Source organism: Lycium ferocissimum, unplaced genomic scaffold (assembly GCF_029784015.1).
Source record: "Lycium ferocissimum isolate CSIRO_LF1 unplaced genomic scaffold, AGI_CSIRO_Lferr_CH_V1 ctg1011, whole genome shotgun sequence".
Lineage (NCBI taxonomy): Eukaryota > Viridiplantae > Streptophyta > Magnoliopsida > Solanales > Solanaceae > Lycium > Lycium ferocissimum.
Genome location: NW_026713156.1, coordinates 138,896 through 283,074, shown reverse-complemented (window position 1 = coordinate 283,074; position 144,179 = coordinate 138,896). Strand labels below are relative to the sequence as shown.

General features: G+C 36.2%; 6 protein-coding genes and 3 long non-coding RNA genes across 13 annotated transcripts; 8 read left to right on the top strand and 1 right to left on the bottom strand.

Moving 5' to 3' along the window:
- Nucleotides 1-60,082: 60,082 nt before the first annotated feature.
- On the top strand, nucleotides 60,083-62,677 carry LOC132041400 (uncharacterized). The gene is made up of 2 exons (XR_009411015.1): nucleotides 60,083-61,625; nucleotides 62,404-62,677. It is a non-coding gene; the product is annotated as an uncharacterized LOC132041400 (long non-coding RNA).
- Nucleotides 62,678-68,737: 6,060 nt separating this feature from the next.
- LOC132041399 (uncharacterized) lies at nucleotides 68,738-87,758 on the top strand. Its single transcript, XR_009411014.1, has 3 exons — nucleotides 68,738-69,545; nucleotides 86,651-86,697; nucleotides 87,469-87,758. It is a non-coding gene; the product is annotated as an uncharacterized LOC132041399 (long non-coding RNA).
- Nucleotides 77,589-84,737, top strand: LOC132041398 (kinesin-like protein KIN-14B). 2 transcript variants are annotated; one of them, XM_059432111.1, is made up of 4 exons: nucleotides 77,589-77,778; nucleotides 82,916-83,250; nucleotides 83,349-83,432; nucleotides 83,608-84,737. In XM_059432111.1, the coding sequence occupies exons 2-4, from the start codon at nucleotides 83,004-83,006 to the stop codon at nucleotides 83,814-83,816; spliced, it is 540 nt and encodes a 179-aa protein (XP_059288094.1). In that variant the 5' UTR covers nucleotides 77,589-77,778; nucleotides 82,916-83,003; the 3' UTR covers nucleotides 83,817-84,737. The 2 variants fall into 2 exon arrangements, with proteins under 2 accessions (XP_059288094.1, XP_059288095.1); XM_059432112.1 differs by lacking the exon at nucleotides 77,589-77,778 and adding an exon at nucleotides 81,410-81,460.
- Nucleotides 87,759-89,047: 1,289 nt separating the features above from the next.
- LOC132041410 (uncharacterized) lies at nucleotides 89,048-100,033 on the top strand. Its single transcript, XM_059432126.1, has 7 exons — nucleotides 89,048-89,290; nucleotides 93,723-93,810; nucleotides 95,410-95,945; nucleotides 97,154-97,274; nucleotides 97,360-97,452; nucleotides 97,722-97,841; nucleotides 99,340-100,033. Exons 3-7 carry the CDS (start codon nucleotides 95,410-95,412, stop codon nucleotides 99,784-99,786), a joined length of 1,317 nt encoding a protein of 438 aa, XP_059288109.1. The 5' UTR covers nucleotides 89,048-89,290; nucleotides 93,723-93,810; the 3' UTR covers nucleotides 99,787-100,033.
- LOC132041403 (uncharacterized) lies at nucleotides 89,931-93,473 on the top strand. Its single transcript, XM_059432116.1, has 4 exons — nucleotides 89,931-92,134; nucleotides 92,214-92,525; nucleotides 92,603-92,669; nucleotides 92,760-93,473. Exons 1-4 carry the CDS (start codon nucleotides 89,931-89,933, stop codon nucleotides 93,471-93,473), a joined length of 3,297 nt encoding a protein of 1,098 aa, XP_059288099.1.
- A 10,337-nt stretch (nucleotides 100,034-110,370) lies between the features above and the next one.
- Nucleotides 110,371-112,878, top strand: LOC132041406 (uncharacterized). Of its 4 annotated transcripts, none has more exons than XM_059432120.1 (3): nucleotides 110,371-110,735; nucleotides 111,205-111,336; nucleotides 112,671-112,878. In XM_059432120.1, exons 1-3 carry the CDS (start codon nucleotides 110,403-110,405, stop codon nucleotides 112,677-112,679), a joined length of 474 nt encoding a protein of 157 aa, XP_059288103.1. In that variant the 5' UTR covers nucleotides 110,371-110,402; the 3' UTR covers nucleotides 112,680-112,878. The 4 variants fall into 4 exon arrangements, with proteins under 4 accessions (XP_059288103.1, XP_059288102.1, XP_059288101.1 ...); XM_059432119.1 differs by having other exon boundaries at nucleotides 111,205-111,450; XM_059432118.1 differs by having other exon boundaries at nucleotides 111,205-111,507.
- A 2,557-nt stretch (nucleotides 112,879-115,435) lies between these two features.
- Nucleotides 115,436-122,441, top strand: LOC132041401 (ras-related protein RABD2a-like). Its single transcript, XM_059432114.1, has 8 exons — nucleotides 115,436-115,617; nucleotides 117,137-117,209; nucleotides 118,859-118,906; nucleotides 119,031-119,078; nucleotides 119,194-119,265; nucleotides 119,342-119,497; nucleotides 119,575-119,678; nucleotides 122,144-122,441. Exons 1-8 carry the CDS (start codon nucleotides 115,604-115,606, stop codon nucleotides 122,238-122,240), a joined length of 612 nt encoding a protein of 203 aa, XP_059288097.1. The 5' UTR covers nucleotides 115,436-115,603; the 3' UTR covers nucleotides 122,241-122,441.
- A 6,082-nt stretch (nucleotides 122,442-128,523) lies between these two features.
- Nucleotides 128,524-129,180, top strand: LOC132041402 (uncharacterized). The gene is made up of 2 exons (XM_059432115.1): nucleotides 128,524-128,838; nucleotides 129,001-129,180. The coding sequence occupies exons 1-2, from the start codon at nucleotides 128,524-128,526 to the stop codon at nucleotides 129,178-129,180; spliced, it is 495 nt and encodes a 164-aa protein (XP_059288098.1).
- Nucleotides 129,181-132,456: 3,276 nt separating this feature from the next.
- On the bottom strand, nucleotides 132,457-133,350 carry LOC132041404 (uncharacterized). The gene is made up of 4 exons (XR_009411016.1): nucleotides 133,312-133,350; nucleotides 133,122-133,223; nucleotides 132,950-133,048; nucleotides 132,457-132,522 (listed from the first exon to the last, which is right to left on the bottom strand). It is a non-coding gene; the product is annotated as an uncharacterized LOC132041404 (long non-coding RNA).
- Between the last annotated feature and the right edge of the window lie 10,829 nt (nucleotides 133,351-144,179).

The following is a 144,179-nucleotide window of genomic DNA, read 5'->3' as shown; positions in this document are numbered from 1 at the left end:
TCAAATAAAAGCTACAGCTCTATCAGAGTGACGTAAGGTCGGGAACCTCCGATCACATTATGGAACATCATCTCTGCTATGTCCCACTTTAAAAGAACGAATATCACGATGTGAGACAACAACAAAGAGTAACATCAATGAAATCATATACGTAGAAATATCAACATCATGAAAAACATCATTATCATCATCACGATCATAAAACATATCTCATAAGGAGCCTTTAAAGATCTTTAACTTTCATCTTTTGGAATGTAAGAAAGTCATGGGAATCTAGGAAAGAAATTATGGTATAGAAGCCATGCCTTTGAAGGAAGGGGACTAGCCTTACATACCTTTATGTTTCCTTAACTATATCAGCTAAGCTCTCTCTTTCCGGGCTCACAATTCTACGTACAAAAGGTTCGTACTAGAATCAGATAACCGAAAATCTTCTTAAGCTTAAACTAAATCGATTAAGGGCTAACGAAAATTGGGCAGCATTTCCTTTGTTTTGACAACTTTTCCTCATATAATAAAATAGCTCCCAAACATCATAACAATACAAATAATATCATAATACGTAAATTCCTTCGAGTAAAACATTATTCAACTTCCTAATTCACCTTCAAAATTATCCATACCCATAACTACAATGCAACATCATGTCCATCATTCATATAATACTTTCTCAATATCTTTAGTTTCATTCGTAATAATATTATACTCATATTACACCGTGAATCGTAACTCAACCTATCTTTCAACTCAACATAACCTTACTTGCATACTTGAGTTTATATTCCATATTTTGTTCCTAATTCAAGTTCTTCAACTACTCCATACCATTAATAACATAACACAATTGTAAAACACACCTTTGGTTATGCAGAGATGATATTTGGATGGAAATACTCCTCTTGAGAAATGCTCAACTTTAGTACCAAAGAGATTCTCAACCTCTATCAACCCTAGAAAGGATCCACACCCTTGATTCTACCAACTTTTGATGTTTGATCCTTGATTTTTCTCTTAGATATGTGTTAGTGTGTTATGAAAAGGGTTCTAGAGTGTCACGACCCAACCCCGTGGGCCGCGACTAGTGTCCGAGTTGGACACCCGTACGCACCTACTCACTGAAACGACATAATCATATTTTATTCGTGCTTAACGCCACTAATTTATATGAATATTATCCTGAAACGACCGCAAATATCGTACGTATGATACTGAGACATAATCATGAATATATACATATACAAACCAGCCGTTAAGGCCGTTAGCACAAACCACAGACATAATCGACAATGGCAACCCATGACCCACATATATGTCTACAGGCCTCTAATACAAACATCAGAATCATATGACGGGACAGGGCCCCGCCGTACCCAGAATAGCCATAAACACAAAGATATGTATAACTAAAAGATCTGTACGAAAAATGCGGGCCCCGGATCAAAGGAGCTCTCCGAACAGCAGAACAGGTATCCTAGGCTGACCAATCACCTCAATACACGCCTGTACCTGCGTGGCATGGGACGCAGCCCCGAAGAAGAGGGGTCAATACGAAAAATGTACCGAGTATGCAAAGTCAGAAGTACTGTAAACGGAATCATACACGAATCCGGGTGTACAAAAGTATAATCAACAAACCATAATTAGAGTCAGACGTACGGAGGTATATTGGACAGAATCTTATCAAAATCAAGGGTGCAGGAGTTTGGTATACAGAGTCATAGTTAGAGTCAAGAGTACAGAAAATACGTACCTTATCAGGTTATCCGAACGCTTACTTTCAAATCATAAATGATGCAAATCAAAGGCATGCATAGGGCACAAAAATATGGACACCATAACGCAACACATCATAACATACGCACGGTGCCCGGGGACATATACCACGCCGGGAAACCGGACAGATCATAACACATACACGGTACCCGGGGACGAATGCACGCGGGAACCGAACATATCATAGCGGTACCCGGGAACCGGACATATACCACGAGAACCCGGGAACCGACCACATCATAAACCGGATACCGTGGCGGGGACGGACATATACCACGGTACCGGACGGTAACAAGACGGACATATACCACGGTACTTTCCGGAAGACGCGGCCACAGTACTCCGGAGACGGACATATACCACAGTACTCCGAAGACTGGCATATCATACTCCATATACACGGTAACCGGGGACGGACATATACCACAGTATCCCGGAACCGAACACATCATACTATCAAAATATTTACAACAGATTATTTAAACCGAATGCTTATATCGAAATTTTTATGCCAGCATACTTGTGTGTCAAAATTCTTGTATCAACTTACTTATAACAAAATACTTATATCAAAATACTGAGATCAAAATAATTATAATAAAAGTACTTTTACCAAATATTTACATTAAATTACTTATAACAAATTTATTATTTCAAACCGCATATCCGTATCAGAATATTCACGTCAGAACGCTTATGTCGGAGCACCTATCTCAAAGTATCCATATCACAATACTTATATCAGGTTTGGAAGTATCTGTAATAGAATAGTCATGATTGTGGAGGAATACTTATGTCAAATATCCGTATTGGAATACTTGTATCAAATGTTCGTATCGGGCTACTCGTATTGGAGTATTTATATCAGAATATTTGTACCAGACCATTCATATCAGAGAGGGCCTACGAATCATATCAAACTCGAAACTAAGGGGGCAGAATTATCCCAAAGTACGTCTCATCAGTTAGTGCGAACGATAAGTCATTTAAGAGTGAAATAAGGCGGTAATCGTAGTACGAGCCGTTCGGACGTCCTGACGGATTATGTCACAGCAAACTTTTAAGATTGTTTGGATGTGTCAAAATATATCATAGGGTTTAATGGAATAATTAGAACAACTCAACTAACAGATCCTATAAAAGGGGTTCGAACGATAATCATCGTGTATGTTTTGCGGATGTCACAATGGATTATATCAGAATAATCTTTCTAGGATCGTTTTATGCTTCAAACTATGTTATAAGATTCGAGGGATAATCAAAACGCTTATCGTTTATTTGCTGAGGGAGTAGCTAAAGGTTTCCCTTAATTATTGCTCAAAACGAATTAGTAACGCAATAGGAGCAGATTAGGAAATAGCGGGCCCACCTCGGGTCAAGTCGAGGTGGCGTACATAAATTACCACCATTAGACTCTATGGAGTCGTCTATGGGGGTTTCAGAATGACCTGGTTACGTTCGTGACAATTGTGGATGTTTAAACACTTTTCCAACCAAACACAAGGATTCTAGTTCAATTACATTGAATGAATAGTACCCGAAATCAAACTCGAGTTTCTATGCACAGAATCTTTTCCGGAGTTCAGATTCTAACCTAATATGACTAAGACATGCCAAGAGAAGGAAAGGGAGGACTTTACATACCTTTTCCGTTTCCTACACGCCTCCAAAATCAAGTCTCAAGTTCGCCAAAATCTACAATTTGGTCACAATTACCAAAGGTTAATCGTAAGGCTTTAAGGTTTCAATTTCAACCAATACTTGTCTATAAAAATTTGGGCAGCACCTCCCCTATACATACAACAACCCCGAAATTCAAACTTGGCCAAAACAACAGCAACCAAACCAACAATAATATAATTAACATTAACCATCGACTAGAAACGCATTCTAGCATAAATAGTCTTATTTTCCAAATAATATAACAACCCCCAATCTAACTTGCATTTTCAAATCAATGTCGATATTTTCATATTCATTTGCTACTCAAGATCATTCCAATACAATTCAAAGTCATTTCATATCATTCTTACAAAATATTCACAATTATGCAAAATATACAAAATATACAAACTTTCCACCAAACCATAATTCATCCAAAACTTCTACATATTCAACATACATATTCACAACTCGTTTTCATCTTCCTATTTCATCAACCATAATCGTAATTTGCACCTTGAAAACTTCCTTTCCATAATATCATAAAGTCATCCAAAAATGACATGATTTTCTACATTTCGTTCCAACGCCAACTTAAACCGTTTTACCTTCATTCACATTATAAAGGTCACAACAACACAACTAACACATTAAACAAAATTAATCCATCACTATCCATCACCAATATACCACACGGCCAATATGGCCATTTTCCAACTTCGTCAAATTTTCATTCAACTTTCATTTTCAATACAAATTCCACAATAGCCACAACTAAAATACAACATAAAATTCAATCCATCCCAATTACACCACATACCACATATACACGATCACATGCACACATGCACGCCCACTTCCACCATGCAAACTTCTATATTTCTATATATTCTACTCATTTACATACACTACAACACAAACAAACCTTCATAACATAATTAAAAAGGATGAATTCTTACCTTCTTCTCCAACTTCTTCACTTGGCTTAAGTGTTCAAATTGGTGAAACGAGCCCTCTATCTTCCAAAACAATCCCACCAAGTTGTAGAGGAGCCTTAAATTAGTAGGAATATAACAAGGAAATAATTTTTGGAAGAAGATTTTTGAGGGACAAAATTTAAGGGGCATGGCCGAATGCCATGTCTCCTCCACTCTTCATCTTTTTTGTTTTCTCCTCTTCTAACTTTCTTGAATTTTCCATATGTTTCAAGACCACTAAATGGCCCCTCTTATTTAATTATCACATGCATAATTTACTTGGGCTTGGGTCCTTTTTTAATGGACCATGGCCGGCCACCCCTCTCTATTGGGCCTTGATTTTTTTTTTTTTTGAGCCCAATTGGCTATAAATCTCATTTGCAAATTCCCGGAACTCATTTTCAAAATTTCAATTTTGCCCTTGGCCTTCCTCAATACTTCACATTCATATTTTTCAAGAACAACAACATACATATTGACCTAAACCAAAATATTGCCTTATTCTTTCGAATAGCAATTATTCTCAAATTTCCCGAACATGCAAAAGTACGGGATATAACATAGAGGTTTAAGGAAGGTTGGAGAAATGGAAATGAGAAAAATAAAAAGGAATCGTGCATATATAAAAATGAATTTCGGACCCGACCAGAAAGATACGATCTATTGTACGGACCGTATAAATTATACAGTCCGTATAATGGACCGTATGTTTCCTCCAGAACCTCACCCCTCACTGGAAGGGTTCTACGGTCAAGTATACAGGCCGTATAAATTATACGGTCCATATATATGACCGTACAATCCCCAATTTTTTTTGTATTTGTCCTCGTCGTTTCGTTTGATCTTGAATCCTTATGGAACCTTCTTGGCACTTGTTTAACATTTCCTTAACGATCTAACGAACCTCATAACTCATCCTCAAGACCTTATTAAATATCTGTTAGCTCAATAACTGTGAAATCTTCCCCAACCACTACTTGTACTTCGCATCCTTTGATGAACTTAGTTTCACCAAGTCATATAAATTGAAAATCTTATCGCACATACCTTAAAGTTGCCAACACCTTCTTATAGCTATGAGAATTTCGTATTCACTTTAAGCTTTCGCTAGTCTACCTAAGACACCACGACATGAAGTTTTTGAGGTGTAACAAGAAAAGTACCAAAAGATAGCAAGTCAGAGTAGTGACACTTGCTGACACCGCTGAAGCTGAGAGTCCGACTACGGTTTCTCTCTAATAACTCTGTCAAAGCCTGCAGCATGAAATGCAGCGTCCTGTGCAAGGGGAGGTCAGTACGGATAAAAGTACTTAGTATGTAAGGCTGGAGTCAATAACATATGTAGAACGAAGCTATAAAGAAAATGGAGGTAAGAGGTAACCTGCCATCTGTTATGCCCTATTTTGAATGAATCCAAGATAGTTTGCAACTTCCCTGTTCTTTTAACTGGTTTAAAAGGGTTAGAGTCGCCACCTTATTTTTTAGGAAAATCAAGAAACCTATATGTATTTGTGTGTCTACTCCATTTTAGTCCACGAAACCTATGAGATTCTAGATAATGGTTTTATTTACCCCAAGGGGAACGTATTAAGCATCCCTCAGAGCCTGTTCAAAGAGAGTCCTTAAACTTAGTTTAACTGAACACTAGAGGGTGGAGGGAAGGGGGGGGTTATCTATCCGTTATCAGTATTACTAAATGTTTTCAAAATGTTATGACTTTATGGAAAGCTACACTAGGTGATAATATACTAAGTATATATAGTATATAAAAATGTATTTATATCAAGTATCAAATTTATATAAAGAATGTATATATATAAAAAAGGAATGTATAAAGGAGTATAAAAATGTATCTTGTAAGTATAAAAGTGTATCTATTGGTATAGAGAGTGTACATCTATTGGCATAATGTTAGTGTAAAGAATATAGTCAACTACATAAAGAATGTATAAAAGAGTATAATAGAATATGAAAGAATATATGTATATTAAACATACAAAGAATGTAATGTATATTAAACATATATATAAAAAAATGTGTAAAAGGTTGTATAATAAGTATATAAAAAGTGTATATTGTTAGTATAAAGAATATATATTATAACAAAAGTAAAAAGTGTAAAAGGGTATGTAGAGTAATGTATCAAAGTATATAAAGATATAAAAAGTTGAATATGAGCGAATATAAATCGTATAGTGTAAAGAACTGTATTTAAGATAAGTATTTGAAAAATGAGAAAGTTAATTGAGTTCTATCATCTTTCATGTAAAGGGATGATTTTAGTTTAAGAGCTGATCAAAGAATAGAAAAAACATATTTCAGAATTAAAAAATAGTTATGAAAGAATTACTTGTAAAAAATGTTGAATATTTAAGGAAAACTAAAGATATATGTATAAAAAGTATATTAATAAATGTAACACCTCGTAAACTTGAACTAGGTGTGAATATGTAAAAATCTAGTGCTAAGATGATATTATATCTATATGAACCCATTCTTGATGAATTCGGGTGGAAGATGGTCGTTTTGAAGTCAAACCAACTAGTGAAGTTCTTAAGGGCTCTTAAATTCGCCTAAGTTTTGGTAGGTCTATCTTCTGGGCGATTTTCATGAAACTATGTTGCGAATTTGGAAAATCTTCCTTGATGAAAGTTGTAGATCTTTGAAATATCTTTCCAACGGCAGGTCGCCCAGCCCAAACAAAGCTGCGTAAAAAAAGTTATGCCTGTTTTACTGAAGCCTATCTTCGCTGGAAATTTTTGACCTGTGTTACAGTGAGACGTTACGGACCGTAACACGTGTTACAGGCCGTAACATGAACCGTAACGTGTCAAAATTTTTCAGAAACTCTCTGGAAATTTCCACCAAAGGACGGTCCGTAACACGAAGGACGGTCCGTCCTTCAGAGCGTCCCTTGGCCCGTTTTCACCAGAAAATTTTAAAGAAAACCCTTGTTTTGTTTATTCCTCCACTTTCTAAACAACCCTAAGGACGAAAATCGTTCCCCCAAGTCTTCAAATCAAAGGTAAGGACATCCTTAACATTACTAATTCATTCTAACCTCAAATTCATGATTCTTAACATGATTCTTGTGATAAAAAATTAGGGTTTGCAACATAATTTCTTTCAAAGTGATTCAAGCTAGGGTTTCGGTGTTCTTCATTAGAAAAATGAATTGTTAAACCTTGTTTAACAAATTAAAGTATGTCTCTTTTGAAAACCTTATTTTGGAATGCATGACTTCTTTTCTTGAAAGTTCTTTATTGAACAAAAAGGGTGAACTTCTCATACAAAACCCTAATGTATGTCTCTCTTTTGAAAAACTTATTTTTGGATGAAAATCACTTCTTGAAACTATTGTTGAAAGTATAAGTTTTATTCAAGATTCTTTAATGAGTAATCTTTTCATGGTCTAATTCATGACTAAATTGTGGTTAATGTGTGTGAGGGGACAAACCCACATTAAACCTAGATTGTAACAAACCCTATATATATGTATAAGATATTATATATGTTTCCCTCTACGAGAGATGTTTATTAATGTTGGTTAAGAGTTGGTAATGACATTTTAATTGGTGAATTGGGACATGGAAATCTTTGTAAAGAAGTTGTACGTTTTCAAAACATTGATTGGAATAACTGATTCTTTCGATATTGCATAATGAACTTTGATGTTATATATGGTGTGACTACTGTGAGACAAATTGTGAATCGACTTCTATGCTATGAACTTTATTGTTGTGTTTGTCCTAGCTACTCGGGAGGAAGGGTAGTCACTATGGATCCTAGTGTGTCATTGCCTAGCCATTCGGGAGGAAGAGTGGCCACCGCTGGGTTCGCTACTCGGGGTGTGGTTTATGCCTAGCTATTCGGGAGGAAGGATAGCCACCGCGTACTACATAGTCCGGTGTGATTTATGCCTAGCTATTCGGGAGGAAGGATAGCCACCGAGAATTATATGTTCCGGTGTGGTGCGCTATGCGTGATATGCTTTATTCTTGGGCCTGTATTGGCATGTGTGACATTCTTATTCTCTTATCGAATTGTTGATGACTACCTTAATTGAGTAAAAAGGCATGTTTGAAGTTGTAACTTGACAGGAGGCTTATAAATGGGTTTTGATACTTATTATTGAGATGCATAAACTGAATAATTGTTTTTAGATCGCTCTCACCTGACTGGAAAGACTAATTTCTTTATGTATTATGTACTCTATTTTCTTATTACTCATTGTCCCCGAGGCACTCACTGTGTACGAAGTACTCAGGCATACCATTGTTGTTTTTTATGGTATGTTAGGTAACGGAGAAGAGCAGGTTCTTGATACTCCAGGCGTTTAGTAAGGACCTGCTGTTGATGCTAACAATAATAATCAGAATGCTCGTAACAATGGCAAAGGAAAGGAAGTTGCTAATACTTCTGGTGGAGGGACAGCTCGACTTTATGGGCTGACTCGTAGGGAGGCAGCTGAGGCTTCTGACGCTGTGGTTACAGGTATCCTTACCATCTGTTCTCATGATGCTTACTCATTGATTGATCCGGGTTTAAATTTATCCTATGTGACTCCTTATTTTGCTCTTGATATGGGTATAAAACCCGAACCTTTGTTGGAACCCTTTGCCATTGATACGCCTTCGGGTGTTCTTATTATTGCTTCTAGAGTGTATAGAAATTGTGTTGTTGTGATTAAATGCCGTGAGACCGTGGCTGATTTTTATGAACTTGAGATGGTGGATTTTGATGTAATTATGGGGATGGATCGGTTGTCTGCGTGTTATGCTAATGTGAATTTTCGTCATAAGTTAGTTCGTTTCGCCTTTCCCGATGAGCCTATTATTGTATGGGAGGGTGAAATTGCTAAGCCAAATGGTAGATTTATTTCCTATCTTAAGGCTCAGAAGATGATTACTAAGGGGTGTATTTACCATTTGGTTGTTGTTAATGATACAAAAGTCGTAGTACCCGAATTTGCATCTATTCCCATAGTCAGTGATTATCCTAAAGTATTTCCTGAAGATCTTCCTGGTATTTCTCCTGATAGAGTTATTGATTTTGGGATTGATGTTATTCCCGACACCCAACCTATTTCTATTCCACCTTATCGTATGGCTCCAGCAGAGCTAAGGGAATTGAAGGATCAATTGAAGGACTTGTTGGATAAGGGTTTCATCCGACCAAGTTCCTCACCTTGGGGTGCTCCAGTCTTGTTTGTTAGAAAGAATGATGGTTCCCTGAGAATGTGCGTTGACTACCGTCAGCTTAATAAAGTGACCATTAAGAATAAGTATCTTTTACCTAGGATAGATGATTTGTTTGACCAACTTCAGGGTACTAAGTTCTTTTCGAATATTAACCTAAGGTCTGGATATCATCAATTGAAGATAAAGGAGGAAGATATCCCGAAAACTGCTTTCCGTACTCGTTATGGGCACTTTGAGTTTTTAGTCATGTCATTTGGCTTGACTAATACGCCTGCTGCATTCATGGATTTGATGAACTGTGTTTTTAAGCCGTATCTAGACCGATTCATTATTGTGTTTATTGATGACATTTTGGTGTACTCTAAGAATCGTGAGGATCATGCTAAGCATTTGAGGATAACTTTGACAACACTTGAGGAGAATGAGCTTTATGCAAAATTCTCTAAGTGTGAGTTCTGTCTTGATTCTGTGGCTTTCTTGGGCCATGTGTTGAGTAGTGACGGCATTAAAGTAGACCCTCAGAAAGTTGCAGCGGTGAAGGATTGGCCTAGACCCACTAGTACGACTGAAATTCGTAGTTTTTTGGGTTTAGCAAATTGTTACCGAAAGTTTGTGGAAGGTTTTTCGTCAATAGCCTCTCCATTGACTAAATTGACATTGAAGACTGCTAAGTTTCAGTGGTCTAAAGCTTGTGAAAAGAGTTTCCAAGAGCTTAAGACAAGGTTGACTTCGGCTCCTATTTTGACGTTACCTTCGGGGTCTGGTGGATATGTGGTGTATTGTGATGCTTCTAGAATTGGTTTGGGTTGTGTGTTGATGCGAACGGTAAGGTGATTGCTTATGCTTCGCGTCGATTGAAGAAGCATGAGAAGAACTATCCGACTTATGACTTGGAGTTGGGCTGCTTGTGGTATTTGCTTTGAAAATTTGGCGTCATTACTCGTATGGTGAGCATTGTGATGTTTTTACTGATAACAAGAGTCTGCAATATATCTTCAAGCAGCGATGGTTGAACCTCAGGCAGAGGAGGTCGTTGGAGTTGTTAAAAGACTATGACTTGAATATTTTGTATCATCCTGGTAAGGCTAATATGGTTGCTGATGCTTTGAGTAGAAAATCTATGGGCACGTTGGCATATTTGCGTGATCATGACATGCCCATGGAGAAAGAGATTCGAAGGCTCCCCAGTCTTGGGGTTAGGCTTGATGAAACAGAAGATGGAGAGTTAGTGGGAATCACTCCACCACGGTCTGACATTGTAGAAAGGATTAAATTCAAGCAATACGATGATGAACTTTTGGCAAAGCTGAGAGATGGAGTGGAAAGGGGTGATTACACTTCATTCACGGTTAGGACTAGCGATAGTGTTCTGCGATTGCAAGGACGATTGTGTCTTCCCGATGTTGATGGTCTTCGACAAGAATTAATGATGGAAGCTCATAGTTCCAAGTATTCGGTTCATCAGGATCCACCAAGATGTATAAGGATTTGAAACAACACTATTGGTGGAAGAGCATGAAGGTTGATATTTCTAACTTTGTGGCTAAGTGTTTGAACTGTCAACAGGTGAAGGCTGAACATCAAAGGCCTGGTGGCTTGGCTCAAAACATTGAGATTCCTCAATGGAAGTGGGAGATGAAATATGGACTTTGTTGCAGGTTTACCTCGCACAAGGGCCAAGTATGATTCAATTTGGGTGATCGTGGATAGACTCACGAAGTCTACCCATTTTCTTCCTGTAAAAACGTCATATGCCGCTGCAGAGTACGCTAAGTTATATTTGAAGGAGATTGTTAGGTTGCATGGTGTTCCAACATCCATCATATCTGACAGAGGTACGCAATTCTTGCTCACTTCTGGTAGACGTTTCGAGAAGGTTTGGGGACTAGAGTGAAATTGAGCACTGCCTTTCATCCTCAAACTGACAGGAAAACAGAGAGAACTATTCAAACTTTGGAGGATATGTTGCGTGCTTATGCAATCGATTTTAGAGGAAGTTGGGATGAACACCAACCTTTGGTGGAGTTCGCTTACAATAATAGCTATCAAGCTAGTATTCAGATTGCTCCTTATGAGGCTCTTTATGGGAGGCATTGTCGGTCTCCAATTGGTTGGTTTGAACCAACAGAAATAGAGTTATTGGGTCCTGATTCAATTCATGAGGTGATCGAAAAGGTAAATCTTATTGTGCAACGGTTAAAGACCGCTCAGAGTAGACGAAAGTCGTATACGGACATGAGGCGTAGGGAATTGGAATTTGCTGTTGGTGACAAGGTTTTCTTGAAAGTGTCACCTATGAAGGGGGTAATGCGTTTTGGCAAAAAGGGCAAGCTTAGTCCTCGCTACATTGGTCCTTATGAGATTGTTAGAAAAGTTGGGAAGGTAGCTTATGAGTTGAGATTACCGGCTGAGATGTCCATGGTTCATCCGTTGTTTCACATTTCGATGTTGAGGTTGTATAAACTTGACCCTTCTCATGTGTTGAAATATGAAGAGGTTGAGATTGATGAATCCTTGTCCTATAAGGAAGAACCCGTTTAGATTTTAGATCCCCAAGTTAGAAGGTTGAGAACAAAGGACGTTACGTCGGTCAAAGTGTTGTGGCGAAATCATAACACTGAGGAAGCTACTTGGGAAGCGGAAGAGGACATGAAGAAGAGATATCCTCACTTGTTCCCTATTTCAGGTATGAGTTAAGTTTTGAACTATTCGTACACAAGGTGATTGTGTGGTTAAAAATTCATGTTGGTAAATTACCTTCCTAGAATACTATTCTCATTCGAGGATGAATGATCTTAAGGGGGGGATAATGTAACACCTCGTAAACTTGAACTAGGTGTGAATGTGTAAAAATCTAGTACTAAGATGATATTATATCTATATGAACCCATTCTTGATGAATTCGGGTGGAGGATGGTCATTTTGAAGTCAAACCAACTAGTAAAGTTCTTAAGGGCTCTTAAATTCGCCTAAGTTTTGGTAGGTCTGTCTTCTGAGCTATTTTCATGAAAACGTGTTGCGAATTTGGAAAAGCTTTCTTGATGAAAGTTGTAGATCTTTGAAATAGCTTTCCAACAGTAGTCTCCCAGCCCAAACAAAGCTGCGTACAAAAATTTATTCCCATTTTACTGAAGCCTATCTTCGTTAGAAATTTGACCTGTTTTACGGTGAGACGTTACGGACCGTAACATGTGTTACGGGCCGTAACATGAACCGTAACGTGTCAAAAATTTCCAGAAACTCTCTGGAAATTTCCACTAAGGGACGGTCCAAAGGACGGTCCGTAACACGAAGGACGGTCCGTCCTTCAGAGCGTCCCTTGGCCCGTTTTCACCAGAAAATTTTAAATAAAACCCTTGTTTTGTTTATTTCTCCACTTTCTAAACAACCCTAAGGATGAAAATCATTCCCCCAAGTCTTCAAATGAAAGGTAAGGACATCCTTAACATTACTAATTCATTCTAACATCAAATTCATGATTCTTAACATGATTCTTATGATAAAAAATTAGGGTTTGCAACATAATTTCTTCCAAAGTGATTCAAGCTAGGGTTTGGGTGTTCTTCATTAGAAAAGTGAATTGTTAAACCTTGTTTAACAAATTAAGGTATGTCCCTTTTGAAAACCTTATTTTGGAATGCGTGACTTCTTTTCTTGAAAGTTCTTTATTGAACAAAAAGGGTGAACTTCTCATACAAAACCCTAATGTATGTCTCTCTTTTAAAAAACTTATTTTTGGATGAAAATCACTTCTTGAAATTATTGTTGAAAGTATAAGTTTTATTCAAGATTCTTTAATGAGTAATCTTTTCATGGTTTCTTGAACCCTAATTCATGACTAAATAGTGGTTAATGTGTGTGAGGGGGACAAACTCACATTAAACCTAGATTGTAACAAACCCTATATATATGTATAAGATATTATAAATGTTTCCCTCCACGATAGATGTTTATTAATGTTGGTTAAGAGTTGGTAATGACATTTTCATTAGTGAATTGGGACATGGAAATCTTTGTAAAGAAGTTGTACGTTTTCAAAACATTGATTGGAATAACTGATTCTTTCGATATGGCATAATGAACTTTGATGTTATATATGGTGTGTTTGCTGTGAGACAAATTGTGAATCGACTTCTATGCTATGAACTTTATTGTTCTGTTTGGCCTAGCTACTCGGGAGGAAGGGTAGCTACTATGGATCGTAGTGTGTCATTGCCTAGCCATTCGGGAGGAAGAGTGGCCACCGCTGGGTTCGCTACCCGGGGTGTGATTTATGCCTAGCTATTCGGGAGGAAGGATAGTCACCGCGTACTACATAGTCCGGTGTGATTTATGCCTAGCTATTCGGGAGAGGATAGCCACCGAGAATTATATGTTCCGGTGTGGTGCGCTATGCGCGATATGCTTGATTCTTGGGCCTGTATTGGCATGTGCGACATTCTTATTCTCTTAGTGGTCGTTTGGTTGCTGGTCGAAATAGTCCCGGGATTATAATCCCGGACTAATTTATCCCATACAGTGGGATTATTTTATACCATCTAAAAGATGGTATAAAATAATCCCAGTATAAGTGGGTTAAGAAGGTATAAGGTGGGCTATTCAGTAGCTAATTTTTATACCACGTTTGGTGCAAGGTATAAATTTATTCCGGGATTATTTTATACCTTATACCAAACGTGGTATAAAAATTAGCGCCGGGATAACTTCTCTTATACCATGAACCAAACGACCACTTATGGAATTGTTGATGACTACCTTAATTGAGTAAAAAGGCATTTTTGAAGTTGTAACTTGACAAGAAGCTTATAAATGGGTTTTGATACTTATTATTGAGATACATAAAACGTCGAATAACTATTTTTACATCGCTCTCACCTGACTGGCAAGACTAATTTCTTTATGTATTATGTCCTCTATTTTCTTATTACTCATTGTCCCCGAGGCACTCACTGAGTACGAAGTACTCAGGCATACTATTGTTGTTTTTTATGGTATGTTAGATAACGGAGAAGAGCGGGTTCTTGATACTCCAGGCGTTTAGTAAGGACTTGCTATTGCGGCTGATTTGGTGAGCCCGCATATTCATTCGTGGAACACCCTATCGATTTATTTATTTATTACTTTAGTTGTCCGGGCTGTGTCCCGAAGAGTCAGACTATTACTCATTTATCTTAGAAGCTCCCTAATATACATTTGTGGGTAGTTATTGAGTTATTAATTAACTCTTGGGCACGCTGTTATGTTTGACAAGTATAGATAACTAAAGACTTCCACTGATTTAATTCTTATATGCATGATTTGTTTACCTTTATTTTATAAACTGTTGGAGGCGAATGTTGAACCTGGCGGGTTCAAATGTTATTATTGTATCGTTAGGTTCTTCCGATGTTATTCATGACGTCAGATACCGGTCACGTCTAGGGTGGGTTTTAGGGCGTGACAATAAAGAATGTGCTTTGAAACAAAGAATGAACTAATGTTTTTGTCTAAACGTCAAAAGTGAGTTAATTAACCGAGTGTTTATATCGAGTCAATCTAATCAATTTATGAAAGTGTTGATGGCCTAAGTCTTGCCTAAAGCGAATAATGAACTTTAAAGTTAAACATAGAAGTGACAAGTAATTAAATATCCCTGCCCAACATTAAAGTGAAGTTTTCACTACTCCAAGTTTATGTTTTGTACAATTTAAATAATGCGCGAAAGTAAATACCAAAAAAGATTCGATGAAGTCTTCGGGTATCGTCTTCGAGATGTATTTCTCCGTACCTATATAAGCACTTGGTAAAAATGTTTGTAAGAAAATAAATAACTATATAATAAATTAAAGAAATAATAAATGAACATAAAATAAAAACCCGTCTTTTGTACATGCGAGGCCTTGAAAATCGACAAAAATTTCTTCATCGGCCATTTCAAGTTTAGTATTTGCCCAAATCAATCTAACAAATGATAAGAAAAAGTGTAAAATGTCAATAGGCGCAGATCGATCGTAGCGAGTTGGTCGAGAAAAGTTGAACACAATACCATTGGCGGTCGGAGAAGTGTTTCTCGGCACGACCAATATTATTTAGTAACAAAAATATCAGAAATAGTTTCTGGAGAATATTGCGTATCCTGTTCGTTATTAATTTAATAAAAAATGCTACTAAGGGGAGAAATGGTCAAAGCAGTCTAGGAATTAGCACAGTCACAGTGCACAACGACCACACAGAGAAAAAAACAAAGTAATAAAAAGAAAGCAACGATTTCCCAGTGAAGTAAACAACGGCAAGATAACTTACACCTGTAAGTACAAACAACATACAAGATCGGCAAGATAGTGATCGCAGAAGTTCGATATTTCCAGAAAAAGCACGTGACAGTGTGCAAAAATTAGTTCACAAATAATAAAAATCAGCAAACATATATAAATATACAAAACTACAGAAATAAGAGCATTTGCCGGCATTTACGGAGGTTACCGGATTTTTCTTTTCATCGAAGAAATCTGAAAACACAAGAACATAGTAAATGTTAGCGGGGAAAGGGAGATGGAGTGAGCAGTGGCGTTGTGGTAGTGTGGACTGGTTGCTGGTTTGCTGATAATGGTTGTTCGCCGGTGACGTGTGGTGGTCAGAAAACGGACGAAAAGAGTAGAAAAGTGGTGAAGGGCGGCGTGGTTGCTCGCTGGTTGCTCCGGTCCACCGGAGCAGTGAAGAAGATGAAAGGGCTGTTGGTTGGTTTTGTTTTCATCTTTAAAGCTCGTTTGTTTTCATCTTTAAAGCTCGAAAAACAAGGGAAAGGGGACGGGAGCAGCGACTGGCGGGTGGTGGCTGTTGTTGGCTGCTCGTCGGTGTGAAGGAGAAAGAGAAAAAAAAAAAAAGGAAAGAGGAGGAGGGTGGCACTGTGGTTGGCTGTTTCGTGGTGGTTGGAGTTCACCGGAGCTCCCGCATGGTGATAGGTCATCGGGGATGATGGTGGGAATAAAAAGGGCGGCTGATGAGGAAGGAAGAAGTGTTTTAGGGCTTTTAAAAATCTGAAAATTGTTTGTAGAAGATGGGTAGAAGGTTGTCAATAAAATTAACCCCTCCCTTTTCCTTTATAATACAAAATGGGCCCTTGTTTTGTCCAAAAAAATAAAAGAATACACCTCCTTGTCCCCTTTATCCCTTTTAACTCATGTGTAAAAATGTATTAATCAATGGATGAAGAACCCAACCCATCACCTCAAATGTCAACTTTTTTTAAAAAAGGTGACGAGATCTTGACTTGATTGAATTCTTGTTCTGCGTTTAAGAATTAATTGCTCCGGTTTTCTCTGTACTGACGGACTGTACTAAAATATAGTTAATTAACACATGTATAAATAATAATGAAAGTATAAAATATAAATATTAATGTATAAGATATAAAAATATATTGCTATAAAATTAAGAAACATGTATAACGTATGAAAATGTATTGCTATAAAATAAAGAAACAATTATTAATTACACAAAACGTGGTAGAATTCATTGTACATGTGCAAAAATAATGATTCTAATGACAATAAATTAATAAAACTCCTAAAATGAGGACATTTATCAATAAATCGTCAAAAATGTAAAAAAATGTGTAAAAAGGTGTACTTCGTGTTCTTTTAATGATCAGGGCTCCCCGAAATGTGAATTTTAAGCATGGCGACCAAAATTAGGTGTCAACAGCCTGTCCCTCTTAGACCGAAGACAATGAAAGAGTTTTCGGACGAAGACGTTGACCTGTAGCCTACTTTGGCTCGGCAAAGAATTACTAAAAGGATAAATACGGAGAAAGAAGCCAAACATTGATGGAGCTTTGACAATACTCTTTGTCTGTCAGTGGGGTTGTGAAAAAAGAAAAATGATAAAAAGGGAAAGATTTTTCAGGGCCGAAAAATGTTTATGTACCTGCGTCATTGCTTCCAAAATTGCCCCAGTGTCGAGCTATGAGATGCTGGAAGGATGGAAGATTGTATACTTGCTAGGGTAAGAATGATCCTCGCCCCGATGTGACCAAACTCTACATACAAGCCTACATATCTCGTCCATCGCGAGAATAAGGTCAATGTACTTCGAAAGGTGGTAACTAATGGATGTTGTGGCAAATTTTGATCGTCCAATCAAAATTTTGCCTCAGTGTTGTTAAAACGGTCCTAGCAAGTGTAGGACGAAGAACGGTCATGCTCGAATTTGAACTACCTACATATCCCTGAGATAGAAGTCAGACCGATTGTATTTCGGAAAAACTTTCTGGGGAGGAAAATGATTCATTGCTAAAGGGGCGATCGAACTCAGAGCCATGGATTGAAATGGACTACAAAGTTGTATGTCGGGACCTTGATGAAAATATCGAATTGTGTGCCGAAGCTTTGAATGGGGAAAAGTCCTGGATTGTGTGTGAGGACCTTGATGCATACTCCGGTTTGTGTGCCGGAGCCTTGAAATGAAATGAAATCTTGTGTTGTGTGCCGAGATCCTAATACATACCCTGTTTTGTGTGGCAGGGCATTGAAATGGAATACCCACATTGAAAGGTGGGCGCCTGTAAAACAAATTAAAATACCCCTATTTAAAGGTGGGTGCCTGACTGAAAGTAAAATACCCGCATTAGAAGGTGGGTGCCTGAACTGAAATTAAAATACCCGCATTAGAAAGTGCGTGCCTGATTGAAATTAAAATACCCGCATTAGAAGGTGGGTGCCTGAACTGAAATTAAAAATACCCGCATTAGAAGGTGGGCGCCTGACTGAATTTAAAATACTGCGCATTAGAAGGTGGGCGCCTGACTGAATTTAAAATACCGGCATTAGAAGGTGGGATCCTGACTGAATTTAAAATACTCGCATTAGAAGGTGGGCGCCTGACTGAATTTAAAATACCCGCATTAAAAGATGCGTGCCTGACTGAATTTAAAATACCCGCATTAGAAGGTGGGTGCCTGAACTGGAATTGAAATACTCGCATTAGAAGGTGGGTGCCTGAACTGGAATTGAAATATCCGCATTAGAAGATGGGCGCCTGACTGAAATTAAAATACCCGCATTAGAAGGTTGGCGCCTGAACTGAAATTAAAAATACCCGTATTAGAAGGTGGGTGCCTGACTGAAATTAAAATACCCGCATTGGAAGGTGGGCGCCTAATTGAAAAATTAAATACCCGCATTAGAAGGTGGGCGCCTGTAAAAAATGTATTTGAAATGAAATACCAGCATTAGAAAGTGGGCGCCTATAATTTTTTTTTTATGCATTTTTTGTTGTTTTTGTTGTAAAGAATATTGGAAGATGAAGAAGTGAAGAGAGTCATGTCTTGACTTCAGTTGGTACCAATAATTAGTTTTGTGCATAAGAATTCCATCAATTTCTTCCCAACTAACCGAGATTGACTTCGGGATACTTCCTATAGCTTTAAGTGGTACTTCGGACATACCTATGTATCGACAAGATTTATTCGTCTTGCTTCAAGCAAAGGTTTTGAACTATATCTATCCTCATGTTTCAAGTGCTCTCACTAGAAAGAAAGTCCCTTTTTCACACATATTCAGTATTTTTGAACTTTAGGACGTCTAGAGAAGTACACCATACTCAAAAAGATGTTCAATGCATGCAATTGTGATACCATAACCTTGGCCGTCATGTAAGTATCCAATAATGTGAGAACCCTTGGCATAGGATCACGTAGGGCTTGTTGTCGGGTTGTAATTTAGGCTTGGGAAAAAGGGTAGGATATCATTTGGGTAATGAGTGACGAATCCTTCCCTGAGCATTGCACTGTGTCCGTGCTTGGTATTTGTGTGCTCTGACGCTGATCTGTTTTGTTTTGTTGTCCCTTTCTTTTGTACTTGTGCTACTTCTTTTGCAAGTTGGAGTATTTTTTTTTTTGGAGTACGGGGTTGTATGCTCGAGTCTTTGTGAGGATTAAGAAAATTGACCTGGGTCGTATGCTCGAAGTCTTGATGCTAATTCCGGGTTGTATGCCGGAATGTGAAAAAATAAAAAGGAATAACGGATTGTATGTCCGAGATCCTGAATGACTGATTTTTTTTTGTGGGCTCCTTCTTGCTTTGGAGGTCGTTCTTCATCTTTGTTTTTCTGGGACCCATTTGAATCTTTTTTTTTTCTTTTTTTTTTTAAAGCTTCAGCTTGGATCTCTGTCCGCGGTTGCACGTTTCTAGTGCGCTCAGGGAGGTCGAGCCAAGAGAGTAATAGTGCATGTATGCGCTCAGAAATGGTATAAGCTTATGATATGGTTGTCAAAGAAAATGATTTAGGCTCGAAGGGGGAATGCTAGAGATAATGTCATTTGGTAGGCTAGAAAGGCTCAAATGGGTCAAAGAAGGCCTACGATCCTTTCCTATAACAAGTGTTGCTCATAATTTCGCCTCAACAGACATTTAGGCCAAGTTCTAGATCGACAACGCAATGCAATTGAACGCTATCTAAAGTTTACCACACAATGCACCTCAAACCATGAAGTTGGTTTTGTTCTTGTCTTTGAAGCATGGAAGAGAATTTTTCAAGTGTCACTAAAGGTGTGAATGAGAGGTACCAAAAGAATCTATGGTTTACCACGAAGTCAATCCTCTCCATCATATCGACTGTTACGTATTCTTTCCTATGCACACTCCTAACTATATTGGTACCAACCAATTCAAAGATAATTTTCTATTTTTTTTTTTGTATTTTTGAATAAGGGGGACCGAACCTAAGATGGGCTGCCTACGTATTCATCTTTGACGAGAATCAGGGTGCGCGTAGTTCGTTTAGAGAGGTAAGAACAAAGATTTTTTTTTTTAAATTTTCAAATAATTTTCAGACTTTTTTTTTTTGAATAATGAATACCGAACCCAAAAGGGTTGCCTACATATCGCATCAAAGAAGAAAATCAGGTGTACTGGAGAAAGGATGTCTACGAGTACTTATAAGTTGATATAAAAGCGATGAAAGTATGATTAATGATATGTTTCTCGATATATAGGCTCGGGTGAAGGGCAAGCTTCGATGTAAGGAACTCTTTAAGTGGTGGCTTGACGGATAAGGTATGTAAGGTGTTCGTTGTTACACCCCGTACCTCGGAGAAGCACTGGTTAAATTTGAATGTAAGTATGTCGAGTTACGATTAGGTAAAACAACTTTGGAGTATGAGGAACGAGGCATTATTAAGTATATTATTTAAGTAAAGGATGATTATGATCTCGTAAGCCGTAATCGGGAAAGACTATTTTGAAACACAAGAACTAACCATTATCATGTACAATAAATGATAAATATCATGTATGGAGAGTTTCGGAAGGTTTCGAGGTCAAGCAAATTGAAGAAAATAAGTTCAACGAAAATTTGAGAAATGTTGAGCAGCTTTTTAGTCAACTTTGGAGGGGCATATCTCCTAGTATATTAGGAGTTTTAAGGTGTTTCTAAAGCCAAAAATGAAGTTTGTCGAGTCTAGTTTCTAATACAACAAATCGCTCGTTGATAGGATATCGGAGTAGAGAATTATAGACGTTACAAACTAAACTGTCAACGCAGAAACAGGGCTGCTACAGTGCTGCTACAGTACTGCCGACTTTGCCACTTATAAAAGGGTCAAAATCCCTCTTTTTTTGGTCATAAAATCTTCCAAGAATTTCCAAAAAATTCAGCAAGCAAAGGGTTCTTAGATCACACAAAAGATGAAGATTTTGGGTGAAATTCAAGCTACGGAATATCAATAGAGGTCCGGGCAACGCGTAGACGCAATTATAAATTCGTTTTGTGTTGGAATGAGCTTGGAAACAAGTGGATATTGAAGATTTTGCTACTTTAGTAAATATAAGGTATGAATCATTGAATCTTTCTCTTTATCAACCTTGATTAAGGAATATTTTCAACAAATAAAAGTTGTAGTTGTTGTGTTGTTGTTGTTAGCTTATGGATTGAGGTTTGAGGGGAATTTTGGATGAAAATATATATAATTATCTTGTAGAATGTTGATGGTATTATTGTTTTTATTATCGGTATTAATTTCGGCTTCCGCACGGAAATAAAGTTATTAAATAGTCATATCACAAATTGGTTAGTTGATAAATTTAGAAGACATCGTGTCGGATGTTTTAGGATATATATTGGCATGGATAATAGTATTGATGATGTTGGTATTGTTGTTGTTGATATTTTGGTTTCGGGCTAGGCATATAAACAGGGGAGATGTTGCCCGAATTTTGACAGAATCTAAAAGGATTTTAATTAAGGTCTTGAGACAAGCATGATGACGAACCTAACATTGATATGAAAGGTTGTACATGTAGATTACCAGGCGACGAATAATCTTAAATGAATTGCAAGACAAAAAGTAAGTTGGAAGTCGAGAAATTACCCTCCAGGTATGTTAAAGCTAGTCCCCTTCTTTCCTAAGGCATGATCCTTTCGCTATAAACCTTTGTGTTGTACTCATAATACCATTGGTTCCGCAAATGCTAGAAGTCCATGAATTTCGTGATCCTTATAATATTATTGAGCTTTTAAAGGCATGATTCCGATGCTATGGCTTCATAAATGTTTCCATATCTTCCTCGTTTTCAAGATTTAAATATTTACGACTCCAAGGCATAATTCCTTCCCCAATAATTTATAGTTGTTTCCCCAAAATGCCGTATTTTCCAAACCAGAGATTTATGATTCTGTGAGCTCTTATAATAACAGCGATGAACATGTTTTTACGATGATAATGATGATGTCAAAGATGAGGATATTTTCTATGATGATTATGATGACGATGATTTATGGCTAAAAGTCTCAAGATATGAGATCAATGTTTTTATGAGATGATTTTCATTCATAGAGATTTCCATGTACATGAGCTTTATGTTATTATGAGGTGATCGAACTTAATTTTGAAATTTTTTAATTTTCCTTCATTGTTGGTAATCTCACCTTATAATAATTGTCCCTTCAAGGTGGGATAAACGACGATGATTGATCCATAATATAATCGGAGGCTACCGACCTTACGTCACTCCGATATAGTTGTGACTTTTGATTGGGCTCTCATGTATATATACATACATATATATATATATATATATATATATATATATATATATATACACACATATATATATACACATATATATATACACATATATATATATATATATATATACACATATATATATATATACACATATCTATATATATATATATATATCTACATCTATATATATATATATATATATATATATATATATATATATATATATATATATATATATATATATATATATATATATATTTCTCACACCGCGCCGCGCTATAGTCGGCCGGCAGGCACGTAGATGTGCACCACCGGCCGGGGCATGTTATGATATTGTCCCGAACGCGGGAGGCCTGGACGCAGGCTAATGATGATAACACCGAGCCTTAATGGCTGGGCATGATACTATATATATGACACTGAGCCTTAAGGTCGGTCATGGTACTATGTATATGTATAAAAATGTTTTTTTTAAAAGGCTAAGCATGCATGACATCCTCCTTACGAGGCATTCAGATGTACAGGTTATCTCTCTTATTCCTTATTACTTTTCATATCTATGTTATGTTGTTACTCATGCCTTACATACTCAGTACATTATTCGTGCTGACGCCCCTTCTTGTGGGCGCTGCGTTTCATGTCAAGCAGGTGTATACAGATGAGTAGAGGATATTGCTAGAAGATGTTCCAACTGGATTGGCTTGTCGAGTCAGAGTATCTATGTTACGGTATATTAATTTATGTTAGTGACTTTGTAGACAGAGTCATGTATACAGTTTGCCAGTTTTGTAAGCAGCTATTTAAGCTGATGTATCATTGTGCATTACCTTACAGATTCATCTGATTACACATTTTATTGGTTTGAAAAAGACAAAAAGAATGTGTTCGAAAAGCTTCCATTATGCGTTCCATTTCATGACTTAAGAGTCCTATGAGATTATGAGTATAACGAGAACCAGCGGGTTCGCTCGGCCCTAAGTAAGGGTCGGGTTCCCATCATGCCCTATTAGGATTGGGGTGTGACAAATTAGTATCAGAGCAGTTCGTCCTAGGGGTTGTCTGCAAAGTCGTGTCCAGTAGAGTCTTGTTTATGGGTGTGAAGCGCGCTACACCTATGAACAAGAGGCTGCAGGGAATTTAGGAACAATTGACCTTATTTCTTATCTTAGATCGTGCCATAGAGCTAAATCATAGGATATGATGTCCCTGATTCGAATTTAAATATTTTTATCATGGATAAGCAGTTGATTATGCCGCTACGAGATAATTGTTGAAAATTGAAGTTGTTCATTCTAAAGGTATGTTTCATGTTTTGTTAATATGGATAAATGTTGATATAAGAACTTGAGCAACATATTATGGGTATTCGTGATTGCCCTGTGGGGCATTGGATGTGTTTTCTGGGCTGTGTGCAGGAATGAGGTAGTATGAATTATAATGAGGTAGTATGAATTATAGAGGAAGCTCTGTCGAAATTTTTGCAAATTGAATTGTTTGCATGTCTATAGAGAAAGAGTAAAAGGAAAATGTGACCATCAGCCGTTTGGTAAGTCATGATTGAAGGAACAATTATGGGACGCTTCCAAAAGAGAAGTTTTGGAACGATCCTAATTTAACTTAAGGGAGGAATCCTGAAAAAAAAATGATTAGTAGTTAAGAAACTGGGATGAGTTGCATCCGAGATCTCGAAGGATTGGGACCTATTGGAAACGTAAAGAAAGTTGACATCAGAAAATCAAATACAGTATTACGATTTATAGATTAGATTGGTTAGTAAATGATAACAAAGAGATATTGATATGTGAAGGAAGTTAACGAGTACGAGAAAGTGCGGTTATGAATTGATTAAAGGAAGTTATGTGATTCGCAACTATGAGAGGAACTTTAATAAATTAATAAGGTTGGCCAAAGGTAGACAGTGATGGCATACGACAGTGGACTTGGGAGAGAACTACGAGTATAAAGGAAACAAGACGAATATATGAGAAATAAACACACATACGAGCAAGCTATGCTATCGTAAAGGGAAATAAGAAATGAACGAAGGAAGAAAGAAAAGGGCGTGTTTCACTAAAATTTCATGATGAGAACAAGAATCGGCGGGACATTACAAGGACTATGACGCTTGATTTTGATACAATCAATTAGTTAAGAAAAACTATGGGATGCTATGAGCTAAATTAAGAAAAGGATGAATCGCGAGAATTTGAGAGGAAGTATCGACTTTTATTGATATGATATGATATGAACCCAATTAGAAGATGAACATGAGCAATCCGTAATAAATCCACTCTATTCCCATGCTTGGTATATCAAGTCTTAATGCCTTGTTATTTGATTAATTTTTTTTTGGAAATATTATTTTACCCATCATCGATTACTCCTTTGGACTCGATATGAATTTCATAAGCTTTTCGGAGACTATCGATCTCATGTCACTCCAAAAGGCCAAGGCTAGATTATTGACTTTTTCCTTAAAAAAAAACCAGCCATAGAGCATTGAGCTTTGCTTCCGCATTGCGGAAGAAAAGCGGAGTCCTGCGCCGAAGCCTCAGAACTGTCCGTTTTTCATCCGCATCGCGAAAGGAAAGCGGAAGGTCCTAGGACATTGTGGTTTTCTTCCGCATCGCGGAAGAAAAGCGGAATCCTGCAGATGCGGAAGAAAAGCGGAATCCTGCACAGTTTTTTTGCGGACCAGACCAATAATGGTACATACGTATGAATAAATGTAATGCACTATTTTACGGCTGAAGAAGTATGGTAAAGTCAGGCATTATATAAGGAGCCTAACGACTTCTAATGTCACCCTTGATTCATTAATCTAGGGGACTATTAGGCATGAAGGAAGGAAGTAGTTTGATTTGTGTCCAAAATGTGTGGACATTGGACTTGATACAAGAATTCAATTAGCAAAAGAAAAATAAGTCAAATCATGTGATGAAAGTAACTCCGACGTTATATGGGCTAGAGGAGTTGAAGGATCGCTAGGGTTGGCCGAATGACTACCAAAGCAGTCAATACTCAAATGTTACCGGTAAATGAGAACATTCTTAGACGAATTAGAATATTCCCTAGTACAGAAGAAGGAAATGTACTGTCTTGAAGGAGTCGAAATTCAAGATGAACTAATATAGCAAGGATGTACTAAAGAAAATGTGGAAATGGACTAAGTGTAAGTATGATATGAGATAGATAGGGGAAAGGAGGCATGACAAGATAATGAAGGTTTAGCAGATCAAAGGAAATAAGTTTTGTCAATGCAATACGTGATGTCCCGGGCTATGATTCGAATCGCTCGTACCAAAGGAAATTTTGTTGCAATTAAGTGTGCAGCAAACGTACCCCAAAAAGGTAACGGAGAAAGTGAGAAGGCCTACAAGTGATCAAGGATAAGTATCAGGGACAGACGGGATTATTAAAGAAAAATCGCAGCGTTGGAAGATATGAGAGTTTTAAAAGAGGAATAGTTATAGGAATCTCAATGATCGACAAAAGGAATTAAGACAGTATGCCTATGGATAGCGCGACAACAGTACTGTCTGAGACTAGAAATATCTCATGCATCCTGAAATCATAAGACACCATTTATACTAAATCGTGAAAAGTATATGTCATAGGACTATATAAATAATCGTCCTGATGAAATGGCTAGTAAAATGGTGTGGGGACGACGATAAATATTTGAAGAAGAATGGAAGCTCGTCAAATCTCAATTAGCCGCTAGTATAGGAGAGCCAAGGACTTAAAGAGGGAAGGACACTCGTATTGAAAGGAAGTTGTGATTAAGTCAGATTTTATTTTAGCCTCATGCTAATGAGTTATTTTGTAATGATGTCAAGATTAGAGGAGAGGAAATTGGAGGAAAGATTCAAACAAGGATTTGAAAATATTTTTAATAGTGGATTAGTATGATGTAAGTATAATCTTATGCTAGGGGATAACAACGATGATAAGAAAATGTTGTATACAAGAGTATAAGGAATGGTACTGAAGATTGTTGTATGGGTCGAATGGAGTCTTATTTGAATACAGATCCCGTGGCTATGGTATTTTTGACGCATTGGATGAGTAATCTGAAGTAAAGTAATTAATGAGAATAATAAAGCATTGACAATGAAATTCTATTGCAAACCGTATGGGCGCTACCATAGGTGGAACCATGATGACATTTAAGGGAATTAAGGAGTTTGACAAAAGCATTAAAAAGGAGATGGAATGATATGTATATAAAATCAATTAATGCTAAGAGCACAATCTAAAGTGGCACTAGAGAAGCAAGCAAGGAAAAGTACCGCAGCTAAATAAGAAAGTCGTCCACTAGTAGAGAAATAGAGAACTGCGCAACAAGATGGACTAAGTCAACGGAAGGTGAAGTCATGGAAGTAAATGAAGATAAGATCGCAGGAAAAGGATTCAAAGATATAAATAAAGGAAATGGACATTTAAGGAATTAAGAGATCTGCTTGATTGATAAACCGAAATGATAGATAAATGCGTCAAACTATGGGAAAGGGGTATTAAGCGAGAATCGGACAGAGGCTAACAGTAGAAGGAGATATCCAAAGGAAACGATCAAAGGATATTGCGTTTGATTAGATCAATTGAGTGACAATGAAACCTCATAGAACAAGCAACATGATGGCTTTTATTGGAAAAGGAACAAATGAAGGTTACAGATAAAAGAAAGAATGGAGAGATCCGAATTCGCTACATGACTAGGAATCTTGGTTATTTTTCGACAAACTTCTGAATTCACCTCTAATTTATTGGTCGAACTAAGGATCAGAAACATTAAGAGTAAATTGAAGGAAATGAATCATTAAAGGAGAGATTTGAGATGTTTTTGATATGAGTACAAGAATTTCCATTAGTTAGCCAAGTGCCAGGAGTCCAATTGAAGGAAAGATAAATTAAGCGAGACATTCGGTGTTAAACTAGTTGAGAGATAAAGTTCGCAAAGATTAATGTGACTGCTATAGAAAGTAAAAGATGCTAAAATATGACCAGTCTTGAACTTATCTTTAAGGGAGTAAGAATAAGAATAAGTCAACTCCAAGGAGATAAAGACTTGGGACATACGTAAAATGTAAGAAGGATACGTGGAGATCGAAGTGAACAAGAATTCCTGAATAAAAAGAAGATGAGATCAAAATTAGATAAAAGTATGTGGTAAGCACGGGATGAAAGGGGCATAGAAGAATGTAAACAACGAAGGCTGAAGATACAATGAGAATGATAAATCATAACGAGTTAGTAGACAGACAGATAATAAAACAGGAGACGACCTTGAGTACGGGCGCAAATTTTGGCCACAAAAGAAGGAGAATAGACTGCGCAATTTAGATAAATTCAGTGTCAAACAAGAAAATAAGTAAAGTAATTACTGACAAATACAGGTAAGAACATTGATATCTACCTCGGAGCGAACTCTACCTCAACATTCGAGGACGAATGTTTTTGAAGGGGGGGAGAATGTTACACCCCGTACCTTGGCGAAGCACTGGTTAAATTTAAATGTAAGTATGTTGAGTTACGATATGGTAAAACAACTTTGAAGTATGAGGAACGAGGCATTATTAAGTATATTGTTTAAGTAAAGGATGATTATGATCTCGTAAGTCGTAATCGGAAAAGACTATTTTGAAACACAAGAACAAGGCTATTATCATGTACAATAAATGATAAATATCATGTATGGAGAGTTTTGGAAGGTTTCGAGGTCAAGAAAATTGAAGAAAATAAGTTCGACGAAAATTTGAGAAATGTTAAAGGATTTTTAGTCAACTTTGGAGGGGCATATCTCCTAGTATATTAGGAGTTTTAAGGCATTTCAAAAGTCAAAAATAAAGTTCTTCGAGTCTAGTTTCTAATGCAACAAACCGCTCATTGATAAAACGTTGAAGTAGAGAATTATAGACGTTACAAACTGAACTGTCAACGCAGAAACAGTGCTGCTACAGTGCTACAACAGTACTGCTACAGTACTGTCGACTTTGCCACTTATAAAAAGGTCAAAATCCCTCTTTTTTTGGTCATAAAATCTTCCAAAAATTTCCAAAAAATTCAGCAAGCAAAGGGTTCTTAGATCACATAAAAGATAAGGATTTTGGGTGAAATTCAAGCTACGGAATATCAATCGAGGTCCGGGCAACGCGTAGACGCAATTATAAATTCGTTTTGTGTTAGAATGAGCTTGGAAACAAGTGGATATTGAAGATTTTTCTAATTTAGTAAATATAAGGTATGAATCATTGAATCTTTCTCTCTATCAACCTTGATTAAGGAATATTTTCAAGAAATAAAAGTTGTAGTAGTTGTGTTGTTGTTGTTGGCTTATGGATTGAGGTTTGAGGAGAATTTTGGATGAAAATATATATAATTATCTTGTAGAATGTTGAAGGTATTGTTTTTGTTATTACTGGTATTAATTTCGGCTTCCTCACGGAAATAAAATTATTAAATAGTCATATCACAAATTGGTTAGTTGAGAAATTTAAAAGACATCGTGTGGGATGTTTTAGGAGATATATTGGCATGGATAATGGTATTGATGATGTCGGTATTGTTTTTGTTGATTGTTTGTTGATATTTTGGTTTCGGGTTAGGCACATAAACAGGGGAGATGCTGCCCGAATTTTGACAGAATCTAAAAGGATTTTAATTAAAGTCTTGAGACAAGCATGATGACGAACCTAGGAATGATATGAATGGTTGTACATGTAGATTACGCGGCAACGAATAATCTTAAATGAATTGCAAGACAAAAAGTAAGTTAGAAGTCGAGAAATTATCCTCCAGGTATGTTAAGGCTAGTCCCCTTCTTTCCTAAGGCATGATCCTTTCGCTATAAACCTTTGTGTCGTACTCATAATACCATTGGTTCCGCAAATGCTAGAAGTTCACGAATTTCGTGATCCTTATAATATTATTGAGCTTTTAAAGGCATGATTCCGATGCTATGGCTTTATAAATGTTTCCATAACTTCCCCGTTTTCAAGAGTTAAATGTTTACGACTCCAAGGCATAATTCCTTCCCCAATAATTCATAGTTGTTTCCCCAAAATGTCGTATTTTCCAAACCAGAGATTTATGATTCTGTGAGCTCTTATGATAACAGCGATGAACATGTTTTTACGATGATAATGATGATGTCAAAAATGAGGATATTTTCTATGATGATTATGATGACGATGATTTTATGGTTAAAAGTCTCAAGATATGAGATCAATGTTTTTATGAGATGATTTTCATTCATAGAGATTTCCATGTACATGAACTTTATGTTATTATGAGGTGATCGAGCTTAATTTTGCAATTTCTTAATTTTCCTTCATTGTTGATAATCTCACCTTATAATAATTGTCCCTTCAAGGTGGGATAAACGACGATGATTGATCCATAATATAATCGGAGGCTACGGACCTTACGTCACTCTGATATAGTTGTGACTTTTTATTGGGCTCTCATTCATGCTTTATATATATATGTATGTATTTTCTCACACCACGCTGCGCTGTAGTCGGCCGGGCAGGCACGTAGATGTGCACACCACTGCAGTGGGTATGTTATGATATTTCCCCGAACGCGGAAGGCCTGGATGCAGGATAATGATGATAACACCGAGCCTTAATGGCCGGGCATGATACTATATATATGACACCGAGCCTTAATGGCCGGGCATGGTACTATGTATATGTATAAAAATATTTTTTTTAAAAGGCTAAGCATGCATGACATCCGCCTTATGAGGCATTTAGATCTACAGGCTATCTTTCTCATTCCTTGTTACTTTTTATATCTATGTTATGTTGTTACTCATGCCTTACATACTCAGTACATTATTCGTGTTGATTCCCCTTCTTGTAGGCGCTGCATTTCATGCCACGTAGGTAGGCCTATAAAACAAATTAAAATACACGTCAAGATTTTTTTTTGGAACATGTGACAAGTTATATGAATCACATATGTAAAGTTAAACACAACTCATGAAGGACCCTTGGGCCAAATCAAAGTGGAAGCCCTCCAAACGAATATTTTTAAGAAAATGTTTTCGGGTGACCTGATTTTGAGGGGCAAAAACGGTATTATAAGTTTGGAATTTGGAAAAATACCAAGAAATAGAAGTTGTAGATAATTGAATTAGCTTTCCAACCATAGGTCGTGGGTTCCCAGGTGACGTCGGTACAAGGAGATATGGACGTTTTAAGGTCGAAAGGTCAGTGGGCTAGGCCCAACTCGGGGCCAACCGGGTTAGGCCCATGACAAAAAAAAGAGAGAAAAAGAGGCCCAATAGAGAGGGGTGGCCGGCCATGGTCCATAAAAAAGGACCCAAGCCCATGGGTTTTAATTATTTTCCATGTGACAAATTAAATATAAAGGGGGTCTTAGTCATGGAACTTTCAAGAGAAGTTGAGAAGGAGAAAAACTAAACAAGAAGAGCAAAAATTGAAGGCCATACGGCCATGACCCAAGAAAATTCACCCCTTAAAATATTCTCCCAAAAATTATTTTCTTGTGGTATTCCTACTAATTCAAGGGTCCTTTAAAACTTGGTGTAGTTATTTTGGAAAAAAAGGGCACTTGTTTCATCAATTTAACACCTTAGTCAAGTGAAGAAGTTTGGAGAAAAAGGTAAGAATTAATTCCTTTTTATCATGTTATGAAGGTTTGTTTATGTTGTAGAATGTAGAAATGAGTAGAATTTATGGAAATATGGAAGTTTGCAAAGTGGGTGTGCATATATGTAAGTGGCCGTATATGTATATTGTTGTATAGATAATATGAGTTGAATTTTATGTTGTATTCTAGTTGTGGTTATGGTGGAATTCATATTGAAAATGGAAGTTGAATGACTTTGGTTGAGGTTGGAAATATGGAATATAGCCGTGTGGTGTATGGAAGTAGAATGGAAATGGATTAATTTTGTTTAATGTGTTAGTTGTGTTGTGGTGATCCTTATGATGTAAATGAAGGTTAAATGGTTTAAGTTGGCATTGAAATTGATTGTAGAAGATTATGTCATTTTAGTATGATTTTATGATATTATGGAAATGAAGTTGTTAAAGTGTGGATTGTTGTTGTTGATTATGAATTTGAGAGTAGAAAATGTGTTGTGATGGTTTTGTTGTATATGTAGGAATTTTGGATGGAATATGGAATTGATGGAATTGTTGAATATTGGATATATGGCTTGGAATATTCTTGGCCTATGTTTGAATGATCTTAAATTAGTATATAAACATGAAAATATTAATATTGATTTGAAAGTGCAAAGTTGGATTGGAAGTTGTTGCATTATTTGGAAAAGAAGACTATTTATGTTAGAATGCGTTTCTAGTCGGTTGTTGATGTTGTTGGTATTGTTGTTGGTATGGTTGCTGCTAATTTGAGCCGAGTTAAATCTCGGGGATGTTGTATGTATAGGGGAGATGCTGCCCAAATTTTTGTAGACAAGTATTGATTAAGATTGAAATCTTAAAGCCTTACAATTAACATTTGGTAATTGTGACCAAATTGTAGATTTTGGCGAACTTGGAACTTGAATTTGGAGTCGTGTAAGAAGCGGAAAAGGTATGTAAGGCTTCACTCTTCCTTCTTTGGCATGTCTTAGACATAATAGGTTTGAATACGAGCCTCGGGACAATCCTATTCCTAGAAATCCAAGTTTGAAGTTGACCCTTTTTCATTCAAAAGAATTGAATTAAATATTGTATGAAATGTTGAAAAATTGCCTAAACATCTAGAACTTGCACAAATAGGACCCGACTACCTTAAAACTCTCACAAGTGACGTCATGAAATGTAACGTATGTAAATCGTGTACGCCACCTCATTTGACCCGAGGTGGGCCCGTTATTCCCGATTTTCTTAATTGTTTCGTTTATCGAACGATAAGTATTGCAACTATTTTAATGAGAATATTTTTGTGATGATTATGACGAACATGGTTTCATAGTTGAAAATCTCGAATTATGGACTCAATATGAACATGATAAAATAGAGTTAGTTCCTAATCCTCAATCTTATTTCTTTGAACATGACTCTACTTTCTAAAGATTTCAAGAATACAAGTTGACACCTTATGAGGTTTGTGATCTTATTATATGTCTTCTCTTAATACTACTCTTCATTTATAGTCTTGCCTTATAGTACTAGTTCCTCCAAGGCGAGACAAAGTGACCATGGTTATTCCATAAGATAATCGGAGGCTACCGACCTTATGTCACTCCGATACGGACATGATTTTCTTTGAGCTCTCATGCATGCTGTTTATATGTTATAAGTATATGTACATGTATATGGGGAAGATTGGGAAAGGGAAGGCGCTATAGACGCATAGCCACCTGATCAGTTGGAGTATGATACGTAGTATCGTCCCGGACGCGGGATGCCCGGACGCGGGATATATGGCTAAATGGATCGGAGCCGACGCCTCGGCAATATGATATGTTCTATTTTCTATATATATGAAGAGAAATGTCTTCCTAAGAAAGTAAAGTAATATATGTATATGGAACGGGCTGCACGTTCCGCAGCAATATGTTATAGTATATGAACATATGGATCGGGCTGCACGTTCCGCAGCGCTAAGCATGCATGGTATCCGCCAAAGGGCACTTATATGTACAGGTTATTTTTCTACTTCATGACAGGCTTTATATTTCTCTTATGTCATTATCCCTGTTCTATATTTTCCATATATTATTATTATTCATGCCTTACATACTCGGTACATTACTCGTACTGACGTCCCTTCTTGTGGACGCTGCGGTTCATGCCACGCAGGTGAGCAGACAGACAGGTTTGGTCCCTAGGAGCTCTATCGGCGGTACATTGGCAGCGCTCCAGTCGTTCCGGAGCCTCAGTTTCTTGGTACTATTTTGTGTACATATTCGGGCACGGCAGCACTCGGCCCTTCTTATGTATATATGTACTATGTTTAGAGGCTCGTAGACAGATATGTATAATTAGATGTGTTCTAACGTTGGTTGTCCCCGTCGATGTATATTAAATTAGTAAAGTTTATTAGTACATGCTTATAATAATGTTATTAGTGAAAAAAAAAAATAACGGTGTAACTCATGTGGCCCACTTAGTAGTAAGAGTATGACACGAGATAAGGGGTGCTCGGTACAAATATCGGGTACCCGTCGCGGCCCCTAGTCGGGTCGTGACAGAAGTGGTATCAGAGCAGTTCGTCCTAGGGGTTTGTCTACGAGCCGTGTCCAGTAGAGTCCTGTTTATGGGTGTGTAGCGCGCCACACTTATAGACAGGAGGCTGCAGGGCATTTAGGAAATGTGACCTTCTTTGTATTAAGAGATCGTGCGATAGAGCTATGTTACCGGATGCTATATTCTTTCTTAATCTTTTTCTGTGTTATGGTTTCGGTAATGCCTTTGACGAGGAAAAGCTACGGCGGCCCGAATACTAGGCAAGACGGTGGGCTGGGAGAAGAGTTGGACGAGAGCCACCGGCGGAACTAGGACATAGCGAGTCTCGTAACGAGCTCCTCCTCGCATGCTTTTCATGCTTCCCCCGTATCGCAGAGAAGAGCATGAGGAGTCCCGGCTCCGGCCCCGGCACCACCGGTTCCACCGCCCGGCGGCTCGGGCCCGCGGAGTGGCCGAGGCTATCCATTCTTCGACCCGGCTTGGTTGCCGCCAAGCTCGGCGGCAAGATGAGGGCCAAGTAGATCGGTCGGTGAGTGCAAGAGCCCGTGATTTTATCACCCTGAAACCTCCGGAGTTTTATGGATCGAAACCAGAGGAAGACCCGCAGAACTTTATAGATGAGATGCTGAGGACACTGAGGATCATACATGCTTCGGATACAGAGTCAGTGGAATTGGCTTCATACAGGTTGCGGGATGTAGCAGTTCAGTGGTATACTAACTGGATATCTTCGAGGGGAGCAAATGCGCCTCCCCCGGTTTGGCAGGAGTTCACTGAAGCATTCCTGCGACATTACTTACCACCGGAGGTTCGACGGGCTCGAGCCGATATGTTCTTGAATCTCAAGCAGGGAAATATGAGTGTCAGGGAATATAGTCTTCGTTTTAATTCTTTAGCCAGGTATGCCCCAGCCATAGTAGCTGATATGGGAGATCGTGTACATCGGTATGTGAGTGGGTTGGGGCCACATTTAATTAAGGAGTGTCTGACAGCTTCCCTCCAGGATGGAATGACTATTGCTCGCATCCAGGCCCATGCCCAAAATCTGGAGGAACAACATCAGTTACGAAGAGAGGTGCGCTATTCGGATAGGGGTTCTAGAAAGAGGGGCAGATCTTTCGGGGCTAGAAGTGGGTATAGAGGAGGGCAGGCACAGCAGTATTCCGGGTATCCAGGCCAATCAGTGGCCAGTGCACCTCCTCGATTTACGGATAGAGGATTTGACCATCCTACCCATTCAGGGCCGGATCAGGGTGCCAGAACTTCAGGGTCCCAGTATAGAGCTGATTCTAGCAGGACGATGCCACCCCCGCCACGGTGTCCTCGATGTGGTAGGACACACTCTGGAGAGTGTCGCGCAGGTACAGGTGCTTGTTATACTTGTGGGCGGGTTGGCCATCTAATGCGTGATTGCCCACTGAGGAATGAGGGAGACCAAACCCAGCCCGCCGGATCAGCAATCGGTTCATCATCGACCGTGCGCCCTCCTGGACCGACTTCCCAGGCCCCAGCGGGCCGCGGTCGAGGCAGAGGAGGGGCATCCAGTTCAGCCGGTCCTCCCCACCGCATATATGCCTTGACAGGACGGCAGGACCCTGAACCTTCCCCAGACGCGGCTACAGGTACACTACCGACATTTTTCTATTATATGTATGCGTTAAATTGATCTAGATTTTACTCTGTCATATACCGCTCTTTGTATTGCTGAACGTATTGGGAATTTGGAAATTCAGGACGAAAAGTAGCCGTACACATAGGTAAGAGATGAATATTAGTAATTGCGGGGGCTAAAATAGTAATTAAAAGGGAAAAACGTGTTACGAGAGCGTTTCAGAAATTGTCAAGACCCTAACTCGCCCCAGATTACGTGATAAAGGTGGTCCGGGAGAGTGGAGGCAAAATACTGGCATTAAGATACTAAAATGCATTAAAGTTTCGAGGTTAAGCGTGCTAGGGTGAGAGCAATCTTAGGATGGGTGACCCCCTGGGAAGTACGCTGAAAATTTCATAACTGTAAATATAGGAAATGAATGTGAAATTTGGGTAACCTAAGAGGAAATTAGAATATGTGGAGTGGTTGGACCTCTTATAGGAGTCGCGTAGGTTGAGACGGAACAATAATAGGAAGAAATTGAAGAGGAGACGAAGAAGAAATAACCCACCTATTTCCTATACCTACAGGTACTCAAAATTCCTCATTTGGCTATATTGGTGGATGAAAGAATTATATGTGGTAACCATAAAAGAAACTCCCCCAAAAATGCTCATAAGTCCCGATAAGGCTAGTTTAACATTCGAGGACGAATGTTCTAAAGGGGGGGAGGATGTTATATCCCGTATTTTTGAACGTCGGATTATTTGTAAGCTGAGGTGGGGCCCACACGTCAAGATTTTTTTTTGGAACATGTGACAAGTTATATGAGTCACATATGTAAAGTTAAACACAACTCATGAAGGACCCTTGGGCCAAATCAAAGTGGAAGCCCTCCAAACGAATATTTTTAAGAAAATGTTTTCGGGTGACCTGACTTCGAGGGGCAAAAACGTTATTATAAGTTTGGAAATTGGAAAAATACCAAGAAATAGAAGTTGTAGATAATTGAATTAGCTTTCCAACCATAGGTCGTGGGTTCCCAGGTGACGTCGGTACAAGGCGATATGGACGTTTTAAGGTCGAAAGGTCAGTGGGCTAGGCCCAACTCGGGGCCAACCGGGTTAGGCCCATGACAAAAAAAGAGAGAAAAAGAGGCCCAATAGAGGGCCATCCGGCCATGGTCCATAAAAAAGGACCCAAGCCCATGGGTTTTAATTATTTTCCATGTGACAAATTAAATATAAAGGGGGTCTTAGTCATGGAACTTTCAAGAGAAGTTGAGAAGGAGAAAAACTAAACAAGAAGAGCAAAAATTGAAGGCCATACGGCCATGACCCAAGAAAATTCACCCCTTAAAATATTCTCCCAAAAATTATTTTCTTGTGGTATTCCTACTAATTCAAGGGTCCTTTAAAACTTGGTGTAGTTATTTTGGAAAAAAAGGCACTTGTTTCATCAATTTAACACCTTAGTCAAGTGAAGAAGTTTGGAGAAAAAGGTAAGAATTAATTCCTTTTTATCATGTTATGAAGGTTTGTTTATGTTGTAGAATGTAGAAATGAGTAGAATTTATGGAAATATGGAAGTTTGCAAAGTGGGTGTGCATATATGTAAGTGGCCGTATATGTATATTGTTGTATAGATAATATGAGTTGAATTTTATGTTGTATTCTAGTTGTGGTTATGGTGGAATTCATATTGAAAATGGAAGTTGAATGACTTTGGTTGAGGTTGGAAATATGGAATATAGCCATGTGGTGTATGGAAGTAGAATGGAAATGGATTAATTTTGTTTAATGTGTTAGTTGTGTTGTGGTGATCCTTATGATGTAAATGAAGGTTAAATGGTTTAAGTTGGCATTGAAATTGATTGTAGAAGATTATGTCATTTTAGTATGATTTTATGATATTATGGAAATGAAGTTGTTAAAGTGTGGATTGTTGTTGTTGATTATGAATTTGAGAGTAGAAAATGTGTTGTGATGGTTTTGTTGTATATGTAGGAATTTTGGATGGAATATGGAATTGATGGAATTGTTGAATATTGGATATATGGCTTGGAATATTCTTGGCCTATGTTTGAATGATCTTAAATTAGTATATAAACATGAAAATATTAATATTGATTTGAAAGTGCAAAGTTGGATTGGAAGTTGTTGCATTATTTGGAAAAGAAGACTATTTATGTTAGAATGCGTTTCTAGTCGGTTGTTGATGTTGTTGGTATTGTTGTTGGTATGGTTGCTTGCTAATTTGAGCCGAGTTAAATCTCGGGGATGTTGTATGTATAGGGGAGATGCTGCCCAAATTTTTGTAGACAAGTATTGATTAAGATTGAAATCTTAAAGCCTTACAATTAACATTTGGTAATTGTGACCAAATTGTAGATTTTGGCGAACTTGGAACTTGAATTTGGAGTCGTGTAAGAAGCGGAAAAGGTATGTAAGGCTTCACTCTTCCTTCTTTGGCATGTCTTAGACATAATAGGTTTGAATACGAGCCTCGGGGACAATCCTATTCCTAGAAATCCAAGTTTGAAGTTGACCCTTTTTCATTCAGTAGAATTGAATTAAATATTGTATGAAATGTTGAAAAATTGCCTAAACATCTAGAACTTGCACAAATAGGACCCGACTACCTTAAAACTCTCACAAGTGACGTCATGAAATGTAACGTATGTAAATCGTGTACGCCACCTCATTTGACCCGAGGTGGGCCCGTTATTCCCGGATTTTCTTAATTGTTTCGTTTATCGAACGATAAGTATTGCAACTATTTTAATGAGAATATTTTTGTGATGATTATGACGAACATGGTTTCATAGTTGAAAATCTCGAATTATGGACTCAATATGAACATGATAAAATAGAGTTAGTTCCTAATCCTCAATCTTATTTCTTTGAACATGACTCTACTTTCTAAAGATTTCAAGAATACAAGTTGACACCTTATGAGGTTTGTGATCTTATTATATGTCTTCTCTTAATACTACTCTTCATTTATAGTCTTGCCTTATAGTACTAGTTCCTCCAAGGCGAGACAAAGTGACCATGGTTATTCCATAAGATAATCGGAGGCTACCGACCTTATGTCACTCCGATACGGACATGATTTTCTTTGAGCTCTCATGCATGCTTGTTTATATGTTATAAGTATATGTACATGTATATGGGGAAGATTGGGAAAGGGAAGGCGCTATAGACGCATAGCCACGATCGGTTGGAGTATGATACGTAGTATCGTCCCGGACGGGGGATGCCCGGACGCGGGATATATGGCTAAATGGATCGGAGCCGACGCCTCGGCAATATGATATGTTCTATTTTCTATATATATGAAGAGAAATGTCTTCCTAAGAAAGTAAAGTAATATATGTATATGGAACGGGCTGCACGTTCCGCGAATATGTTATAGTATATGCACATATGGATCGGGCTGCACGTTCCGCAGCGCTAAGCATGCATGGTATCCGCCAAAGGGCACTTATATGTACAGGTTATTTTTCTACTTCATGACATGCTTTATATTTCTCTTATGTCATTATCCCTGTTCTATATTTTCCATATATTATTATTATTCATGCCTTACATACTCGGTACATTACTCGTACGCGTCCGTCCCTTCTTGTGGACGCTGCGGTTCATGCCACGCGGTGAGCGAGCAACGGGGTTTGGTCCCTAGGAGCTCTATCGGCGGTACATTGGCAGCGCTCCAGTTGTTCCGGAGCCTCAGTTTCTTGGTACTATTTTGTGTACATATTCGGGCACGGCAGCGCTCGGCCCTTCTTATGTATATATGTACTATGTTTAGAGGCTCGTAGACAGATATGTATAATTAGATGTGTTCTAACGTTGGTTGTCCCCGTCGATGTATATTAAATTAGTAAAGTTTATTAGTACATGCTTATAATAATACTACTAGTGATAAAAAAAAAAAAGGGGTATAACTCGGAATTGAAATACGCGCATTCGAAAATGGCGCGTCACGACCCCTAAAATTAAAATACCGCATTAGAAGGTGGCTCTCGAGAAGGATGGCGAAGGTGGGCGCCGAAAATACGGCTTTAGAAAGGTGGGTAAAAATACCCGCATTAGAAGGTGGAAGGCGGGTACTCGCGTTAGAAGGTGGGTGCCTAAATTAAAATACCCGCATTAGAAAATGGTGGGCGCCTAAAATTGAAAATACAAAGGATGGCGCACGAGAAATAAAAGCCCGTATTAGAAGGTGGGTGCATTAGAAGGTGGGCGCCTAATTGAAAAATGGGCATTAGAAGGTGTAAAAAATGTATTTGAAATGAAATACCCGCATTAGACTATATCTATCCTCATGTTTCAAGTGCCCTCACTAGAAAGAAAGTCCCTTTTTCACACATATTCAGTATATTTGAACTTTAGGATGTCTAGAGAAGTACACCATACTCAAAAAGATGTTCAATGCATGCAATTGTGATACCATAAGCTTGGCCGTCATGTAAGTATCCAATAATGTGAGAACCCTTGGCATAGGATCACATAGGGCTTGTTGTCGGGTTGTAATTTAGGCTTAGGAAAAAGGGTAGGATATCATTTGGGTAATGAGTGACGAATCCTTCCCTGAGCATTGCCTTTGTGTCCGTGCTTGGTATTTGTGTGCTCGACAGCGTGTTTTGTTTTGTTCTCCCGTTCTTTTGTACTTGTGCGACTTCTTTTGCAAGTTGGAGTTTTTTTTTTTTTGGAGTACGGAGTTGTATGCCCGAGTCTCTGTGGGGATTAAGAGAATAGACCTTGGTTGTACGCCCGAAGTCTTGATGCTAATTCCCGGTTGTATGCTGGAATGTGAAAAAATAAAAAGGAATAACGGATTGTATGTTCGAGATCCTGAATGACTGATTTTTTTTTGTGGGCTCCTTCTTGCTTTGGAGGTCGTTCTTCGTCTTTGTTTTTCTGGGACTATTGAATCTTTTTTTTTTTTAAAGCTTCAGCTTGGATCTCTGTCCGCGGTTGCATGTTTCTAGTGCGCTCAGGGAGGTCAAGCCAAGAGAGTAATAGTGCATGTATGCGCTCAGAAATGGTATAAGCTTATGATATGGTTGTCAAAGAAAATGCTTTAGGCTCGAAGGGGGAATGCTAGAGATAATGTCATTTGGTAGGCTAGAAAGGCTCAAATGGGTCAAAGAAGGCCTACGGTTCTTTCCTATAACAAGTGTTGCTCATAATTTCGCCTCAACAGACATTTAGGCCAAGTTCTAGATCGACAATGCAATGCAATTGAATGCTATCTAAAGTTTACCACACAATTCACCTCAAACCATTAAGTTAGTTTTGTTCTTGTCTTTGAAGCATGCAAGAGAATTTTTCAAGTGTCACTAAAGGTGTGAATGAGAGGTACCAAAAGAATCTATGGTTTACCACGAAGTCAATCCTCTCCATCATATCAACTGTTACGTATTCTTTCCTATGCACACTCCTAACTATATTGGTACCAACCAATTCAAAGATAATTTTCTATTTTTTTTTTTTGGTATTTTTGAATAAGGGGAACCGAACCCAAGATGGGCTGCCTACGTATTTCATCTTTGACGAGAATCAGGGTGCGCGTAGTTCGTTTAGAGAGGTAAGAACAAAGATTTTTTTTTTTAAATTTTCAAATAATTTTCAGAGTTTTTTTTTTGAATAATGAATACCGAACCCAAAAGGGCTGCCTACATATCGCATCAAAGAAGAAAATCAGGTGTACTGGAGAAAGGATGTCTATGAGTACTTATAAGTTGATATAAACGTGATGAAAGTATGATTAATGATATGTTTCTCGATATATAGGCTCGAGTGAAGGGCAAGCACGTGTAAGGAACTGCTTTAAGTGGTGGCTTGACGGATAAGGTATGTAAGGTGTTCGTTGTTACACCCCGTACCTCGGAGAAGCACTGGTTAAATTTGAATGTAAGTATGTCGAGTTACGATTAGGTAAAACAACTTTGGAGTATGAGGAACGAGGCATTATTAAGTATATTGTTTAAGTAAAGGATAATTATGATCTCGTAAGTCGTAATCGGGAAAGACTATTTTGAAACACAAGAACATAGCCATTATCATGTACAATAAATGATAAATATCATGTATGGAGAGTTTCGGAAGGTTTCGAGGTCAAGCAAATTGAAGAAAATAAGTTCGACGAAAATTTGAGAAATGTTGAGCAGGCTTTTAGTCAAATTTGGAGGGGCATATCTCCTAGTATATTAGGAGTTTTAAGGCGTTTCTAAAGCCAAAAATGAAGTTTGTCGAGTCTAGTTTATAATACAACAAATCGCTCGTTGATAGGATATCGGAGTAGAGAATTATAGACGTTACAAACTAAACTGTCAACGCAGAAACAGGGCTGCTACAGTACTGCTACAGTACTGCCGACTTTGCCACTTATAAAAGGGTCAAAATCCCTCTTTTTTTGGTCATAAAATCTTCCAAAAATTTCCAGAAAATTCAGCAAGCAAAGGGTTCTTAGATCACACAAAAGATGAGGATTTTGGGTGAAATTCAAGCTACGGAATATCAATCGAGATCCGGGCAACGCGTAAACGCAATTATAAATTCATTTTGCGTTGGAATGAGCTTGGAAACAAGTGGATATTGAAGATTTTTCTACTTTAGTAAATATAAGGTGTGAATCATTGAATCTTTCTCTTTATCAACCTTGATTAAGGAATATTTTCAATAAATAAAAAGTTGTAGTTGTTGTGTTGTTATTTGTTAGCTTATGGATTGAGTGTTTGAGAGAAATTTTGGATGAAAATATATATAATTATCTTGTATAATGTTGGGGTATTATTGTTGTTATTATTGGTATTAATTTAAAGCTACATAACGTAAATAAAGTTATTAAATTTTCATATCACAAGCTTGGTTAGTTAAGAAATTTAAAGACATCGTGTGATGTTTTAGGATATATATTGGCATGGATAATGATATTGATGATGTTGGTATTATTATTTTGTTGATTGGTTGTTGATATTTTTTCGGGCTAGGCATATAAACGGGGAGAGATGCGAATTTTCGACGAGAATCTAAAAGTTTTAATTAAGATCTTGAGACAAGCATGATGACGAACCTAACAATGATATGAATGGTTGTACATGTAGATTACCAGCGACGAATAATCTTAAATGAATTGTAAGACAAAAAGTAAGTTGGAAGTCGAGAAATTATCCTCCGGGTATGTTAAGGCTAGTCCTCTCTTTCCCTAAGGCATGATCCTTTCGCTATAAACCTTTGTGTCGTACTCATAATACCATTGGTTCCGCAAATGCCAGAAGTCCACGAATTTCGTGATCCTTATAATATTATTGAGCTTTTAAAGGCATGACTCCGATGCTATGGCTTTATAAATGCTTCCATATCTTCCTCGTTTTCAAGAGTTAAATGTTTACGACTCCAAGGCATAATTCCTTCCCCAATAATTCATAGTTGTTTCCCCAAAATGCTGTATTTTCCAAACTAGAGATTTATGATTCTGTGAGCTCTTATGATAACAACGATGAACATGTTTTTACGATGATAATGATGTTGTCAAAAATGAGGATATTTTCTATGATGATTATGATGACGTTGATTTTATGGCTAAAAGTCTCAAGATATGAGATCAATGTTTTTATGAGATGATTTTCATTCATAGAGATTTCCATGTACATGAACTTTATGTTATTATGAGGTGATCGAGCTTAATTTTCCAATTTCTTAATTTTCCTTCATTGTCAGGTAATCTCACCTTATAATAATTGTCCCTTCAGCGGGGATAAACAATCTATGATTGATCCATAATATAATCGAGGTTGATTTAATCTTTACGTCACTCCGTACATAGTTGTGACTTTGATCGGGCTCATGTATACATACATACATATATATATATATATATATATATATATATATACGTACGTATGTATTTTCTCGCCACCGCGCCGCTTATAGTTTCCGTCGTTGTACGTAGATGTGCACACCACCGCATCGGGCATGTTATGATATCGCTCTGTACGCGGGAGGCTCCGGATGCGTGTGCTAATGATGATAATACCGAGCCCATCACTTACGGGGTACGATACTATATATACGACACCGAGCCCTGTTGCCCGCATGGTACTATGTATATGTATAAAAATATTTTTTTTTAAAAGTGCCAGGTACGCATGACATCCGCCTTACGAGGCATCTATACAGGCTGTGTTATTTCCTTGGCCTTGTTACTTTTCATATCTATTATGTTGTTACTCATGCCTTACATACTTTCGCACATTATTCGCGCCGACGCCCTTCGCTGGCGCGCGTTTCATGCCACGCAGTATACAGATGAAAGTAGAGGATATTGCTGTGTAAGATGTTCCACCGGATTGGCTTGCCGAGTTTTAGCATTTCATGTTACTGTATATTGATTTATGTTAGAATTTTTGTAGATTGCAGTCACGTATACAAATATGCCGCCTTGTAGTTAGCCTATTTAAGCCGATGTATCATTGTGCATTACCTGCCAGATTCATATGATTACGCATTTTATCGTATTCGAAAGACGAAAAGAATGTGTTCGAAAAGCTTCCATTATCGTTCCATTTCATGACTTAAGAGTCTATGAGATTATGAGTATAACGAGAACCGAGCGGTTCGCTCGGCCTAAGTAAGGGTCAGGTGCCCATCATGACCTATCAGGATTGGGGTGTGACATTCGTTTCCTTCTTTCATTGGAACGAACCCAACTAGAACATTAACATGAGCGTTCCATAACAACTTCACTCTATTCCTATGCTGTGTATTTCGGATCTTAATGCCTTACTTATTTGATTGATTCTTACCATATTATCATGTTTATCATCATTAATCTAATTCCTTAGATTCGATACGAGCTCTATAATACATTCGGAGGTTATGACCTTATGTCACTCCGAAAGGCCAAGATCAGATCATTGACTTCTCATCCAAAATCAGCTTTAGGATCGAGGCTTCCTTCCGCGTCGCGAGAAGACGGAAGACCCTCGCATTTCGCTTTTCGTCCGCATCGCGGAAGGTCTCAGGACATTGCGCTTTCCGTCGGCATCGTGGAAGGAAAGCGAGATCCTGCATATTTTTTTCGATCCAGACCAATAACGGTATATACGTATGAATAAATGTAATGCACTATTTTACGGCTGAAGGAGCATGGTATAGTCGGTACTTTCTATAAGGAAACGAATTCCGATGTCACCATTGATTCATTAATCTAGGGGACTATTAGGCATGAAGGAAGGAAGTGGTTTGAGTTGTGTCCAATATGTATGGATGACTTGATACAAGAATCTAGCTGGAAAAAGAGAAATAAGTTAAACCGGGCGATAAAAGTAACTCCGACATTATATGGACTAAAGGAGTTGAAGGATCGCTAGGGTCGGCCAATTGACTACCAAAAGACGGTCAATACTTGAATGTTGCGAAAAAGCATGTGAGGACATTCTAGGACGGGTAGAATATTCCAAAGTACGGATAAGGAAATATATCAAGCTAATTAGCCGAAGTTCGAGATGAACTAATACAATAAGGATGTGCTAAAGGAAAGTGAAAATAGACTAAATGCAAATATATTATGAGACAGACATGGGAAAGGAGGCATGACAGGATAATAAAGGTTTAGCAAGTCAAGGAAATAAGTTTTGTCAATGCAATACGTTGTGTCCCGGGCTATGATTCGAATCGCTCGTACCAGAGAAATTTTTTTTACAAGTAAATATGCATCAGACGTACCTCAAAAAGGTAACGGAGAAAGTGAGAAGGCCTACAAGTGATCAAAGATAAGTGTCAGGGACAGACGGGAGTACTAAAGAAAAATCGCAGTGTTGGAAGAGATGAGAGTTTTAAAAGTGGAATATTTATAGAAATTTCAATGATCGTTAAAAGAAAGAAACACAGTATGCTTATGGATAGCATGACAATAGTAGTACCTGAAACTATAAAATATCTCCTGCGTCGTGAAATCATAAGTCACTGTTTATATTAAATCGTGAGAGTATATGTCATAGGACCATACAAATAATCGTCCTGATGAAATGGCTAGTAAAATGGTGTGGGGACGACGATACATATTTGAAGAGGAATGGAAGCTAATTAAGGCTCAATTAGTTGCTGCTATAGGAGAGCCAAGGACTTAAAGAGGGACGCACACTTATATTGAAAGGAAGTTGTGATTAAGTAAGATTTTATTTTAGTCTCTCACCCTTATGAGTTAGTTTGTAATGATGATAAGATTGGAGAAGAGAAAATTAGAGGAAAGATTCAAACATGGATTTGAAGATATTTTGAACAGTAGATTAGCTTCAGATATGATCATTAGTATGTTTTAAGTATAATCTTGTGATGGGAGATAACAACGATGATAATAAAATATTGTGTACAAGTGTATAAGGAATGGTGCTGAGGATTGTTGTATGGGTCGAATGGAGTCCCATTTGAATATAGATCTCTTGGCTATGTATTTTTGACGCATTAGACGAGTAATCTGAGATAAAGTAGTTAATGAGAATAATAAGCCATTGGCAAGGAAATGCTATTGCAAGCCATCTGGGCACTACCATAGGTCGAACTATGATGACATTGTAAGGAATTAAGGAGTTTGACAAAAGCCAAAAAAAAAAAAAGAGATGGAATGATATGAATATAAACTCGATTAATACTAAGAGCATAATCTAAAGTAGCACTAGAGAAGCAACCAAGGAAAAGTGCCACAGCTAAATGAGAAAGTTGCTCACTAGTAGAGAAATGAAGGGCTGCAAAATAGGAGGGACTAAGTCAACGGAAGGTGAAGTCGTGGAAGTAGATGAAGACGAGATCGTAGGAAAAGGATTCAAGGATATAACTAAAGGAGATGGACATTTAAGGAATTAAGAGATCCGCTTGATTGATAAATTGAAATGACAGATGAGTGCGCCAAACTATGGGAAAGACATATTAAGTGAGAATCGGGGAAAGATTAAAAGTAGAAGGAGAACCCCAAAGGAAATGATCAAAGGATATCACGTTTGATTGGAACAAGCGGATGACAATGGGACCTCGTGGAACAAGAAACATGATGGCTCTTATTGGAAAAAGGGATGAATGAAGGTTACAGACAAAAGAAAGAATGAAAAGGACCGAATTCGCTACATGACTAGGAATCTTGGTTATTCTTTGACAAACTTCTGAATTCCCCCTAATTTATTAGCCGAACTAAGGATCAGAAACTTTAAGAGTAAATTGAAGGAAATGAATCATTAAAGAAGAGATTTGAGATATTTTTGATATAAGTACAAGAATTGTCGTTAGTTAGCCAAGTGCCAGAAGTCCAATTGAAGGAAAGAAAAATTAAGCTAGACATTTTGGTGTTAAACTAGTTGAAAGATAAAGTACCGCAAAGATTAATTCGATCAAGCATAGAAAGCGAAGGATGCTAACATGTGACCAGTATTGATTTTATATTTAAGGGAGGAATAATAAGAATAAGTAAACTCCAAGAAGGCAAAAGCCTGGGACATCTGTAAAACGTAAGAAAGGTACGTGGAGGTCAAAGAGAACAAAAATTGCTGAATAAAAAGAAGATGGGATCAAAATTGGATAAAGGTATATGGTAAGTACTGGGTAAAAGAGCATATAAGAACGTAAATGACGGAGTCTGAAGAGACAATGAGAATGTAAAAAGCATAAAGAGTTAGTAGTCAGACAGATAACAAGAAAAGAGACGACCTTAAGTACGGGCGTAAATTTTGGCCCCAAAAGAAGAAGGATAAACTACGTAATTCGGATAAGTTCAGATTTAAATGAGTAAGTAAGACTTCTAGTAAGTAAAGTAAATACCGACAAATACAAGTAAAAACATTGACATCTACCACGGAGCGAACTCTACCTCAAAATTCGAGGACGAATGTTTTTGAAGGTGGGGAGAATGTTACACCCCGCTCTTTCATAGAATGAGCATGACACATACATCACCGTAGTAATGGAGTATCGAAGATGTCCCATGATGTTTTTGAAGGTACAAGCCATGGGAAGTATGTAACAATGAAGTAAAAGATGAATTACGATCTCGTAAGTCGTAATCGGGAAAGACTATTTTGAAACAGAAGAACATGGCCATTATCAAGTATAATAAATGATAAATATCATGTATGGAGAGTTTCGGAAGATTTCGAGATCAAGCAAATTGAAGAAAATAAGTTTGACGAAAACTTGAGAAATGTTGAGCAGATTTTTAGTCAACTTCGAAAGGGGCATATCTCCTAGTATATTAGGAGTTTTAAGGTGTTTCAAAAGCCAAAAATGAAGTTCGTCGAGTCTAGTTTCTAATGCAACAAACTGCTCATTGATAGAACGTTTAAATAGAGAATTATAGACGTTACAATCCTAAAAGCGTCAACGCAGAAACAATGGTCTGATCCGCTACAATGCTTTGCTACGGACCAGCTGACTCTCACTATAAAATGGGTGAAAACCCCATTTTTCTTCATAAAAAATGCTCCACAATATTCCAGAAATTTCAGCCAAGAAGAGGGTTTTTTTACCACATGGAAGTGAGGATTTTGATTAAGATTCAAGCTATGGAATATTAATCGAAGACCGGGCAACGTGTAGACGCGATTATAATTTCAATTTGTGTTGGAGTTAGCTTGGGAACAAGTAAATATTGAAGATCTTTCCACTTTGGTAAATATGAGGTATGAATCATTGAATCTTTCTTTTTATCAACCTTGATTAAGGAATATTTGCAAGAATAAAAGTTGTAGTTGTTGTGTTGTTGTTGTTGGCTTATGGATTGAGGTTGAAGAGAATTTTGGATGAAAATATATATAATTATCTTGTAGAATGTTGAGGGTATTGTTGTTGTTATTGTTGGTTATTGGATTGTGATTTCGGGCTAAGCATATAAACAAGGGAGATGCTGCCCGAATTTTGGCAAATTCTAAATGGATTTAAATTAAGGGTTTAAGACAAACGTATGACGATGAGCCTAACAATAGTATGAATGGTTTTATATGTAGATTACGAGGCTACGAATGATCTTAAGTGAATTGCAAGACAGGAAGTAAGTTGGAAGTCGAGAAATTATCTTCTAGGTATGTTAAGGCTAGACCCTTTCTTTCCAAAGGCATGATTCCTTTCTTGTGAACCCATACATGTTTCCTAAAATGTCCTTATTCTCAAAAGCTAGAGATTCATGATTCTTAGACTTCTTATGAGACTAAAGATAAGAATGTTTTATGATGACGATGATCCTATTTCTAGAAACTCCTGTGTTATAATTCCCTACATGTGTTTCATGACCTCCTTACTTCCAAAAGTTAGAGTTCATGATTCAAGGTATGACTTCTTTCTTGATAATCCATAAATGTTTTCCAAAATGTCCCAATTTTTCGAGTCAAAGATTTATGATTCTATAAGCTTTTATGACAACAACAACGGACAAGTTTTTATGATGTTAATGACGATGCTAAAGATGCAAATGTTTTCTATGGTGATTACGATGATAATGATGATTTCATATTTAAAAGTCCCAAGCTTATGATTTCAATGTAAATATGAGAATGTTGAGTTATTTTCGTGATTTTCTTGATTTTTATTCATTGTTGTTGATCTCGCCTTATAATAATTGTTCCTTCAAAGTGAGATAGAACGATGATGATGATTCCATAATATAATCGGAGGTTACCGACCTTACGTAACTCCGATGTATTTTTAGCTCTTATTTGGCTCTCATGCATGCTTTATATATATATATACATATATACATATATATATATATATATATATATATATATATATATATATATATATATATATATATATATATATATATATATGTATATGTATATGTATATCTATATATATATATATGTATATGTATATGTATATATATATGTATATATATATATATATGTGTGTATATATATATATATATATATATATATATATGTATGTATGTATATATATGTATGTATGTATGTATATATATATGTATGTATGTATGTATTTTCTCACACCGCGCCGCGCTATAGTCGGCGGGGCATGGCACGTAGATGTGCACACCACTGCAGTGAGCATGTTATGATATTACCCCAGACGCGGGAGGCCCGGACGCGAGCTAATAATGATAACACCGAGCCTTAATGGACAGGCATGATAATATATATATGACACCGAGCCTTAATGGCCGGGCATGGTACTATGTATATGTATAGAAATGTTTTTTTTAAAAGGCTAAACATGCATGACGTCAGCCTTATGAGGCATTCAGATGTACAGATTATCTCTCTTAATCCATGTTACCTTTCATATCTATATTATGTTGTTATTCATGCCTTACATACTCAGTACATTATTCGTACTGACGTCCCTTCTTGTGGACGCTGCGCTCATGCCCACAGGTAGGCAGGGAGACGGATCAGACCCGTAGGTCTTCTATCAGCGGATTCTCAGGAGCACTCCACTTTCTTCGGAGCTGCAGTCTATTTGGTATTGTCCTTATGATCATTTGTATTCCATGTAGAGGCTCGTAGACGTGTGTGTACAGTTAGATGTTTTACAGCTCCACCGGTTCATAATGTTGTATAATATATATATATATATATATATATATATATATATATATTAGTGGCCTTGTAGGCCTTATTATGAGCTCTTGGTACTTTACTATTAGCCTTTCCGGCTTTATGATATACGTTATGTTGTGGCGTCCTTGTCGGTCCGCATATGTACATATGTGCTGAATGAGCAGATATTCCTATTTTGGGCCTTTTCTGCGTGCAGGTGTTCTTGAGTTATGGTTTATAATATTCAAAGTAATGAATAAGTCAAGTGGTTTCCGGCTACGGGTCAGAGCCCGTCATACTCCTGGTAGGGATGTGACATATGTCATTTGGAAATTGCAGGGCTGTGCATTTGGAAACCAAATCTTTATCTTAACCAAATTGAAGTAGTTCACTTTGTATTTCTAATGTAGAAGTTCCTATTTTATATACCTATGCTTGGAGGGTTTTGATATAGCCGTTGGAATTTTATAACAAACAAAAAAAAGCTCTGATGATGGAAGTTGTCAAGATGTTTATATCGTTCCAATTGCTGATGCTTTTGGTCATAGACCAAGCTATATGGGGGAACTGAAGGGATAACTGAGGAGCTTGTTTGTGTTACCCTCATCTGCCTTACAAAAAGGACAGCGAAATCTACTAAAGGAGTTTGTTCATTGACGTATTATTAACCTCAATCTTACGCATAGTAGTAAAACCATGTCAAATTTCCATTGCCACTTTATGACATGTTGAAAAAGTGAAAAAAAAAAGACAAAAAAAAAAAAAGATTAGGTAAAATGAGACATTCGAGAACTTCTTGGTAGTAATATGGTTGGAAACAAAGTGAAATAAAGGAAAGAGGGTGAATCTATTTCACCATAAGTGTATTCTTGGGTTCGAATAACCAAGGAGCAAAAATGGGGAGCTCACGCGGGAGGGGTTAAAAAGAAGGTGTATACTCTTTTTGTAGAAACATACAGCTTAGTCCTCTTTAAGTCGTCTTTCCAACTTGGTAAACAACGCTTGAGGTAAACTCTCAAGTCTCAATCAAGAAATGTAACATCTGTTTTCATACACATTGTTTATTACTTAGCCATAGCCAAGTAACAAATGTTCTCACTTTAGTTTGTAATTGCTAGCAATTATTTTTTCATTCTTCAACCATTAACCCCATTTGCTAGTTTTAGTAGGTAATAAAAGAGAATGCCTAACCTACTTTTATGTTGCCTCTTTTCCCCGCAAAGATGTAAGGTCTGTGTACATTCTATTTTCCCCAGACCTCCTTGTGGAATTACACTGGATACGTGTTGTTGCTTAACCTACTTTTATGTTATGCTGCTTGAATTTTCAAAAATGTTATTGGATGTGTAATCTGATCCTTTAAAAATAGTCCATATTTGAAGAATTTGATAGGGGTACGTCGACATTTTCAAGACTATTCGAGCAACATGGCTCTTAGATGATAGTGGGCATAGCATCCATGCCAACCTAACAGGAAATGATTTTGTGACAGCTCAATCCACTCCATCAATTCTTGAAACACAACAGCTATTCAGGATCCACCCACGAGGGAGAGGGAATTATTAATTATTTGAGTAACGAAATAATTATGTTTTGTTAGACCCTCTAAACAAATTAGGATTTGGTTAAAGGAATTGGAGTCAGTAGTATTGATCCCCAACTTGGTACAAAGACCTGATCTTAATTAAACATTGCTGTCTGTATCAAGATTTGCTTATGAGTGATTACCGATTAAAAGCCATTATATTGTTCCAAAGGAAGTGCAGTTGCCTCTTTTCTAAACTTGTTTTTGTCAACATCAACCTATAAATTGACAAAATGTTAATGATTATAGACTGTGGAAAACCGAAATTTAAGCTAATTAACACATACGTGCATGGGTGAATTTATAGCTAAAATGGGGCACGTGAACCCATGATCTCTATGTCAAACTAGGTATTTTATATATACATTTTCTAAAATTGCCCCGCCTGGTGGGATTATACTTGGTATCTTGTTGTTGTTGTTTCTAAAATTGATATAATATTATCTGCTAGCACCCATACTATAAGAAGGCCAAATGGTGCACTTGATTGAATGTTGAGTTATCACTAGAGGACTAGGGCTCTATTATCTTTTTTAGGGGTGCACCATATTCTATAAATTCTAAATTTGCCTTTGCATACATGCATAATTTAATGTTAGTGGTGGGACATTGTTAAATCACACTGATGATAGAATAATTACCACTCTCACAATCAAGAAAAGAAAAGCCTAATTTCTTGGAGATTAGCATCTACTATGTTTTTTGTTTAGGTACAAAATGATATGAACAGGAAAGAAATCATTATTAGTTTTACACTAATGAGAGAAGAGTAGTTTATGTTGATTGCCGGTTTCGGCTGCTAGTGACATTCTGACTGAATCATCCAAGTAACTATCAAGCCTGTCCTGTGTGTGTACATAAACTACTCTTCTCTCATAAACTGCTAATCACCAATATCTATGCTTTTTTTTCTTTTGCATCTTATAAAGAAATTGCTTTTTTTTTTTTTTTTTCTATATCCTATATCCTCGGATATATTCCTTTGATTGATTTAAATTATATATATTGACAGCGTAAAAGTTATTTTACGTAATCATTGAATTTTAAATTGTCATATATAGCAAATTAGTTACTATTTTAAATAGATTGCTACTTTTTTTGTTTATGAAGAAATTTATCTTTAATAATTTAATAAATAACCTAATTATGTAAATAATTTTTACACCATCAATGTATAGGATAGAAACTTTTGGTTAATCAAAACCTTTTCTGTCTAGTTATTTTCTACTTTCTTAACACATCTATCGTTTTAAAAACTTTGGCCTGTTATGACTAGGGGTGTCAATGGTTTTCTAAAAACTGTCTTAACCAGCCGAAACATACCAAATCAAATATCATGTTTCTTTCAAAAAAACCCTACGTTTCTATATAAATCTATAAACGTACCAAATAAATTGGTAGGTTTCTAATTTGTATAAAAATGCACTGAAAAAATATGAAACTGTACGGAATAAGTGAAATATATTTTATATATTAAGTTTTAAAATAATGAAACAATAATTAATGCTTTGGGCCTGGGGTGATAAAAATGACTACAAGCCAACATGTAATTAACTGTCAAAGCCCCAAATCTGAATCATTATGCTACTGCTATTGAAACTAAATAAGTTCTAGCATGTTGAGTGGTAAACTACAAGAGATTCCAATGATCTTGAGTAGCAAGTTAAAAGGTATTAGATTTCTTTCCTGTCGTATAATTTAAATTTCTCTTTGGATACTTAATCTTAGTAGTTCTTGAGTCCCATCGTGATCAATTTCTTTTCACTCATGTAATCTAGATTTTTTTGTCTTTGCTTAACTTTATTTTACACTACTGCAAAATAGTAGAATGTATCTTTATTTTTGTCGTCTTTCATGTTCCCTTGATTCATCTCCTTTTGAACAATAACACTGTCTAGAGAGTGTTTGTCAAAGTACTATGAAAGTATGCATTATCGTGTTCTAATTTCTGTTTGTGACTCTTACATAAAAAATAAAAAATAAAAATAAAAACAAAAATTAGCCGAATCGTACAGATACAGAAAAAAAACTGATATGATGGAACAGTCCCAAAAAATCTAATGTTGATTATACAAAATAAAATAACCGAAAATTAATATGATCTAACTTTTATAAAATAACCGACCAAACAATACCATTTACACCCCTAGTTCCTCCTCCTCCTCGAGGAGTCATGGGGATATTAGGTAGGAAGGGAAGACAAGATTAGTCAAATCAAATCGAGATTAATTAACATAGAGAGATTTAAAAACCAAAAAACTTAATTTCAAGGAAGGAGTCCCCAGATAATTCATAAAAGAAAAATAATTCATTTAGCTGTGCTTTTTTTTTTTTTAAGGAAAAAAAAAACTTTTGATTCAAATTGGGAACACGAGTTCTAGTCTGTTTAGCCATGTTTTTGAAGTTAAAAGTATTTTTTTTAAATAATGCTTATATTATAAAGTTTCAGGTGTTTGGCCAAACATTTAGAAAAATATATATTTTTGAGTAGTAAGTGAAGAATATTACAAAATAATATTGAGTGAAAAAAACAACTATATATGTTTCTCTTCTTACCTTTCTACGTGAGACAATGGCTTTATTCTATAGCCACGCCTCTCTATTTAGGTTAGGATTGGACTCTACAATCCCAAATTTGGTGATATAATCAGTCCCAAGCTATGTTAATATTTATCCTTGGGGTGCTGCCCTTTCCCGGACCTTGCTAACGGAGAATGCTTTATGCACCAGGTTGTCTTTTTATTTTTTTTATTTTTTTTATGTCAATACTTAAATACTAATCCTAAGCTAATAAGGCTCTATTACACATTATTGTCTATCACCCCCACCCCCCGACCCCCTTCAAGTTGGATGTAGGCAATGATACAACTCCAAATTTATTCCAGAGTCCATGTAAACGAACCTTGTGTTTTCTAGGCTTGAAAAGTCATGGCATCATCAATATGATCCTTTTCGCTTTCTTCTTCTCTCATATTGTACCTTAATGCATTAACAAAGGCGAGTGAAGGTTGGATATGGAGCCTTGTTCAGCATAAAGTCCTCAGGGGTCGTTTGGTGTGCAGACGAAGTTATCCCGGTATTATAATCCTTATATTGATTTCCAAGGTTCTTAGCAAAATTTATGACCTTGTTATCTTCATCTAACAGTTTGTGTATAGCGGCGAGACTATCATAAATTCCTCTCAACTCTTTATGTATTCATCTATATATTTTGATCTCATCTGGATACTCTGAATTAGTTGCTTAAGTTGAAATTCATTATCCTTGATAGTTGCAGGTAATTATCCTCAAGATTCTCCCAAATTTGTTTGGCCGAAGTGCAGCCAATAATAAGAAACATTGACTCTTCAGTCATGGTTCCAGTTAGCCAACTTCTCACCAAGATGTATTTTTCCTCCATTCTATAAACTTGAGGCTAGCCTTTTCTTCACCGTCATTTTCATTTACTACAACCTTAGATGATAATTCCTTCACAATAATGTCACCAATCTTTAGGGCATGCATCACTTGGCTTATCCGAGTTCTTCAAACAAGATAGCTTAACGTTTTAAAACTTATGGTATGTCAAACTCTGAACTGATGAGGATATCCATGTGAAAGGGAGAGAGTGAAGGAAGATGAATTGACCAATAAAGAACATGGAACAAGGTTCAGGATACAAAATAACATAGGATAGAATGAAAGCTCTGATACCTTGAAAAGAAATGAATTTTAGGTCTAACTCAACCATAAAAGTTAGCTCATGAGAGGAGGGTTGCCCAAGTACATATAAGGAGATCACCCATCCATTTTTCATCTAGCGTGGGACTCTTCAACCTAACACCCATCACATGTCCAGTACTGGACTTTTGGAATGCGACCAATTTAATAAGGGGGCCCAATATTGGTACACAATAATTGAGATGGGTTCAGCTCTGATACCACGAAGAAAATTATAGAACAATATTGAGTGTAAAAATACAACTCTTTATGTTTCTGTTCATACCTCTCTACGTGAGGTCAGGCCTTCTCTATTTAGATTGGCATTCACTCTACAATCCCAATCTTAGTAATATAATTAATCCCAAGCTATGTCAATATTTAAATACGAATTCTGAGCTAATTAAGTTATATTTCACGTTCTGTGTATCTGTAAGTAGTATTTCACATTAGCATTTCTAGAACCTTAGCCAAGCAGGTTGTTACTTGAAAAATGTGTTTTACAAATTGATTAGCTAAACCCAAATTTCTACTCTCCAAAATATTCTTTTGAAAAACATTTCTAACAAAAAGCCCTTTCCGTATAAGAAGTTTTTGAAAACTTGACCAAGTAGGTTGTTAGTGCAAAAGGCATAATCAATGGCTATTAGCTTCGTTTTCTTTTAAATTGTTCGGAATTTGCATTAAAGTATGTACCTATCTAGTCTTGTCTGCCATATACTCTGTAGAATCTGCATCCAAGAAAATGGAAGTAAGATCGCACGGGCTAAGTGTCATCGATAGGATACTAGTTAGTCTCATCGGCCTTCTTCTCGATAGAAGGGAGTGAGACTTTCTAGGGTTAAGGCAAAAATATTAGAGAAACATATAAGATCATACAGATCCAGAACTAACACAAACAAATAAATAAAACTATAAACTGATAACATGGAAACTGCATGTTAACGACTATAACTAGACCATGAGCTGAATTGCAAACTAAATAGCTGACATGAACATGAATGTTGAATTAATTCTGAAAGCATATGAATTTTCATGAATAACATTTTCAGGTTATGGCCTTATGTACGGGAGACCTGGTAACACACATGGGGATGTTGGCTAACCCCCTAACAAAGATAAAAAAAAAAAAAAAAGATATTGACACCTACGAGCGTGGGCTAGCTAACCCCGTCCTTCTACCACCTACACTAGCTTTGGGATATACATATAACACTACACAAAAAGAGGCTTTTAGTGGGAATAAATTTTTATTTTAGCTGCATTACTTATTGTCGCAAAAATATTTACGGGCAATTGATTAAATGTTATTGGATCCAAGGTCGCTAAAGCCTATGACGGCATTTATATCGAGTGCTGGTTGTCACGACCCGACTAGGGGCTGTGACGGGTACCCGGGGCTAACCACCGAGCACCACTCGTTCTACTACTTATCATGCTCATTAAACGTTCTTTTATCAAATTCATACTCAAATCATAAGAAAATCATTTTTCAGTTGAGAACATAAATTACTTTTATATACATAAGCCTCTCAGCTATCAGAATGACAATATACACATATATACATATATATACTGTAGTGACCTTGTGAGACCATATAACCCACACTGCGCATCTACGAGCCTCTACTGGAGTGCTAGACATAAGGACAGGACAAGACCCCATCGTGCCCAAAATACATATACATATATACACAAAAGTATAATCCCGATTAGCACCTCTGGAATAATGGAGTGCTCCTGCAAATTTGCTAATAACTCCTAAAAGTCTGCGTTGTCTTCCTGTCTACCTGTGGGTATGAACACAGCATCCAAAGAAAACGGACGTCAGTACGAATGTTGTACTGAGTATGTAAGGCGTGAAAGAAATAAATATGATAGAATAACTATAAGTCATAAGGTGAAGGCAAAACCTGCACGACCTTTAAGGATGATACATTTCATGTAAACATCATATATATTTACAATCATCGTACATGAATCATCATAGCGTATACATCATTATGTCATATAATTCATCACTATAGTACTGTATCTGCTCATACATATAAAGCATTATCCGTATTCAGCCACGTAGGGCTCGACAATCTCCGTATTCGGCCACGTAATGGCTCGACAGTATCCATATTCGGCCACGTAGTGGCTCGATAGCATCACGTACATATCTTCCGTATTCGGCCACATAGTGGCTCAACCATATCACATACATCCTAACAAGGATCAGTATATCTCATCATCATTAATCTAGAGGATTGGTCAACAGGGGTAAAATGATCAAAAGACACATAATGACTTAATGGGTGGTTACACTAACCGTTGAAGAACTCCCCATAGAGAATGCTGAAAACTCTTGCTTGAGGTAATAGAATAGGGTTTGCCTTAGAACCCTATGATTTAGAAGGTCAAATGCGTTAATACCTAGTGTACTAGTGTTAGAATCAATAAATAAACATGGAAGGATCATACCCTGTAGTGGGAGGAAGGGGAGAGGAGCACTGCATAAGGCTTAAAAAAATGAAGTCTTGAATAACAATTTGGGGAAAAAACATTCAAGGGTTATATTTATAGGCAGGAAGCCCAAAAGAATTCGATGCTTTGACCTCTATCCACTAAACTTCAGCGCGATGGACAATATGCCGCACCTGCGCATCGCACTGAAAGTCAGTGCGATAGGCAGTGCATCGCGACGGCCACGACACTTAAGTTCAGTGTAATGGGCGATGCGTCGCACTATTCCCCTACGTCCAACACTTAGAATAGCTTGATTTTTTGGTACAACATGCATAACTTCTCGCATAGAACTCAGATTTAAGAACAGTCTAGAGCGTTAGAACCTGAATGTTAATGGGGTCCTCTTGATTCGAGTTGAACCACTCATTTTAAATGGGTCATTCCTTGTACTGGACGTACAAGGTTTTTCACGGGGAATGGAGCAACCCTATTTAATCAAATCGCGTGATTCCTTTCATCGAGGAGCTAGATGGGTCAACCTTCCACACTGTTTAGATAATGCAAGTCAGAAGAGAAAACCAGAATGAAGAATCTTATGAGAAGAGTGCCACATCCAAAATGGTAGATGCAAAAATGGTGAAATATGGGTTCAAGTTTGGGACTGGGCTTAAGGAAAGATCTAACAACATCATTCAACTGATATAGAAACAATAGATCTTGCGTATAAGACCCGTTCAAAAAAGTTCGCTAAAGTTCATTAGGAGAAGATGATTTTTGTGCCAAGAGGCTCCCCCCCCCCCCCCCCAAAAAAAAAAAACCCCAATTCGACTTTTGTGACAACACGAGAAGATCTGGTTGATGAAATAGAGAACCTATTCATGTCTATGATAGAAGAAGTCTATGATAAAGACCGCATTGATACTAAGACACCGATTATTTGAATGTCAAACAGGCAAGACCCTGTAAAACTGGATTGTTATCCCACCTCGGGTTCGCCAGGCATCTTCGTAGTGTGAAATTATGGTTAAATTTTTTACTGCATGAGCAATTGAGGCCTAATTTTTCATGTTAACATCCATTCTTTGACTGAGAATACAAGCCTCGTATTCTGCCATGTTACTTGTGTGTGGCAACCTAATCTTGGCTATTATTAGGTAGTGCCGCCCAGACTTAGAGATTAAGACCACTTCAATTTTGACTCCTTTAAAAATTTAAGCACTGTCGAAGAACATCCTCTAGCTTGGATATGGCTCCAAAATATCTTCTCCATCAAATAGTACTTACATGTTTAGCTTCGGCATATGTATCATAATACAAATACAACAACAATAAAAACAACAACAACAACAACATGATGCCTAGTGAAATCCCACAATGTGGGGTGCGGGAGGGTAAAGTGTACGCTGACCTTACCCCTACCTTGGAAGGTGGGAAGACTGTTACTGAAAGACCCATGGCTTAAGAGAAAGAATGACAAAAAAGATCAGATAAGGACAAGCATATCAAAGCAGTATAAAAATGAAAAATAACGAAAGCGAGAAAGTCATGATAAAGCAATCTGGAAAGAAATGAGCAGTAGCTGCCATATATAAATAAGATAATCAAAGTACAAGAACCAGCAGATAGTAGCAGAAATTAAAGGACAATAAATGATACGACTACTAGTAGGAAAGGATAAGCAGGACTACCTTCCTGATTTGAGTCCTCCATAACCTCCTACCTAGGATCATGTCTTCGGTAAGCTGGAACTGTGTCATATCTAGACTAATCACCTCTCCTAAGTACTTCTTCGGCCTACCTCTACCTCGGTATTTGTATCATAATATCCACACAAATTATTCTGTACAAGGAAAAACTTTCAACGCTCAACATAATCTAAATAACGGCATAGTTTTAGATTTCGCAAGGCATAGTTTACATTTAACTTCGGTATATATATCACAACATCCACACATATTGTGTCAGACAAGGCAAAACTTTCAACACTCAACATAATTTGGAAAATACAGCAAAACTTATGCCACATAATTTAATTCTTATAGAATTTATGCCGAGCGACGCAAAAGTTCAGTTTTCGAAGATAAAAAATGTTACAGAAATTATGGATTGGGAAGTAGGTCTGGTCCTCTCGATATATTCAACCAATAAACAAGGGCAAAAATTCAAGATCATAGATATAAGGGTCAAAAAATGAAAGGCCATTGCGTTTGAAGAACAATCTGTGCAAAAAAAAATGGACAAAAGGAGCTCAGGCATGTAGATGTGTATTTACGAATCCGCGACTTTTGTAGGACCAAAAAAAAAAAAAGTTGAACCAAACTAACACAAAAAAAAAGTAGGTTTCACGCACTAATTTAGTGCGTGAAAGGACCAAACTGCAAAAATAAAAGTTTGGCCTTTCACGAAGTTATATCCCGTATTTTCGTACGTTGGATTATTCATAAGCTGAGGTGGATTCCACATGTCAAGATTTTTTTAGGACATATGACAAGTTATATGAATAATATATGCAAAGTTAAACACAACCCAAGAAGGACCCTTGAGCCAAATCAAAGTGAAAGCCCTCCAAAATAATATTTTTAAGATACGTTTTCGGGTGATTTGATTTCGGGAGGTCATAACTCTATCAACGTTTGGGAATTTAGGAAAACTCCCAGAATGAAAGTTTTAGATAATTGAAATAGCTTTTCAACCATAGGTCGTGGGTATGCATGTGACATCGGGATAAGGAGATATAGACATTTTAAGGCAGAAAGGTCGAGCTGAACAGTGAATTCGGCCCAACCCAATTCCAACTGGGCTCAGGCCCATTACCTATGATATTTAATGAAAATTTTCAGCTTTCTCCTTCATTTTTCAGACCAAAATTTCCAGAATTTTTAGAGATAGAAAGAGAGAGGAGAGATAGAGAGAGAAACCAAATTTCTACCACAATCTAAGCCCCGAATCGCGAAGCTCATGAAGAGAAAAGTGTTGTACGTCGCGTTGCCTTCAATTTGAGCTAAAAATCAGCCAAGAAGGAGAGGGTGGAAGTGGTTGCTGCATACTTAAGGTAAGATTAAGGTCCATTTTTCATTGTTAACAAGTTTATTTAGATTTTTAACAGATTAGAACGGAGAAAATAGCATTATAAACTCGTTTGTTGTTTTGTTGGGATTTATGGATTAAGGGGCTGTTTTAAGTGGATTAAATGGATGGAATTAGCTGAGTTATAATATATAATAATTGTTGATATTGTTGTTGATGTTGTTGATAAGTTATTGTTCTTGAATTTGGGAGAATAAAGTATATAAAGATATTGTATACAAAGCGTATACCGGGCTGTTTTGTGCCGATATTTGGGGCTATTTTATGTAATTTTCGTGGCTGTTTTGTGACAATATTTTAGGGCTGTTTTATGTAATTTTCGTGGCTGTTTTGTGACAATATTTTGGGGCTGTTTTATGTAATTTTCGTGGCTGTTTTGTGACAATATTTTGGGGCTGTTTTATGTAATTTTCGTGGCTATTTTGTGACTATATTTTGGAGCTGTTTGGTATAATATTTGTGGCTGTTTTGCAATGATATTTTGGGGACTGTTTTATGGTTGTATTAGACTGTTTATGGGCTGGAATATCGGGGATTGGCTATAGTTGTTGCTGTTATATTATGGATATACGGAAATAAAGAAGTGTATACAAGCATTGGCATCCGAATGTATATTGGGCTGTTTTGGGAGCAATTTAAGAATGGATTTAATTTTAGTTTGATATGAAATTGTTGGTATTTTTATTGATGTTTGGCTAAGTTGGAATTTCGAGGATTGTTAAATTTACAGGGGAAATGCTGCCCGAATTTTGTTAAGTTTCATTCGTACTTGGATTGGTTAGTAAGTGATGTGGATAATCTAACTGTGGCCTATGTTATCTTAATTTAAGACCTGCGAGCTCGAGAAGTAGACGTTGGACATTAGATAGAGTTCAAGGTATGTAAGGCTAGTCTTTTCTTTCTAATGGCATAAATCCTATAGCATAAATTTCTTTCCTCTTCATGAGTTCCTATTTTTTTTCTTTTCCGGAAAGCTAAAAGCCTAGATCCATAAATGTCTATATAAGATAAGAGATATGATATGATGATGCCATATTAATAATGATGTTATTTATTGCTTACACTCACCTTATGTACTAATTCCTTCAAGGTGAGGCAGAATGTCAATAATTGCTCCATAATGGAATCGGGGGATCACAACCTTACGTCACCCCGATAGAGTATAGTTGATCTTGAGCCTTATGCATATAATATGATAAGATAAGCATATTATGATAAGCATATTATTACAAGTATTTTATGATGAGCATGTCATGAGCATATTACACCGCGCCTAGTTGGCCGGGCAGTCACTGCTAAGGCGGGCAGCTATACGGATACACCATGACCTTTTGGCATGGGCATACACCACTAGTGGGCGGCATGAGATGGTACTCCAGATGCGGGAGGCCTGGACGCGGGCTAATGTTGACGATTATCCCTTTTTGTTTCGATATGGACGGGCAGCTTGCATATTATGCATATATGAGATTATGATGAGTAGGAGTAAGACAGCTTGCATTACTTCTTTTATGATTGTCATTCAGATTTAGATGTTTCATATTGATGTTCCCATTATATTATCACTGTCTTTCTTCATTGTTTATGCCTCTCATACTCAGTACAATATTCGTACTGACGTCCGTTTTCTTTGGACGCTGTGTTCATGCCTACAGGTAGACAGGGAGGTGAGCTTGGTCCAGACCCTTAGTAGTTGTCAGCTGATTGAGAGCACTCCTTTGTCTGGAGGTGCTTATGATTCTTCTTTTGGTATATATGCATATTTTGGGCACAATGGAGTCTTGTTCCGTCTATATGTTTAGTATGTCAGTAGAGGCTCGTAGATACGCAGTGCGGGTCAGATGGTCTCACAAGATGTTATTATTATGTATATATTATTTTGATGGCCGAGAGGCAAATGTATATAAGTATTTATATTTCTATATAAAATATGATTTTCCTACAATTCGTGTATAAAATTGGTAAAAGAGCATTAAATGAGTAAGATGAGTATTAGAGCGAGTGGTGCTCGGTGGCTAGCCCCGGATACCCGTCACGGCCCCTAGCTGGGTCGTGACAGAAGTGGCTATCGGAAGCGATTCGGTCGTAGGAAGTGTCTACGAGCTGTGTAGTAGAGTTTTGTTTATGGTGTGTAGCGCGCCACATTTATAAACAGGAGGCTACAAGGCATTTCGGATGGTTACTCTTCTTTCATCTCTAAGATCATGCAATAAAGCTAAGCCGTAGGAAATGAGATTCCTTATATTAACCCCTGATTGCAGCAGAAGAATGGTAATAATAGAGGAAAGTGATTGATGACATGGAAGGTTACGAAGGTAAGCCCCTTCGTTGCGGCTACGTTATCGAAATATGTAATACTATGATGATGAATTGATTGTCAGAAAGTAAGTTAGTGTTCATATGATAAGTTCAGTTATAAGTTGAGAAAACAGCAAATTGAAAGAATCAGAATAAAGGTAAGCGATGGTACGAAAGGTATGTGTCGAATAAACTAAGAATATTGAGATATGATTGAAATATAAATCTGAAGAATGCAAAAAAAAGTAAATAAGAAGAGGTAACAGGGCAGATCGCTACTGGATCAGGTACATCTCGAAGTGCGATATATGAGGTACGTTACGACATCTTTGTGCTTTTACATGAAAGTAGGAGCCCTGTGTGGCTGAGGTATGTCGTGTACACACACACATACACATATATATAGGCCCTGTGTGGCATTGTTGGTATTTGCTGCTTGCAGGTTTTGGGATAGTAAGAAATATAGAGGAAACTCTGCCAAAATTTTCCTAGAATCCAAAGGAGATAAGATATAAGCTTGTAATATGTCCTAACAAGAAAAGATGATGTGCAAAAGAGTAATGGCAGAATGATATTAAGCTAGGAGTATCGTTAATGACTATAAGAGCTGAGTTAGATACTATTGAATTGATAGTAATGGCAGTATAAGAGCGACATTGATACGGTAAAAAGAAATGATAGATTTTGAGGTAATTATGGGCATGGATTGGTTGGCCTCGTGCTATGCTAAGGTTGATTTCCGAGCAAAAGTAGTTCGATTTCAATTTCTGGGAGAGCCCGTACTTGAATAGAAGGGTAACACGGTATCCCCAAAAGGTAGGTTTATTTCCCACCTTAAGGCAAGAAAGATGATAGCTAAAGGCTATATTTATCATCTAGTTAGGGTTCATAACACCAAAGCCACGTCGCCAACTTTCCAATCTGTTCCGGTAGTGAATGAATTCCCAGATATATTTCCAGACAAACTTCCAGGTCTTCCTCCAGAAAGGGAAATTGATTTCGCTATTGATGTATTGCCGGACACCGAGCCTATTTATATTCCCCCTTATCGAATGGCTCCGACAGAATTAAAAGAGCTAAAGGCACAATTGAAGGATTTGCTTGACAAGGGGTTTATAAGGCCCAGTTCGTTGCCATGGGGAGCACCAGTCTTGTTCGTGAGAAAGAAGGACAGTTCCCTCCGAATGTGCATTGATTATAGGTAATTGAATAAGGTGACGATAAAGAATAAGTATCCTCTCCCCAGAATTGATGACTTGTTTGATCAGCTGCAGGGTGATAAATGGTTTTCTAAAATAGATTTGCGATCAGGCTATCATCAAGTTAGAGTTAGAGAAGCGGATATTCCTAAAACTGCTTTCAGGACAAGATATGGCCATTATGAATTCCGAGTAATGTCGTTTGGGTTGACTAATGCCCCGGCGGTATTCATGAATTTAATGAATAATATATTCAGGCCATTTTTTGATCTTTTCGTGATAGTATTTATCGATGATATTTTAGTGTATTCTCGCACAGAATCAGAACATGCAGATCATTTGTGAATTGTCCTTGGAATTCTTTGAGCTCGAGAATTATCTACAAAGTTCTCAAAGTGTGAGTTTTGGCTGAATTCTGTGACATTTTTAGGTTATGTTATTTCAAATGATGGCATACGGGTTGATACTCAGAAAATTGAAGCTGTAAGGAATTGGCCGAGGCCTATAACACCCACAGAAGTGCGTAGTTTTTACGGGATTGGCAGGCTATTATAGAAGATTCGTAGAGGGATTTTCCTCCATCACAGCCCCATTGACAAAGCTAACCCAGAAATTGATCAAATTTCAGTGGAATGATGATTGCGAGCGCAGTTTTCAAGAGTTGAAAGACAGATTGACCTCAGCTCCAGTTTTAACACTTCCAGAAGGGCCAGATGGTTATGTTATATATTGTGATGCTTCTGGTGTGGGGTTAGGATGCGTATTAATGTAGCATGGCAGGGTTATTGCATACGCTTCGAGACAGTTGCGGAAACATGAAAAGAACTACCCAACCCATGATCTTGAATTGGCTGCAGTTATTCATGCGTTGAAAATGTGGAGACACTATTTATATGGTGTACACGTCGATATTTATACGGATCACAAGAGCCTTCAGTATATTTTTAAGCAAAGGGAGTTGAACCTACGGCAGAGGCGGTGGTTAGAATTATTGAAGGACTATGATATAAATATTTTACACTACACCGGCAAAGCAAATGTGGTAGCCGATGCGCTTAGCCGTCTATCAATGGGCAGTTTAATTGAAGTTCCCAGAAAAGAAAGAGATGGTTCGTGAGCTTAGCTAATTAGCTAATCTTGGAGTGCATGTAATTGATTCGAGCAATGCAGCAATTAGTGTTAATGATCCTACAGTCTCGCCTTTGAATATTGAAATAGAAGAGCACCAGTATGAAGATCCACGAATGTGTCATTATAGGGATGTATCTCGTGAGAAACAAAAGTCTCCATTTGAAGTTTCCATGACCGGAATTCTTAGATATCGAGGCAGGTTATGTGTTCCTGATGTTGCGGAATTGCACCGTCGAATTTTAGAAGAAGCTCACTATTCTCAGTATTCTATTCACCCAAGTGCAACAAAGATGTATCACGATCTTAGAATGATATATTGGTGGGATGGCATGAAGAAAGACATAGCAGAGTTTGTGGCTCAATGTCCGAACTGCCAACAAGTAAAGATTGAACATCAGAAGCCAGGAGGCTTATTGCAAGCAATGGAAATCCCTACGTGGAAATGGGAAGTGGTCAACATGGATTTCGTTGTAGGGTTACCCCGTTCCCGAGGCAAACATGACTCTATATGGGTGATTGTGGATAGATTAACAAAAGCAACTCATTTTCTTCCAGTCAGGACCACATATTCGGCTGAAGATTATGCCAGGTTATATCTCAAAGATATTGTGCGACTCCATGGTATTCCAACATCTATTATTACAGATAGAGGGGCATAGATTACAGCTAAATTCTGGAAGTCTTTTCAAGAGGGCTTAGGTACCCAAGTGAAGTTTAGCACGCATTTCATCCGCAGACCGACGGACAGGCTGAGCGGACTATTCAGACTTTGGAGGATATGTTAAGGGCATGCATATTAGATTTTGGTAGTAGTTGGGATGACCACTTACCCTTGATTGAGTTTGCCTATAATAACAGCTATCACTCCAGTAGTCAAATGGCTCCACACGAAGCTCTATATGGGAGGAAATGCAGATCCCCAATCGGATGGTTTGAAATAGGAAATGTACAGCTAATAGGCCCATAATTGATTCAACAAGCGGTAGAAAAATTTAAGGTGATCCGAGATCGATTGTTGACAGCCCAAACTCGCCAAAACTCTTATGCGGACAATCGCCGACGGGACTTGGAATTTCAGGTTGATGATTGGGTATTTTTAAAAGTGTCGCCCATGAAAGGGGTGATGAGATTTGGTAAGAAAGGGAAGTTGAGTCCCCGTTACATTGGACCCTATAGAATTATCCGCAAGGTAGGTCATGTAGCCTATGAATTGGACTTGCCTTCAAGCTTGAATTAGTCCATCCAGTCTTTCATGTCTCAATGCTCCGTAAATGTCTTGGAGATCCTACGAGGATTGTTCCAATGGATGATGTGCAAGTGACAGAAAATCTAGCATATGAAGAAGTGTCTGTTGCCATCTTAGACAGGCAAGTACGAAGACTTCGAAATAAGAAAGTAGCTTCAGTCAAAGTGTTGTGGCGAAATAACAACCAGGAAGAAATGACTTAGGAAGCAGAAGAGAAAATGAAATCCACATATCCGCACTTATTTCAACCCCCAGAAGAGGTTCATGATGAAACACCAAGGTTATAAGGTATGTACACTTTCTTATTTATGCATATTGGTCATGTGTAGCCAAATTTTGTTACAATTATATTATGGCCCTATAAGGCACAGTTACTATGAGTTATTGTGACAGGATGGTAGTGTCATATTACAGGGAAAACTTTGGCGAAATTTTTGTAAAATTTTTGAATAGTTTAACATTCGAGGACGAATGTTCCAAAGGGGGGAAGGATGTTATATCCCGTATTTTCGTACGTTGGATTATTCATAAGCTGAGGTGGGGTCCACATGTCGAGATTTCTTTTTTTAGGACATATGACAAGTTATATGAATAATATATGCGAAGTTAAACACAACCCAAGAAGGACCCTTGAGCCAAATCAAAGTGAAAGCCCTCCAAAACAATATTTTTAAGATACGTTTTCGAGTGATTTGACTTCGGGAGGTCATAACCCTATCAGCATTTGGGAATTTGGGAAAACTCCCAGAATGAAAGTTTTAGATAATTGAAATATCTTTCCAACCATAGGTCGTGGGTATGCATGTAACATCGGGATAAGGAGATATGGATATTTTAAGGCAGAAAGGTCTAGCCGAACAGTGAATTCAGCCCAACCCGATTCCAACTCGGGTCAGGCCCATTACCCATGATATTTAATGAAAATTTTCAGCTTTCTCCTTCATTTTTCAGACCAAAATTTCCAGAATTTTCAGAGAGATAGAGAGAGAGAGAGAGAGAGAGAGAGAGAGAGAGAAACCAAATTTTGACCACAATCTAAGCCCCGAATGGCGAAGCTCATGAAGAGAAAAGTGTCGTATGTCGCGTTGCCTTCAATTTGAGCTAAAAATCAGCCAAGTAGGAGAGGGTGGAAGTGGTTGCTACATACTTAAGGTAAGATCAAGGTCCATTTTTCATTGTTAACAAGTTTATTTAGAGTTTTAACGGATTAGAACGGAGAAAATAGCATTATAAACTCGTTTATAGTTTTGTTGGGATTTATGGATTAAGGGGCTGTTTTAAATGGATTAAATGGATGGAATTAGCTGAGTTATGATGTATAATAATTTTTGATATTGTTGTTGATGTTGTTGATAAGTTGTTGTTCTTGAATTTGGGAGAATAAAGTGTATAAAGATATTGTATACAAAGCGTATACCGAGCTGTTTTGTGCCGATATTTGGGGCTATTTTATGTAATTTTTGTGGCTGTTTTGTGACAATATTTTGGGGCTTTTTTATGTAATTTTCGTGGCTATTTTGTGACAATATTTTGGGGCTATTTTATGTAATTTTCGTGGCTGTTTTGTGACAATATTTTGGGGCTATTTTATGTAATTTTCGGGGCTATTTTGTGACTATATTTTGGAGCTGTTTGGTATAATATTTGTGGCTATTTTGCGATGATATTTTGGGGACTGTTTTATGGTCGTTATAGACTGTTTTGTGGGCTGGAATATCAGGGATTGGCTGTAGTTGTTGCTGTTATATTATGGATATACGGAAATAAAGAAATGTATACAAGCATTGGCATCCGAATGTATATTGGGCAGTTTTGGGAGTAATGTAAGAATGGATTTAATTCTAGTTTGATATGAAATTGTTGGTATTGTTGTTGTTGGTATTTTTATTGATGTTTGGCTAAGTTGGAATTTTGAGGATTGTTAAGTTTACCGGGGAAATGCTGCCCGAATTTTGTTAAGTTTCATTCGTACTTGGATTGGTTAGTAAGTGATGTGGATAATCTAAGCGTGGCCTATGTTATCTTAATTTTAGACTGCAGCTCGAGGAGTAGACGTTGGACATTAGATAGAGTTCAAGGTATGTGAGGCTAGTCTTTTCTTTCTAATGGCATGAATCCTATAGCATAAATTTCTTTCCTCTTCATGAGTTCCTATTTTTTTTTTCCGGAAAGCTAAAAGCCTAGATCCATAAATGTCTATATAAGATAAGAGATATGATATGATGATGCCATATTGATAATGATGTTATTTTTGCTTACACTCACCTTATGTACTAATTCCTTCAAGGTGAGGCAGAATGTCAATAATTGCTCCATAATGGAATCGGGGGATCACGACCTTACGTCACCCCGATAGAGTATAGTTGATCTTGAGCCTTATGCATATACTATGATAAGATAAGCATATTATGATAAGCATATTATTACAAGTATTTTATGATGAGCATGCCATGAGCATATTACACCGCGCCTAGTTGGCCGGGCAGTCACCGCTAAGGCGGGCAGCTATACGGATACACCATGACCTTTTGGCATGGGCAGACACCACTAGTGGACGGCATGAGATGGTACTCCGGATGCGGGAGGCCTGGACACGGGCTAATGTTATTGATTATCACACCGTTCCGATATGGACGGGCAGCTTGCATATTATGCATATATGAGATTATGATGAGTAGGAGTAAGACAACATGCATTACTTCTTTTATGATTGTCATTCAGATTTAGATGTTTCATATTGATGTTCTCATTATATTATCACTGTCTTTCTTCATTGTTTATGCCTCTCATACTCTGTACAATGTTCGTACTGACGTCCGTTTTCTTTGGACGCTGTGTTCACGCCCACAGGTAGACAGGGAGGTGAGCTTGGTCCAGACCCTTAGTAGCTGTCAGCTGATTGAGAGCACTCCATTGTCCGGAGGTGCTTATGATTCTTATTTTGGTATATATGCATATTTTGGGCACGACGGAGTCTTATTCCGTCTATATGTTTAGTATGTCAGTAAAGGCTCGTAGATACGCAGTGTGGGTCAAATGATCTCACAAGATGTTATTATTATGTATATATTATTTTGATGGCCGAGAGGCAAATGTATATAAGTATTTATGTTTCTATATAAAATATGATTTTCCTACAATTCGTGTATAAAATTGGTAAAAGAGCATTAAATGAGTAAGATGAGTATTAGAGTGAGTGGTGCTCGGTGACTAGCCCTGGGTACCCATCACGGCCCCTAGCTGGGTCGTGACACACGCACGAAATTCGTGCGTGAATGAGGCCGACAAAAAGGTATATCATCAATGAGCAACCTAAGCTATATCATCATCAACATACTTAGATACGTTTACTCTCTCATGCTAACACGGTACTCACCAACTGCATGATGTAAAAATCTCTAAAGTGGCGATTATTCTGTGTAAGTTTTTTTGAGCATTTTAATATTACAAATGTCTTTCACATTTTGTCCAAGTTCCTCATGTTTTTGTGCCATGCCATGCAATTTTTTTTTCATTTGGGCAGCCACAAAAGTTGACCATGTCTTTCACAATTTTTGTGGTAAAAAATGTGAAGACCATGGCAGCCACAAAAGTTGACCATGGTAGCAGCCGATATTTTTCACATTTGTAGCAGCCACGAAGGAATAATTTGGTATAAATGTTTCTCACGTTTTTGTGATAAAAAAATGTGACCACTATACCTTTTCATCCATTATATAAGGATGATATCACTTACCAATTCATATACATAGAAAAAATCCTTAATTTGTGAGAGTAGAGAGGAAAATATATATCCTTTGGAGAATTCATAAAAAGTGAGGAAAGTGAAAAATAAAAGAGTTTATTAGTTGAAGGAAGGTGTTCTTTTGGTGGAGCTTTAATTTGAACATCTTGTCCGAGTTTGTTGAGTTATACGACGTGTTCGGGCCGTTGTATCTGGAGGGGACAAGTCGAAAAGACTTACTATTTGGACCGGTAAATTTCTTTGCAGTGGGCTTGAATCTCCTTAAAGAGAGCGAGATATCCGCGCCTCAGCCGAAGAAATCTTTATTTTTATTTTTCAATTGTAATTGTAATTTCATTGTAATATCACCAACAATTTTAAGGAGATTCAGATGGCTACAATTGAAAAATCGGCGGATGTCAAAGTAGGAGATCTAAACAATCCATTTCGGTTCAACGGTACTCACTTTAAGAGATGGAATGGTAAAGTACTCTTCTACTTAAGTCTTCTCAATGTTTCTTATGTGTTAACTGAAAAGAATCCAAATAAAATAGACAACGCCTCCATGAATGATGAAGAACTTATTTCTCTTCAAGAAAAAACTGAAAAGTATGATGAAGATTCATACAAGTGTCGGTATTATTTACTCAATTGTCTATCAGATAATTTTTGTGATTATTATGATAGAACTTACTCTACTGCAAAGAAAATTTGGAAAGCGTTGCAGAGTAAATATGATACCGAGGAGTCTGGAGCGAAAAAATATGCTGCTAGTAGATTTTTTCGTTTCCAAATGGTGGACAACAAATCAGTGGTAGATCAAGCCCAAGATTTTATAATGATCGTTGGAGAGCTCAGGTCCGACGATGTAAAAATTGGAGATAACCTTATTGTTTGTGGCATAATAGATAAACTTCCACCTTCATGGAAGGAATTTCAAAAAAACTATGCGCCACAAACAAAAGGAAACCTCTCTCGAGACGTTGATTATGTGAATCCGCATGGAGGAAGAAGCAAGGGGCCAAGATGCACTTTTGCAAATGGAAGAGAGCAACTTACAACCCGTCACAAATAAAGTAAATTTAATTACTTCAAATAATGCTGCTCCTAATGCTAATAAAAATACCTCTATGAAGCCTAAGAAGAAAATATTCAAGAAAAATAATGGTAGACCTCCCAAAAAAAATAATGGTGGTATCAACCAAGCACAAAATCAACAAACACCAAATAGAGGACCATGCTTTGTCTGCGGCAAGAGTGGGCATATTGCTCGATTTTGCAAGTTTCGAAAACGTGGTCCTACACCTCAGGCGAACGTTACCGAAGAGCCACTTGTGGCGATGATAACAGACATAAATATGGTTGAAAATGTTGATAGATGGTGGGCTAATTCTGGTGCAAACCGTCATGTTTGCTATGACAAAGATTGGTTCAAAGTGTATACTCCATTTGAGGAGCCCAAAACCATCATGCTTGGTGATTCTCACACTACTCAAGTGCTTGGAAAGGGAGATGTCGAGTTGAGCTTTACCTCAGGAAGGGTATTAACTCTAAAAGATGTACTTTTTACTCCTTCCATGAGAAAAAATTTGATGTCTAGTTTTCTTCTTAACAAAGCAGGCTTCAAACAAATTATTGAGTCTGATCAATATGTAATAGTGAAAAAAGGTATTTTTGTGAGAAAGGGGTATGCTTGTGATGGGATGTTTAAGTTGAATGTTGAGATGAATAAAGTTACTAATTCTGTTTACATGCTTTCTTCCACTAATTTTTGGCATGCTCGTTTATGTCATATTAATAATCAATATGTGGGAATCATGAGTAGTTTAGGGATTAATCCCAATGATTAAAAAGGATTTTGAAAAATGTGAAGCTTGTAGTAAAGCCAAAATCACAAAAGGCCTCATTTTCAAGTTGACGAAAAAAGCGAATTATTAGAGTTAATTCATACTTGATATTTGTGAACTTGGAGGAACTTTAACTCGTGGAGGAAATAGATATTTTATTACTTTTATTGATGATTTTTCCAAGATACATATGTTCTCTTGATGAAAAATAAAAGTGATTCTTTTGAAAATTTTAAAATTTATCTCCATGAAGTTGAAAATCAGTTTGGTAGAAAAATAAAAAGAATTAGAAGTGATAGAGGCTGTGAATATGAGTCTAACGAGTTTAATTCTTTTGGTAGATCATTGGGAATAATTCATGAAACTACTCCACCTTACTCTCCTGCAGCTAATGGTGTAGCGGAGAGAAAAAATAGAACTTTGGTTGAGTTGACAAATGCCATGCTTATTGAATCTGGTGCACCTTTAAATTTTTGGGGTGAAGCTATTTTAATTGCTTGTTATGTGTTGAATCGTGTGCCTCATAAAAAGACTAAATTAACACCATTTGAGTTGTGGAGAGATCACAAGCCAAATTTGGGATATCTAAGAGTTTGGGGTTGTCTAGCTTATGTAAGGCTAATGGATCCCAAAATAAGTAAATTGGGTAAAAAAGTTACTACTTGTGCTTTTCTTGGTTATGCTTCAAATAGTACAGCCTATAGATTTTTTAGTCTTGAAGATAATATAATAATAGAATCAGGAGATACTATTTTTCATGAAAATAAATTTCCATTTGATTCTAAAAATAGTGGGGGTCATAGGACTAACGAAAATATTTTGTCACTACCTAGCTCTTCTACTTCTGTTTTGAAAAATAAAGAAAGTGATGATTTTGAGTTAAGAAGAAGTAAAAGAGCTAGAGTAGAAAAAGATTTTGGTCCTGATTTTTATGTTTTTAATGTCGGAGATGACCCTCTCAATTTACAAGAAGCTTTATCTTCACATGATGCTATTTTTTGGAAAGAGGCTGTAAATGATGAAATGGAATCGCTTATTTCCAATAAAACTTGGAAGTTAGTTGATTTACCACCGGGTTGTAAAACAATTGGGTGTAAATGGGTCCTTAGAAAAAAGTTAAAACCGGATGGCTCTGTTGATAAATATAAGGCTAGACTAGTTGCTAAAGGTTTTAAACAACTAGAAGGCCTAGAATTTTTTGATACTTTTTCTCCGGTAACTAGAATTACATCCATAAGGCTTTTAATTGCTATTGCTGCAATTTTTGATTTGCACATTCACCAAATGGATGTAAAAACTGCTTTTTTAAATGGGGACCTAAATGAGGAAATTTATATGGAACAACCCGAAGGTTTTGTTGAAGCGAGCCAAGAAAGCAAAGTGTGTAAACTTACTAAATCCCTATATGGCTTGAAACAGGCACCAAAGCAATGGCATGAGAAATTTGATTCCTGCATGATTGAAAATGGTTTTAAAACAAACGACTGTGATAAGTGCATCTATCACAAGTCTTGGAATAATTCACATGTTATTGTTTGCCTCTATGTTGATGATTTATTGATCTTTGGCTCTAACATGAATGGTATTGGTGAAACTAAAAATATTCTTAGAAACCATTTTGACATGAAAGATCTTGGTGAGGCAAATTTAATTCTTGGAATAAAAATTACTAAAACATGTGATGGAATATTCCTTGACCGGTCACATTATGTTGAGAAAATCTTGAAAAAATATAACTTTCTTGATTGCAAGCATGTCATAACTCCTTTTGATTCAAGTGTTCACTTGTTTCCTGTTCAAAGTGACAATGATGTGATAAATCAAAAGGAATATGCTAGCTTAATTGGAAGTTTGAGATATGTGACTGATTGCACTAGGCCTGATATTGCATATGCAGTTGGAGTACTTAGTAGGTTTACAAGCAAGCCAGGTAGTGAACATTGGCATGCCATAACGAGAGTTATGAAATATTTAGTTGGTACAAAAACCTATGGCTTATTTTATAAAAAATATCCTGCTGTACTTGAAGGCTTTACTGATGCAGATTGGAACACTTTATCTGGTGATTCCTGTTCTACCACTAGTTATATTTTTACGTTGGCAAGTGGTGCTATTTGTTGGAAATCAAAAAAACAAACTATTATTGCTAACTCTACCCTGGAGGCTGAACTAATTGCTTTAGCTTCAGCTAGTGAAGAGGCGAATTGGTTAAGAGATTTATTATTTCAAATTCCTTATTTTGAAAAACCAATTCCTCCTATTTTAATTCATTGTGATAGCACCGCTGCAATTGGTAGAGTTCAAAACCGTTATTATAACGGTAAATCCAGATCTATAAGGAGAAAACACAATACTGTGAGATCATATTTGACAAGTGGTACAATTATTGTTGATTATGTCAAATCTTGTAATAATCTTGCAGATCCACTAACCAAGGCCTTGGCAAGAGAAAAGGTCTGAAGCACATCGAGGGGGATGGGATTGAAGCCCATAAATTCATGAGTCATATATGAGGAAACCCGACCTGGGGACTAGAGATCCTATAACCAGGTTCAATGGGAAAAACGAATCATATGATGACTTGTTGAGAAAAATGCACTATTTTATTTATTCCCTCCCTATGGTGTAAGTGCATTATTCTGTAACAATTTGAGGAGGTTGAGTTTATAAACTCTTAATGAAACTCTGTAGCTCGTATGAGTGGGGTGTTAAGTTACAGAAGCACTCTTGACAGATTTCACCTATGTGAGTGTGGAAGTAGGCCGCTTCCAATGAGAATTGGGCTCGTTCTCAAAAGCACTCATGAAAACCGGGATAGCATAAGGCCGTAATGTGTTGGCTATTAAAGCTCATGTCAACACCTTGAGTATTATGTTTAAGCGATGATTCTTTATTTCCCTAAAGCGAGTATAGTTCAAGTCTGAGACCACTATGACTCTGGAGTAAAGATTATTGTTTTACTAAGTGGAGGTTCAATGCAGAGCACACCTTCATTACGCATATTAATCTACCTTCAACTGATAAACTCTCTTATATTAATATTAAAATGAGTGGGGGATTGTAAGGTTTTTTGAGCATTTTAATATTACAAATGTCTTTCACATTTTGTCCAAGTTCCTCATGTTTTTGTGCCATGCCATGCAATTTTTTTTCATTTGGGCAGCCACAAAAGTTGACCATGTCTTTCACATTTTTTGGGGTAAAAAATGTGAAGACCATGGCAGCCACAAAAGTTGACCATGGTAGCAGCCAATGTTTTTCACATTTGTAGCAGCCACAAAGGAATAATTTGGTATAAATGTTTCTCACGTTTTTGTGATCAAAAAATGTGACCACTATACCTTTTCATCCATTATATAAGGATGATATCACTTACCAATTCATATACATAGAAAAAATCCTTAACTTGTGAGAGTAGAGAGGAAAATATATATCCTTTGGAGAATTCATAAAAAGTGAGGAAAGTAAAAATAAAAGAGTTTATTAGTTGAAGGAAGGTGTTTTTTCTTTGGTGGAGCTTTGGACTGAACATCTTGTCCAGAGTTTGTTGAGTTATACGACGTGTTCGGGCTGTTGTATCCTGGAGGGGACAAGTCAGAAAGACTTACTGCTGGACCGGTAAATTTGCTGCAGTGGGCTTGAATCTCCTTAAAGAGAGCGAGATATCCGCGCCTCAGCCGAAGAAATCTTTATTTTTATTTTTCAATTGTAATTGTAATTTCATTGTAATATCACCAACATTCTGATCCAAAATAACACTATCAATAATCAAACACGGTATCTCACAAGAGGATCCTTAAGAAGAAGACGTTCGTGATAGACTCCCCATGCATAATCGTCAAAAGAAAATGAATTGAACATTGGACTTTCCTCCAGTGCTATGGTGTTTGAATTCTCGTCGTCAAGGCCATCATCTTCTTCGTTAAGCACCGCGGTTTCATCAGTGTCACTCTCGGCAAGTGATGGCGATTTGGGAAGCAACGGAGAGACAGTGCTATCATGAGGAAGTGTAACTAACAATGTCAGTGATACACAGTGGGAGCTAGTACTACTGCTGGTACTGTTGACTTCCACTACATCACCACTAGTCGGTACTGGTCTTCCCTCACTTTTTTCACCTTTCCATTACTCCATACCTGCCCATTGTCAGTTTTTTTTAATACCATTAACAGTTAAGCTAACTTATAATAATATAAAACTTTCTATAATACTCTCAATTTGATAACACTTCAAATAGAGATTCTTTTATTGTAATCCATCTTTACTTGTACCAACATTGCTAATTTCGCCCATTTTTATTTAAGAGTTAAGTATTTTACGCAATGGTCTCATTCACGCATTCGTGTGTGAAAGGCCAAACTTTTATTTTTGCAGTTTGGTCCTTCCAGGCACTAAATTAGTGCGTGAAACCTACTAATGTTTTTTTTTTTTTGTCCTACAAAAGTCGCGGATTCGTGTATTTACGGGTAATACTTTTTGACCGGCTAGGTATGGGGCGTTAAAAGCCCAAACGTATAGAGAGTCACCTTTCAAGAAACCTCATTCATAAAATGAAGAAAAAGAAAATTTTTCTAATCTGTATTGTGTAAATGTGCATAAGTGCACAAGATTGAAAACATAACTGGGGATTGCAATTAAAATTTTAGTTGACCTGGCAATAGTTTTTGTCCGAAGGCTTGTAAAATAGGAAGTCGAAGATACTGACCTCCGTTCAACCCTATTGGAGGATAGAATTTTCTATGCACTGACCGTAATAAAAAAATTCATATTATCAGCTCATCTAAGAAATATTTACAGATAATGTTCGTAAATCATTGGAGATTAATAGCTTAAAAAATGGGATAAGCTACTTGCTATAACATGTTTATACACACTTATAGTGGCAAAATTATTTATAGTATATGAATTAAATGTACGGATGAGCTAGTATGCATCCAAATATCCAATGCAATGTTGGAATCTACATAGGAGATTAGGGACCATATTATAGATTACTGTATAGATCCCGTTGCACAAGGTCACAACCAAGGAAAACTGTGAATAGTATGGACCATGAATTGTTCTACCTATTTCAGCAAAGCAATTCAATAAAATATGTTCTTGTTATTAGGGTTGTTTTCGTAGGATGGGATGAGATTTTCTTGTGGCCCATTCATTGGCTGTGTTGACGTGCTTTGCAAACATCAAATTTATCTAACCAAGATAGCAACCCAAATAATGCACAGGTTTTACTTCATTCTGATCTAACAAGGGCAATTGTAAGACTCACACTTTCAAGATTGATAAAAGATGATAGATTTGTTGGTTGGTGAATGTTGTTGTTCGTACCTAACAAACCTAAGATATTGTATTTCCTCTAACAATGTGCACTGTACTGATCTTATTTTTTTGACTTGGGATCCCAACACCTATAAATGATCTGAGAATTTAATTATCTGTTTGCACTATGATATAGAAGATCTATTATGCCGGTACACTATTTGCAGTATCTTTAGCTCATTACGCAATCTATAATGCTAAGCTAATCATGGCGCTGTTTGAATAAAAGTGTTTTCTCAATTACTCCTGAATTAACAAGTGTTAAGGTATGTAATTTCAGTTATAATAACTTCTTTGTAATTTCTATTTTAAGTCAGATAATATAGATTCAAAATATAAATGTCCGAGAAAGAAAGCAAGTACACTACTAAAAAAACGGAAAAAACCGATGACAAAAACCGACGATCATCCTTTTTTTGATGAAATCGAAGAAATTTTAAGGTCCGAATTTTTTTTCATAGAAAACCGACCTAACAATATATGTGTGTGTGTCCGCGATTCAAAAATTTAAAAAAAAAATTAAAAAAAAAGCTGACGGAGCATTAATTTCTCGATTTTTTATCTTATATATAAATAATATATATTTTATGAAAAAAACGATGCACTGCGTCGGTTTTTCATATAAATTTTTTTATTTTAATTAAAAAACCGACACAATGCGTCGGTTTTTTTATAAAATTTAAGAATTAATTTCCAGAAAACCGACGGACAGAGTCGGTTTTCCGTCGATTTTCTGGAAAATCTGCAAAATTAATTTCCAGAAAACCGACGGACTGAGTCGGGGGCCATGCAAATCATGCATTTTCTGCAACCACACTGCGTACGTAAACCATTACCAAAAGTCGCCGTAAACCAAGAATAAAAAGTCGCTCAAAATTAGCATTAAAATACTCCAAATCAATTCTAAAAGAGCTACAACACATAAAATCACCCTAAGTAATAATAAAACACATCAAACACTATCTAAACACATCAAATACGATCTAAATAGACCTTCAAAGTTCAGAAATATTTAAATGTCCAACCAATTCTAACTTTGAATTCTCAATAACAATTCTAACTTTAATAACTTATGGATTGTAACTTTAGTTCTAAAAATTGAAAAGTAAATCTAGTAAAATAAAGTCTACATTTTAGTTTTGAGGTTATAGAAATATTATAACTTAATAATTCTAACATAACTTAATAATTCTAACTTTGAAAAGCACAATTCCAACCAATTCTAAAAATTGAAAAGTAAATCTAGAGAAATAAAATCTACATTTTAGTATTGAGGTTATAGAAATACTATAACTTAACAATTCTAACTTTGAAAAGCACAATCTCAACCAATTCTAACTTTGACTTCTCAATAACAATTCTAACTTCAATAACTTATGGATTCTAACTTTAATTCTAAAAATTGAAAAGTAAATCTAGTCAAATAAAGTCTACATTTTAGTTTTGAGGTTATAGAAATATTGTAACTTAAAGTTCTTAATTTAATTAACTTTGAAAAGCACAATTCCAACCAATTCTAAAAATTGAAAAGTAAATCTAGAGACATAAAATCTACATTTTAGTATTGAGGTTATAGAAATACTATAACTTAACAATTCTAACTTAATTCTAACTTTGAAAAGCACAATCTCAACTAATTCTAACTTTGAATTCTCAATAACAATTCTAACTTTAATAACTTATGGATTCTAACTTTAATTCTAAAAATTGAAAAGTAAATCTAGTCAAATAAAGTCTACATTTTAGTTTTGAGGTTATAGAAATACTATAACTTATATTCTAACATAACTTAATAATATTTGAAAAGCACAATTCCAACCAATTCTAAAAATTGAAAAGTAAATCTAGAGAAATAAAATCTACATTTTAGTATTGAGGTTATAGAAATACTATAACTTAACAATTCTAACTTAATTCTAACATTGAAAAGCACAATCTCAACTAATTCTAACTTTGACTTCTCAATAACAATTCTAACTTTAATAACTTATGGATTCTAACTTTAATTCTAAAAATTGAAAAGTAAATCTAGTCAAATAAAGTCTACATTTTAGTTTATTATAGAAATATTATAACTTAATAATTTAACATAACTTAATAATTCTAACTTTGAAAAGCACAATTCCAACCAATTCTAAAAATTAAAAAGTAAATCTAGAGAAATAAAATCTACATTTTAGTATTGAGGTTATAGAAATACTATAACTTAACAATTCTAACTTTGAAAAGCACAATCTCAACAAATTCTAACTTTGAATTCTCAATAACAATTCTAACTTTAATAACTTATGGATTCTAACTTTAATTCTAAAAATTGAAAAGTAAATCTAGTCAAATAAAGTCTACATTTTAGTTTTGAGGTTATAGAAATATTATAACTTAATAATTCTAACATAACTTAATAATTCTAACTTTGAAAAGCACAATTCCAACCAATTCTAAAAATTGAAAAGTAAATCTAGAGAAAAAAAAATTATTTTAGTATTGAGGTTATAGAAATATTATAACTTAACAATTCTAACTTTGAAAAGCACAATCTCAACCAATTCTAACTTTGAATTCTCAATAACAATTCTAACTTTAATAACTTATGGATTCTAACTTTAATTCTAAAAATTGAAAAGTAAATCTAGTCAAATAAAGTCTACATTTTAATTTTGAGGTTATAGAAATATTATAACTTAATAATTCTAACATAACTTAATAATTCTAAGTTTGAAAAGCACAATTCCAACCAATTCTAAAAATTGAAAAGTAAATCTAGAGAAATAAAATCTACATTTTAGTATTGAGGTTATAGAAATACTATATATAACTTAACAATTCTAACTTTGAAAAGCACAATTTCAACCAATTCTAATTTTGAATGATCAATAACAATTCTAATAACTTATGGAATTCTAACAAAAAGCACAATCCAACCAAAAAAAAAAAAAAAATCTAGTCAAATAATTAAAGTATACATTTTTGCACATATTCAACATCAATAATATTACAAAGAATGATAACTAAGCTAACACAAATACATTGACAAAGAACATGAAATATAGCACAATCTCAAGCCAAAAAAAAAAAAAAAATGACAACTAAACTAGTCAAATAAAGTTTACATTTTTTTCACAAATTCAACATTAATAACATTGCAAATGATGTTTAACAAAGCTAAATAGATTAGCATTAGGCCTAGAATCTACAAATAAAACTAAAATTGAAAAAAATTTAAAAGCCCTAATTTAAGAGAAACTAACCTCAATTAATTAACTTCAAAACGGGTAAATTGGTGGGGACGGGACTGCGCAGAGCGCCAGCGGCCGGGCGGCGGGGAAATGGTAAGGCGGGGGGGTCGGGCGGAGGGGAGGGGGGCGGCTGGTAGCTGGGGTTTGAGGGGAATGGGAGTTTAATTGGGAAGAAGAGAACAAATGGGTATGAAAACCCGTCTGGAATGTTTTTAAAGAAAAACCGACGGACAAAACCGACCCTGTCCGTCGGTTTTTCCCGCACGTTTGACCAGGTTTGACCCAAAAATTAAAAAAAATAAATAGGAAACCGACCCTGTCCGTCGGTTTCCTAAAAAAAAATTGTTTATTATTTTTTTAAAAAACAAATTGAATTGCATATTATTTAAAATATTTTTAAAAATAAAACCGACGTCGTCCGTCGGTTTTATATTAATTATTATTTATTTTTTTTAATAAAATCGACGTGGGACGTCGGTTTTTTTCTGCGGATATATAATTTCAAAATTTTGCGGAAAAAACCGACGTACAACGTCGGTTTTTAATTAAAAAAATAAAAAAAAATTAGAAATACACAAAACCGACGCACTGAGTCGGTTTTTCAAAGAGACGCAGTCCGTCGATTTTTTGTCCGTCGAATTTTGCCAGTTTTTTAGTAGTGAGGGACGTCGTATCGACGGAACTGGGGGTCATCCTTCAACGAAGAAATAAGGTGATGAAATTTTTTGAATTTCCTAACAATATATGTGTGTGTGCGCGATGTTAAAAATTAGCAAGCAAAGTCACAACAAGGAGTTAAATGCCTAGGGAGGACCTTTTCTTGATTGAAGTTTGCTTTTAACAGAATTTTCACACTATCATGAATATAAAATCTTGTCTCATAAGGTTGGAGCGAATTTTTATTAAGGCTTAATACATCGATATTCTCTTATACTTGTCAGTAAATTTCATTAAACACTCGAAATATGACTTGTTTTAATTGAGCACGTGAACACATGATAAAGTGTTCCTATTAGACGCTTTCGGTTTAGATTTTAAAAAACAATTTGCGCAGTTTCTCAAGTGTCTATTAGGTAGTTAAGTTAACAACATAAAATGTGTCATCTCCTTTAATTATACAAATCAGTCTCAATTGAAACATGTCTGAGATTTTACGACTTATTTAGGTTAATGCGGATAATTAAAAGAGTGACATTTTCTTAAGTAGTTAACTTATATACGTAATGGGTACTTGAGAACACGCGTCAAAATTTATCTAAAACTTGAACCAAAAATATCTAATTGGAACACTCTACCAAATGTTCAGATAATCAATCGAAATAATTATTTAAATAAAATTTGGTCATAATTTTAAGAGATTATCAATGTATTAAGCCATTTATTAACACGTATGCAAAATTGTTATATTCTGTAAGCAATTAAAGAGATTGTGTTTTTGTGTTTAAGAAATGAGGGGAACATATGGCCTAATGAAATGGGTCCCTACTACCGTCCTTATAGTCTCAACAAAGAAAGTACTAGCCTTTATTTCTTTGTCTTGATCATATTATTTAAGCATTTAGTATTCTTACCGTCTCACTCCGTGTAACTTTTATTTATTTAATCATTAACAGCTGTCTATATTCAATAATACTTTAACTAAAACTCTTCATTTTATTTTTAATGAGATGATATTTAACTACACAAATATTTATAACTTATTTTAAATTAAATCTCTCTTTTATTCTTAAACTCTGTGTCCAATCAAATACTATTATTCTCTCCGTTCACATTTTTACTTATCCATTATACTATATATAAATTCACTTTTACTAGTCCATTTTAACATATATCAAGTAAAGACAATATTTTTTCCCTGTTTTACTTTTAACATTAACCATTAATTCCTCAAATCATTTCCCAGAACTTTTTGAAATGCTCATAACCATGGATATAATAAAATATGCAATTCATTTATTATTTTCTTAAAGTAAGTGTAAAGTTTATCATGGACGAGTAAAAGTGAACAGAGTACATAAATTGAAACGAAGGAGCAATTAATATGTTTTGTCAATTTCTCTTTCTTAATTGGTCAATTCATACATTTAAGTAATGTCTTTTTTTCAAGAAGCCAAAATCCAATAATGATTGTACTGCTTGTTATTATTGACACCTGAAATAAATGTAGTCTCGCACATGGAGATGGCTTTAGCAGCCTTGAGAATTATTACGCAAAAGCTCTTCCTATCATCACCAGTTAAACAAAGAATACACAAATGAGGAGGCCGGAGAATATGAAAAGCATGGAGCAATATTCTGAGAGATCCTTTGATTCCCTTAATGAATCAATTCATTCTCTCATGGGATTGAAAACACACCTAACTTGTAACTGGGTGGACTCTGTTCGTGGCATAATCAAGGCCCTCCAACCACAACCATCTGATAAAGAAGTAGAGCAACGACAACAACAACCAGATGACAATAATAATGAGGACTCTAATACTGCCATTTCAAAGATTAAAGGTAAATTATATTAATGGATGGATAGATCACGTTCATTCTGAATTCACTGATTTTCGATTTTGGTTTCGCCTCGATGTCTCATGTACATCACATCTTAGGTGAACTTGAAGTGTTAGATGCCTGCATTAAGAAACTAAACGTCCAAAGGAGGCACATTCTTAATGAGCTTCTGGACTTGAAAGGTTAGTCACTTTTTTATTCAGGATATCAAATGCAGGATAACGTGACAAACTGTTTTTATTAGACACTAATGCTTCGTATCACAGTTTTAATGACAAAAGTTTAATGTATACTAAAGAAGAATGTAAACACTGTTAAATGTTAGACGTTAGTGTTAACAAAACACTACTCCTTCAGGGAATATACGAGTGTTTTGTCGGATAAGACCCATTAGCATTGCCAGTCAAAAGTCAGTGAAAGCTTTGGGTTCAAATGAGGTGTTCATAAATTTGGCTGACAATAAGACCAAAAGTTATAGCTTTGACAAGGTTTTCATCCTTCTTCCTCACAAGGTACTCTGTATCCTTCATCTAATTTATTTATTTTATTTTAATTATATGGATTAAATTGTGACCTCTTTATTGATTCTTTACTTCGAACTTCTTAATTTACTAATTATCCTACTTTGAGTAATATAAATCATTTCTATGTTAAAATAACTTTTTTTTTCTTTTTTGGAACATTCTCTACAGTAACATGTATAATAAGAAAATCTTTCATCATTCCAAGAATCATTTAGTTCGAAACCTTCCGTTGGCTTAATTTTGTCTCTTGGGACAAACTGACACGTTCATTATCTACTTCTTGCCCGCACTTGCTCAGTTCCTCTGTGGCTACCTATTAAATCACAGCATCAGATTTGAATTCACATATTATTGCAACCATCCGCTAATTAGCTATCCATATTACTCCAAAAAACTGTTTAGATATAGAATTGTTACAATTGAAATTCGAAAAGCTCCAAGAAGTTGTTTCACAATTTTTACTCCAAATCACTCACAGAAATTGAAAAACAACTCCAATCTGTATTCATGTCCAAACACAACTCTATTTCAACTTGAAAACAAAAACTCTACTACTTTTTTCCAAATTTCACAATTCTTATGTTCAAATGCCCACTTACTCTTCCTTTAAAATAGTTACTCCCTCCGTTCATTTTTACTTATCCACTATAAATATTCACTTTTGCTGTTGATTCTCTACTGTACCAAAAATATTATTTTCCCTTTTGCTTGTCCACTTTAACATATCAAGAGAAAATCAAATTTTTTTCTTGTTTTACCCTTAATATTAACTACTCATTCCTTAAATCATTTCACGAGTCCATTGAGATTATATATGAATTAATATGATATTATAGTAAAATATACATTTCATTTATTATTTTTTGAAGGGAGTAAAAAGTCCATTATAGACAAGTAAAAGTGAACGGAGAGAGTATAAAATAAGGAATTCAATTAGAAATTTAGTAATTCTTGGAATATTGTTATGATGTGCAAGTGACAGAAAATCTAGCATATGAAGAAGTGCCTATTGCCATCTTAGACAGGCAAGTACGAAGACTTCGAAATAAGAAAGTAGCTTCAGTCAAAGTGTTGTGGCGAAATAACAACCAGGAAGAAATGACTTGGGAAGCAGAAGAGAAAATGAAATCCACATATCCGCACTTATTTCAACCTCCAGAAGAGGTTCATGATGAAACACCAAGGTTATAAGGTATGTACACTTTCTTGTTTATGCATATTGGTCGTGTGTGGCTAAATTCTGTTGCTATTATATTATGGCCCTATGAGGCACAGTTACTATGGGTTATTGTGACAGGATGGTAGTGTCATATTACAGGGGAAACTCTGGTGAAATTTTTGTAAAATTCCCGAATAGTTTAACATTCGAGGACGAATGTTCCAAAGGGGGGAAGGATGTTATATCCCGTATTTTCGTACGTTGGATTATTCATAAGCTAAGGTGGGGTCCACATGTTGAGATTTTTTTTTAGGACATATGACAAGTTTTATGAATAATATATGCGAAGTTAAACACAACCCAAGAAGGACCCTTGAGCCAAATCAAAGTGAAAGCCCTCCAAAACAATATTTTTAAGATACGTTTTCGAGTGATTTGACTTCGGGAGGTCATAACCCTATCAGCATTTGGGAATTTGGGAAAACTCCCAAAATGAAAGTTTTAGATAATTGAAATAGCTTTCCAATCATAGGTCGTGGGTTTGCATGTGAAATCGGGATAAGGAGATATGGATATTTTAAGGCAGAAATGACGAGCTAAACAGTGAATTCGGCCCAACCCGATTCCAACTCGGGTCAGGCCCATTACCCATGATATTTAATGAAAATTTTCAGCTTTCTCCTTCATTTTTCAGACCAAAATTTCCAGAATTTTCAGAGATAGAGAGAGATAGAGGAGAGGTAGAGAGAGAAACCAAATTTTGACCACAATCTAAGCCCCGAATGGCGAAGCTCATGAAGAGAAAAGTGTCGTATGTCGCGTTGCCTTCAATTTGAGCTAAAAATCAGCCAAGAAGGAGAGGGTGGAAGTGGTTGCTACATACTTAAGGTAAGATCAAGGTCCATTTTTCATTGTTAACAAGTTTATTTAGAGTTTTAACGGATTAGAACGGAGAAAATAGCATTATAAACTCGTTTATAGTTTTGTTGGGATTTATGGATTAAGGGGCTGTTTTAAATGGATTAAATGGATGGAATTAGCTGAGTTATGATGTATAATAATTTTTGATATTGTTGTTGATGTTGTTGATAAGTTATTGTTCTTGAATTTGGGAGAATAAAGTGTATAAAGATATTGTATACAAAGCGTATACCGAGCTGTTTTGTGCCGATATTTGGGGCTGTTTTATGTAATTTTCGTGGCCGTTTTGTGACAATATTTTGGGGCTGTTTTATGTAATTTTCGTGGCTGTTTTGTGACAATATTTTGGGGCTATTTTATGTAATTTTCGTGGCTATTTTGTGACTATATTTTGGAGGCATTTGGTATAATATTTGTGGCTGTTTTGCGATGATATTTTGGGGACTGTTTTATGGTCGTTATAGATTGTTTTGTGGGCTAGAATATCAGGGATTGGCTGTAGTTGTTGCTGTTATATTATGGATATACGGGAATAAAGAAATGTATACAAGAATTGGCATCCGAATGTATATTGGGCTGTTTTGGGAGTAATGTAAGAATGGATTTAATTCTAGTTTGATATGAAATTGTTGGTGTTGTTGTTGGTATTTTTATTGATGTTTGGCTAAGTTGGAATTTTGAGGATTGTTAAGTTTACAGGGGAAATCTTTCAATTTTGTTAAGTTTCATTCGTACTTGGATTGGTTAGTAAGTGATGTGGATAATCTAACTGTGGCCTATGTTATCTTAATTTTAGACCTGCGAGCTCGAGAAGTAGACGTTGGACATTAGATAGAGTTCAAGGTATGTGAGGCTAGTCCTTTCTTTCTAATGGCATGAATCCTATAGCATAAATTTCTTTCCTCTTCATGAGTTCCTATTTTTTTTCGGGAAAGCTAAAAGCCTAGATCCATAAATGTCTATATAAGATAAGAGATATGATATGATGATGCCATATTGATAATGATGTTATTTATTGCTTACACTCACCTTATGTACTAATTCCTTCAAGGTGAGGCAGAATGTCAATAATTGCTCCATAATGGAATCGGGGGATCACGACCTTACGTCACCCCGATAGAGTATAGTTGATCTTGAGCCTTATGCATATATTATGATAAGATAAGCATATTATGATAAGCATATTATTACAAGTATTTTATGATGAGCATGTCATGAGCATATTACACCGCGCCTAGTTGGCCGGGCAGTCACCGCTAAGGCGGGCAGCTATACGGATACACCATGACCTTTTGGCATGGGCAGACACCACTAGTGGGTGGCATGAGATGGTACTCCGGACGCGGGAGGCCTGGACGCGGGCTAATGTTATTGATTATCACACCATTCCGATATGGACGGGCAGCTTGCATATTATGCATATATGAGATTATGATGAGTATGAGTAAGACAAAGATGTATTCTTTCTTTTATGATTATCGTTCAGATTCAGATGTTCATATTGATGCTCCAATTATATTATCATTGTCTTTCTTCATTGTTTATGCCTCTCATACTCAGTACAATGTTCGTACTGACGTCCGTTTTCTTTGGACGCTGTGTTCATGCCCACAGGTAGACAGGGAGGTGAGCTTGGTCCAGACCCTTAGTAGCTGTCAGCTGATTGAGAGCACTCCATTGTTCGGAGGTGCTTATGATTCTTCTTTTGGTATATATGCATATTTTGGGCACGACGGAGTCTTGTTGCGTCTATATGTTTAGTATGTCAGTAAAGGCTCGTAGATACGCAGTGTGGGTCAGATGGTCTCACAAGATGTTATTATTATGTATATATTATTTTGATGGTCGAGAGGCAAATGTATATAAGTATTTATGTTTCTATATAAAATATGATTTTCCTACAATTCGTGTATAAAATTGGTAAAAGAGCATTAAATGAGTAAGATGAGTATTAGAGCGAGTGGTGCTCGGTGGCTAGCCCCGGGTACCCGTCACGGCCCCTAGCTGGGTCGTGACACACGCACGAAATTCGTGCGTGAATGAGGCCAACAAAAGGTATATCATCAATGAGCAACCTAAGCTATATCATCATCAACATACTTAGATACGTTTACTCTCTCATCCTAACACAGTACTCACCAACTGCATGCATGATGTAAAAATCTCTAAAGTGGCGATTATTCTGATCCAAAATAACACTATCAATAATCAAACACGGTATCTCACAAGAGGATCCTTAAGAAGAAGACGTTCGTGATAGACTCTCCATGCATAATCCTCAAAAGAAAATGAATTGAAAATTGGACTTTCCTCCAGTGCTATGGTGTTTGAATTCTCGTCGTCAAGGCCATCATCTTCTTCGTTGAGCACCGCGGTTTCATCAGTGTCACTCTCGGCAAGTGATGGCGATTTGGGAAGCAACGGAGAGACAGTGCTATCATGAGGAAGTGTAACTAACAATGTCAGTGATACACAGTGGGAGTTAGTACTACTGCTGGTACTGTTGACTTCCACTACATCACCACTAGTCGGTACTGGTCTTCCCCTCACTTTTTTCACCTTTCCATTACTCCATACCGCCCATTGTCAGTTTTTTTTTAATACCATGAACAGTCACTACTAAAAAAAGTGGATTTCCCGACCTCAAAAAACCGACCTCAGTTTAGGTCGGAAAAAAACCGACCTCATGAGGTCGGTAAACTCGTAATATTTATTTTTAAATTTTTTTAAAAATAAACCGACCTGGTGAGGTCGGTAATATTGTATCAAAATTTGAAAAAATAATGTACCGACCTCGCTAGGTCGGAAATTTATTTGATGGTAAATATATTATAATTTTATTTTTAATTTAAAATAATACCGACCTCACGAGGTCGGTATTATTTAAATTAAAAATAAAATTATTAAATATACCGACCTCATGAGGTCGGTATAATAAATCAGTCTAATAAAATCAAACAGACCTGGGAATCAGTCTACTAAAATCAAAATATACCGCCTCTTTCCCATTTCAATCTCTTTCCTCTCATCACCTTCTCCCCCCCCCCCCCCCTCTCCGGCAACGTCACCACCCTCTCTCCGGCGACACCACCATTATTGCTGCCAGGCCCCGCCGCCGCGTCCCTACCCAGCTGAAAAATTAGGGCTTACCCAGCTGAAAAATTAGGGCTTACCCAGCTGAAAAAAGCTTGTCTCCTTTTCCATCTTCTAGGTAAGCCCTAATTTCTCCTTTGATTCACTAATTTCCTCTTTCGTTTTAGTTCCCAAAGTTACTTCCCCTTTTTTTGTTACTCTAACTAAAATGTTTGAGTCTTGAAGAGAATTGACCCAATCTTCCCTTTTGTTTTCTCAGTTGTTTGTGCTTGATTTAGGAGATCAGTGTGCTGCCTCTATTGACAACTTTGACGATCAGTAGACAACATCCTTAATCTTTTTGGTATGTATTTTCCTATCTCAAAATGTGCTTTCTCTATTTTAATTGTTGAATTGATGCTTAATGTAATTTGGAATTAGAAACGTCGTAATTGTTATCTTGTTGTCTTTTGTCTTCCATTGTTTTGTACAACTTTATTTGGGGCATGATGGCATCATTAATCTAGGCCAAAACAAAGAGACCATTTTGTCATATTAGTAAAGTTCGTGTAGGACTTTGACAAAAAAAGAAATATAAAAAGAAAATAATTAATGAAGGATATTAAAGTTGTTGAATTGTAGAGAAAAAAAAAATGGAGTACCGAAGTAGTCTTCAGGCTATGATTCTTTTCGTTATGAAAATTCAAGAATAAGTCCAGAATCATGACGTTCTTTACTATTCCAAAAAGATTAGTTAGTAAAGGATGGAAAAAGTAAATAAATGATAATTAATTTTAAAATTTTCTTATATTAAATTGTCCTAGTTAATTTTTCCTAGTCTGAAGCTTTAATTTGCTAATTAGGGAAAGTGGTGATTTGGGTTTTGAACATTGAATTAAATTATTCATTGAATTTGTTCCTTAACAATTTCAAATTTGGTACCATTTGTGTAGATGGAATCTCGTACTTGGATGTATAATAGGACAAACGACGGCCGAGGGGGGATGAGGCAAGAATTTGTAGACGGTGTTGATGCTTTTGTTGACTATGCAATGACACTTGAAACTTTTCAAATTCATGGCTTGGTTAGGTGCCCTTGTATGAAATGTCAATGTATGAATTACGAGAAACCAGAGATTGTTAGGCTTCATCTCTACAAAGACGGCTTTGAAAAAGATTATACAGTGTGGACTAATCATGGAGAAACGAATAGTAGTTTTGGTAGATTTCAAAACTTTGTTGTTGGTGAAAGTAGTAGGTCAGTGGAACCTAATGTCCAAAATTCTAGAATGCACGACATGGTTCAAGATGCTTATGTGATGCATTCCGATTTTGAATATGGTAACCATGATGAAGAAGCTCCAAATGAAGAAGCTAGTCATTTTTTTGAACAATTGAAAAATGCTAGTCGGCCTTTATATGAAGGGAGTCCCCACTCTCAATTGTCTATTGCTGTTAGATTATTAAGCATCAAAGCAGATTGGAATGTTCCTCAAGGTGCAATGGATACTGTGATTGGCCTTATACATGAATTAGTTGACCCGAAATTAGAGATACCTGAAAACTACTATAAGGCAAAAAGATTAGTGTCTAAGTTAGGACTCTCGTCGATGAGAATTGATTGTTGTGAAAATGGATGCATGTTATACTATAAGGATGACAAAAGTCTAGAATCTTGTAAGTTTTGTGGAAGAGCTCGTTTTAAGCGGACTCATAGCGGGAAGAGGGTTGCCGTTAAGGCGATGCATTACCTACCTCTTATACCAAGGTTAAAGAGGTTGTACGCATCAAATAGCTCCGCTCCTCATATGAGATGGCACAGTGAAAATAGAAGGCCGCCTGGTGTTATGTGTCATCCATCAGACGGAGAGGCTTGGAAACATTTTGACGCAACATATCCAAACTTTGCGGCTGAACCACGGAACATTAGGTTGGGTTTATGTTCCGATGGATTCGCTCCACATTCTGTTTCTGCTACACCATATTCTTGCTGGCCTGTTTTCTTAACACCATATAATCTTCCACCTGAGTTGTGTATGACTAGTCCATATATATTCCTTAATTGCATCATTCCTGGCCCACGTAATCCAAAAGTTCTGATTGATGTATACTTGCAACCTTTGATTGATGAGTTGAAAATGTTGTGGGTTGAAGGGGTTGAGACGTTTGACGTTTCTCTTAAGCAGAATTTTAATTTGCGGGCCACTTTAATGTGGACTATTAATGATTTTCCTGCCTACGGCATGTTGTCTGGGTGGATGACTGCTGGAAAGTTAGCCTGTCCTTATTGCATGGAGAATACTAAATCGTTCACTTTAAAGCATGGCAAAAAAAATTCATGGTTTGATTGTCATCGTCAATTCTTGCCAATGGATCATGAGTTTAGGAGTATGAAAAATGCATTTAGGAAGAACAAAATTGAACGAAACTATCCACCTCCAAGACTTTCAGGAGAGGAAATTTGGGAGAGGGTTGAGAACTTTCCGAAAGTTACTGAAGAACCACCGTACAAGCTCGATGGGTATGGGCTTGCACATAACTGGACCAAAAAGAGCATATTTTGGGAGTTACCATATTGGAAGGATAATCTTCTTCGGCATAATCTTGATGTCATGCATATTGAAAAAAATTACTTTGATAATTTATTCAACACAGTAATGGATGTCAAGGGCAAGACAAAAGATAATCCAAAGGCTAGATTGGACTTACAGGAATATTGTATGCGTAAAGAGTTATGGTTGCAGGACAAATGGAACGGGGTCTTCAAGCCTAAGGCTAGTTTTTCATTCACAATGGATCATAAGCGAAAGATTTGTGAATGGGTTAAGAACTTGACGATGCCTGATGGGTATGCATCAAATTTGGAAAAACGTGTTGATATGGCGCAAGGAAAGTTACATGGGATGAAAAGCCATGATTGTCATGTTTTCATGGAAACTTTACTCCCCATTGCATTTAGTAGCTTGCCCACCCGAATCTGGAAGCCTATGACTGAAATTAGTTTGTTCTTCAAAGACTTGTGTTCCAGCACATTGAGGGTAGACAACCTGGATCGGATGCATCAGAATATTCCTGTAATAACAAGTAAGTTGGAGAAAATCCTTCCACCGGGATTCTTCGATGTGATGGAACATCTTCCAATTCACCTTGCGGAGGAAGCTCGACTCGGAGGCCCAGTTCATTGTCGTTGGATGTATCCCTTCGAGAGGTAATAGGTGTAAATTTTTATTTATTTGTCCCTACCAATTTATTTTTAAAAAAATCACGCTTAAAATAATATTATGCAGAACTATTGGCAAGTCTAAACGGGGTATCAAGCAGAAACATAGAGTTGAAGGATCAATTTGCGAAGCCTATCTTGCTAAGGAAACAGCTCATTTCTGTTCTTACTACTTTGGGGATGATGTGGCATGCTTGCGAAACAGACCCAATCGGCATTATGCAGGAGGTGAGAATGATGCTTTAGCGAAGCCGATATCAATCTTCAATCGACCGGGTTCAGGTTCAAAAAAACGTACAAGAGAATTTAATGATATGGAGTCTAAATCTGCATCGATACATGTCTTGCTGAATTGCCCGGAAGTTCAACGATATTATGAGTAAGTTGTTATTATTTTGCACTAAATATCCAAGTACAAGGGATAACAACTAACTCAAACTCCATTTTATCGGACAGTTACTTTGTGCATTTAAATGGCGTTGAAAAAGTGTACGACCAGTTTGGGAAGTGGTTTAACGATTATGTAAGTGTTACAGCCTTTTCATAAAGCTAATATAATTTTAAAAGTGCACATTATATTACTGCTAACGTACTATTTCTTAACTATTAATAGGTTTATAGTACAGAATATGGTTACCATGACCAACTTTTAAAGGACATATCTTGGGGACCCGGTATGGTCTATTCTATGGATAAATATGTGGTAAATGGTTTCAAATTTACTACCGAAGAACGATCTAAGCATATGAAAACTAACAACAGCGGGGTTTGGGTTAAAGGTGGGGATGGAAACCAAGTCGGGGTCGATTATTATGGTGTAATTAAGGAGATCCTAGAATTGGAATATTCTGGTGGTGGAAAAAAAAGAATTGTACTTTTTCGGTGCAAGTGGTTTGATCCAACCCCAAATAGAGGTACAAGGGTACTTGAGCAGTATAACATCATAGAAGTAAACCACACGAGGGAGTATGCGGCTTATGATCCTTTCATTATTGCACAAAATGTTAGACAAGTGTACTATGCTCCTTATCCCTTGCGTCCAGATAAGTCTGCTTGGTGGGTGGTAATTAAAGTCAAGCCTGTGGGTCGAGTGGAAGTGGAGAATGTGTTGCCTGTTGCGTTCCAGGATGACGACATATCAGTTGTTCACCAAACAGTTGACAATGAGTTAGAAGATGATTTAGAGCATGCAGAACACATATTGGAAGAAATTAATGCAGAAGAAATTAATGCAGAGGTGAATGAATGTAATAATGAAAACGAAACAACTGATGAGGAAGAATGGTCAGAAGAGGGAGATGGGGATGGGGATGGGGATGAGGATTGATAGCAATCAGTAAGTATTTTTTTATACTTACATATTTTCTTTACATGTTTGAAATTAGTAGCCGATTGTTTACTTCCTATTTATAGGTTCTATCTGGAATGGTTTAGCTTTATTACTCGGTTTTCGAATACTATCAGTGTTTTGAAGTTGGCAACTTTTACGAAATTACATTTTGTGTGTCTTTATTCTTCCTCCTTAACCTTTTAAAAACATCCTTATGTTGATTCTTTCTCTTTTGTTTCCTTTCAGATACCTCAACGAAGACATTCTTTGAGCCATTTCGACATTTTAGAGATCTGAGAGGGGTAATGCACTTGACAATATTGACGGTGTAGTGGTATGTTTTATGGATTTTTCCATGTTTTAGAATTTTACCTTACTAATCCTATTGAGGCAAACTAACATAACTAGCAAGCATGTAGAAAATATGAACTTGATAAAATGGTAGTGACCTGATGTTCAGGTGAAAAGCACCAATAGCTTGGCCATGTATGCTGACGAAACACTCTGCTGGGCTCTGCTATTTAGTAGTCCCTGATATGACTCTCCAAAGTGACATTCATGACAACTGAAAAACTAAATGTGAAGAGATAATTAGATCCTTGTGAAGTAAAAATAATGTCTCTGCTAGGATTAACTTTTCCTTTGAAATGGAAGATAAAAATAATGTCGGTCCTGAATATTTCATTGTTGGGATAAGTTGGGATATTTTCAGTAAAGCAGTTGGCCTTACTGAGATTTCTTGTCCATGCCTAGCTTATCCTACAGGGATCCTACTTTTAGAAAATCTTTTGTTTGTTAGTTTTTTATATCTAATTGAGTCACTAAAAATTTGGCTCTGCATGAGTTAATTTGCTAGCTATTGTTATAGACAACTTATTTTTACACCTTCAATTCTGCATGCCTTTTCGCACATGGGCAGTTCTTGCTACATTTATGTAACACTTCTTCTTGTAAGGTAAGTTACTAGACAACCAGCTTAGAATATCTAAAAACAAGAAACTCAAAAAACTAACTCTTATATGAACAAAAAAGTGAAAGACTATAAGAACCTTCCACAAATTCCTGCTTCTTTTATTGGAATTCCGATAGTCATCACAGGGTGGCCTGATTGAGATATATCGATCAAGCAGAAAGAGATGAAAATTTGACATTAGAAAATATGCAAATTTACCTCATGGATGAGACTCTTAAATCTTGACATTATACGATATATGATGCATTACAATTGTTGTTCATGAGCTGAGTAGGTTGGCCAATCTTTTACAGGATCTCTTCTTCACCATTATAATCAAAGTGAAAAAAAGTGAAATACTCTCTTCAAGATTTTATATTCTCATCCATCAAGATCAGGCTTTTATATGAGATATATGCACTGAATCCAGCTGTCTTTTGTGTTCTTTCAGGTAAAACATGAAACTCACAGTAAACTTTATAAAATATTATGGACTTTTCACATTAGCAAATGAGTCAGCTATGTGATTATAGTTTCTTTGTGACTAGACCTAAAGTTCTGGTCTTTTTAAACTTTACTCAACTATATCTTTGATCTTTTGCTATTATACCATGATGGGCTGCTTGAGTTGTTTGTCAAATAAGTCTGACCATTCAAGAAAAGGTAGAACTTTGCTCTCATTGTTTATTTCTTAATCAATCCTCTTGGTAGTATTCTAAAGTTCTAAGGAGTTTTCCCCACTTATATTCTTGTTTTTGGCTTATTATCTATTGAGATTAGACAGCAAATGTCACTCTGCATGTTTTCCAGGCATATATATAGTGTGGCTATATTCTTTAATAGAATCTTGAAACGTAAAATGCTTGATTTGTAGTAGAGATACAATAATAAAGTATTATAGTAACAAACATGTATTACTACTACTATGTATTTCTTTTCTATTAATTTATATTTGCGATACTTACATATATTATTGTATAGATGGCAGGTGAAAAGAAGGGTAAGAAAACAAAGAAGGCTAAGGAGACGGGGGTTCCCCAGAGACATGCGGAAAACCTTGTGATTAGAGATAGAAGCCCGTCGCCACGTCTCCCACCACGCGGTGCTCCATTGCCTCATGATCCTCTCATGAACGGCATTGCATATAGTCTTCCACCTCCATATAGCTTTGGTCGGCCCTATATGGCTCCACGCCAGGGCTTTACTGAGGCGCCTCCCCAGAGCCCCTCGATGATGTCCACACCAGGTTATCCTACCCCACAGGGCTTCACTCGGTATACTTCCGGATCTCAGCGGGCTACGTCTAGTGGTACTCCGACGGCCACTCCTAGCCCAACTGCATCACATCATTCTCCATCATCTACTGAACAGAATGAGATAACGGGTCCTGACCGTCGAGAAAGTAGTTCTGCGCCTCACACTCCTGCCGCAAATGACTTACCTGGAGGTGTACGTGCTCCACAACTGGAATCTTATGACTCATCAGGGCGACTCATCATCGAGCCTGCGGGATACGGGTATTTTTTTTTTTAAACAAATTCTACTAGGATTTTGGAATAAAAATTGAAAAATGAAATGAATACATTGATATTGAGCTCCTGATGATCAGAATAAACCAAAAAGCTACTACTTTGAATCTGCAGCTGATGCAGGCTTGCATATATAACCAAATTTGCACTTGACTGTGAATATCATTCTCTGCAAGCCTGATTGCATAAGTGTAACCTGCTGCATGTTCTGAATCTTGCTCCCTTAGCAGTTACTGCAGAACAAAAAACAGCAAAACCATCTGCATATGAATTGTTGTGTCACTGCAGCATATATTGCCTTCTTCTCTTGCTGCATCTGTTCCTTCTTATGGTTGCTGAACATTGCCCTTGCAGCCTTTGTTTCTTTTTGCTCTAGTGATGCAGTTCGTTTTATGTGAACTCGACACGACTGAACGAACAAAGTCAAATGCAAGAATGATGATGTGCCCCGATCTAGTCTTTGCACAAGCACAAGCGCGATGCTATTTTCACCGCTTGCTCCCTTGATAAACTGCTCCATTTGTGTGTCCTGCTTATGCCATGAAACCACCTAATATCAGCACATTTTCCCTCTATTGTCCATCCCTCAGTAGAGCACATGGTGCTAATACCACACACTGGGAAATGGTCAATAAAAGGATCATGCTTGAACTTAGTGTATCTGCAGCCAACTGCAAGGACCAGCCTACATTTGAGAACCTTAAAATTGACCAGAGTGACAGAAAAACTTTCCCGTAGTGTCCAGTTTTACCCCTACTGCCTTTAAAATTTTCAACTGAAGTAAGCAGTAGCACCAAACTTGCAAAAGACTGTTTTGATGCCTAATTTTGTATACTAGTCTGATCAACCATGAAACCAGACCTTGTACCCCCATTAGCACAAGTTTCAGTATCAAAAGAATTATACATAAATCCCAAATCATTTCCTGTATAAACTGGATCAATGAGATAATACCAGGCCACTATTTTTACCAGTTCCATACCATTTTCTGTGCAAATAGAATCAATTGAACAGTAAAGGCAAGAAACTTTGAACAAAATTCCTAACACCTCAACTCTAAATAGCAGAACCATCCATAATGCAATGTGATGCACCATGTAACTGATGCACTTAGAAGCACTCCTATCACCAGTTGCCTTTATCCAAAGATTATGCACCAAATCATCTCTAAGTGTTTAATTTTATATTTTTGGTAGTTGGTTACCAGACAAAGCTTCAAGACTCCTTACAGATGAGATAGCAAAACTATTTAAAGACTCACCTACTTGGGGCCAGATGTCACCAAATCGCCAGAGACAGATCTATTATGCGTTTAAGGTATATGCATTTATTATTTTTATTTAAACAATTCGCTTATATTGATCGATTCCTTATTAATAAAATCATTTACTTTTCATTGCAGGATAAATGTGTCTGGCACCCGGAACATGAGAAGCAGCTAACTCAAAACTTCAAGAAGAAAGCTCAGCACTTACTAAGTGACATGTTAGGAAGGGTTCGCGAATCTAACGAGAAGCCTACGTGGATCCTTCCTGAAAACTATGCCAAGCTACTGCATTATTGGGCAACTAATGAAAGATTCTTACAATTGAGTGCCATAGGAAAGAAGGCTAGAAATTCGACGAAGGGTGGCTCCCTACACACTAGTGGGGCTATGAGCCAAGAGGCCGTGAGGAGGAAGCTGGCAAGTCCACCTTAAGTATACTTGAAGGATTGTGAATTTACTTTATTGTATTTATGTCTAATCAATTTATTCTTTTGCAGGAACTAAAACGGGGGACGCCAGTGCCTCAAGATGAGGCGTTCAAGATCACTCACGTGAAGAAGAAGGCAAACACTAATGATCCAGACCGGTGGTGTGAGGAACGGGCTAAGCGGACCTACGTAAGCTTCCCTTTATTTTTCATATTTTGGTTTGTTAGATTGAGTTGTCTGTAGCGAGTGACTTACTTGAAAATTGATTGGTTAATGCATAGCTGATTGATTTCGCCAGTGTCGTGGCTTCTCTATATCAATCAACAGACATAAGATGTTTTAAAGCTTTCCTTCCCTTATCCTTCTATTCTTTCCCTAAAATTGGACAAAATAAGTAAAACTTCTGTTTCTCCTACTTCTTCTCCTATCCCTTTGTTAATTCAGTTCTCTATTCGGTACTGAAACAAAAGCTCATATTCACCCGTGAGACCATGCTTTAAAGCTAATGTATACTTAGTTGTGTTGCACACAACAACAATTGCGCCTTAGTCCCAAATAAACTGGGGTCGGCTATATGAATTCTTTTAGATATCTTTTTCTGGTATTTCATTTAAACTTATCTCATGAGAGAACAAATGTTATGCAAGTATGCAAAATATGAAAATGGACCACTAACCAAACAAGGTCCAATACCATCAATAACATACATTGTTTGTCTTACTTTCCTTGTTATTATTTGCCTTTAACCTAACCATCTTAAAAAAAGTTTAGTGATAGTTCTGCTTTTCCTTATTTTGCTGGTTTCCTTGCTTAATTCCAACTTTCCATAGTTCTGGGTTTAAGACATTTGCCAAGATTAAAGGATGTTTTGGTACGTTTGAAAAATCTTTAATTTAAAATTGGACAAAATTCAAAAGTGTTCTTATTTTCTTAAACTTTGTGCTGTCAAAACCTGCAAAACAAATTGAAATGGAAACCATGCTTTAAAGCAATGTATTAGTAGTTCTCCGTATTTTCCAAACGTGTATATATATGAATGGCTAAACCATTTAAACTTAGAAAGTATGCAAGTGCTATAGTAAAAGTGCTAAAATGTCTAGAAAAAGTTCTCGACTAATAGGTATTGCCTATATAGGTCTTGTTCTTTTTTGTGTTCGATCATTCAGTTTTTCATTTCACCAGGCCCGTGAAATGATTTGACTTGCTAAGTTTCATAGATCCCTGGAGATTGTAGGTCCTTAGAGAAAACTTCCTTCCATGTGATTTTAGATCTATTTCATCCTTTTTAACACCTTCACTAACCATGGTGTTATCCTCGATGTGTGCTTCTCAAACCTTCTCGTGAATGTGATCATTATCTTGTATGACCATTGACCGCACATCCATCTTAAAAATACCGAACCGAATACCGAACGCCCAGCCCTATTCATTAGTATTTGAATATCTAGTAAAAAACTATGTAGGTTGGCTTTCCCCGAATGCAAGTTGATATTGAAGGAAATAAAAAATTGTTAGTAGTATTGATTTGTTTTCCTTTTAGTAGTATTGATTTCAACCATGCTTTAGTTGAATTGTTAGTAGTATTGATTTCAACCATGTTCTATTTTGGTTGTTTACGAAATGTTTGATAGCTTTTTTGTTCAATTGGAGATTTAAGTTGGTTGCTAATTTTACCTTCTAATTTCAGAATCAATATCAACATTCAAAGGCGGAGTTTCTTCGTACTCAGCCACCCGACACACAGCTGACAGAAGAACAAATGGAGGAAAGGTGGCTTGAGAGTGTTGGTGGTCCCACTAGGTTTGGCACAGCTTACGGAATGCCACATCGTGCATTTCGTCAATACCGGTCGCCCCTGGAAGGCCTACATTCTTCCAATACCGAGTCGTTTGATAGAGTGAGTGCTATGGCCATGGAGCAAAAGATTGCCGAGCTATCTAGCCAACTACAGGCCTCAGAGGAAAGGGAGAGGCGGAGGGACGTGCAGTTTGAGGGTATGAGGGCCCAATTAGACGCACTACTTGCTTCGAGGGGGATTCCGTCATATCCTGATGATGCTCGTAACCCCCATACTCAATCTAGTGGTGCGGATGATGATGGGACTCACGTGTCAAACACAGAAAGGCATGTTTGAATGTTAATATTGTGGTGGATTGTGGATTGTGTAAGTGTTTTGTGGATGTTTGCGAGGGGTGAAATAGTCTAATGTTGTAGACTTAACTTAGTGTAGACTTGTTTAATGTTTTGTGGATGTTTGCCAACGTTGAAGTAGTTTAATGTCTCTTGTGAATGTTTGAATGACGTTTTTTGATTTAACTTTGAAGTAGTTTCGAATTGAATTTGATGTATTGGTGATTGTAATATATGTGTTTGTTGAAGTATTATTTGTAGTAGTTTGGTGAATTGTTGGCAGCTATTTGAGCTGGTTTTAGTTGAATCTAAAATTGTTTTCATCTTGACAGGGGGGCATGGAATAGCAGCTAGGTCCTGCTAATTTTTTTGCAGATTACCGACCTCATGAGGTCGGTTTTCTGGAAAAAATTTCAAGAAATTGAAAATTACCGACCTCATGAGGTCGGTTTTTTGGAAATATTTTCAAGAAATTGAAAATTACCGACCTCATGAGGTCGGTTTTAAAAAATATTTTCAAGAAATTGAAAATTACCGACCTCATGAGGTCGGTTTTCTGGAAATATTTTCAAGAAATTGAAAATTACCGACCTCAAGAGGTCGGTTTGCTGCAAATATTTTGAACAAATTGCAAATTACCGACCTCATGAGGTCGGTTTTCCGGAAATATTTTCAAGAAATTGAAAATTACCGACCTCATGAGGTCGGTTTTTTGCAAATATTTTCCCAAATATTACGGGTTTCGACAAATATTTTGCAAAAATTGTAACATACCGATCTCATGACGACGGAAATCTAAAACAATACATTATATATTCATATAAATTACCGACCTCAGGAGGTCGGTAAACCATATCATTAATTATATTATTAATATAATTTACCGACCTCATGAGGTCGGTAATTTATTTAATTAATACCCTGCGTAAAAAATTATACCGACCTCATGAGGTCGGTTTTTTGCGACCTCATGAGGTCGGTAAGAATACCGACCCACTGTTTTCCGACCGAATTTTGAGGTCGGTTTTGAGGTCGGTTTTTGACCAAAACCGACCTCATGAGGTCGGAAATGACCCTTTTTTTATGTCGGAAAATGCTGTTTTTTTAGTAGTGTCTTTTACATATTTCTTTCATAATATATCATCCCACCTCGTCGTTTTGAGAACTTATAAGTTGTTGTTCGCTGGCGAAAGGGTGATGACAACTATCCAATGGGCAGGAGTTAATCATTTACATGAAATTAGGGAAAATATGAGATAAGAACGAGGGAGAGGTGGTAATTAGGAAGGAGGAAGTTACCTCGGGAGAGTTCGCCGATTGAAAATTGTGGTGGTGACATCCGATTTTGTGAAGGGGTTCGTGATATCTCAAATGAGGGAAAGTTTGGGAGGGAGACGGGGTTAATGGGAGAGAGATTGAGATGAAAATGAAATTAAAATTTGGGAGGGAGTTTTGATTTTTTGGAGCCAATTTCCCCAATTTCAGATCTTAGACTTTTCTTTTTTTATTTGCTTAAATTTTTTCTTCTTTTTTCTTTTCTAAAAAGCTTAAATGAAAATAATGATATAAACTTAAAAAAAATCTAGTATCATTATACTATAACCATTTAAGAATATCATGTAGTAAGGAAAGATGAAAATATACCATCACAAAAAAATAAAAGTGCTACTTCTACTTTTTGTAAATTGATAATTTTTTGAATAAAATAACAATAGTCATTATATATAATAAATTATAATAGTCAATAACTATTACGAATAGCTAATATGATGTAGTAACTAAAATGATAAAATGAAGTTATCCAAACAAATTAACGTAGATAAGAATATCAAGACAGAAGCTTAAGCCCAGGCCGAATGAATTTGTCACGATCCAAGTCTATGGCACAAATTGTCCACTTTGAACATAGGCCGGTGTTTAGCCTAAAATTTAATTATTAGGAAAATCGGTTGAATTTATTTGAAAGGGATCTATAACAATAAAATAAATTCAACTATTTCATAAATGTTTGATGTTAGAGTTGAAGCAGCAAGTAATAATAAGAGACTCGGCTAAGCATGAAATATAATTAAAATAGCGAATTAGAGAGAAATAAATTCTTATTCTATCTACTGGAACCTTAAAACAGGTTGCTTGAGTGATAAATCGAATGCTCGTAAATAGTCGTGAATTTGGAATGAGCAATAGTAAGCAATATCCTCAACTTCCGCCTACCGGATGTACTAGATGACTCTCCAGGTCACAATGCGTCGTGCATGTTCAAAACAAAGTCCGGGCACCTATAGTCGGAAACTCATGCACACAATGCTCGCCTTAGGAGCGCGGTCCTTGGACTCCCTCGCTTGTCTCAATCTTGATCTTTTCATGCTACGCATGTCCATCTAACGGATCGACACATTTTGACCAATATAACCGTCATGAATTTGTTTTTCGGACTTCGCCATATCGACTGCCAAAAGAATGCGCAAGATGTGAATTTGAGTTATGCCTTATAAATCTGTTCAATTTCTTTTTCCATTCTTATGTGGGATTTGCCTAAGGTGTGTCATGTGCACCTCTTCTTCATAAGCTTACCTACCTAGAAACATGTCAGTCCTGCTTGATCCGCCTACACCAGCCCGCTCCCCTTTAGGGGCATCACAAATTCTTGTTTGGAATTGAATCTGTGTTGGATTGTCATTGTTGAACAATCATCGAAGCTGGAGTTGAATTTTAAACCCAAAAAGTTATTTTGTGGTCAATTGGGTGTTTTTGTATCTGAGATATTGAGATATTTCTGATTTTTGAATATCATTTCTATATGGAATGCCAATGAGAAATTTGAATTATAACGATCGAGTTTCGTTGAACTCTTGAGTTGTTACATACACTAGAGTTATTTTCGTTTGAAGCTTGTTGGTTGTTGAACTCAATGTTTCTAGTCTGGTAAGTCAAATCCACCATTTCAGAACTCAAATAAGTTTCTAGTTGTTTTAGGTTAATGCAAATGGTCAGGTTGTTTATTATTGGGGCCACTTGGACCAATAAATTAGTGCAACCTGTTTAATTAAAGATTCACATGTGCTTTCTCATTATTTAGTTACAATAAGGTGCAATTTTAACCCGAAAAACTAACGTTAAGAGTAATTGGGATTCAATAGGTGGAATTTAAAAGGGCATTCTTAACCCGAAATTAAGGCAGTTGGAGTACAGTAGGTGGAAGGATGACACATTAAAGTCATTTTAATAGACTAAGGGCTTTTTTTGACCCATTTTCGTGTAATTAATGATGTCTTCAACGCAATAGTGCAGGCCTAATTCTTTTTATGAGCCAAACACGTCAAAAATTCAATAATGGATGACACTGAAATGTGAACTCAGAACCTCTATCTGCTTTAATATCATGTTGAAGTGTGTGGTCATCTCATCTAAAAGTTTAAGTGGTTAGAAAAAAATATTTTTATCTAAATTATATCTTCCACGGCCTTAAATTGAGTTGAAGTCTTCAATTTAAGTGGTTGTCAAATAATTGAGTGTTCTATTTGTGCACCAAAGGATCAATTGAGAATTTGGGGATTAAAAAGGTTTAGTCGGTAAGAGGTTTGAGGTCTTTGCCCATATTTTTTTTCTCTTTTTTATTATTTTATTTATCATGAATAAAATAAAATACCACTCATAGAATAAATTTACCAATATAAATTACACTACATAAATGAAAATATTTAAATGTAAAACAAAAAATAAATAGATCTGATAAATATAATATAGTAGTAATAAATAGTAGTAGTAACAAAATTGCTAGAGATCATAACAATTTTTAATTTTTTTACAATGGCATTAGATTTGAATTCCCACAAAAAAGTAAGCTACAGATTAGAAAACTTTAATTTTAGCTAGAAATTAGCTACGGATTATATCCTAGCTAAAGTGTAATCCTTTGAAAAATAGAATTACCGCCAAACTGGATTTCCCGCAAAAAATTTAGCTACAAACCTGGCTAGAAACTTTCCTTGCTATATTTTAGCTAGGAGGTGTCCCTAGCTAATTCCTAGCTATAACGTGGCCAAGTTTTCGAACAAGATAGTTTGCTAGGAAATAGGAGTTTTCTAGCTAAATCCCTAGCTAATATGAACTATTAGCTAGGAATTTGATTGTCCTAGCTAAAATTCCTAGCTGATCGCATGTTCTCTTGTAGTGAGTGTACGCAGACCTTACATCTATCTTGATAGAGAGGCTGTATCCGATAGTCTCTCGGCTTAACTTCAATTAATGTAGTTTTATTCAATCACTAGTGAACTCCCTTCGCGCGGTTATTTGATATGTAGAATTCATCAAACAATCTTCTTCTTAAAAAGTTGAGAAAGTCAAGAAAAATATTTGAACTTCTAAAAAGTATACCCAAAAAAATGAATTAGTTATAATATCTTCTATACTGAGAACTTAGCCTTGGCAATGGGAATTGGGAAATATGAGTAATTCAACAAAGGGTGAGATTAATATTAGAAGTTCCATTCACATTAGATTTTTAAAGCTCTTACACCACCAACATTGTAATTTTTTTTAAGCTCTTAAATGCATGTAAATAGTGATGCATTTCTATAAAGTATTTAGGTGCACATTTTATTATCAAACCTTCCAAGCGTGTTAGGCAAAGGAAGGACCACTTTACATGTATAATAATAATCGAGTGTAATAGCGTACACATGATTTTTCGTAAGTGGTGTCACATTTTAAATTGAAAATAAATAAATAAAACACTATAACATCACATTGAAAAAAGAATACAATATAAATAAACACAACTCCCGTATAATACTAGAACTCTTCTCGATGAATTTTCATTTTTTGAAATGAATTCGAAATAACCTCGTTATAATACTAAATATAAATCTTTTTATACAAGGCACCAAATGATCACCGAAAGCCTCCTCATGCATTTGATTCCGCAAATCATCTTTAATCAGCAATTTCATCGATGAGAAAGAGAAGAAAAAAAAACAATGAATCAACTGGTCCTCCTAAAATAGATATTACTTGTTGCAACTTGTTACACAAATTAGTATCAACCAATTGGTCCAAGGTTTTATTAAATTCTGAGAGGAGAACGGTTCAAAGCTGGACAAAGCATCCTTTTGTTTATTGAGGCGACAAAATTTTAAAACATTGGTCCAAGGTTTTATTAAATTCTGAGAGGAGAACGGTTCAAAGCTGGACAAAGCATCCTTTTGTTTATTGAGGCGACAAAATTTTAAAACAACAAAATGAAGCTGTTGAGTCTCGAAGTCAAGACCTTTGGAAGAAAACTAAGGCGCCAGACCAAGTGAGCTGTGCATCTGTTTCTATCGAATGGTGTCATTTTATTCAATTCATCTTCATGTTTCTTATTGGCTTCCAATTATTCATACATATTTAGTTAAATTTTCCGACGTAACACCTCTCGGCCCAAGATAAATCCGCCCCTGATCGAGTGATGCCATTAATGCTTTTAAAGTGCACCAATTCAGTAAGATGCATTGCAAATATTTGTCCTGAAAAGACAAATCCATTGAGCTTGAGAAAAGGTTCCTAAAAACGACAGTTTTAATCACGTTATGTTAAAAGGTGGGCCCAAAACTAATAAGCGACAATCATAAAAATCAAAGTACATTCATTAAAATGGTAGGTGGGTAGGAAAAAAAGCTCGTGAGATAGTCACTTACAAATAGTTGACCGAGTTTTATTCTATTCAAATAACATGAATATGAATTAAAAAGTAAAGAAATTTAAATCTAATCGAATACAAATCAAAAGAAGAATTAAATTTCAGTTTAACTTTCAGTCTTTAAGTTCCGTCCATAAAAATAGTAGTTCAATCAAGAAGACATCAATAATACCCCTAAGCAATCTTTGTTGCTTAGTATTTTGTTGTTAATCGATCGTGTATCACAATAAAGTATGAAGGCTCATGTTAAAAAAGAAGAATATATATAAGAAATTATATATAGTCCATTTTAGTAAGGGTTAAAATAACTAAAAAAATGTGAAAAATTGGAGACCTTCGAATCCCATAAAACCGTAAAGCAATAGAGGTGTGACATCAATTAAACATGTCTTGTTGATATATGTCTGAATCAACAATCAGAACTAATAGGAACTGTATAGGCAACAACTAAGATTAAGTGACTAATGTAACAATTAGATACGACAGTTGATACTCTAAATCACCAATCAAGAGTGAACGATAGTAGTTTTGACATATAAGGACTATCTTCTCACGTGAGAAAAATTAAGAAAAACGTAGAAAACAAAGAAGAAAAGAATGGAAGTAATAGAAAACCATATTAAACTGAGTAGTTATATTGAAGAAAAATGACCTTCATGTACCCCTTTACAGTATTGATTGAGATACATCGATATCTAAGAAGTGTGAAAATAATTTTAGAAATTTTTTGTCGAATAGTGTAGAAACTTAATCAGTAACTGAAGAACATCCTATACGCTCGAATTGCATATGTAACTCCTCGTACCTTTAAACTAAGCCGCGTCTATGACTCAGGGATCCCGGAAGCCAAAAAGGAGAGTTTAAGTCGCAAAACCAGACTCAATTCTGCAGGTGAGATTTGACGGCCAGAGGGATGGACCGTCAATTGGTCGACAAACCGTCAAAACGCACCGTCCCTAGAACCTCGTTTTGCAAAATCTCTGGACTTTCTCAGGTTGCTGACAGTACGGTCAAATCGACAGACCGTCAATAATGCACCGTCAAAAAAATCTGACTCAGACCGTCAAAGCAACTCGACGGGCCGTCGGATTTTGACGGACCGTCCAAGGACACCATCAATCCTCCCCGATAGCAAACAGTATAAATACAACACTTCATTCTAGAAAACCAGTTTTCACGAATCCCAAGCCCTAGCACGAAGGTTTTCTCTTCCCAACCATATCCTACATCAAGGTAAGTCCTTTCTGCATATTTGCAGGCGATTCTATCATAGTATAATCAATTCCTAAGCAAGCTCTACTATTCTTAACCTAGGGTTTTCAAGCAAACCCATCTCAAGGTTCAAAGTTCAAGCTTTTGGAATTCCATTGCAAGTTTGGAGCATAACAGGTATATAGGGTTTCTATCTATGTGTGGGAAAATCTTTGTTCTTCCCCACGCCACATTCTTCCATGAAAATATGAAGTTACACCAAAACTAGGATTCTAGCCATGTTCATGATAACCCTAGCACATTTACTATGATATACCATGATTGTACAGATAATTCGTTATTGTTTTCTTAATACTCCATTCTGGTGATTGAGAATCTGTCTGTAATCGATGAAAGCCCATGCTTTGAATTTCATGGGTTCTTAAATACAAGTTATGAACTATTATGCTTAATTTCATGAAAATCCTACATGTCTACAAGTTTTCATGCAGGTATATTATATAACTACATTCATGTTATAATAGAAGTCATTTTATGAAATTCATGGGCTTCTTAGCCAGCTATATCATGTCCACATTTTTTGGAGTTGCACAGATTACCGAGAAAGTTTTATACCTGAAACTACGTTTGCCAGCGTAGGATAAGGATCGCTCCACCCAATTAGGATGATTCCTTCATATTGTCTCCATTAAGGGATTTGGATCCATTCATGTCATGTTCATGTCTTGTACCCCGGCAATGTACAAGATGACTTAGCTGATCGGGCAGAGATCAGATGCCATGTACTAACATGGTGGTTTCATGTCGGTTACATTAATGATCTCCCACATATATTTTACTCATGTTAATATATATATATATATATATATATATATATATATATATATAATGACCAGGTTACAGTTTCAGTTTCAATTCTTATCATATTATTTACTATGTCATGTTTATTTCATTCAGTTGCTTTACCTACCAGTACATTCAATATATTGATCTCCCTTTTCTATTGCCGGGGGGGCCTGCATTTCACGATGTAGGTACAGACTTACAGGTCGACGCATCTGCTCAGTAGGACATTGGACGTATCAGTTGTTGGTGAGCCCCATCTTCTTCGAGGTCTTTTCATTATTTACTTTTATGATAGTTATGCAGTTAAGGTATGCTAGGGGCCTTGTCCCAAGAATCATGTTTTTAGCAGCTTCGGACTCATGTTAGAGGTTTCTAGGACTAACGGTTATGTTATGTCAGATATTTAGAGTCGTCTAGCCATTTTGTCTCATTATTATTATGTTTATTCAGACTATTCCGCATTATGATATTATGATATTTTCAGACTTACGATTTATGGTCCTATGCCTTACTTAAATTATGCATGTTCATAGTTTATTCCGCAGCAGTTCATGCCCATGTTGAGTCAGCAAGCCATATGGTTCGGTCGGTCACATGCAGTCAGGCATCGAGTGTCGTGTTATTCTCAGGCCATGGTTTGGCGCGTGACAACATAAGTTTATCGACTTCTTTTACAATACGCCCCACTATACACCGCACCTTCTCTGGTTCATCATCAGAAACTCGTCAAATAAATTCAAACACTAATATCAAAAGCAAATTTTCAAGCTTTATATATCCTCTTGTTTCTGTTTTCTTCAACCATGTCTGTGATTTCAAGCTTCTATGGCGATCGTAAGAGCAACATCTTCCGCCGATGTTCACTCTACGCATGGGATGATAGCTTCCCAATTTCAAGAGCAGTCGCCAATGTCCCATCCTCTGCACTGAAATCTCTGCTTTTGCAAATGCAACAATTAATTGAAAGGGACCCCAGAAGCGCACGTCTTCAAAGTGGACGAAGAACGATCAATGGCACCGTATGGAGTCAGCGGCAAGTTTCTAAGAAGATTGAGGCTGCCAGTGAGTGTAAGAATGGGAGAAATTAAGGCAGTGATGGAGAATGAGGTGCTCACTGTGACTACCGAAATGTTTACCTGTGGTGTTCTGGAAAATAAGCTGCTAATTTGGAGATTTAGGAAGGTACTCAATCTGAAAACTCTTCAAAATATGAAAATGGTCCAATAAACCTTTGATAATCAAATCTTCGAGTATCCTGCAAATTGATATCAGACTAAAATAATTACAAACTGAATTATTTAATTTCTAAAGGCAAGTACTAAAATGAATAAAGAAGCCTCGGTTTGATCCCCTGCAGTCGAGACCATCTGAACTTTCCTCCAAAACACGTACAGAGACCACTGCCGACCAAGCAAAGATTGCTGAGGCTGCAAGCGGCTGGTGTCTATTAGTTTCGGAACCGAAACGATTGAAGGATTACGAAAGACAAGAGGACTGAAGGGTTATGACATCTCGGTGATTTTTGTTTTAAAAATAATATTTGGAAAAGACAAATTTGACAAAAAAGATAAATATAAATGCTGGATTTTCAGAATGCCACGTCACACGGCCTATGTCCTGCAATTATATATATAGAGAGATTTTTATATGAACTTAACTCAAAATCCAACACTTCTGCCTAAAGTTCATTCGCACACTTCAACTTTTTTGCATGAACAAATATGTATCTTCAAACATTTTATCTGTAGTGAGACGAATTGAAATTTAAAAAAAAAAATGGGAATAGGTTAGATAGCGGTGTACAAACAGGATATCTAAAGACTTTGTGCTAACCAAAGGTTCTCAATGTCAATAGAACACTTTTCACGTGAAATATTCTATTTAAATAGGGTAAATTTTTTATTTTTATTATATCGATATCTATATCGTTTAACTTCTTAGATGTTAGGAATGATTCTAATATAGTGATAAAGCATATTCAAAATTTATTTTAGCGCATCAATTCAAATTTTAAATGTGATATTTTAAGATTTTTTGTACATCCTCTTAAGCGCTAATTAATCCTTGGTCCTTCACCATTTTGAGGGTCACCATCGTCGTGTCAATCTCTTTGTATCTACAACGACAAGGTGCTCGCTCCAACAATTTAATTAGTCTAAAAGTAAGGCATTCGTCAGATTAAAAAATGGATGAACTATTTCACTTTGAATTACGATAATAGTGGAGAATACTCCTAAATATTTTCAAATTTCGATAACTTTTGACCAAAGAGACAGTAGTAAGATTAAGTTTACAAATGACAAGGGGGCGGCTAGGAGAATCTATTGTCTGCATTAGATTTGCTTTTCCACTTGGGAGAATGTGGGAAGCATTATGTTTTCGTGATCAAATCCTTAGACCTAGATCTAAAATAGGAAAACTTGATTCCTAAATTCTAACATAATTAGCTGCGAAGTTAGAATTTTTATTAAAAAAAAGAGAAAAAAATCAACCCATAAAAAAAAAGTAAACATATATATGAAAAAGCTAAGGAAAATCAACATTTTTTATTTATATAATAAAAATAATTTTAATTTCATATAATTTCTCAACGAAGAAAATTGAATAAACCCTCTTCCACCCCTAGCTTCTCACCTACCTAGCTTCTCACCTACCAGTAACATTTTTCAACTTATCACCAATTGTCCACTTTGTGCACTCCCGTGTTAACTTGAGAATTATTACCTCCACTTGTTGTCAACATTTTTATTTTCTATTGACCACTTGGTATTAACTAATTTCTAAAGTAGTAACAGTCATCCAATTTCATATGTATATATTGGTAAACTATACTAACTATTTTGCATAACACAAAAGCTTTAGCTAGAAAGAAAACGAATAAGATGGAGATCGCAAGAATGACTAGAGGGTGTGTGGTTCTCATGTTCCTGATGGCTGCAATTGCATTTTGCGGCCATCAACAAGTGGTGGCGAAAGACGTCGCCACCTATTCAAAATCACGCCCTAGCAAGCCCAGTAATTGCAGCGATAGCGATACGAAGAAAATAAAGAGGTGCATGACAAAAACAGTCTCTATAGATAAATGCTGCCCATTATATAAGAGGACAATTGGCACAAACTGTAAGTGTTACCGTTATGCTGAGGACTTGGACAATCAAGCTTTAATTACTCTTGAGAGTTATTGTGATGTCAATAATCCATGTAAAAGTGTTCAAGTAAGTTCCTTCTTTAATTTGCTATACTTTAAAAAAAAATTGTGTCATAACATTTGTGTCTCTATCTAATGTTCTCGTTAAAAGATTAAATTAGATATTTTCTAATATAAAATGTATCATTTTTCAAACAAACTCAAACGAAATAGTATCATATAAACCTAATCGATAGAGTAGTAAAAGAACATAGTAATTAAATTTTCATATGCTTGAAGTTGTAATTAACTTGTTACCAAGGAGTATGATGATATGAATATAATCTTTCTTTCCTTAACCAGATATCTTGTTTCAAACCTTAGAAATAGAAAAACTATTGCTAGGGAGCCCTTTCCCTCTGAATGAACATGGACCCTATACAAAGAGAATCTGGATTATAGTCAACGCATTTCAGATACTGAATACATAAACAAAATTATAGAAGAAGTTATTGTTGGAACCTGACAAAGCCTTTTGTGAAAAATGTGCATCTCAGGGAGTACTGGTAGCTGATGGGAGCAAGGCTGGCACAACGGAAGCAGTCGCCACCATTTCTGCCAGCCCTAGCCCCCGGCCTCGGCCCCGCCCTCGGCCGCAGCCGAAATGCAGTGCTGCTGATAAAGCAAAGGTGAAAACTTGCATGACAAAAACAAGCTCTATAGATGAATGTTGCCCAACATTCACGAGCATACTGGGCAGGAGTTGTCCTTGCTATGCTTATGCAATTGAATTAGACAATCAGGTTTTCATTACTCTTCAGGCTTATTGTGGTGTTAGCAATCCTTGTAAGCAAGTGCAAGTAAGTAATTCTATCCCTTTTTAATCTATTCTTCCAGTTTGTTTAATATATTCCATTTTATATATACCCACTCTTTTGTTTTAGTCTGTTGAAAGAAACAAAAAACACATTTTGATGTCTAAAAATACTTTAATGTTAAGTTATTCATTTTATTATAATGTCGTGGTCTTATACCGAAAGAAATATCGTGGCATGTTTAAGGAAAAAATGACAAAATTGTCCTTTGGGGTAATCCAACATAGTCTTTCAAATATATAATTAGAAATGAGACAGGTGAAAAAACTAAGATTTAACAGAAATTCAAATTGAAGGTGCATTTTTTGAAATCTATTTATAGTATTAGTGTATAGTTTCTTGAGGTGCGGTTTTGCAATTTCTATTTTTTTTTCTTTCAATTTCTGGTGTCTTATATAGTTTTTTGAGGTGCTATTTTTGGCGTCTGGTTTAGTTTTTTAAATTGGGAGGCCTTCCCTGATGTTTTGGCTAAATCCTTTGTTTACAGTGCTATTAAATCTAACAAACATAGTTTATTAAATATTTTAATAGAAATCAAAAGTACTCATTTTTTTCAAACTTAAAAGATCAAGCTTGCTCAACAATATATTTAAGGAACTACTTTTAACCTACCTCCAAACATAAGAAGTCCTTTTTGTCATTTTCTCTATCTTTAAGATAGCATGCATACCTTGATATTCGCCAAAATCTCTTAATTTTTCTAAATACCGATCAAACACCATCATATAACATAAAGCAGGTTAACTAATATTTTTCATTACAAGCACTCTCAGGTAAGTCTATCATTTTTTTCATGTAGCTATTGATGAGCTTTCTCACCTACTAAGATCCTACCTTGTACTTTACGCATTGTTGAAGAATAAGTAGAAGTAGTTTTTAAATTTCCTTTCCCTAAAAAAAGAAAGGTATAATAAGATTTACTCTACTAGCTACTAGCTTTTTGAAGATTTATCCAGAATTTGATTGTTAAATTTCTCGTGTCTTTTAAGTAAGTCCAGCATTTACAAATTAAGAGTAGATCTTGTTTCCCGATTTTAAATAAAAGATGCACAACGTAGCACAAATAAACAGCTTGTAAGATTACATTTGAAATTTGATATACTTGTAACTAGTGCTATCTAATTCTATCTGCCTAATTCTGGTTTCAGGTGATATAATTGAGCTAGCCAGGATGAAAATGGAAGAAATATTAGTAATGAGACGTTTAATTCCTAATTCTGCATGAGATGAACAACTCCTAGCTATTTGTCAACTTATGTACTTTTATCTTCGTAACAAGGTTTTAGTTTTCAAGACGAAGAGATGTACTGTTTATCTAAGACTTTGAGCAATAACTTAGCCTCCTTTTGCATTACATATTCATAGCACACTTTGGACTAAATATATTTTCTACTTGGCGTAAACACCATCGATATATAAAAATAAAAGGAACCATAGGGTGATATAGGCCGATTAATTATATTTTTATAGACACTTTAAGTACTAATTACCCAACTTAATAATATTTTTCATTTTGCAGCAATTTAAGCCAATCACTTTGCCCTTAATTTTAAGCTTCAATTTTGCTAAAATTTATCCCTCCCAATCTTGCGAAACTTAATCAGTGTCTAGATTCGAAGAAGAGTTTCGAGAATTCTAAGTTAACCAAATATATTTGTGTTTTTCATTATTTCAAATCTGAAAATTTTTGAAAATCGAAAATCATTAAAATTTGATGGATTAAGTTGTGTTGTGGTTAGAGATGCGAAAATCGAATTATGACTTTTGAAATATGTTGATTGGGTTGAAAATATGAGTTTGAACTCAAGGTTGAGGTCCAAATTTGGACTCCACCATCGATGAAACCTTCGAAACAACTGATTTGCTTCAGATATAGAAATGGTTGAGGGATATTGGGTGGGTATTGTTATATCCTATTGCAATTAGCTGTGATGTTCAATCCAAAAGCTTGCTGGGTATAGTGGTGTATGTTCTATGTAAATCTATGTATCTCATTGTATATCTGTATATGTCATGCATATGTCTTGTATCTGTCATGCATATGTTTTGTATCTGTTGTCATGTGTATCAGAATTACATACATGACATACATGTAACATATATATGAAATACAAGTGACATACATGTGATTGCAAATATTCTTCTTGAACATAGTTCAATTTGATGTTCGATCCATACCCTAACCAAATATGCACCAAGTTATTTCAAATTTGAGATATACGCTCCTCAAACTGTTTCCAGAAAGAATACTACTAGAAAATAATTCTGATTTTACATACCCAAATATTCAAGCGAAGCTTCAACGGTAACACGGTTCGACCTTGTTTTTCGTGTTCCAACCCACCAAATGATGTTTTAAACACTTTTACAACTCAAGAGAACATTCCCAACCGTATTTAGTCACAAACATTCACTTTACTTTATTTTTTAATGTCAAATATGCAAGTTTGAAGACCCAATAATAAAGGTCAGTTTCGTATAATAAAGAAAGAAAATATCTTTAAAATCTCTAGTTTTGTGACTTTTGAAGATTGTATATTATGTAAAAATTGTATTACTATGTTTTAAAAGTGAAATAGTGTTGTAATATTTATAGTGCCGAAAGTTATTACAAATATGAGTTTTATACTATATATTTATATATATATAAAAAGGGATATTCTTTCCATGCTACAATAAAAGTTTGCATACGATCGCCATAAAATTGGCGCGACGCAATAGATCTTCATGAGTAGAAATCCATTGCAGCGCATCGAAATCCATTGTGGATACAATTAGTGAGATGTATGAATAAAATCTAAGAAGAAGCTACCCAAATTATTACAAAAACTGATAACTTATATCCACCAAATTTCCTTACCAACAACATGTGCAACAAACAAAGAAAGAGTGAAGAGTTTCCTTAATTACCAACAAACAAAGAAAGAGCGGAGAGAAGAAGTCTTGATAGACAAAATTATTCGGTACTTGTATTAACGGGAGGTAGCAAATACTCCGTGAATTAGTCGAAATGCACGGTGTCAATTTTATTATTAAAAATAAATGTTGTTTTAATTATTCAACATATTTTGTCAAAATGAGTGTTGCTTTAGAAAATCAAAGGATATCAAATTTTATTACTCTTACTCCAATAAATGATACAATCCAAGAAGAAATAAATGTTAATTTGAGGAGATAAATTAGCCAAATACCTCCTTTACTTAATGTTATTAAATATTAAATGGCACTTGATTTGAACACGATACTAGTAAAAGTAAAATCAAAGGGATAAAGGAGAAAAGGATGAGTTTAAACATTAGATTAAATGAAATGAAATGCTTAATTAGAGCCCAGAGGTCTCGGTTCGAGTCCACATTACTCTTATTCGGGGGTGGTTTTTAATTTTTCCCCTCAAATTGCTGGCCTTTAATTTTTGTCATTCGCCTAAACTATCCCGAGATTCTGGGTTCGAATCTCAGCTTAATTCAAAAAAAAAAAAATTGCATGACAGAGGTCATAGCAAAATTAGGTCTATACGGACAAAAGTTAAGCCTTAGAATTACAGCAGAGTAAAAATAAAAATAAAATCTGTCTTGCAAAATTTCACCTTAAGGCAGAATGTGCCTTAAAATTCTACCTTATAAAGCATAACTAAATTCTGCCTTATAAGACAGACATTTTGCAAAACCTTGACTTATGATTTTTTTTATTTTTTTTATTTTTTACTGAGCAGGAGTTCGAACTTAGAATCTCGAAATATTTTGGCCACTTTTTAAATAAAGGACAAAAATTAAAAACCAATTCCTTCGAAGGGCAATCCGTGCAAAAAAAGGAATAAAATTCTGTAGGGATCGCTGCGCTCGTAAAATGAGCCCTACAGTGCATGATTGAATTTAATCCGACTCCAATACGGATATAAACACCCGATTAAAAAAAAAATGAAAAGAGAAAAAGAAAAAAAAAAAGCAAATAGTGCTCAAAATATTCAACGCCTTGTTTACGTGTCTTCAGCATTCGACCATATCCCCCTTCCTCTCTTAATAATTCAGATTCAGATTCAGATTCTCGCCGGTAAATCCATCCACACACCGGCGATTTTACTATGAATCCTGAATAGTAAGTTCCTATTTATCCTTTTCCAATCATTTAAATGTATCACCTTTTAATCTAATCGGTCCAGATTTCATTTTGTTTATTTATTTAGCATTCAGATTTGAATTGTGAATTTTGTGCTTCAATTGAGATAGATAGCATCCCTATGTATTTTATAGGGTTAGCGAATTTACCCCAAGTCATTAGAATCCGAATTAGCTGCTAATATATAGGATTATCTCTTGATTTTGGAACCATCAGCTTATAGTCGAATCTGTCAAGATTTTCGACTTCCGTCTCATTTTCTAGATCAGTTTTGATTTTGAGATATTCCAAGTGAGATAATTTCTTTCCATGTCATTTTAGGTCTACAACTCCTTTTAACACATGTTTTCACATCTAAGAATGAATCAGTGCATCTGGGGACCTAGATAACACGTGGTTAAACCATCTTTCTCTCATTTTGTTCTCTATATGTGCTACTTGTACCTTCTGACAGATATGATCATCTCCGATTTTGTGTGACCGCGCGGCACATCCATCTTAGCATTCGCATCTCTTCAACATTCATCTTGGGGCCCAACATTCACTTGTACAATATTATTGGCCTATAAACCTTGCTTTTCACTTTGGTAGATATCTTCGTATCACATAGTACTACTCCGGCACTCCATTTCGGCCATGCGCTTAACATTTTCATTTGTCATTCTATTTTCCTGGATATATTTTAACTGTCTATATTTAGGTACCTCAGTTCCATGTAATCTTACCTCAACTCACTCCTACCTCTTGTCTAAACTTGCAGCGTGTGTATACTGTCTTGCTCCTACTTATCTTAGTACACTTACTCTCCAAAATGCTTCTCTATATCTCGAGGTTTTGATATAGATAGACGCTGATTCTTACCTCGAAATTGGCTGAAGTTATTTCCGTGATATTTTGTTAGAAAAGTGATATTGCTCAAGAAAGTTGTTTTGCTTTCTTTTTGCGGGAATGGGGTAAAGTGATTTAAGTGGAAACCAGTTTGATCTTAATTCTTGATCCTACTTCAGCAAAAGCTCGGTCTAGAAAACTTGGTGATGTGTCACTTAACATAGCCATAAACCGTATCAGGTGCACTCCAGGGAAGAGTAGATCCTGACTAGCCCTGTCCCAAGATTTTTATGCCAGAGTTAGTGGGTGATTATTTTGGGTATTATTTAGACGTGTTATCTATCTGTGATTAAACATGATAGCATATGATGAATGGATATTGAGGATTCCTATACCAAACTTGTCGTGGAGGCATAGTTAGTTTAGATTACTTTATCCTATCAAATTGGATAAGATCCTTAAACGTTCTCTTACTAGAATCCTAATTATCTTAACAGTCACACATAACCAAGCTATAACAGTGATTGTTTTGTATAAGGAGTAATATTATAAAAATGAAAAGTTAATCACAATACATACCAAAATACGTCATAGAGAGGCAGACTTTAAACATCTTGCAAGCTAATAAACTATATGATGTGATGACTGTATCTATTGTCCTCCGCTGCAGTGACTACCTGTTTAAGCTTTTGCTTATTGGTGATTCTGGCGTTGGGAAATCATGTCTTCTTCTGAGGTTTGCCGTAAGTTTTCTGATCAGGAAGTTAGCTGTACTACTGCATTATCTCCTTTTCATTCTTTGTATTGTAAAAGATAAATGCTGATTTCTTCTTTTAACAAAACAAATGGAGGACTGAAGTCATAGGGAGCATGTTGGCCATACACACAGCATTTCCAGTTTGTGTTCTTTTTTGTTTACTTCTCTGTTAGCTGTTATAGCTATCTATGAGCTACAGTGTTTTCAAAGGCCAAAAGCATATAAAAAATGCCAAAATCCGTTGCGCTTCTAGCATAAACCATATTGATGAATGGAGTGATGTTTCACTCAAATAAAACATAAAAATGTGAACGGCGACGTCCACGGCAACAACAGCCTTCTTGATATTAAAATATCCAAGCTTACTACTGTATGGGATCATATTTTTCCTTTGCGCCAACTTAATGAAGCTTGACTCAAAATATCTCTTCTCTGTTAGAATACTGCTCTTTATTTAGTGCTCCCTCTAGTCCAAAAGGACCGATGATTTATCCTCTAAAAGTTGGTCCAAAATATTTATGTTTCATAAAATCAAGAAGGTATTTGATTATTTTTCTCAAATTTGCCCTTGACAAATTCGTAATTCAATGGACAAATTCTTAATTCAATGTACAAATTTAATGATACTTGGTCAAAAGGAAAAAAAAATAAAATAGTAATTAAGGGTATTTTAGTCAAAATCCCTCGTAACTTTTAGGAGTAAGTGAATTCCTTAATCCATGTGCACAAGCCTAAAACATCAATTATTTTGGACTGGAGGGAGCATCATTTTTACGGTAACTATAGTTTTAAGAATATGTCTGGTCAAAGTATTGCCTATGCACGGGCTATGCCTACAGAGGAAGGTAGCACATAAGAATATAATAGAGTACGATGTAGTGACTTTTAAATATGAATCAACAACCAATTGATCTAACAGATACAGCTTATCGCCGAACCTTCTATTTGAAACCATGGAATTCATTGCTTAAAAGCAATTTAACTCTCTGCTGCTCTTTGTGGGAATTCTTAAAAGATAGGAAGGTCTCTGAATATACATATGTTTCTTTGACTCTTAACTTTTGTTAGTGTCATAAAAGGGAGTTTCTTTTCTAAGTCATTGTGTTTGCTAATTATTTCCAGAGACATTCTTTATCTTTCCCCTTTTTGGTTCATTTACTGGAAGGGGTAGAAAATGTGAGATCCTCTCCCACCAGCGATGATCCATTTTTACACTGTTGCTGGTCTCTCTTTATTCATTTAACCTTGTGAACTCTGAAGATAGTCACCAGAATTATAACTTAAAATCTCCTTAAGGACGTTGTAGAGTTGTTCTAGTCTCACCTTGATTGATCTTGTGGTACTATGATCGTTCTTGATTACTTTTGGTAAACTAACTTCTGGCATCAACTTAGTCCCTCCTTCCTAAGGCACTAATTTGATACTCTTTTAGTTTCATGTTCACACTGTAAACCTCTGAGTAACTGATGATGCATCTTGCTGTTTTATGGAGCTTCATTGTTAGAGATCTTTTAAGAGTGAAATTATATCTTGGATACCCTGACCTTGCAATGAAAAGCTATCAGAATATAGTTTAATGTGGTTAAAGTTATCTTCTGCAAATGGCGCTGACTCTTTGTCTTCTACTTCCATCAGGACGACACATATCTGGAAAGTTACATAAGCACCATTGGAGTTGATTTTGTAAGTAAATACCGTTATAGCTGATGAGCTACTTCGTTTTTATATAGTTGAAGTCTTCTGTGATCTTATTCTGCCATCCGATTCTTACATGTAATTGCTCATCTTACCAAATCTTTTCATGTAGAAAATCCGTACGGTAGAGCAAGATGGGAAGACTATCAAACTTCAGATTGTAAGACTTCACTTGCATTTCTTTTTAAAATCTTATACATCGCTGATTTTCTTCAAGCCAAACTTTTAATTGGAATAAAGGTCCTGGTGTTTCTTTCTCTTTTTACTTCATATAGTGGGATACAGCTGGACAAGAACGCTTCAGGACCATCACTAGCAGCTACTATCGTGGAGCCCATGGCATAATAGTAAGTGCTTTCCCGTGAAGTTTATCATCAATTGTTTTCTGCATCTCTTGATGTTTATTGATGGCCTCTTGGGTAGGTTGTCTATGATGTGACAGATCAAGAGAGCTTCAATAATGTAAAACAGTGGCTGAATGAAATTGATCGCTATGCTAGTGACAATGTTAACAAAATTCTTGTTGGGAATAAGGCTGATCTTACTGCAAGTAGAGTTGTCTCATATGAAACGGCCAAGGTAAATCCATATTCTACCATACATTTAATTCTTTGCCCCTTAATTCAAACTATACTGATAGACCACTTCGTTCATAGGCATTTGCTGATGAAATTGGTATTCCATTCTTGGAGACCAGTGCTAAAGATGCTACAAATGTAGAACAGGCTTTCATGGCTATGACCGGTGCTATCAAAAATAGGTAAGCACACATCTCATTTCAGGTGGCAGTAAAATTCTAGTAATCTCTTGTAGCCTTTCTGATATGCTCAAGCCTGATCTGTGGTGCAATTTTGGTGCTTTGCTTTTTCTATATCTAATGCCTAAATGCTTTTCTATCACGTCATCTTATATAAGATGTTGGTCCAGAATACTGAGATATTTCTAGTTCAGAAAGTAAACATGGCCATCGTCAAGTTGGGATTCCTATTTGGCACTTTGAACCTCTAAATGACTACTCTGGACCCAGTTATGGAACTATGATGCAATCTATAGCATAACAACAACGGCCAATTAGAAAAACATATTTTTCTTATGGATTCTGAAAGTCTATGGTTTCACTGGATCCACTAAGAAAATATATGTATTAAGATATAGCTAAGTGTGTCTATGCAGGCTGATTGTTGGTCGATTCCGGTTTGAGCAGTCGCGGATCCAGAATTTTATGGGTGCTCAAGTATAGCTAAATAAAGTTGTCAAAACCACAACATATAAATGTCAACTAACTGAAATCTGACTAGGAAAATATTTTAACAAGTAAACTACAATATTATCATTTATTTATACTATTGTCATCACTTGAAAACGATAGATAATATCATATTGGTTTCACGTGAAAATTATATTGGCAAAAAAACCAAATTGCTTCAACTTAATGAGGAAGAAGAGAAGTTTGCTTTAAAAAGAAAAGCTCTAGGTGGGAGGATGAGTTTAGTTATATTGTTGCGGAAGAGAAAGTTGTCTATTTTGGAAAAATAATTTGTGGGGTTGGTGTTTTTTTTTGGGGGGGGGGGGGGGGGGGTTGTACAAAAAGGAAAGGAAAATAAAGAACATCACCAGAAAATGACAAAAAACCATGTTGATGTGGGGAGTCATCCGGCACACACACGGATGTAAAATTTTCTAAATCCATCTTCAAGCCAAAGCACCCACAAGATTATCATGTGTTTCATGTTTCCTATTTGTTTTTTTTGCTATGAGTTGCCTGTGTATAAATATGAATTCCGAGTCAAAGCAACGTGGATCCACTGTCCGCCCGGGGTTCGAGGCCAAACTGGGGTGGCTCCCATATTCCTTCATTTTTTTTTTTTTTTTTTGGTTTCTTTTCTTCTTTGAGTTAATACCATTTTTTTAAATGACTAATGTAAGTAACTAAATCAAAGCATTGGACACAATGTAAAAGAAAAATGTCAAAGATTATTGAGTTTCCAAACTTCGATGTTCAACTTGAAATATTACAAAATGTAATTTGACAACATTTCAAAAAAGTAGTCTTAAAAATTGAAACTTCCATTATCTTCAGTTCTTCACTGATCATTCAAACCTAGTATATCTTTATGGCTTCATGTAGACAATTCATCTTATGAGTTTGAGTTGTTCATTGGTTCTTTCGTTCCATGTTGATCAAACATGCAACCTGTGAAGCAAACGAGCAAACCTTAGATGATGATAGAATTACCAGTATCTTAATTTGGTTGGGGAGGGGGGGTTTTTGGGGGTGGGGTGGGGGGGGGGGGGTAAGTATCATCTCTTCTAATCTAAATTCTTCTTAGACTATAGCCTTTTTTCTATTTTCTGTACAGCGAGGGGATACAACAACTATGTGTACAAATGAAAATTAATGACAAATAGATATAAGTTGTTGGAACCATTAGGTACTACAGAAACTAAAATATCGGAGGCCCTGATTGAAGCTTGATTGACAAACTTGCAGAACTGTTTGAGAATCAAGAATTGAAAGATTGAGAATTCAGAGTTTAAGAGCATATTAAGATAATCAAGAATTGAATAATTTGAGAATTCAAAGTTTAAGAGCATATTAAGAGTTCTTTTTTTTTTATTTCTTGGGCCTAAGTATGAAAATCAGAAGGTACTTTCAGATTTAGATTTTCGGAGCTAAAGTGTAATTTTCAAAAGGTAGAATAAAAGGGTAGAGGCTGTGGATTTGATTGTTCTGGCCAATTGGCTAGAGAACTAGCCTTTTCAAATGCTACACTCAACTGTCAGAGATCTGTTAGATTTTTTTTTTTTTTTTGGGGTGCAATTGACAGCCCAAACTTCATGCATACATAATTGATGTAAGGTGTGAAGAAAACTTAGTGTGGTTAAGGCTGTTGTACACAACCTTATAAGAAAAGAATAATTGAAACAATCTTTTCAGCGAGAGCTAGAATTTCGTTCTAACTGAGCTCTTGGCTTGGCCCTGTTGGTTCACTCGTCTGTTCCTTCAACCTGCTGGCCAGCCGTTTGTGGGCCTTTTCTACCTGGTTGGGCTTGTTAGTCTTGGGGCGACCAGGTCCAGTTGGTTATTAGTAGAGTTTCAGCTTTACTTTGACGCTATTGGAGTCCTGCAAATGATCTTTTTGCATTTGACAGATAAACTACTCTCGCTGGTTTTTCTTTTGCTCACTTCTATTGTTACTTTCTCTAATGCTCTCCAAAATGCAGGATGGCAAGCCAACCAGCCTCAAATTCTGCCAAGCCTCCAACAGTGAATATCCGTGGACAGCCGGTGACACAGAGTGGTGGCTGTTGCTCATCCTGATTACCAAAATATGTTTGCTACTGTAATGTTTGCTTTATTGTCTCCCCCTTGTTATGTCTATTGTGGTTTGATTAAACATTAGCAAAGTTTGCTAGTATTCCAATATATTTTTTAGTCTGCATTTGTGGTTATGGAATAGTTTGTAATTCTGAACATGTCAATATTAGCATTATTTATCGAAGTTCCTTTGACATTGGACCAGCTTGTTGGTAGAAAAATGTTATTTAACGCAGAATGACGGTTTTCACAGTTTCAGCACAAAGCTATTGGTGTAGGTAAACATGCTCATATATCTATCAAGAAGAATGTTGTGAGTGAGTGTGATGTTCTGTTTTTTTGGTTGGTCTTCTGTAGCCACTTATGAGTTATGACTTCAACAGAAGAAAATGATTTTTTTTTTTTGTTTCAGATTTCTTGTGTGTTATTTTCAGATCTCTTGTGTGTAAAAATAAAGACTTCTTGTAAAAAAGACATAAAATTAAAAACGAATTTGTAAAGGACTACAAAAATCAATTATATGAATCCGTTTGACTGGGTACGGAGTTTAAGAAAGAAGAGAAGATTTTTAAATTTGTGGTATTAAGTGAGTTAAATATATTTTGTGTGATTATAAAAACATTGCATAAAGGTAAATTGATTTCAAATATAGAAAGGGTTATTTTTGTTGACACGGATTAATAAGGAAATAGATTTATATAAATTGAAACGGAGAGAGTAGTATGTTTTAAGTCATGATGTGTCATATCTCTGCTCACTTTGCACACTTTTTAATGACTGTTATGACGGGGGAGAAAAATTCACTGAAGTGCTTGTACAACTTATTTTAAGATAAAGACCTGTTCATATCATATCTTTTTTCCAACTGACAAATGCCATGATAATTTTCTTTTTTTTTGCTTGAGCCTACATAGTCAAGCACTAGCTGGTGCAACCATTTACTCCACATATTCAACTGTTCAAAACGCTGCCCTAACTATTTTCGACTGTAAATGTGCAGAATTGCTTTGGCCCGTTATTTTTTGAGACTGAACTAGATGAGAGATGGTCCTCCATTCATAGGTTGATTTTTTCTTACAAATACCACTCATATTTAAACATAACTCGTTTATCATGCTTCCGTAATTGTGTAAGTTGGATTCTAGAATATAATGTATTTGTGTTACAAGCTATTAAATAAAAAAATAATGTATTTGATGCTAGAATATAGTTATTCCTTATCATTTGTTTAAGCATGCGGTGCGGTACCTCTTTGGGGTGAACAAGTAGGGCAAAGCAAAAGGTAGTAGCTATATAATTCTGGGAATTACCTCAATCATTGCCTTTAAAGGTTTTTGGGTTCAATCCTCAAATTTCATAATTTAAACTCTTAAGTGACGTTGTCACAAATCGTAACATGAAATGATATCAGAGTAGGTAACTAGACGTCTTACGTTCAAATTTCACTGACATCCGCTATCAAAATATAATTTACCAGTGTTACAACACTGGAAGAAACGGTCGCAAACATAAATAAGTAAATATTTTCCTATAAACTACCAGTTTATACTTTTAAATGAGATAGTTCCTCCATTCAAACATATAAAGCTAGTCAACAGATACGATATACATAGTTGGATAAAAAACCCTAGAGGCTACTCCGAACTAATTGTCAAAGAAAGGGATCATCAATTCTTATTTCAAGATCATTTTCTTTATTCTACTTCCATTAAGAGGGGAAAAGAGCTTGTTAGTCAGATAATGGAATCTAAAAGAAAACAAGAGAGACCAAGTTAGTCAATATGCACTACAAGAAAGTAGGGATACGACGACGTTTATTTGGTGATATTTGAAATAAATGTCGGAAAATAAAGAATTTCTTGACATGTATGAACGAATGTCATAAAAACAACGACAATTGGTGCAAAATGTCGTAAAAATAACGATATTTGGTGCAAAATGTCACTAAAATAACGACATTTAACGTAAATGTCGTTAAAATAATGACATTTGATACAAATATCTAATATATTATGACATTTGTTGCAAAATGTCGTTTTTAACGACATTTAGCGAAAATGCCGTCAAAGTGATGACATTTGATACAAAATGTCGAATATTTTATGACATTTGTTGCAAAACAACGACATTAAAATGTCGCTAAAACATTGACATATGATACAAATGTCGAATATATTATGACAATTGTTTCAAATGTCATATTATTAGTTGCTAATTACCATAGTTACATCTAATATAGAAAATATAAATCTTTTTAAAATTATTCACCACTCTTTATAAGGCAAAGATCCAAATTTATCCCTGAACTATAGGGTTTAGAGCAAATTTACTTTCTGTTAAAAAAGTTTCTCGTTTTTACCCTCGCTGTTATCCAAATGACTCAATTTTGCCCTTATAGGCTAACAACAACAACATATATAAAGGGCAAATTTTGATCATTCATAACATTCAAGGACCAATTCGGATTATTGAAAAAGTTCAAAAACAAATTAATTTAAATCCTACACCATAAATAATTTATTTAAATCCAACTGAAGGTAATTAAGAAGTAACTAACTATGAATAACATTTCAAAGAGGATAAATACATGTCAGAGTACACCAATTTACTTGATTAAATGTGTGAACTCATTTTTTCTTTAATCCTAACTTATGCATTTCATAAATGACTACTATTTGGGGGTTTTTTTTTTCATAGCTACGGTTTAGCTATTTACTTTTCGTGGCAAACATATAGCTAAACTAAGCGCTTGTTTCATGTTGTATTCGTTATTAAGTGTCAAACGTATTCATGAATACGATTATTAAATTTTGCTAAAATCGTGGGATGAAATCTCCTAAACAAGGCAAACTAAGTAAAATCTTCCTAGAATCACTCTCAATGACACTGGCTTCCAAAATATCACACGATTCTTTTCGATTACAATTACTCAAATTCAAATTCAAAAAATAATATTCAAAAACGGAAAAAACGAGCTTAACCTCCTAACAGTAAATTCAATTCAAACATCTAGAATACGTTCAGAATACAATCTCAAAAATCAATTGCGATTTTAATTTAGATTGTCGCAATCGAATCTGCTGTTGTTCGTATGAGTTTCTACAGTTTTTTTTGGAGTTGTTCTATACAGAAATTGCTGGACTAATTCTGAATTTCGAAGGTAAATAATAGTTCAGTTGATGTTCATGATACAACGAGTAGTTTTGCATTGAAGTTGTTGATAATCATTAGCATTACCGAATTCAAAAAAAAATGTCTACCATACGGCGGTAATTCGACATTCGGGATTTGGAACGATGAGAATCGTTTTGTGAATTACACAATCGATGCAATAGTTTTCAAAGATTATGCCTCGTATGAGAATGTAGTTGATGTAATAGCGAAACGGTAGGAATAGATACAAGTAACAAAACAATTAATATCAAATACATGATCGAAGGTGATTCTATGCGCTTGAAATACACAACGACATGAGTGTCGGGGTGTATGTTGAGCGAAGAAAGATAGTAGGCGGTTTGGGATGTATCCTTTGTGTATTACCACAACCGATAAGTTGAGTGAATACAATGTGTCTAGTGAAAGTGTAGTTGAAGGTGACATACCGCAATTAGAATACAATCGCCAATTACAAGTTATGAATACGGATGATGCGACGAAATGGCATCGTCAACTTCGGTCGGCAAATAGTTGTGTATAATGATTTGATCATTTCAAATCATAATCACAAGGAGATCATGGTAAATCGGTATACAATGACAAGGATACTTTGAAGGTTTGTGATGAAAAAATATGCAATTGACAATAGGTTTCGATTCCGTACGAGAGAGATCAAATTCTATAAGGTATGCTTGTTAAACGGTTTATTATTTATTTGTATATAACAATAAAATTGTATATTTTTTCATTAAGTGATGTGTATTTAACAAGTTGATATTTCTTACATATATCGACTATCTAGTTTAAATTGGTATATGAAATTGTATTCAATTTTTTGCTTAATGATTTGATATGTGTCGGCAAGAATTGAATGTATAAGTATACAATTGCGGATTTGCGGCTACACCATTGTATGTATATCAGAACAATGTGATTGGAAAATGAAAGCTTCAAGCATTAACAAATCTGCAATGTTCAAAGTTAGAGAGTTTGTGGACAAACATACATGTCCATTAAAGGATAAGGTGTATTCTTGTATTCAAGCAAGTAGTGGTTTTATAGCGAGGCATTATTAAACCAAAGTTAACAAATCACAAGAGGAAGTATACGCCAAAGGATATAGTAGATGATGTGAAAAATGAAATTGGTGTGGATGTGAATTACATGAAGGCTTATCGTGCTAAAGAAAAGGCTATGATCGAGTTGAGGGAGAGACGATTCTTACAAGAAGTTACCTGGATATGTATACATCTTGGATAAAACGTATCCAGGTTCTCATATAAGAATGCAAAAATCCCCTGAAAATGAGTTCTTATATCTGTTTATAGCATTATATGCCTTTATAAAAGGGTTCGACTATTGTCGACCAATAGTGGTTGTAGACGGGAGCCACCTAAAACAAGAATACAATGGCACCTTTGTTTCAGCGAGCACTTTGGATGGTGCAGGTAATTCGTATACAAATGTACTGTTTTTTGCATACAATGAATACAGTGGAGTAAAAATCAGTAACCTTTTGCTTTTCTCAATTGAATTTGTAGGTAATATATTGCCTCTAGCATATGGCGTGATCGATTCTGAGAACGATAAGTCTTGGTCATGGTTCTTTCAACGATTCAAGGAAGCATATGGGGTAAGGGATAACATGTGTATTGTATCTGATAGACATGAAAGCATCATCAAGGTTTGTTGCTAGAATTTATCCTACTATTCCGCATTTAGCATGCATATGGCATCTTTGGAAAAATGTTTATAATAACTATAGGAAGAGTCATGAAGTGTTGAGTGGTGTATACTATAAAATGGCAAAAGCATACACACACGAATGACTTTGATATGCTAATGGGAAAAGTTGAGAAAGAGGATATTCGGGTGAAGGAGTACTTGGATTCGGTGGGAAGGGCAAAGTGGGCTAGGCTTTATTGTCCGATTAACCGAGCATGGACATTAACATCAAATATTCTTTGAGTCCATTAATGCGGCACTCGTATCTGCTAGAGAATTACCAATATATGATTTTACGGAGGAAGTTAGGTTGATGTATGGACGATGGAATTGCACAAACCGACAAAATGGTTCGTATACATTCACAACGCTTGGGAAAAAATTTCAAGAATTGCTTTGACCATTAATGAGCATAAATCTACGCGCATGAAGGTTTGTTTTCGTGCATCTGTATACGTATTTTTTTCAATTGCTTATATTTCATCTTTACGATTCTTATACATAAGTATATTTCTTACAAAAAAATTATATATTGACATGGCGTATTATGTTTGTAATAAAAACTTGATGTGAATCTGTTTGTATATTGTTGCATAGGTAATTCCATCAACGAGAATACTTACACACCGTAATTGATGAAGGGAGGAGTTTCATTGTGTGTATTGAAAAGAAAACTTGCGGTTGCAAAATGTTCCAAGTCGATGAGATGCCACCTTGTGCTTGGGCTGTTCTTAAGATGAAAAATCTCACTTTGTCGACGCAATCTTTGCTCAAACTTGTACAAACCAGAAAATGTGATGAAGACTTATGATGTCCCAATTTATCCGTTACCGGATCAGAGTGAGTGGAATGTCCCTGTATACATTTCAGAAGAAGTAGTGTTGCCACCGAGGTACAAAAGACCGCCTGGAAGGCCAAAAAAGAAGCGTGATAAGTCTTTATCTGAATGGTTTTCAAATACACGTACAAACTCGTGCAGTAGATGTGGACATGCAGGACACAATAGGCGCTCTTGCAGGAATGAGCCTAAAAGAAAGTAGTTGTTGTTTTCTTAGTAATTTGTTCTGTTTTTCTGGTTTCTATATTGAACCACGTCGACTTTAAAGCGTCATGATATTTGCTGTTCTTATTAGCTGGTTTTTGATGAATGATTCTGTTCTTTTTTGTTGATATTGGATGATTGAAAATCATTTTTTTGCGCGGAGTGCCCTTCTCCCCGGTGGGGGCATACTTTTAATGGGCAAACTTTTATGCCGGACCCGGCATAACTTTGTGAAGGAATTATCAAAGTTATGCCGGACCCGGCATACTTATGCCAAGTCTGCCCATAAGGCATAAGTATGCCGGGTCCGGCATAACTTTGGTAATTCCTTCACAAAGTTATGCCGGTGGGGGCATACTTTTAATGGGCAAACTTGAGAAAGAGGATATTCGGGTGAAGGAGTACTTGGATTCAGTGGGAAGGGCAAAGTGGGCTAGGCTTTATTGTCCAGTTAACCGAGCATGGACATTAACATCAAATATTGCTGAGTCCATTAATGCAGAGGAACTCGTATCTGCTAGAGAATTACCAATATATGATTTTACGGAGGAAGTTAGGTTGATGTATGGACGATGGAATTGCACAAACCGACAAAATGGTTCATATACATTCACAACGCTTGGGAAAAAATTTCAAGAATTGTTGTCCATTAATGAGTATAAATCTACGTGCATGAAGGTTGTTTTCGTGCATCTGATTACATATTTTTTTTATTGCTTATATTTCATCTTTACGATTCTTATACATAAGTATATTTTTTACAAAAAACTGTATATTGATATAGCGTATTGTGTGTGTAATAAATACTTGATGTGAATATGTTTGTATATTGTTGCTTAGGTAATTGCATCAACAGAATACTTGCACACGGTAATTGATGAAGGGAGGAGTTTCACTGCGTGTATTGAAAAGAAAACTTGCAGTTGCAAAATGTTCCAAGTCGATGAGATGCCGGCTATAACTTTGGCTGTTCTTAAGATGAAAAATCTCCTTCACTCAAACTTGTACAAACCGGTGTGATGAAGACTTATGAAGTCCCAATTTATCCGTTACCGGATCGAGTGAGTGGAATGTCCTTTATACATTTCGGCAAAAGTAGTGTGCCACCGGACAAAGACCGCTGGAAGGCCAAAAAAGAAGCGTGATAAGTCTTTATGAATGGTTTTCAAATACACGTACAAACTCGTGCGATAGATGTGGACATGCGGGACACATAGGCGCTCTTGCGGGAATGAGCCTAAAAGAAAGTAGTTGTTGTTTTCTTAGTAATTTGTTCTTTTTTTTACGGTTTCTATATTGAACCACGTCGACTTTAAAGCGTCAATATTTTCTTATTAAATGTTTTTGATGAATGATTAATTCTTTTTTGTTGATATTGGATGATTGAAAATCATTTTTTTGCGCGGAGTGCCCTTCTCCCCGGTTTAAACTTTTAATGGGCAAACTTTTATGCGAATTTTTTTATCAAAGTTATGCGGACCGAAATGGCTTATGCAATATTTCCGTAAGCGCATAAGTGGGTTCGAATTCCTTCACAAAGTTATGCCGGAACTATGGGTTTATGCGAAGGGCAAAATTTAAAGATTATCAAATATGAGGGGCAAAATTTAAAGACCACCCTTTGGTAATTCCTTCACAAGTGTATGCCGTTGGGGGCATAGCGAAATTTAAACTTGCCTTGCGAATTTTTTTTAAAATTTTGACTGCGCCCATTGAAAATAAAGGAACTCTCTATGAATAACTTGCAATATTTCCGCTGTATTATATTGGATGTATACGTGACCGGTATACTTTGTATTTTATGTATGTGTACTGTTTCCAAAATCGAAACCAATTGCATCATGTTCGGTTCATCAAATTCGAATTCGAGACAAGTAATCGAGAGATAGAGAATAACTTGTATGCATTCTTGGTGATATACGGTTATGTTTTAATTATGTATACATTAGTGTTATATTTACGAATACGTATATGTATTCAAGTTTAAAAAAGTTAATTCTGTATACATTCAAATATCTGGATACAGCAATGGCCAAATTTTAACAAAACTGTAAATGATGGCATCCCATAAGTGAATAACTCAACAATGTAAAAAAACTAATTCCATCCGTAACAATTCTAAGTACAACTCTGTATTATCTTTGATTATTATTTTAACATCTCTATATACAGCAAATGGCCAATGATTGAATCGACAAATGTAAAACAATGGCATCCCATAATGATTAACTCAACAATGTAAGAACATTTAATTGTATTCATCAAAAAAATAAACTGTATATTGTGAATTCATACTAACAACTGCCATTTTGACAGAAAAACTCCTTACAAAAACATAAAGATAATGTTTTCCCTAGAAACATCATAATCTCATTTTGAACCACACAACTACAAACTAATTAACTGTGATTTTTTCAACTTGATCAAAATCTATCTTTGGTCTAACTGGCTTCGGAGGTGCCTCATTATCGCTTTCGGCATTTGCTTCCATCTTCCTTTTAGCGTAATCCCACAAAAGAGCACCATATCTCGTACGAAGTAATTCTGCATCAAGGTCTCCATGTGGAATACCTTCTCCTTGACTCAAATACTCCGCATATGCGAACATACATTCCACAATCCCCGCACGAAAGAAAGAAACAAAAATTGTATTTAAATGATGTATTATCCTCATATATGTCGGTTTAAAAATCCAAAATTTGACGTACATGCTTCCAGGACTCTGTTGTGGCAAATTGTCAACAAACACGACGTCAAATTTGTCAGCAGGTGCTTTGTCTTTGTACGCAGGGTTATAATTCCAATCAACTCCCTGCTTGGACTGGTAGAAGTCTGTTAAATGTAAATACAAGGGCAATAGATTGGCGAGTTTGTCTATTTCAGATCTAACAGTTGCATCATGACCAGCCGCTCGGTACGAGTCATATATATATAGACGTCTGTCAAGGAATGAAAGGACTGCCAACAGCCAATGGTTTTTTTCTTTAATGTTGACTGGGATGAATACATAGTCAACCAAATGCCACGGGACAGTGCAATGTAACCGGTGGCCTTTAACGTATTCACATAAAACATCTTCTTGTTTTCCAACACTTATGGCACCATCCGGGTCAGCATAGCCTTTGTGAATAGCATCAATTTTGGTATTGAAAACACAGTCTACAGTGGTAAACTTGTATGTGCTATTTGTATCATATTTGGCTTTTTTCCTAAGTAGTAAAACATGACATCAAGATCTTTCTGCCGCAATAAAAACGAACAAAAACATTTAATATTTAAATCACAAAGCAATATAATGTATGTGAAAAAAGAAGGTAAATCACACCTCGTCATTCCACATATGACCCTTCATTGATAAAAGGTAGAACCAATTTTTGTCGCTGATTTTCTTAATACCACAATCCATGGATGTTGGCAGTGTTGCCTTACCCTTTTTGTAGTGGTCCTCTTTGTTCTTTCTATAAAATACACACAAAATATATATCAAAACATTATTGAAACTATGTCTATACAACAAGTACATACGATAGATCAACTAACTTACCTGCTATTATGCCTAACAAGCAGCCCCTCTTTTACCCATTTTGAGAATTCACCGAACGACTTGGCATCATGTCGCCCCGTGATGCAATTATTATCAAATGGGTGTTTTTTGTCAAATATCTCTGTCAACTTAACTGAACTACCTGGTTGAATACGAACGAGTTGAATACAATCTTTAATCACATTAACTACAAGCGAGTGGAATACAATCTAAAAAAAAAAAAAAAAAAGTCATAATGCTTACCCGAAGCCGACCCAAAATTTGTCATGTAAGGAGACATTTGCAAAGGTCCAGGACGCCTCTCTTTACGCAAAGTCATGACAATTTTTGTTATAGTATTCTGTGTTGGAAGGAATTCATCCGCCAGCTCATACTGAGGGATGAGCTCCAGTTCCTTACCAACATGAATACCCTCAAACTCAACAACGACATTGTGCGGCGTCACTTGATTAGAATCATCAGTACCGGCACAAAATGAAGAAGAAGATACACCTTGCACAATATTATTATGAACTAATATGTTGCTTCCTTCGTTGATAGGTATGGCAGCAGGAGTAACAACGATAACATCAGCTGTCTTGATAGGGATTTGTGATCCAAAAGGCTATAAACAAACATATGACAAATTTTAATCGTAATCGAAATGTATTTATCATATAACAAAATTTCAACGAAGAGTTGAATAAACTATTAAATGTAGTACCTACGGTTCGACATAATCTCCCAAAATGTCACCTGGTCCCCGAATTTCCGTGTTGAATCCCTTAATGTATCACCGTAGAATTAACCTCGTTCACACCAACATCTCCCACTAGGCCCTAAAATGGAAAGGCAAAAATCAATAAATTTAGTAATGAACAAGCATTACACAACTTTGCTCGATGTGTATATAAGACTTTCAAGTATCCGTATATCGAACCGAGATATGAATACGATCGTTTATATTTATGAATACGATCGATAAATATGAATACAATCACTTAACTGTATCATAAAAAATGGAAGTATGAAGATAAGTTTAAACATAAATACAATGTTATGTTTATGAATACAATATGTTAAAATATGAATGCAATCACTTAACTGTATCATAAAAATGAAAGTCTGAATATAATTGAAAACATGCATACATGTTTGGATACAGTCAAGTATTTTGGATATAGTCAAGTATTTTGGATACAGAAAAAGATACAGTCAAGTATTTTGAATACAGAAATAGATTGATACAGGCAACTCATCAGATACCTGTGTTGGAAAATGAGCCGTATAACTCTCGTTTTGTATCGGTGATTTATTGTGTATTCCATTATCATGTTGCTGAAATGTAGATTCTCTGGCAGCACCCTTAAAGAAAAAAAAAAGATCATTTATGTAAAGATTATTTCAATTGAAAATATTCAAATTGTTTTTGTTTTACCTTTTCAGAATCCTTATTCCCTTTAATTGCTTCAATAGCTTGAAGAATCGTTGTCAAGTTGTCATTGATCAATTTGTGGAGAACATTGAACTCATCCTTCACCTAAAAATATTGAAGAAAATCAAATATAGGAGAGACACATTAACTCCTTGAACTCATCCTTCAACTAAAAGCTATAAATTACACTCACCGACTTCTTAAATTCATCAATTTCTTGCCTCGAGACACAACTCGTCTTGTTTGGCGGATGTCGGGAAGCGGACGATGGGGTATTTACATGCACTTGTTCATTCCCAATTGGAGAAGCCGACTTTGTTGTTTGTACAATAGGCGTCTTCCTACGGGGAGCAATGTTGGAAATTGGAATTGTTTCGGGTTGCAGATCTGCTTTCTTTGATGATGAAGTCCCAACAGACATCTGCCTACGTTTCTTAGACGGTGGAGATTCTGATTGAACAACTCCCTTTTGATGTGTGTCGTTACGGGGTGGTGTAGAAGCAAAATCATCATCATCAAGGACGGGGACAGTGGTACTTTCTGGTACACCATTGACAAGTGGGGGCAATTGAAGACAAGCAAGCTCATTGACCGTCGGGACTATGTTGGCAAAAATACGCATTTCCTAATCAACATTTTAATACTGTCAGAACTTGTATCAAAATACAACATATAAGTAGTCAAGTATACAGTGTATGAATTATATGCTACAGTCAAAATGCCAGTGTATACAAGAATTGTACTGCAAATTTATGAATACAACAAGAAAAAGCAACATATACTACAGTGAAATATAAAGTTGATACACTGTGTCTTTGACTGCATTGTATCAAAATAATATCAGAAACAATGTATCAAGTATATACTATAGTCAAAATGACATTGTATCCAAGAATTGTACTGCAGATTTATGAATACATCAAGAAAATGCAACATAGACTACAGTGAAGTATAAAGTTGATACACTGTGTCTTTGACTGCATTGTATCAAAATAAATATAAAAAACAGTGTATCAAGTATATACTATAGTCAAAATGACATTGTATCCAAGAATTGTACTGCAGATTTATGAATACATCAAGAAAATGCAACATAGACTACAGTGAAGTATAAAGTTGATACACTGTGTCTTTGACTGCATTGTATCAAAATAAATATTAAAAACAGTAGTTCCATATTTATGATTACAAGAAGAAAATATAATGCATTTATCAAAATATAAAATAAAGAAACAGTAAAAATTTAAATACATGAAGGGAACTTATATAACAATGTTGAGTACAGCATTTTACCGGGGTGTTATCTTCTTTAAACATGCCGTCCATCAGTTCCTTAAAGCTTGGTTGACTTTCAATGGTCGTCCAATTCAGCATTCTGGGAATGTTGTTGCCCGTCTTGACTGCAAGAGTGGCGTCAACAAATGAACAACACTCATAAAGCCAAACTTGCATAGCAAGTGGCATTCCATGGAGCCTATAAAACTTTTTCTCAGAAGTCATCTTGTGAGTCATACTTTTAATCAACTCATTGAATGCTTTCTTACCCCATGGGTAATCCACGTATCTTCCAGACTCTACCAAATCAAAGTGTAGCCTTGGTATTTTTACTGCATTCTTCTCATTGGACAAGATATAGGTATGAATGAAATAGAGGACAGCAATCTTAACGGCATCAACATCATTGAGGCCCCAATTTTTATCTGTGAAGCATTCAATCAAATCTGCCTTTGAAGGCATTTTCTTAGAACCACCAAAATATGTCTCCAAAATCTTGATTTTACCCTTGCGGTTAACTTTAAAAGCATCTTCATCACCAACACACTTCAAACCAGTTATTATTGCAAATTCTCTAATAGAAAACCGCAATTCATTACCATTTATATCAATCAAAAAAGCATCAGGAGTACTTCCAATAAGTTCTCTCACCACGCAAAGACCAACATTTGTGCTTGAACATCACGGTGTTGCATTTTGGTGAATACACCAAAGCAAGTTTCCCCAAATATTTTGTCTTGCTTATCGATTAGTTTGTCCTTGAGATCTTTAAATACTTCAACATTGGTGTAACAACTCATGTGCACTTTGAATGAGTAGGAGGATCTTTCGAAAAAAAACTTACTCGCATTATTCGGTTCAACAACAAACAAAAACTCATTATGCAAAGAATGACAAATTTAAATACACTAATTGTATCCCGAAAGAAAAATAATGTATCTATTTAACTATACTACGATCAACAAAATACAAATTCATTCTAAATGTATCCAAAGAAACAATGTATCTCTTCGAACGGTAGTTATGTATACATTGCATTTTGTGTATACATAGTATTCAATTCTACAATGTATTCAATTCTACAAATTGTATTCAATACTTACCAAGACAAATGACAAATTGTATTCAATTCTACAAAAATGTATACGGATACACAAGTAGACCGATATACGGATTAAATATAGAATACATACAACAATATATATTGTATTCAACACTAAAATGTGCAATCACAAAGTGTATCAAAATTAAAAACTAATAACAAATAAACATTGTATTCATAAATATGAAATAAATACAATACCTCCCCTGCTTTTGAAGGAACATCTTCAACAACATTTTTTTCCCTTGCTAACTGAAGAACCATCGATAACTTTTCTCCGCTTTTCAATACTTGGTAGGGATGCTTCAGATATCGATGAATCAATGACATCTTTTCGTTTGGTAGATTTTGAACCTTCATCTACCATTGTTTCCATACTTACCGGGTCATGGCGCCTCTTAATACTACTCTCGCATCCATTCTAGCAACGAGCAGCCTCGCAATTTCTTCATCATTTTGAGTGATACACAAATCAAAAGATGGACCATCATCATAATGGTGCACATAATTGTGTATACCTCTAGTAACTCGCATGGAGTGCTTTTCTCCGCCATTACACCAAAAAATCAAAGCAACATGTAGTAGAAACCCTAACAATGGCGGAAACCCTAACAATGGCGTAAAATCAAATAATTGGAAGAATATATTTAACAAAATAAACACAAATTTGTAAAAAAAACTCCTAAATAACTTACCTAGAAATGCGCAGCAAGAATTTAGGTAATGGAATCGGTGGAGGATCGTGTATAGATATAATGGAGAAAAAATCGGAAGAGATTGAGAGACAATGAGAGAGAAAATGGGTTGATGAGGGGAAAAATATGAATACAAGCCTTATGTTGCGGTTGGTTTTTTATTTTAACCGTGTTTAAATGTTTTAGTTATGTACAGTAATTGATATACACCTTTTAGTTATGGGATGTAATTAATTTAAAGTATAGCTACTAGATATAAATAAGGCCTAATGTTATCTACACCATAATTAATTTAATCACAGTGTAGTTATAAACTAAAGTGAGAAGTATACCTCTTAACCATGACTAAGTAATAAATGAGTGTATGCAAGATATTTGTCTTGCATTTATTGATTTAATATAACTACCGAGTACAGATAAGTTTTAACCAACAAAAAGTGTACCAAACGGTCGGCAGCATGTATAATAATGCTTAATGGAAAATAAATGGTTGTAATAGACTCTTATATGTATACACTTTGAGTAACCTAACAACGTTATGGGTTGGTTGGATTGACCATGTTTGACTTTGACCTAAAATTCAAGTTTGGGTAATGAGTTGTTTGAATATAGGTTCCTTGAATATGTTTGACTGGGTTAAACCTTTATTTGGTGAAAAGTGAAAACTTTTAGCTTGAACTTGAGGTAGGTGAGAATCTTACCTTCTAAGTACTCTTTGCGTTATGAATATTGTTTATCTCGTTTTATGTTATAATTTGCATGATTATCTGCGTATCCAGTTCAGCAATTATGTGATGATTATTTTGCTTAGCGAGTGGAGAGAAAAATTCATAAATAGCTATAGTTTAGAGCGTAATTACGAAACGTAGCTATAGTTTGTATATTTACGAAATGTAGCTACAGTTGTTATATCAGGTGGAAGAGCGCTATCAGCGAAAGAGCTGTATCAGACGGGTATCAACTGTATCAATAATATCAACACATACTGTGATCACAAATCGCGCGAAAAAGTTGTATCAACGCTGATAGCTGCGTTTCGTAAATATAGTAACTATGTTCCGTAATATTTTTAAGGGAAAAGGGTCAAAAATATCCCTATACTTTGGAAAAAGGGCTAAAAATATCCTCCAAATTAATTTTAGGTCAAAAATACCCCTGGCGTCATCAAAGTTTTCGCATATACCCCTGTTTTAATGGAAATTCCCAAATCCGTGAAGATAATTCGGTTTCATTTTTTAAACCCGCTCCATTATTTAAACCCGATCCAACTAAGTAAAAACCTACGATCCTACAATCCCCTTTAAACATGTAGACCAGGGTGAAAAAATATGATCTTAGGATCATAGGTTTTTATATAGTTGCGTCGGATTTAAATAATGGAGCGAGTTTAAAAAATGAAAGCGGATTATCTTCACTGATTTGAGAATTTCCGTTAAGACAGGGGTATATGTGAAAACTTTGATGATGTGAGAGGTATTTTTGACCCAAAATTAATTTTGAGGATATTTTTAGCCTTTTTCCCAAAGTAGAGGGATATTTTTGACCCTTTTCCCTATTTTTAAAACTAAATATTTGCCACGTCATTAAAATTTCCTATTTTTAACCAATATTCAATGAGATCATCCAAACTTGTAAAGAAGGAAAAGACGTCCCAAAATAGAATACGACCTATGGGGACGCGTTACTGTGGACCTCACGTGCCACCATATAGTATTTTACTCGTTTCCTACTACTTCCTGATTGGTTAACATGTCTAAATTTCCAAGGTCAATCTTTCTATTTTATTTTAATATAAGCTGACTTTTCAAGCTCTCACAAATCACAATTTCTTTCTTCTATTTTACTCTATGTTGTTCACTTTTACTATCTCAACTATCCGTTGTTCATTTTTGCAAATGTTGATGTCAGTATTGAAATACTACGCCATGTGATGTCAGAACTGATCAACCTTTTGAGATGATATGTGGACGTGTTCGCTTGGTCTTATGATGATATGCCGGGTCTAAGCACGGGCATTGTTTCGCATAAGTTGCCCATTGATCCATCTTGTCCTCCGGTAAAACAAAAGAGAAGAAATATTAAGCCTGATTTGAGTTTAAAAGTCAAGGAAGAAGTCTCCAAGCAATTTAACGCAACGGCATTCGAGCTACAAGGTATCCCACTTGGCTAGCCAATATCGTGCCCCACCCAGAAGGATGGCAAAGTCGGGTATGCGTGGATTATCGGGATCTCAACAAGGCTAGCTCGAAGGATGATTTCCCCCAAATATTCACATACTTATGATATTGTGCGAAGCATGAGCCGCGATCGTTCGTTGATTGCTTCGCGAGCTACCACCAAATTCTGATGGATGAAGAAGATGCTGAGAAAGCGCCATCACACCTTGGGGAGTATACTATTATCGAGTGATGCCTTTTGGACTCAAGAACGCAGGTGCCACCTATATGAGAGCCATGACTACCATTTTTCATGACATGATCCATAAGAAGATTGAAGTCTATGTGGACGATATCATCATCAAGGCACAAAAGAGTTCAGATCACTTGACGGATTTGAAGAAGTTCTTTGACAGGTTGAGGCGATACAATTTGAAATTAAATCCCGTAAAGTGTGTATTTGGAGTTCCTACTGGGAAGCTGTTAGGTTTTATTGTGAGTAGGAGGGACATAGAATTGGATCCTTCGAAGATAAAGGCTATTCAAGACTTACACCCCCAAAGATTCGAAAGGACATGATGAGTTTCCTCGGTCTTCTCGACTACATTAGTCAGTTCATAGCACAATCGACAGTAATATGTGAACCAATAATCAAGTTATTGAAGAAAGATGCTGCTACCAAATGGACGGAAGATTGCTTCGAGCTTTTGATAGAATCGAAAGAGTATTTGTCTAATCCGCCTATTTTGGTGCCTCCGGAAAGCCTAAGACCTTTGTTATTATATTTGTACGTATTCGTGAATGCATTTGGATGCGTGTTGGGACAACATGATGGAACAGGAAAGAAGGAGCAAGCAATATACTATTTAAGCAAGAAGTTCACGCCTTATGAGGCCCAATATACTTTGTTGGAACGCACCTGTTGTGCCTTGACTTGGGTTGCACAAAAGTTGAGACATTATCTGTCTGCATATACTACTTATCTCATCTCAAGGATAGATCCACTCAAGTATATCTTTCAGAAGCCTATGCCTACTGGGAAGTTAGCCAAATGGCAAATTTTGTTAAGTGAGTTTGATATTGTATATGTTACCCAAAAGGTCAAAGGGCGAACAGCGCATCATCTTGCTGAAAATCCCGTAGATGAAGAATACATGCCCCTTAAGACTTATTTCCCGGATGAAGAGGTGTTGTTTGTCGGAGAAGATATCTCAGAGGAATATCCAGGGTGGAGAATGTTCTTTGATGGGGCTGCAAACTCCAAAGGAGTTGGCGTTAGAGCAGCTTTAGTTTCGGAGTCAAGCCAGCATTATCCAATTTCAGCAAAGCTCAGGTTTCCGTGCACCAACAAGATGGCAGAGTATGAGGCTTGTATTCTTGGACTTAGAATGGCCGTTGATATGAACATACAAGAATTGTTGGTTATAGGCGATTCTGACTTATTGGTTCATCAAGTACAAGGCGAATGGACCACTAAGAACGTGAAAATACTTCCGTACCTGCATTGTGTGAAAGATTTGTGTAAGAGATTTATCAAGGTGGAATTCAAACATGTCCCAAGGGCTCAAAATGAGTTCGCTGATGCTTTGGCAACCTTGTCCTCTATGATTCAGCACCCAGACAAGAATTACATAAATCCTATCAAGGTGAATGTGTAAGATCAGCAAGCCTATTGTTTCCATGTAGATGAAGAACCGGATGGAGAACCTTGGTACTATGACATTAAGAAGTATCTCAAGGCAAGAGACTATCCAGAAGGCATAACCAGTGTTCAGAAGAGAACACTTCGAAGATTAGCAAACCACTTTTTTCCTAAATGGAGAAATCCTTTATAGGAGGACTCCAGATTTAGGATTGTTAAGGTGTGTTGATGCCAAAGAGGCAGTCAAGTTGATCGAAGAAGTACATGGCGGTACATGTGGGCCTCATATGAATGGTTTTACTCTAGATAGGAAAATTCTACGAGCTAGCTATTTCTGGATGACTATCGAAACAGACTGCATTCGTTTTGTGCAAAAATGTCACCAATGTCAGATTCATGGCGATTTGATTCGAGTCCCACTAAATGAGTTAAATGTGACGAGTTCTTCTTGGCCATTTGCAGCTTGGGGCATAGATGTCATTGGTCCTATCGAGCCGGCCGCGTCAAATGGACATAGGTTCATTTTGGTAGCCATCGACTACTTCACAAAATGGGTAGAAGCATCTTCGTACAAATCAGTGACGAAGAAAGTAGTGGTGGACTTTGTTCGCAATAACATCATTTGCCGATTCGAAATCCCTGAGTCGATTATAACAGATAATGGAGCTAATCTTAATAGTGGTTTGATGCGTGAGATATGCGAAACATTTAAGATTATTCATCGCAATTCCACCCCTTATCGATCTCAGATGAATGGAGCAGTTGAAGCAGCCAACAAGAACATCAAGAGAATATTACGGAAGACGATTGATAATTACAGACATTGGCACAAAAAATTGCCATTGGCCCTTCTTGGTTATCGCACCACTGTTAGGACTTCAACTGGGGCAACTCCTTATCTTTTGGTCTATGGAACGGAGGTCGTGTTACCCGCAGGTAGAGATACCTTCCTTGAGGATTATCTAAGAAGCTGAGTTGAGTGATTCTAAGTGGATACAAAATCGATATGAACAATTGATGCTTATTGATGAAAAGAGGATGAATGCAGTTTGTCATGGACAGCTTTACCAGAACAGAATGACCAAAGCTTTCAACAAGAAGGTAAAACCGAGACAGTTCAAATCGGGGCAATTGGTGTTGAAGCGCATATTCCCACACCAAAATGAAGCTAAGAGAAAATTTGCACCTAACTGGCAAGGGCCTTACATGGTTCACCGAGTACTAACTGGAGGAACACTAATTCTAGCAGAAATGGATAGCGAAGTGTGGCCGAGAGCTATCAATGCAGATGCCGTTAAGAGATACTACCTTTAGGAGCTTTTCGTTTATTTTATATGTAATATCTTGTAATGTCTTTCTATGTAATGAAAACTACGTTCCCTCGGTGGGATACGTAAGAAACCTATATCGGGTTTGGTCTTTTTAAGATACAAATTTCTAAAATTTTCATTTGCTTGTAATATGAACTACGCCTGACCTGATTCCCGTGGTGGGATACGTAGGCGGCCTACATAGGCTTCGGTCACGTTATTATAAAATTTCAATTTTATTTTGCCTTGTATGTTTTGAACTACGCTTGACCTGATTCCCTTGGTGGGATACGTAGGCAGCTATATAAGGCTCAGTCTCGTCATGTTGAAAGTTCAATATCCTTCTATGCCAGAAACTGAGGCAATTTTTTAAGGGCATCATTACATCGAGAGGCATGGAAGAGTATATGGTCAACAAAGTCATCAGACAAAGGAAAGACTTTGGAGAAAGGACATTCGCTATGTTTCACAACGTGTCACAGTTCAAAGTTCGGCAGAAATTATTTATCACTAGATACATATTTACCATAAATTTATGCATATTTCCTTTAGAAATAATATGATTTTCAATCAAATCATTTTTATTAATTGGCCAAGATTTAGAAATAGGCAGAGGTTACTAGGCGGAGGTTACAAGTCCAAACAAAGCTGGAAGCACGAAGCATCAAGAACTGGATCTTCAAAGTCAATGCGAAGCAACCTCCCCCAAAACTTACAAATTTTCTTTGAGTGTAGGTTTTCAAAATTGCGGAAGCTGGAAATCTGTAATGTTTACAGCCTTGAAAGGACTATGCGTCGAACGGTTTGAGTTTTCTTATAACATTTAGGAGGAATTATGCCTCTCAAGTACCAATAATTCTCGAAATTTACGATAAATTAATGCTTAAGTTTTACAAAGCTTTTCAAATATATCGATGCACAAATATTTTCTACTGCTTTCAAATGCACTACACATGCATCGCACTACTGCTTTCAAATGCTCTGCATAAATGCTTTCAAATGCACTGCACATGTATTGCACTACCGCTTTCAAATGCACTGCACATGCATTGCACTACTGCTTTCAAATGCTCTGCATAAATGCTTTCAAATGCACTGCACATGCATTGCATAACTGCTTTCAAATGCTTTGCATGCCTGCTTTAAGAAACACTGCACACGCACTGCACAAATGCTTTCAACCACTTCGCGTAAATGCTTTCAAACGCACATGCACCGCACAAATGCTTTAAAATGCACTGCATAAATGCTTTACAAATTGTCAAAAGCGTCATTACCATGAATCATGTTGGTTTGAAAAACCTCATTTTCATCAATCATGTCACACCCTAATTTCTGTTAGGGCGTGATGGGCACCCGACCCTTATTTAGGGCCGAGCGAACCCGCTGACTTACATAATACTCATAATCACGCTGTCTCTCAAATCATGACACAAATACATAACGAAAGTTTTTCGAAGAATAACATGCTTTTTACCTTTCTCGAATCAAAAAAAAATCCGTAACATATAAAAATTTTAATACAATGCGTAATAATATATCGGTTTACATAGCCACTTACATAACCGACATCTTATACCCACGACACTGTCTGCAAAGTCTCTAACATAGAACAAACTGTCACGACATAACGCTCTGATTCGGCAGCACTCCGGAGGAAATGGAGCTCGCCAATCCCGCTGAACATCCTCCACTAACATCTTCTGCTCATCTGGGTGTACCTGCGCGGCATGAAACGCAGCCCCCGAAGAAAAGGGGGTCGGTACGGAATATGTACTGAGTATGTAAAGCACAGAATACAGTAAGCGGGATCATACTGAAGTAATGAGTACAGAAAATCATAAAACTTGCCTTTGAAAACGTTTATCATGCATATCAAATCATATAATCATCATGTATACATATAGTGTGTCCCGGCCCTCTAGTGAGGGACTCGGTAGGTAAAATCATCATATTCATAAACATATAACGTGCCCCGGCCCTCTAGTGAGGGACGCGGTAAGTAAAACCATATCATCATCATCATGCATATACAAATATATATATATACCGTACCCGGCCCTCTAGTGAGGGACTCGGTGAATAGCGTGTCCCGGCCCCGCTAGCAAGGGACTCGGTATGCCATCCTGGCCGCCATCCCCATCATCACATCATCATCATATATATATATATATAACGTGCCCCGGCCCTCTAGTGAGGGACGCGGTGAATAATGCAATAGAGTCGTGCACGAATACATGCCCTGGCCCGGACGCAAGGACATATTGACATATCGAGGCCGGCGAGCAGAGTAGTGAGAAACCATATGCACATAAATCATTTTCAGAGACTCAATGAAGTAATCTGAATGAATCGTCATTTAAAAATCGGACAATAGTCATATCAAATATAGCTCGGACGGTACTCGGAAACATATCAAATATCATAAGTATATCAAAGTATCGTAGGGACCATAGTCGTATATCAAATCATTCCGAGTCCGCCTATGAAAATTAACGTCATTGTACGTTACAAAACTTTCTACAAACATTTCAAAGCAATCCGGTTCTATTTGTGAAAGTTACGGACGTTTTTAGACATAAGATCCTTTAGGAACAAAACCATTTTTACAACATTCCAAATCCAATCGTACAATAGACATAAAGACCATACTTTGACCATATTAAGGATACTAACATCAATAAGCAAATATGACCCATAAACATACTAGTAGCTTGAGAATGGAGTTACCTCGAAACTCGTGTCATAGCCTAACTATAACTAGGACATGCCAAAGAAAGAAAGGGTGAGCTTCACATACCTTGTTCGCTTCCTAAGCTAATCCGAACTTACGTCTCGGCTTCTCAAAGTCTACAACAACATCATTAGGCATCGACATTAG

Bases quoted from the DNA above. Each gene is read 5' to 3' on its own strand.
- LOC132041398 (XM_059432111.1), top strand. From the start codon at position 83,004: ATGAGGAGGCCGGAGAATATGAAAAGCATGGAGCAATATTCTGAGAGA. The intron at 83,251-83,348 runs GTAAATTATATT...ATCACATCTTAG, and splicing joins TGCCATTTCAAAGATTAAAG to GTGAACTTGAAGTGTTAGAT. The intron at 83,433-83,607 runs GTTAGTCACTTT...CTACTCCTTCAG, and splicing joins TGAGCTTCTGGACTTGAAAG to GGAATATACGAGTGTTTTGT.
- LOC132041403 (XM_059432116.1), top strand. From the start codon at position 89,931: ATGAGGCAAGAATTTGTAGACGGTGTTGATGCTTTTGTTGACTATGCA. The intron at 92,135-92,213 runs GTAATAGGTGTA...AATATTATGCAG, and splicing joins TGGATGTATCCCTTCGAGAG to AACTATTGGCAAGTCTAAAC. The intron at 92,670-92,759 runs GTAAGTGTTACA...AACTATTAATAG, and splicing joins GGAAGTGGTTTAACGATTAT to GTTTATAGTACAGAATATGG.
- LOC132041410 (XM_059432126.1), top strand. From the start codon at position 95,410: ATGGCAGGTGAAAAGAAGGGTAAGAAAACAAAGAAGGCTAAGGAGACG. The intron at 97,453-97,721 runs GTTCGCGAATCT...ATTCTTTTGCAG, and splicing joins TAAGTGACATGTTAGGAAGG to GAACTAAAACGGGGGACGCC. The intron at 97,842-99,339 runs GTAAGCTTCCCT...TTCTAATTTCAG, and splicing joins AACGGGCTAAGCGGACCTAC to AATCAATATCAACATTCAAA.
- LOC132041406 (XM_059432117.1), top strand. From the start codon at position 110,403: ATGGAGATCGCAAGAATGACTAGAGGGTGTGTGGTTCTCATGTTCCTG. The intron at 110,736-111,204 runs GTAAGTTCCTTC...TGTGCATCTCAG, and splicing joins ATCCATGTAAAAGTGTTCAA to GGAGTACTGGTAGCTGATGG. The intron at 111,512-112,670 runs GTAATTCTATCC...TTCTGGTTTCAG, and splicing joins TTGTAAGCAAGTGCAAGTAA to GTGATATAATTGAGCTAGCC.
- LOC132041401 (XM_059432114.1), top strand. The intron at 118,907-119,030 runs GTAAGTAAATAC...CTTTTCATGTAG, and splicing joins GCACCATTGGAGTTGATTTT to AAAATCCGTACGGTAGAGCA. The intron at 119,498-119,574 runs GTAAATCCATAT...CTTCGTTCATAG, and splicing joins TCTCATATGAAACGGCCAAG to GCATTTGCTGATGAAATTGG.
- LOC132041402 (XM_059432115.1), top strand. From the start codon at position 128,524: ATGGGCAAACTTGAGAAAGAGGATATTCGGGTGAAGGAGTACTTGGAT. The intron at 128,839-129,000 runs GTTGTTTTCGTG...ATTGTTGCTTAG, and splicing joins ATAAATCTACGTGCATGAAG to GTAATTGCATCAACAGAATA.